Source organism: Prionailurus viverrinus, chromosome C1, assembly GCF_022837055.1.
Source record: "Prionailurus viverrinus isolate Anna chromosome C1, UM_Priviv_1.0, whole genome shotgun sequence".
NCBI classification, from domain to species: Eukaryota; Metazoa; Chordata; class Mammalia; order Carnivora; family Felidae; genus Prionailurus; species Prionailurus viverrinus.
This window is the reverse complement of record NC_062568.1, coordinates 117,533,506-117,677,684: the sequence shown is the minus strand read 5'-3', so window position 1 is coordinate 117,677,684 and position 144,179 is coordinate 117,533,506. Positions and strand designations below refer to the sequence as shown.

The 144,179-nt window shown below is 41.9% G+C and overlaps 1 protein-coding gene across 4 annotated transcripts; it reads left to right on the top strand.

The window, feature by feature from the left end:
• Positions 1-30,528: 30,528 nt before the first annotated feature.
• On the top strand, positions 30,529-95,416 carry LRIG2 (leucine rich repeats and immunoglobulin like domains 2). 4 transcript variants are annotated; one of them, XM_047872647.1, is made up of 19 exons: positions 31,008-31,147; positions 34,316-34,492; positions 63,164-63,229; positions 64,802-64,876; positions 65,049-65,183; positions 65,686-65,829; positions 65,947-66,090; positions 66,830-66,973; positions 67,179-67,322; positions 69,645-69,725; positions 70,871-70,942; positions 71,080-71,148; positions 75,600-75,763; positions 81,390-81,710; positions 83,011-83,292; positions 84,772-85,221; positions 86,048-86,197; positions 87,840-88,130; positions 90,319-95,416. In XM_047872647.1, exons 4-19 carry the CDS (start codon positions 64,806-64,808, stop codon positions 90,543-90,545), a joined length of 2,889 nt encoding a protein of 962 aa, XP_047728603.1. In that variant the 5' UTR covers positions 31,008-31,147; positions 34,316-34,492; positions 63,164-63,229; positions 64,802-64,805; the 3' UTR covers positions 90,546-95,416. The 4 variants fall into 4 exon arrangements, with proteins under 4 accessions (XP_047728602.1, XP_047728603.1, XP_047728605.1 ...); XM_047872649.1 differs by having other exon boundaries at positions 64,013-64,876; XM_047872646.1 differs by lacking the exon at positions 34,316-34,492 and having other exon boundaries at positions 30,529-31,147.
• Positions 95,417-144,179: the final 48,763 nt, after the last annotated feature.

Genomic DNA, 144,179 nt, shown 5'->3' with positions numbered 1-144,179 from the left:
TCCTAACTTCTACATGTAAGTGAAGTCATATGATATTTGTCTTTTTCTGACTAATTTCACTTATCATAATTCCCTCTGGTTCAATCCACGTTGTTGCAAATGGCAAGATTTCATTCTTTATGATTGCCGAGCAATACTCCATTATATATATACACCACATCTTCTTATTCCATTCATCTGTCAATGGACATTTGGGCTCTTTCCATACTTTGGCTATTGTTGATAGTGCTGCTATAAACATTGGGGTGCATGTGTCCCTTCAAAACAGCACACCTGTATCCTTTGGTTAAATACCTAGTAGTGCAATTGCTGGGTCATAGGGTAGTTCTATTTTTAGTTTTTGAGGAACTCCATACTGTTTTCCAGAGTGGCTGCACCAGTTTGCATTCCCACCAGCAGTGCAAAAGAGATCCTCTTTCTCCACATCCTGGCCAACATCTGTTGTTGCCTGAGTTGTTAATGTTAGCCATTCTGACAGGTGTAAGGTGGTATCTCATTGTGGTTTTGATTTGTATTTCCCTGAAGATGAGTGATGTTGAGCATTTTTTCACGTGTCTGTTAGCCATCTGGATGTCTTCTTTGGAAAAGTGTCTATTCATGTCTTTTGCCCATGAAATGTTTATTTCTAAGTTTCAATGACTAAAATTGCCATTTAAGACAAGAATTGATTGTTGCTGTTGCTTCCTGCTTAGGGAGGTGATGGAATGCACTTTGATATGGAAATAAATCTCTCTCTTGGTCCTAAGTCCTCCCAGGAGCTATTGAGGAAGGAGAAAGGAAAAGATTTCCAAGTGGCCCTGAGGAGTTGGCTCTGAGAAAAATGCTTGCAGGTTAGAGGAGGTCAGTCTGCAGAGAAGACCTGGGGTTGAGTAGTGGGTGAAGAGGTCAGTTGTTTTGCATAATAGGGTGAATTTCCCAGAGATCAAAGGAAGGGGACGCCTGAAAATTAAATAAACAAAGAGGCTTTCGGGAAGAAATGATGATCAAATTCAGTTTGTGTTGTTTTTCTGTAAAGTAAATCTCTTCCTGTCCCCAAATCTTCAGTAAAGTGTGTTGCACACACAGGTGCCTTGGGCTAACAATGAACAAACAACACATAATACTTACTATGTATCATATGCTATTGTGAGAACTTTACAGACACAAATTTATTTAATCTTCATAATAAAATTATGAAGTTGGTACTATTGTTCCATTTTTTAAAACTGAAGCATAGTTGACGTACAAGTTTCAGGTTAAAACATAGTGACTTGACATTTATATACATTACAAAATGGTCTCCACGATAAGTGTAGTTACCATCTGTCACCATACAACGCTATTATAATATTATTGATTATATTCCCTGTGCTGTATTTTTCTTCTCCACGACTTATTTATTTTATAACTGGAAGTTCCTACCCTTTAATCCCCTTCACCTATTTAGTCTGCCACCCTCTCCTACTCCCCTTTCATAAACACGTTTGTTCTCTATTTATGAGTCTGTTTCTGTTTTGTTCATTTGTTTTGTTTTTTAATGTTTATTTATTTATTTGTTTGCTTATTTATTTATTTATTTTTGAGAGAGAGAGAGAGAGACAGAGTGTGAGCAGGGGAGGGGCAGAGAGAGAAGGAGACATAGAATCTGAAGCAGTGTCCAGGCTCTGAGCTGTCAGCACAGAGCCCAACACAGGACTCGACCTAGTGAACTGTGAGATCATGACCTGAGCTAAAGTCAGCCATTTAACCAACTGAGCCATCCCAGTGCCTTTGTTTTGTTTTTTAGATTCCACATATGAGTGATGTCATATTATACTTGTCTTTCTCTGACTGACTAATTTCACTTATCATTATACCCTCTAGATCCATCCATGTTGTTGCAAATGGCAAGATTTCATTTTTTTATGGCAGAGTAATATTCCATTGCATATCTATATTTATAGCTACACACACACACACACACACACACACACACACACACCCCACATCTTTATCCATTCATCTCTGGATGGATACTTGGGCTGCTTCTATATCTTGGCTATTGTAAATAATGTGGCAATAAACATAAGAGTGCATATATCTTTTTTAATTAGTGTTTTAATTTTCTTTGGGTAAATACTCAGTAGTAGAATTACTGCATCATATGGTAATTCTATAGTAATTTTGGAGAGAACCTCCCTACTGTTTTCCACAGTGGTTGCATCAGCTTCCATTCCCAGCAACACTACACAAGGGTTCTTTTTATCCACATCCACACCAACACTTCTTATTTCTTGTGATTTTTATTTTAGCTATTCTGACAGGTGTGAGGTGATGTGATATCTCATTGTAGTTTTGACTTACATTTCTCTGATGATGAGTGATATTGAGCATCTTTTCATGTGTCTGTTGGCCATCTGTATGTCTTCTTTGGAAAAATGTCTGTTCATGTCTTCTGCCCATTTTTAATGGGATTATTTGTGTGGTTTTGGTGTTGAGTCATATAACTTCTTTATTTTCGATATGAACCCCTTATCCAATATATCATTTGCAAATATCTTCTCCCACTTGGTAGGTTGCCTTTTGTTTTGTTGATGGTTTCCTTTGCTGTGCAAAGGCTTTTTATTTTGATGAAGTCCCAATAGTTTATTCTCACTTTTGTTTCCTTTCCCAAAGGAGGCATATAGAAAAATGTTTCTATGGCTGACGTTAAAGAGATTACTGCTTGTATTTTCTCTAGGAATTTTATGATTTCAGATCCCACATTTAGGTCTTCAATCCATTTTGGGTTTATTTTTGGATATGCTGTAAGCAGGTAGCCCAGTGTCATTCTTTTGCATGCAGCTGTCCAGTTTTCCCAGCACCATTTGTTGAAAAGATTTTTTTCCCATTGTATACTCTTGCCTCCTTTGTTGTAGATTAATTGACCATGTAATCCTGGGTTTATTTCTAAGCTGTCTATTCTGTTACATTGATCTATGTGTCTATTTTTGTATATCACATCTTCTTATTCATTCATCTACCGATGAATAGCTGGGTTGCTTCCACATCTTGGCTATTGTAAATAATGCTGCAATAAACAGAGGAGTACATATGTCTCTTTGCATTAGGATTTTTGTTTTCTTCAGGTAAATACTCAGAAGTGGGATTACTGGATTGTATGGTATTCCTACTCTTAATTTTTTGAGGAAGCTTCATACTGTTTTCCATAGTGGATGAACCAATTTACATTTCTTTTTTTTAATGTTTATTTATTTATTTTGAGAGAGGGATTGTGAATGAGTAGGAGAAGGGCAGAGAGAGAGAGAGAGAGAGAGGGAGAATGAGAATCTCAAGAAGGCTCCGCCCTATCAGCACAGAGCCCAGTGCAGGGCTTGATCTCACGAACCATGAGATATCACGACCTGAGCTGAGATCAAGAGTTGGACACTTCACCAACTGAGCCACCCAGGCGCCCCCACAACTTACATTTCTACCGATAGTGCGTGAGGGTCATTATTCCGTTGTTATGGATGAAGAAACTGAGATAGAGAGAGGGCAAATAATTGCCCTATAGTCACTCATGGTTAATATATTTTGAAACATCACTAGATATTAATATGCTATTTTAAATTTAAATTCCAGTTATTCAAAGTTACAAAAAGTTATACATGAAATACCTGGTGAATAAATTTTAAATGATCAAATTTGTTATATAGAGAGATACAACAGGGGCGCCTGGGTGGCGCAGTCGGTTAAGCGTCCGACTTCAGCCAGGTCACGATCTCGCGGTCCGTGAGTTCGAGCCCCGCGTCGGGCTCTGGGCTGATGGCTCAGAGCCTGGAGCCTGTTTCTGATTCTGTGTCTCCCTCTCTCTCTGCCCCTCCCCCGTTCATGCTCTGTCTCTCTCTGTCCCAAAAATAAATAAACGTTGAAAAAAAAAAAAAAATTTATAGAGAGATACAACAAAAAGGAATGTGTGCCAGGACTGATTTTTATTTATTTGTTTGTTTTCTATTTTTCTTTTGCAAACTAAAGAAGCCTTGAGGACAAAACTCTGGTCACTGCAGAGTAAAAGGCATTAACATAGCAAGTAAAAGACTTGAAGGTCAATGCTAAGAAGAAATTGGAGTCGGCGAGAGTAAGGAGATGGTAAATGAACTTTTTAAAAATGCCTCCCAAGGGGCACCAGTCTGGCTCAGTCCATAGGGCATGTGACTCTTGATCTTAGGATAGTAAGTTCAATCCCCATGTTGGGCATAGAGCCTACTTAAAATAAAAAAAAACCACATACATACATACATACATACATACATACTTCCCTTCAAATCTCTGGGCCCAGAGAGTTATACTCCATAGTAGTAAAATGATTTGTGGATGGGATCATGAATCTACCAGCAATTTTCTATCTTTAAGCATAAAGATATACACATTTTAACTTTAAATATTCTTGAGACATTGTGGTGAAAATAAAAGGGTGTCAGGAGGATGGAAAACATCATACATTTCATAAATGGGAGAAGGGCAGATTCCAGAAACTCATACCAGGAAGTAGGATGTTCTTCACAGGAAAAAAAAAATCCCAAAATAGTATATTAAATACATTAGTAGTATATTAAATAGTGTATTAAATGTTCTGTGGATACTTCATAAAGAAAGTTGTTGATGCCTGGAATGAGTTTGAGTTTTCTCGGAATGTTTCATGTCAAATTATATTTTATTTTATGATAAAATTACCAGATATGTAAATTAAGGATAAGTAATAGTTAACCTTATCCTGGTTTTAGCAAGATGTTTACAGAGTCAGTTGATGTCACTATAGAAATGATGAAAAATGTGACAAGATTCTAATATGGTTTGCTGGGTTACATGGGTTAAATCACTCATGTCAATGTGAACTGATTCAGGGCCTTTAAAACTGTCCTGCATGGTGTCGAGGACTTAAGAAAGCATTTTTATTAAATTTCTAGATGACAAATTTGGGAGCAATATTTAATGAGTTAAATAACAGAGTCAAGATTAATAATGATCTTCTTATTTTGGAATCATTACCTCAAACCAACAAGAATATTATTTAATCCTACAATTAAGTCTAGGGCTAGATTGAACAGGTATGGGCTTTTGGATAATGGCTCAAAAGAATATCCTATGAAAAACTATGGGCTGGCAAGATGGGCTTCATTATTTTTACTATAACTGCTAAAAACAAATGAACAAACAAACAAAAACAAAAACTTAAAGAACTCTTCCCTGGGTGGTTACATCTGTATATAATTCGGTGAGCTATGCCATTCTATGGAAGGATCCTTAAAAAACCAGGGGGATATTCAATGATGATAACACTGTTCAAGGGGCTTCAGTATACATTTTCTCAATTATTCTTGAAATAGTCTTGTATGATAGCTATTACTACTCTCATTTCACAAATGGGGAACTGGGACATAATAAGATTTGCCCCAAATCATACAGCTATAATTAAGTTTTGAACACAGTCTGGCAGACTTCTCCGCCCTAATGCTTAGCCACTATGGATGCTACCTTCCAGAAGAATGACCAAGTTAGTATGATCCTAACTTAAACTGTGCCTTAACAAAAGTGGTTAAAGATTCCGGGTCTGCATTTTCAAATATTTTTTTTTATTTTGTATGGAAAATGTGATTCTAGAGAGCATAATTAGGACAAAAAGTTTGATCAGTATCTGCTTCACATAAAGAAAGACTTTGTAATCATTAGAATTGTCCAAAATGGAATGAGCTGCTCAAAAGAAAGAAAGAAAGAAAGAAAGAAAGAAAGAAAGAAAGAAAAAAAGAAAAAAAGAAAGAAAGAAAGAAAAAGTGTGTGCGCACATGTGTGCGTGTGTGTGTGTGCGTATGTGTGTGTGTGTCCGTGCTCTGGGTGCTGGAATATGGCACTGACCAAAGTTTCTGTCCTCAAGAAGTTCTTCTCAGTGTTTCAGATTTTTGCAAAATGTTTTCGAGATAGCTGGTGACTCTCTGGATTCCTGTCCAGAGGTGATGACATTTGAGCTGGGTCTGTACTAGGTGGGAATTTGGACTGGTAAATCTAAGTTTGCAATAAACTCAATGATTCCTATTTGTAAATATTTGGGTAATTTGATATTTAAGATTTTATACAACTGTTAGCTACACATACTTGAAAGAAACAGCTCACGTTACCACTATCATTTCTGAGGACAGAAACTTTGGTCACCCCTATATTCCAGCACCCAGAGCACAGACACATACACATACAGCACTCAGAGCACACACACACATGCACACAGGCACACACGTGTGCACACTTTCTTTTTTTCTTTTTTTGAGCCGCTCATTCCATTTTGTCCCCCCTTAGTCACTCATAGCTATTGCTATTGTTTCAATAATTATTCAAATCAGACTGCATGATATGTCTTCACAGACCTGTCTGCAAACATTCAGAGCAGTTTTATTTGTAAAAGATAAAAACTGGAAATGGCTCAAATGTCCAGCAGTAATGAATGGATAAACATAATAACATGGAGTATTACACAGTAATAAAAAAGAATGAAATGTGCATACACACAAAAGCATGATGGTTCTTGAAAGTTGGAAGAAGGTAGACAAAGAAAGAGTCCCTGTTGTGCTATATGCTATTTAATTTATATAAAATTCTAGAATATGTAAACTAATCTCTAGTGACAAGACAGATCAGTGGCTGCCTGTGGATAGGGCTGGAGCGTGGTGGAGGGAGGGGTGGATTACAAAGGAGTGTGTGGAGGCTTTTGGGAGTAATGACATCCATTCTCTTGGTCATGGTGGTGGTTGCACACGTGTCACAACTCACCAGCCTATATACATTTTAACATAGGCATTTTGTGATATGTCTGTTATACCTCAATAAAGCTGACATGAAAAGAAGAAACTGCGTGGAAGGACATACAGGAAACTGGAAGCGGCAATTAGCTCTAAGGTTAGGATTGGGGAAGGGATGAGTTTGTTTTTCCTTTGTGTGCTGTTTAAATTTTATGAAAAAAAAGTAAAACAAAATGTTTATTTTTATTTTTATTTTTTTAAGATTTTTTATTTTCAAGTAATCTCTATACCCAGCATGGGGCTCAAAGCCATGACCCCGAGATCAAGAGTCACATGCTCCACCTACTGAGCCAGCCAGGCGCCCCTGAAACAAAACGTGTTAAAGATAAAACTGTTCACACGAACAAAAAAATCCAGGCCATTTTGAGCCTAGAAATTAATGGGTTTGGAAAAACTGCTCAAAATTCTTGCGTACGGAACAAAACAGGCTGCTTTAAGAAGCTGTGCAGGGGTGACCTCGTTACTGAGAACCTTAAAGGCTGAGCTGTAAGTCCTCTCAAGAGCTTTGCTCACGTTCCTCTTTCCTTGGGGTCAAAGTCTTTGGGACTCAGCAGTAATCAGAGAATAACATTCTGCCGCCCTGGGATTAAATGAGAGGTCTTTAGGTTAAGAAATCTGGTTATTGTTCACTGTTAACAACACGTACTTAGTACTTAAAACACGAAAGCCACCAGGATGGGTACTAATCGTCTTTGTTGTCGGTTATAAGCCCCACTGTCTCTGCTAACCTGTGCAAAGCATTCTGCCTGAGGACTTTAGATACAGTATCTCCTTTAGTCCTCACAGCCATCTAGGATACGGATATTATTTTTAACCGTCATTTTATGGGTAAGGACATTGAGTCAAACTGAATCTGTTACCCAAGGTAATAGAGTTAATAAGTAGTAGAGCTAGGATTTTAATCTAGGCAGCCTTCCTCCAGAACCAGTGTACTTAACCATGACTTTATACTGCCTCTCTAAGGATACTGAAATGAAAGAGGTAGAGTCCCTGCTCTTGAAGCACCCATGATCTGGTGGAGGAGATTGGCACAGAGACCATTGACTCCAGCATGTGAAAAGCACTATAACGAAGGTGCGTGTGAGGTACCACGAAAGGACTAAGGAAGGCTCCCTGCCTTGCCTTGGGGAAAATAGGCAAAGTGGCATTTAAGCTGGACCTTGAGGGATAGGTGGGATCCTCCACGGAGAGAAGGGGGAAAGAGTATGGCAGGTAAAGGGAACTGCAGGCACAAAAGGCAATGGAAAATGAAACCTGAAGGCATATCGGGTTTGGAGAAAAGCAATAGTTTGAAATGAGAAAAGGGTGGTGCAGCAGGAGGTGAGTGGAAGCAGCTTTGAGAGGCTTTGCCAGGAGCTGAGGTGCCACAGGAGGTGGGTGAGCAGAGTAACAGGGTCAGGGCTATGGCAACCATTCTGGTTTAACTCACCTCGACAAGTTAATGAGGAGAGCCTGAGACTTTTGCCACAGTTTCAAAAACCCCTGAGCTCAAACTGGTTCTGCCTAGCTCTGTTTATCGTTGATTTGTTTTTGCTTGGGCTGTTGGTTCTAGAAGGGGCAGGAAGCGGCCCTAGCAAAATACTAGCTATTTTCCTGTGAAATAGAACACCACGTAGGCTCACTTGTCCATTGTTATTGCTACCCACATGAGAGGTACTCTGTTGGGATGCCTTTAGCTGCAACTGAGAGAAAAATCGAGTTGCATAAGGAATTTATCAGCTCATGATGTTAGAAAGTCCAGAGGCGGCTAGTTTCAGGTGAGGCTCGATCTAGCAGCAAAAACAATGCCTTTCTCTTCTTCCCTGTTCTCTTCTTCAGAAAGCTGACTCCCTTTGGGGTCCCAGGATGACTTAATACAGCTCCCAGGGCTACCTGCTTTCTCATTCACACTCAGCAGGAAAGAGAGCATCTTTGTCTTTGTCTGAGAGTCACCCTGATTACAACAGCTTTGGTCACATGCACCCTTTAAATCAATCATAGTGGCAGTGGATAAAATGCAGTGATTACCTTAGCTTTCAGGGGTCTACTGCTTGACCCCTGAAGTCAGGAAAAGAGTTGTCTTCCCTAGGGCCACACAGACTTCCAAACATAAATAAAACAGGACTACTGGAAAAGTGAAAAGGGGTCAATGAACAGCCATCTTCGGCAGTCAGGTATTAGGGGTTCAGAGGACTCGCTCAGTTAAAGCCTTGGTTTTCACATAACCTCCTTCATCGTTGTTAGTGCCCCCCCCCAAACTTCATACTCCCGGCAACCTCTATTTAATCCAGTGATTCCTAACACCCTCAGAGATTCTGAGTTCATTGGCCGAGACATCAGTATTGTGTTTTCAGCTCACCAGATGATTCTAGTGGACAGCCAGAGCTGAGAACCACTGCTGTTATCTTTTATTAAGGCCACTTCTCCAGTCTCAGGTTCGGTTTTATGTACAGCTGAAGTGGGCTGAATCTAAACAAATAAGAAGAATATAGGCAAACATAATAAAAATTAGTAATAACTAACACTAATTCAGATTTACATGTTCCTTGCACATTGCAAGGTGTTTTACATGCATTATCTCATTGTATCCACTCAACCATCTTATTGAGATAGAGAATAATATCTCTTTTTCACAGGTGAGAAAACTGAGACCCAGAGAACTTAGCTTAGTTGTCCAAGGTCCTGCATCTAGGATGTGGTTAAAATAGGACTTGAACCCAGGTAGATCGGACTCCACAGTTCCATGCACTTAACCTGTTATACATTGTTTGGAGCCATGAGTATGAGAGATCTCATTTATGGTTCATTTCCCAACCATTTTTAGGCCCTGATACATTTTTTTGTCAGGCCCTGCCAGGTGACATTTGGGTGGGTTTTATTTTTAAGCCACCTCTTAGTGTCTCTTATGCCACCTACCACATTTTATATACCTTGTATTACACACACACAGATTACACCCAGTGTATATCTGTAGGTATAAAATGGGGTGTGACCTAAATATGTGTTCACAAATTACACACTGTGCATTTGGTGTTTATATCTGTACACACACCTATATTTCATACACATATAAAAGTCGATATTGTGTAAGGGAGAGAACAGGACTAGCACTGTGACTTTAGGCAAATAAACCTAAATTTTTTAATTCCTTTTTCTCATCTCTAAAATGGGAAAATGATGCTTGCTTTTCTTTTCTTAATTTTTTTAATGTTTATTTATTTTTGAGAGAGAGAGAGAGAGAGAGAGAGAGAGAGAGAGAGAGAAAGACACAACGTGAGGGGGGAAGGGTCAGAGAGAGAGGGAGACACAGAATCTGAAGCAGGCTCCAGGCTCTGAGCTGTCAGCACAGAGCCCGTCATCGAACTCACAAACCGTGAGATCATGACCTGAGCTGAAGTCGGACACTTAACTGACAGAGCCACCCAGGTGCTCCAATGCTTGCTTTTTCTAACTGCATGATTATCTGAGGATCAAATGGGATCCCAAATGCAGCAAGGAGTCTTGGGCGTACATATTTTGCTGGCTAATGAGCTGTAAATACATATGATGGGTTGGCATCGTCTTTTACAGAGTAATACTGAATTTCTGTGTCTCCCAGTGATGAGCCGTGAGGTCCCCCTCCCCTTGCTTTCTCATCTACTGACAAACCTTTGGATTCCGTATAATATGCATGGATCAGAGGTCGTGAATTTAATAGAAAGCAGAGGAAAGGACAGAGGAAAGGGAAACAGTGGGAGAGGCATTTTTATGAGTTTTACAATTTACATAGTGCCATGTTGTTTTACTATAAAGGAAGTCACCGTTGGCTCAGATGGAAGGAAATGGGCCTTTTTATACACAGTTGAGATGTAAATTGCACTAACATTTTGGAGACCTACTCCTTACATTGGAGATCAGTCTAGCAATCCCATTTTTTAAAAATGTTTATTTATTTTGGAGAGAGAGGGAGAGCGAGTGGGGGAGGGGCAGAGAGAGGGAGACACAGAATCCGAAGCAGGCTCCAGGCTCTGAGCTGTCAGCACAGAGTGCGACTCAGGGCTCAGACTCACAGACTGCCAGATCATGACCTGAGCTGAAGTCAGACGCTTAGCCAACTGAGCCACCCAGTCTCCCCATAGCGATCCCATTTTGTGATAAATACAAAATTTAAAAATGTAAGCTCATATTTATACCAAGATTTAGCAGAAAAAGATAGAAAAGATAGATAACGAATAGCAGTGGTTATCCCTGGCGGGTGGCAGTGTCTGGGAGGCGAAGTTTTGCTTTTTACTTTATATTCTTCTGGGTGATTTGAACTTTTGCCTACAGGCATTTTTTGCAAAAAAGAGAGAGAGAGAGGGGCGCCTGGGTGGCGCAGTCGGTTAAGCGTCCGACTTCAGCCAGGTCACGATCTCGCGGTCCGTGAGTTCGAGCCCCGTGTCGGGCTCTGGGCTGATGGCTCAGAGCCTGGAGCCTGTTTCCGATTCTGTGTCTCCCTCTTTCTCTGCCCCTCCCCTGTTCATGCTCTGTCTCTCTCTGTCCCAAAAATAAAAAAAAATAAAAAATAAATAAAAAAAAAATAAAAAAAAATAAAATAAATAAAAAAAAAAAAAAGAGAGAGAGAGAGAGAGAGAGAGAAATGCAGAGGATAGCTAGATGTGCACACATCAGCCATGCTCCTGTGTTCTTAATCCTTGGCTCCTCTCTGCAGGCAGGCCCAGCGGTCCTGGGAGGGTGCTGACCCTTGCCTGGCAGGCCCTCCTCGTGCTGGCCCTCCTCGTGCTGTGCTGCTTCGCAGTCCATTACCAGCTGCTTAAGCAGCAGGTTCCTGGTGGCTGGTCAGCTGGAACTGCTTCCTGATGACAAACAGGAAGGACACAGCAGCCTGTGAAGCAGCTTCCCTCATTGGCCTCATTGACAGAAAAAAAAAAAATTTAAATCTTACAACATTGAGGAGAACTTCATGCTATTAATAACTCCTCAAGCCTCTTCCTTGAGAGGGGAACGAGCCAGCTTTAGGTTGCCCTGGAGGAACCTTTGCACTTGCCTGCGTTAACAAGCCTTTACAAGCCTCCAGTCCCAGGTCCTGATGACTTGTCCTCCACACTTGCTTACGGCTTTGGCTACGTAATCTCATGGCGATCCTGACCCCCTCCGTGAAACTGGAGCCTCCTCTACAGCAAAATAAACCTCCCCACCATTCGGGCAGCTTGCCTTCTCTTATGCAGGATGCTGGAAAGAGCTCAGGGAAAAGAGAGATTAAGGAAGGCAAGGAAATAAGGTGAGAGTTCCTGGTAGATGATAGCAAATCCCTGCTCTGACACTTCCTGGCTGTGTGGCCATAGGGAAATTACTTCACCTCTCTGAACCTAAACTTCCTCATCTGTAAGACAGGGAAAATAAACTTGGTGCCTTATAGGGTTGGAGGTGCTGCGACTTATAAAGGGCTTCGTACTGTCCGTTTGGAAAGAGGAAGGGTCAGTCAGTGTGACCTGTATGGGTCTCATTAGCACTCACGTCCCACAATGGCAGTGGTTCAGAATTTGGGCTCTGTTATTTATTACACGTGTGACTTTGAGCAAACCTCATTGGGCTTCCGTTTTCTCCCAGGCAAAATGGATATAAGGATTCCCATCTCGTATGGAATCTTGTAAAGATGAGCTGGCATCATGCACACAAAACAGTAAGGTGCCTGGACACAGGCATTCAGGAAATGGGGGCGTTTACAGTTTGCTGATGAAAAATTGGCATGTTTCCTGTAAAACATAGGAGTTTTGCAAAACCAGTTCTAAACCCCTGGCTGCCCAGTCCCCAAAGGCTCAGAGAACGAACAGGTTCTAATCCCATATCTACTCCTGAAATCCTGTCCTGTAAGGTGTTCGGTCTTCATCTCCTTTCTCGCTCTTCCAGCTTCTCCTTGTCTCCCTGCCTAGGCCTCTCATTAGTCCAATTAATAAACTGTTGCTGTCACTTCAGTTCAGCCCCAGGACCCGCGTCCCTTGTGGATGCGCCATTATGCTGGGGAAGTGAATTGTGGGGCACCCTCATTTCCACAGGGGAGTGGAACAAGGACCTGGGGTTGGCAGGAGATGGACCTCCCTGGGCCCCAGTCTCGTAGAACATCAACAGGATAATCAGTGAGAACTTCATTATCCAGAATGAGAGTCTGACTGTTTGGCACATCACCAGGGTCCCATTTATGGGCTGGAAGGTTCTGGCCAGAGGCCTCTGGCTTTCCACGCACTGGCCTTCAGCTCCCCCTTGAACATGTACACGCACACACACACACACACACACACACACACACACACACAATGCAGGCACGCACACAATTTCCTTGGGCTTTTAGTAAGCTAAAGAGTTTGTGGGTACATTCCAGTCCTGGAAGGCTGGTGAGCCGAGTGAAGCTGATGCTGGAGGGCCCAGAAACGCACGACTGCTCCTGCTGATTGCTGAGAATAACCAAGCCCTGAGGTTCCCAAGAGCCCATTAAACCATCACAAGTGTCTCATCCTAGTGAGAACAGTCCCCCACCTCCCCAGCTTTGGAAAGATAAAGGACCAGGCCTGGGGAGTGGCCCAGCTAGCTGAAAACAAGAAGATGGGACTATTGGGTTAGCTCAGAAGCTCCAGCAGCCCGGGGACAGGTTGGTTTGCTAGGTACACAATGGAGTCAGCATTCACAGCCTCCTCCCTGACATCCTATGGTGTGAAACTGGAGTTTATGCTGAGGACAGGGGAGGGTAGGGGGCATGGTTTGATGGGAAGTTATTTCCCCAGCCAGTTATATCATTCATACCTGTTCAGGCATACATTTAGGGGAAACGGGGTTCCTATCAAAGTCATTGTGCTGACACCTGGCTCTCACCTGCTGCCCTATCAGCACTTCTATTTGCCACCCAGAATTATGAGCTTCCATGCTGGCCTTAGCCCAAGCTGAATGTGGAGAGTGATACGTTTTCTTTCACTTCTTTGTCTAATTCCCCACAACCACAAAAACACACGTGCTGTGTATAATAGACTTCACGGTAGGTCTCCGAGTGTGGTTCTCAAAATATAGTCCATGGGCCAGCTGCATCATCATCACCTGGGAACTTGTTAGAAATACAGATTCTTCAGCATTACCCCAGGCCTACAGAATTATAAATTCTGGGAGCCAGCCCAACAATTTGTTTATTAACAAGCCCTTCAAGCGATTCTGATACCTGCTGAAATTTAAGGACCATTACTGTATGTTTGAAGATACCTTGAAAAAAATCACAGTATAGGGAAGGAGACTAAATTCAAGCAGAATTGTAAATAGGACTGTTTACAAGCCCATAGGAATATAAAAAGGGGCTTTCATGGAGTTTTGCTTCCCTCTCTGGAGGCCCACATGAAGAGGTTGATTTCTTCCCATATAAAAACAATCCTAAGCATGTGCTCACACACATACCACACACACACACATGCACACACGGGCATGCACACACACACACACACGAGAACCCATTCCCCACCTTTTCTCTACAGAGGCCACAACATTCTTGAATTTGGTGTTTACCATTTACATGCATGCTTTTATTACATATTTACTACATATAATTTTTTGCATATTTTAAACTTTGTGTATTTTGGACATACCAGACATATCTGCTGGCAGTTTGCTTTTTTCATTTGTCATTAAGTTTTGAGATTTATTTTAGGTGCTACTACATCTATTTTTTTGTTGGTGGACTTTTAGATTGATCCAATTTCCTTTTTTTCCCCAAATTTTTATTTGAATTCTAGTTAGTTAAGGGTGCCTGGGTGGCTCAGTCAACTGAGCATCCGCCTTCAGCTCAGGTCATGATTTCATGGTTTGTGAGAACTGAGCCCCGCATTGGGCTCACTGCTATTGGTGTGGAGCCTGCTTCAGATCCTCTGTCCCCCTCTCTCTTTCCCCCTCCCCACTCTCTCTCTCTCTCTCTCAAAAATAGACATTAAAAACTAAATTATAGTTAGTTAACATTCAACTTTCAACTATTATAAATAATCCTGCAATTAACACTCAAGTATGTTGATGTATAAGAGTTTCTCTAGGATAGCAATCCCTATCAAAATAACACCAGCATTCTTCACAGAGCTAGGACAAACAATCCTAAAATTTGTATGGAACCAGAAAAGACCCTGAATAGCCAAAGAAATCTTGAAAAAGAAAACTGAAGCCAGAGGCATCACACTCCTGGACTTCAAGACGTAATACAAAGCTGTAATCATCAAGACAGTATGGTACTGGCACAAAAACAGACACTCAGATCAATGGAACAGAATAGAGAACCCAGAAATGGTCCCACAAACGTATGGCCAACTAATCTTTGACAAAGTAGGAAAGAATGTCCAATGGAATAAAGACAGTCTCTTCAGCAAGTGGTGCTGGGAAAACTGGAGAGCGACATGCAGAAGAATGAACCTGGACCACTTTCTTACATCATACACAAAAATAAACTCAAAATGGATGTAAGACCTAAACGTAAGACAGGAAGCCATCAAAATCCTCCAGGAGAAAGCAGACAAAACCACTTTGACCACTTTGACCACAGCAACTTCTTACTCAACACATCTCCGGAGGAAAGGGAAACAAAAGCAAAAATGAACTACTGGGACCTCAGCAAAATAAAAAGCTTCTGCACAGTGAAGAGAACAATCAGCAAAACTAAAAGGCAACCAACAGAATGGGAGAAGATATTTGCAAACAACATATCAGATAAAGGGTTAGTATCCAAAATCTATACAGAACTTATCAAACTCAATACCCAAAAAAACAAATAATCCAGTGAGGAAATGGGCAAAAGACATGAATAAACACTTCTCCAAAGAAGACAGCCAGATGGGGAACACATGAAAAAATTCCCAGCATCACTCATCATCAGGGAAATACAAATCAAAACCACATGGAGATACCACTTCACACCAGTCGGAATGGCTAACATTAACAACTCAGGCAACAACCTATGTTGGCGAGGATGTGGAGAAAGAGGATCGTTTTTACACTGTTGGTGGGAATGCAAACTGGTGCAGTCACTCTGGAAAACAGTATGCAGGTCCTCAACAAACTCAAAATAGAACTACCCTATGACCCAGCAATTGCACTACTAGGCATTTATCCAAGGGATACAGGTGTGCTGTTTCAAAGGGACACATGCACCCCCATGTTTATAGCAGCACTATCAACAATAGCCAAAGTACGGAAAGAGCCCAAATGTCCGTCGACAGATGAATGGATAAAGATGTGGTGTATATATACAATGGAGTGTTACTCAACAATCAAAAAGAATGAAATCTTGCCATTTCCAACTACATGGTTGGAACTGGAGGGTATTATGCTAAGTGAAATTAGAGAAAGACAAATATCATATGACTTTACTCATATGAGGAATTTAAGATACTAAACATAAGGGAAGGGAAGCAAAAAACATAAGATACTAAACATAAGGGAAGGGAAGCAAAAAAATATAAAAACAAGGAGGGAGACAAAACATAAGAGACTCTTAAATATAGAGAACAAACAGAGGGTTGCTGGAGGGGTTGTGGGAGGGGGGATAGGCTAAATGGGTAAGGGACATTAAGGAATCTACTCCTGAAATCATTGTTGTACTATATGCTAACTAACTTGGATGTAAACTAAATAATAAATAAATTAAAAAAGAGTTTCTCTAGGGTATATACCTATGAATGGAATTACTGGATTATAGTAGTGTGAATCTTCAACTTTGCTAGATCCAAATTATTCTTTGAAGTGGTTATATTAATTTATGCTGCTGCAATAATAAGGTATAAGAGTTCCTGTTGCTCATGGCCAACATTTGGTATTGTTAGACTTTAATATTTATGTTACATTTGTCAATTTTTAGATGTGAATGGTATTTTTGGGGGGGTAGTTTTAATTTGCATTCATCTGATTAATATTAAAGTTGAATATTTTTTATAATGTTTATTTGGCCATTTGGTTAATTCTGTGATTTCATGTTTATTTCTTTCCTTTGTTTTTCTATTGGGTTGTTTATCTTTTCTCTAGTGAAGTGAGGATTTTTTTTTAATGTTTATTTATTTTTAAGATAGAGCACAAGCAGGGAGAGGAAGAGAGAGAGGGAGGGAGAGAAGCCCAAGCAGACTCCATGCTTTTGTCAGTACAGAGCCTAATACGGGGCTCGATCTCAGATCTCACAAACTGTGAGATCACGACCTGAGCCGAAATCAAGAGCTGGATGCTTAACTGACTGAGCCACTCAGGAGCCCTGAGGAATTTTTTACATACTCTGGGTAGGCATTATAAATTTCTTCTTTTATTCATAGCTACTATTTTCACATGATTTATGGTGTTTTGTGGTTTGGATGTTTTTCATTTTAATATAGTCAGATTTATCGACATTTTTCCATCTAGTTGGTGCTCTTTGAGTCATGGTTACAAAAGATTTCTGTGTCAGTGAAGGCTGAGATGCCATAACAAAGAGACCCCAAAATGCTGTGCATTAAAGAACAGATACATTTATTCTCTCACAAAACAGTCCCGAAGATTGCTGAGGTGGCTTTGCTGAACATAGACATTCAGGGACCCGGGTTCATGCCATCTGGTGAGTCTGCCATCCCCCTGGGCATATCACCATGGTTATAATCAAAGTTGAATTGCTGCCATATTCAAATTCCAACCAGCAGGAAAGGGAAGGAGGGCGTGGTGGAGGCATACCTAATGTCAAGTTCCAGAGCTGTAATTGGCAGTCAGCATTTCTGCTTATATCCCATTGTAAGAAATTGATTTCATTATGAGACCTATCTGCAATGTGATTATTATGGAAGAATAGGAGAGTAGATTTGGTGAGCAAAGAGTAGTTTCTGTCTACCTTCTCTACCCAAGGTCTTTATTCCATTAGGGTTTTATGTTTGTTATAATGTGAGCTAGGGATCTCTTTTATTTTTTTACATTCCACATTCCAGTATATTTGTTGTTTGTATTGTGACCTGTGTCTTATATCAATCTCCCTGTGGGCGTGACTTGATTTCTGGACTCTGTATTCTGTTCTTGTTGTTTATCCCTATACCTCTTCCCCACTTTCTTAATCACTAGAGTAGTATTTTATAAGTCTTATTGTTTGGAAGAATCAGCTCCTTGGCTTAGCTGTTTTTTTTATAAAGATAGTCTTGGTTCTTCTTGGACCTTTGCTCTTTATAATTTTAGAATCAACTTGTCAAGTTTCATAAAATTCTTTCTTGGAATTGTGCTGCACTTATGGATTCATTTTGGCAGATTTGTCAGTCTTAACCTTTCTATGACACACTATAACATATGTAAAAGTGTAAAAAATAGAAATCTACATTTTGGTTGTCAAGCAAAACCGATGTAACCACCTTCCAGGTCAAGAAACAGAATATTGCTGGAACTCCAGAAGTTCCCTGTATGTTGCTTACCAATCACAATCATTCTCCTCCTGCATTAGAGGTCACCACCCTTAGCTTTTCTAGGAATAATTACCTTTTCTTTATAGTTTACTGTCCATGTATGCATCTCTCAATAACATTTCCTTTGTAAGCTTTATATTAAAAAAGTAATTTGGATCATTGGCTCAATATTATGTTTGGGTTGTTTCCAGTGTTGAGCAATTATAATAAGGCTGCCATCTACATTTTGGTGCATGTGCCCAGGTACATAAGCATGCCTATCTCTAAAGTGTATACCTATAAGTGGAATTGCTGCCTTATGATACATGTACATTTCAGCTTTATTAGATAATCCCATGCTGTTTTCTGAAGTGATGGTGCTAATTCCCATTCCCATTAGCCTTTGATGAGACACCTCATTGCTCTATTTTCTTTTCTGCTTTTTTTTGGAAAAAATTTAAATGTTTATTTATTGTTGAGAGAGTGAGAGAGAGAGCGAGCAAGCGAGTGCAAGTGGGGGAAGGAAGTAAGAGGGGTACAGAGGATCCCAAGTGGGCTCTGCTGACAGCAGTGAGCTAGATGTGGGGCTCAAACTTGCGAACCACAAGATCATGACCTGAACCAAAGTCGGTTGCTCAACCAACTGAGCCACCCAGGCTCCTGTCATTGCTCCATTTTCTTACCACCACTCGGGATTGTCGGGTTTTATAATTTTCATCAGTCTGATAAGTGTAATGCTATTTCATTGTGGTTTTAATATTCCACTTCCCTGACACATAAAGAGCTCAGACAGTATTTCACGTGCTTTTTGGCTATTTGTTTGTTTGTTTGTTTGTTTTGAAGTGCACCTTAAAATTTTACGCCCATTTTTCTTTTGGATTGTTTGCCTTATCTCAGTTATTCTTTGCAAATTCAGGATAGTTTGTTGGTTATGTATGTTGTAAATATCTTTTTTATGTATGTTTTGTGAAGTTTATTTTGATGTATTCATATTTATCATTGTTTTCTTTTATGGTGAATGATTTTTGTTTGTTTGTTTTAAGATATCCTTCCCTATTCCAAAATGAAAAAGATAGTTTTTACTGTTCTCTTCTGAAAGCTTCATGGTTTTAATTTTCATTATTAGGCCTTGAATTGGTTTTTGTACATGGTGTGAGAAGGAATCCAGTTTCATTTTTTTTCCTGTATGATTATCTAATGACCTCCGTTCCATTTATTAAAAAGTCTATCCTTTCTCCAATGATCTGAAGTTCTACCTGGGTCAAAAAATCAAATGTATGGCTAAGTCTCTGAAATGTACCAAAAATCTACCTAAATTTCCCTGTGGCAGTACTACATACTACCATTATAGTTTTATTTTATTTTCATTAAATTTTTTTAATGTTTATTTATTTTTTAAAGAGAGAGACAGAGCATGAGCAGGGGAAGGACAGAGAGAGAGAGGGAGACACAGAATCTGAAGCAGGGTCCAGGGCCCCAGCTGTCAGCACAGAGCCTGACACGGGGCTCGAACCCACGAACCATAAGATCATGACCTGAGCCAAAGTCGGACACTTAATTGACTGGGGCACCCAGGTGCCCCCTAATCACTATAGTTTTTTTTTTTTAATTTTTTTTTCAACGTTTATTTATTTTTGCGACAGAGAGAGACAGAGCATGAACGGGGGAGGGGCAGAGAGAGAGGGAGACACAGAATCGGAAACAGGCTCCAGGCTCTGAGCCATCAGCCCAGAGCCTGACGCGGGGCTCGAACTCCTGGACCTCGAGATTGTGACCTGGCTGAAGTCGGACACTTAACCGACTGCGCCACCCAGGCGCCCCTAATCACTATAGTTTTAATGCTTATCTTTTTTTTTTTTTCTTTCTTTCTTTCTTTCTTTCTTTCTTTCTTTCTTTCTTACATTTATTTATTTTTTTAGTAATCTCTACACCCAACGTGGGACTCAAACTCATCACCCCCAGATAAAGACTTGCACTTTCTTCTGACTGAGACAGCCAGGTGGCCCCTTAACATCTAACTTGATATCTGGTAAAGCAAATTTTTCTACATTTCCTGCTGGTATTTTTCCCTTGCAATACCATGTACATTTGGGATTTTTACTAGGATTGCATTAAGTCTACAATCAATCTGGGAGAATTGATATCTTTATGGTAATGACTTTTCCAATCTAAAAGCAGAGTTTAACTCTCCAGCTACTTGGGCATTTTAAGAAATACTTCTCAATAATTTTTTTTTTAATGCTTATTTATTTATTTTTGAGAGAGAGAGAAGGAGGGGAGGGGCAGGGGGAGAAAAAGAGACAGAATCTTAAGCAGGCCCTGCACTGTCAGCACAGGGCCCGACACGCTTGAACTCACAAACCATGAGATCATGACCTGAGCCAAAATCAAGAATTGGGTGCTTAATCGACTGAGCCACCCAAGAGACCCTCAATAATGTTGTATTATGTTCTCCATACGCTTTTTCTCTTGCACTTCTTTGTTTGATTGTGGTATCTTTTAGTTCTATCCTAGATGTCTTGTAATTTTTATTGCTATTGCACATGCTGTCTTTTAAAAATTATATTTTATAATTGCTGATTTATTACATTCACAATTGATTTTAGTTTGTGGATCCTGTAGTCAGAGATTTGTTAAGTCTTTTAAATAATTCCAGTAGGTTACTTGAAGATTCTTTTGGATGCTTTTCTTCAATCATATCCTGTATGAGTAAGGGTAGTTTTGTATCTTCTCTTAAAATCCTTAAACCTTTGATAACTTTGCTTGCACTGGTTAGGACCTCCTTCTGCACTCGTTACAACCTCTAGTACTCTGTTGTATGGAAGCAGTAATAGACATCTTTGTCTTTAACCTAAATGTAAAATGAGAATTTTAAGAAATATTTAATTAGTGGGGTGCCTGGGTGGCTCAGTCAGTTAAGTGTCTGGCTCTTGATTTTGGCTCAGGTCATGATCTCATGGTTCATGAGAAGGAGCCTTGTGTGGAGCTCGTGAAGCCTGCTTGGGATTCTGTCTTTCTGCCCCTCCTTGGCTTGTGTGTGCATGTGTGCATACTCTCTCTCAAAATAAATAAACAAACATTTAAAAAATATTTAATTAGCTTAAAAAGATTTTTTTAATGTTTACTTATTTTTGAGAGAGAGAAAGAGAGAGAGCAAGGGAGGGACAGAGAGAGAGGGGTCAGAGGATCTCAAGCGAGCTCTGCACTGACAGCAGAGAGCCCAGTGTGGGGCTGGAACCCACAAACTGTGAGATCATGACCTGATCTGAAGTTGGTTGCTCAATGGACTGAGATACAGCTACCTAGGTACCCCTAATTATCTTTTTTAAAAGTAGACTACACACCTAGCATGGAGCCCAACATGGGGCTTGAACTCATGACCCTGAGATCAAGACCTGAGCAGAGATCTAGAGTCAGATGCTTAACCGACCAAACCACCCAAGTGTCCCAGTATAATGAATATTTTTAATGTTTATATTATATTGCATTTTTTAATATTGCATTTTTAAAAAGTTTATTTATTTATTTTGAGAGAGCCCAATGCCAGGCTCAAAGTCACGAACTGTGAGATCATGACCTGAGCCCAAATCAAGAGTTGGTCACTCAACTGACTGAGCCCTATTATATTTCATTTTTAAAGAGCTTTTTAAAAAGTATTCTCTACACCTAACATGGGGCTCAAACTCATAACCCCGAAATCAAGAATTGAACACTCTATCGACTGAGTCAGCCAGGCACCCCTAGGATATTGTATTTTGTATTTTTAAAATAAAGTTTATTTATTTATTTTGAGAGAGAGAGAGAGAGAGAGAGAGAGAGAGAGAGAGAATCCCAAGCAGGGGGATTCTCACACCATCAGCATGGAGCCCGATGTGGGGTTTGAACTCCGGAACTGTGAGATCATGACCTGAACTGAAACTGAGTCAGACACTTAACTGATTGAGCCACCCAGTACCCCAATTATATTTTATTTTTAATGTTAATATTAAGTATGATGTTTGCTGCAGATTTTGGTAAATATTTTTTATCAGCTTAAGGAAGTTCATTGTGTCTCAAGTTGGAAAAGAGTATTTATAATATGTCCGTAATATGTCCGGAATATTATGTCTAACACACATATATGATATATGATATATCTCATATAGTAGGTATTTACATATATCTTATGGCATATGTGATCTATATTATATATCATATAGTGTATATATGTTTTAAGAAGAAAAACCATACAGGTATTTTAGTAAATGAAAAAATATATGGTATACATTATATTTATAAGATATATGTAATACATATAACATGTATGTACATACATACTATATCTGATAATGTAGTAAGTTGCTGGCACTCTGATTTACTTATTAAGGAGTGCATTCATGCTGTTTGCTGTGCAGATGGTTTTGAGGGGAATAAGTTTGGAAAAAAGAGTTCAGTTAGGAGGCTACTGAAGTGGCATAGGTCAGACATGCTTGTGCCTTGAGCTGGTGTGGCGGTAACAGAGATGGATAAAAGCAGTCAGGTTTTTTTTCTTCCAAGATTTTATTTAAATTCAAGTTAGTTAAGAGGTGCCTGGGTGGCTCAGTCGGTTAAGCATCTGACTTCGTCTCAGGTCATGATCTTGTGGTTCATGAGTTTGAGCCCCACATTGGGCTCTGTGCTGACAGCTCAGAGCCTGGAGCCTACTTTGGATTCTGTGTCTTCCTCTCTCTGCCCTTCCCCCACTCACACTGTCTCTCTCTCTCTCTCTCAAAAATAAACAAACATTAAAACATTTTTTAAAAAGTTCAAGTTAGTAAACATATAATGTAGTATTGGTTTCAGGAATAGAATTTAGTTATTAATCACTTACATATAACACACAGTGTTCGTCAGAACAAGTGCCCTCAATGCCCATCACCCATTTAACTCATCCCCCCCCACCTCCCCTCCAGCATCCCTCAATTAGTTCTCTATAGTTAAGAGTCTTTTATGGTTTGTCTCCCTCTCTGTTTTTATCTTACTTTATTTTTCCTTCCCTTCCCCTATGTTCTTCTGTCTCGTTTCTTAAATTCTATATATGGTATTTTTCTTTCTCTGACTTATTTCACTTAGCATAATACCCTATAGTTCCATCCATGTCATTGCAAATGGTAAGATTCATTCTTCATGAAGGCTGAGTAATACTCCATTGTGTATATATATCACATCTTCTTTACCCATTCATCAGTGGATGGACATCTGGACTCTTCTCATAACTTGTCTATTGTTGATAGTGCTGCTCTAAACATAGGAATGCATGCGCTCCTTTGAATCTGTATTGTTGCATCCTTTGTATAAATACTTAGTGGTGCAATTGCTGGGTTGTAGAGTAGTTTTATTTTTAGTTTATTCAGGAATCTCCATACAGTTTTCCAGAGTGGCTATACCAGTTGGCATTCCCACCAACAGTGTAAGAGGATTCCCCTTTCCTCACATCCTCAACAGCATCTGTTGTTTCCTGAGTTGTTAATTTTAGCCATCCTGACAAATGTCAGGTGGTATCTTATTGTGGTTTTGATTTGTATTTCCCTGATGATGAGTGATGTTGAACATTTTTTCATGTGTTTGTTAACCATTTGCATGTCTTCTCTGGAGAAATGTCTGTTAATGTCTTCTGCCCATTTTTTTTTTCTTTTTGAGAGAGAAAGAGAGAGACAGAGAGAGAGTGAGCAAGTGAGGGAGGGGCAGAGAGAGAGGAAGACAGAGGATCTGAAGCGAGCTCTGCATGGACAGCAGAGAGCCCAATGCTGAACTTGAACTCACGAACTGTGAGACTGTGACCTGAGCTGAAGGCAGACGCTTAACCAACTGAGTCACCCAGGTGCCCCATCTTCTGCCCATTTCTTAATAGGATTATTCATTTTTTGGGTGTTGAGTTTGATAAGTTCTTTATAGATTTTGGATACTAGCCCTTTATCCAATGTGTCATTTGCAAATATCTTCGTCCATTCCATAGGTTCCCTTTTAGTTTTGTTGATCGTTTCCTTTACTGCACAGAAGTTCCAATAGTTCACTTTTGCTTTTGTTTCCCTTGTCTCCAGAGGCATGTCTAGCAAGAAGTTACTACAGCTGAGGTCAAAGAGGTTGCTGCCTGTGTTCTCCTCTAGGATTCTGATGGTTTCCTGTCTCACATTTAGGTCTTTCATCTATTTTGAATTTATTTTTGTATATGGTGTAAGAAAGTGGTCCAGTTTCATTCTTCTGCATGTCACAGTCCAGTTTTCCCAACACCATTGTTGAAGAGATTGTCTTTTTTCCATTGGATATTCTTTCCTAAGAAGCAGTCAGTTTTAAGGTATATTTTAGATTTGCTGATGGACTGGATATGGGGTAAGAGTTGGGAGCAGATGGAGAATAAAGGGAAAGGGAAGACTCAAAGAGAAGTCTTAAATTTCTGGTTTTAGATTTAAAAAAATTGTGGTAAAATATACATAACATGAAATTGACCATTTCAACCATTTTTAAGTCACAGTTCAGTGTCATTAAGTACATTTGTGTTGTTTTGGGACCATCAGCACTACCCATCTCCAGAAGTTTTTCATCATCCCAACTGAAACTTAGTATCTATTAAACAAGAACTCCCTATCTCCTCCTCCCCCGCAGCCTCTGACAACCACCATTTTATTTTCTGTCCCTATGAATTTGACTACTTTAGGTACCTCATGTAAATGGAATTAATGATATTTATTTTTTTTTGTGACTGGTTTTTATTTCACTTAGTATAATGTCTTCAAGTTTCATCCATGTTGTAGCATGTGTCAGAATTCCCTTCCTTTTCAAGGCTGAATAATATTGCATTGAGTGTATATAATACATTTTCTTTATCCATTCATCTGTTGATGGTCACTTGGGTTGCTTCCACCTTTTGGTTACTGTGAATAATGCTGCTATGACCATGGGTGTGCAAATATGTCTTCAAGTCCTCGCTTTTTTTGTTTTTTAAAGAATAATCTTTTTTCTTTTAAAAATACTTATTTATTTATTAAAAAAATTTCTTTTAAATGTTTATTTATTTTTGAGAGACAGAGAGAGACAGAGCATGAGTGGGGGAGGGACAAAGGAAGAGGGAGACACAGAATCCGAAGCAGGCTCCAAGCTCTTAGCTGTTGGCACAGAGCCTGACACAGGGCTCGAACTCCTAAGCAGTGAGATCATGACCTGAGCCGAAGTCAGATGCTTAATTTTTTATTTTTTTTATTTAAAAATTTTTTTTTCAACGTTTATTTATTTATTTGGGACAGAGAGAGACAGAGCATGAACGGGGGAGGGGCAGAGAGAGGGAGACACAGAATCGGAAACAGGCTCCAGGCTCTGAGCCATCAGCCCAGAGCCCGACGCGGGGCTCGAACTCACGGACCGCGAGATGGTGACCTGGCTGAAGTCGGACGCTTAACCGACTGCGCCACCCAGGCGCCCCTCAGATGCTTAATTGACTGAGCCACCCAGGCACCCAGAAAAATATTCATTTATTTTTGAGACAGAGAGAGAGAGAGAGAGCAGGGAAGGGGCAGAGAGAGAGGGAGACAGAGAATTCCAAGCGGACTCCAAGCTGTTAGCACAGAGCCCATCGCGGGGCTTGAACCCATGAATTGCAAGATCATTACCTGAGCTAAAATCAAAAGTCAGATGCTTAACCGACTGAGCCACCCAAGTGCCCCTATTGTTTATATTTTTGAGGAAATGCCATACCATTTTCCATAGTAGCTGCACCATTTTACATTCCCACCAACAGTGCACAAGAGTTCCAATTTCATATCACTCTTTATTTATTTTATTATTTTATTTTATTTTGTTATTTTATGTTATTTTATTTATTATTTACTCTATAATAGCCATCCTGATGGGTATGAGGTGGTATCTCACTGTGTTTTGATTTGCATTTCCTTAATGATTAGGAATGTTGAGCATTTTTTCATGTGCTTATTGACCATTGTATATCTTCTTTAAAAAAAAATTTTTTTTAATGTTTATTTTATTTTTGAGAGAGACAGAGCGTGAGTGTGGGAGGGGCAGAGAGAAAGGGAGACACAGAATCTGAAGCAGGCTCCAGGCTCTCAGCTGTCAGCACAGAGTCCGGACACGGAGCTCAAACCCACGAACTTGTGAGATTATGACCTGAGCTGAAGTTGGATGCACAACCGACTGAGCCACCCAGGTGCTCTGTATATCTTCTTTGGAGAAGTATCTAAGTCCTATGCCCATTTTTCAAAAAAAATTTTTTTTGCATTATTGCATTGCAGGAGTTCTTTATACATTCTGGATATTAACCCTTTATGAGATACATGATTTACAAATACTTTCTCCCATCCCAAACATTGTCTTTTCACTCTGTTGCTAGGATCCTTTGCTACACAAAAGTTTTTAATGTTGATGAAGCTCAATTTATCTGTTTTTTTCTGGCTTTATATTTTGCATCAATGAGTAATTATTATTATTTCTTCTTTGCTTTTGCAGGAAAAGGAGATAGAGGAAGGAAGAGATGGAAGGAGACAAATGCATTCTAAATAGATTTGTGCTTATTCAGTAAGAGAAGCAGTGAAGTTTTTTATTTCATTTTTTAAAAATTACGCTTTTAATTTTAATCCCAGTATATTTAACGTACAATGTAATGTTAGTTTTAGGTGTACAATATAATGATTCAATACTTCCAAGCAACACCCGGTGCTCATCACAGCAAGTGCACTCCTTAATCCGCATCGTGTATTTAACCCATTCCCCTCCCCCCTGTCTCTGGTAACCATCAGTTTGTTCTCTGTAGTTAAGAGTCTGCTTCTTAGTTTGCCTTTCTCTCTTTTTTTTCATTTGCTCATTTGTTTTGTTTCTTAAATTCCACATTTGAATGAAATCATATGGTATTTGTTTGCTTAGCATTATACTCTCCAGCTCCATCCATGTTGTTGCAAATGGCAAGATTTCATTCTTTTTTATGGATGAATAACATTATATATGTATATATATATATATATATATATATGTGTGTGTGTATCATATGATAATATCACATCATATTTTATTCATCCAGTCATCTCCAGATGGACACTTGGGCTGCTTCCATAATTTGGCTATTGTAGATAATGAGAAGTAGTGAAGTTAACAATAATTTATTCAGTAACAAATATTCATTTACAATCTCTTATATTCCTGACACTGCACTTAGCACCAGGGAGATAAAATGAGTATGGGGATTTCTTACTTAGCGGGAGGACAACCAGAAAAAAGTTATTTTCAGCACAATGGGATGTAATTAATATACATGAATATATAGAGGAATGCCATGGACTGTGGTTGACAAATGGAAGTGGAAACCACTAAATGTCTAGAATAGTCAGAGAAATCTTTAAAGAGGGAGAACATAGAAGGAGAGTAAGAAATGTCTGGCCAGAGAAAGTGGGAAAGGACAACCTGTAGAAGGAACAGCATGTACAAGTAAGTATAGACATATGTGGCCCAATTTATGAAAGGAAAATAATTTCCTGTGGCTGGAATATGGAGAAGATGGTGAGGAGGTAATGGGAAATGTGGGAGGTAGTTAGTTTGGGCCCTGACTGTGGAATCTTCAATGGTAGAAACAAGAATTTGGAATTCGATATTACAGTCAATGGGAAGTCATTAATTAAAAAAATATTTTTTCCTGTTTTCTGAAATAATCCATTTTCATTATAAAACATTGGGGAGAAATATCAAAAACAAAATAAAAACCACTGGGAACATAAACAAATTTTTTTTAAGATTTTATTTTTAAGTAACCTCTATACCCAATGTGAGGCTTGAACTCACAACCCCAAGATCAGGAGTCACATGCTTTACTAACTGAGCCAGCCAGGCTCAAATGTTTCTATGTAGGGAGAAGCTAACAACATACCTATATCAGTATTCTTTGGAAAAATAGTTCTGACAGAGGGGAGAAATGGAGGACAGGAGATGAGTTCAGAAGTTATTGCATTAATACCCATAGAGAGAGGAAAGTCTGAACAGAGACAAGAGTAGTGTGGATGGAGAGGTGGGGAAAGATCTCAGACACTCCTTAGGAGAAATCAATAGAGCCCAGTGACTGACTGGATGTGGGAGGAAAGAAAGAGGGGAAAGTGTGAGTAACTTTGGGATCTCTAGTTTAGGAGAATAGAATTGGCCAGATTAGTTAGCTATGACTTAGCAAAGAGCCAAGTCCTGAGATAAGGGGAGATGGGGCAGCTAAATTTTAAGGGATGCTGTTTATACAAAAGTCTGGTGTTTATAGAAACATCTGCAACAAGGGATCCAAAGTGAGCCATTTTCTTTAGGAGTCTGGAGTTGGGGTATTCTTAGCTTATGGGCACACTGAATTCTAAAAACTCTGCTCAGGTACTTGGCACCCAAGGATTAATTAGACAGTTTTAGGACAATAAATATAAAAACTCTTTATTCCATTGTTAATGAGAAACAGGTCACTAAACTTTATTAAAAACACATTATTTAGTAAAGTTGGGCATATGGGCTTATTCTATGATTCTTTTTATTGCTGTAAAGTAAAAATTCATACTAAAAGCTTTTTTTAAGTTTATTTATTTTGAAAGAGAGAGAGAGAGAGTGGGGAAGGGGCAGAGAGAGAGGGGGAGAAAGAGAATCCCAAGCAGGCTCCACACCAACAGCACAGAGCCCGATGTGGGACTCAAACTCACCAACCATGAGATCATGACCTGAGCTGAAGTCAAGAGTTGGACGCTCACCCAACTGAGCCACCCTGGCGCCTCCATACTAAAAGTTTAAAAAGAAAAAAATGTAGGTCATTTTATCAAGTAGGGAGTAAAATAATGTCATCATCTTTTCACATATCATACATTTATTGAGTGTCTATTATATGCCAGGTACTGTGCTAGCCTGTATGGGGAATACAGAGGTATATAAGATGCACATATGTGCTATATAAGAATGGTAAAAAATAATGTGCAGGAGGAATTAAGGGCTGGGAGGGACTCCTGGATGGTGTAAACTGTACAATTTATTGGAGAGGACACAGGACAGAGAGCATGATTTTCTATCATGCCCAAAGAGAAGCTCTGAAACTATAATCCAGACAGGTACTAAGATACTCCTGCCTATGCCCAATTTCTTAGTGGAGGTTGTGAAGCATGTTCAACAGACACGGAAGGGAGACTAAGAGTGAGTTTCACCCTGCTGTCTTGATTTTAAAAGTTTAGTTTAGATTGGAGCATTGGATATGTCTTTGATTCCAAGAAATATTTCAATTTAAAAATGGAAAAAGGGTTTTAAAAGCATAGTTGTGACTCCAAACCTGCCATGGAAAGATTGATTTCAGTTACTTTCTAGAGCAACAGTATGCCCTAGGCATTCTGACTTTTTTTTAACCTGCTCAGCCTTTTAATTCGTAAAAGTCAGAAAACCTATAATAATGCCAGCCTGCCTCTGTCTCCAGGTAACTGGTGTTGAAATAGAAATAACAAATCCAAAATGGAGTCACTTGTGCTAAGCCCCATATCAGCAAACTAAGATTAAATACCTAGCCTAATTTCAGTTTCAACCTCTCCCAGGACTGTGACTTTTAATCAGTCAGTCTGGAATTACCTGGTCAGCACTAGTGAGGTAATGTGCCTGTTAGATCCCACTTTCCCCCCAAAGGAGGGTGACCTTTTGCTAGAAACTTCTTTTTTCTGCTAACTTCTGCTTACAAAGCCTTCCATTTTGTACAGCTCAGAGCTCTTTTTAACTTGCTAGGTGGGATGCATCCTCGTTCATGAATGTTGTATAAAGCCAACTAGACCTTCAAATTTACTCAGTTGAATTTTTCCTTTTTTTTTTTTAACATTTATTTATTTTTGAGAGAGAAAGAGAGCAAGCACGAGTGGGGGAGAGGCAGGGAGAGAGATACACACATAGACACACAGACTTGCTTTTCTGAATGTGAGGATATAGGACAGCTTCGCTGAAACAGAAGAGTATTTTCCTTAGAGACATGCCTTGCAGGTGCAGTCCCATCAACATTTCTTAAACTCCAAGCTAAACAGAAGCTGGAGGTACACAGATGAATAAACAGGGCCTCTGCCTTCGGGAGCTTAGGGGTCCAGCAACCCGTAGTGATAACACGCTTCGAGTTAAAAGGAGTTGCCGCCCACTTGCAGGACTGCAGGAGCTGCAGACAAGCAGGAGCGGGCAGCGGTGGCCCCAGCTGGGCTCTGGAGGCCAATGCCAGGTGGAAGTTCCAGGGCCCTTTCAGTGCTCGCAAGTTGGAAGGTAGCCCTTCTATCATTCCCCTTGGAGTCCAGAAAAAAGATCCTTTTCTATTACCATAGTAGATATCCCTCAAATCAGGACTTGGGACTCGCAGAGCTTTAGCCGCTGTTCCTCTTAAGGAGCCACTACGCCCTCCAGTGGAGGACCAGCGGCGGAACCCCAGTGAGGAGCTGCAAAGTGACGGACACTTTAAAGTCGTCCTTAAGAAACTCCCTGTCACTGGCTCCACCTCCTCGCGGAGTCCCGCCCCCGACGCGACCTCTTTGTGTGGCACCGATTGGTTGGCTCTTGTGCGTGAAGACGTTGCGTCGCGGGGCGGGGCGGAGGAGCGTTGTCCGTAGGGCTTCAGCCGTGTGTCCTCGGCCGCCGCCCCCACTGCTGCGCCGTATCCGCCCCTCTTTTCCCTTTAGAGGGTACAGGCGACAGCCGGGCCCTGGGGTGGCAGCGTAGCCACCAAACGTCTCCGCCAAGCTGTCTCTTCTAGCTGGCGGTTCTTCTCGGCTGGGTCCAGGTCGGGGGGAAAATGGCGCCGGCGCCCCAAGGCGTCCGGGAGGAGCCGCTGCTGGATTGTCGGTCCGGACCGCTTTCCCGGCTCCTCTTCCTCGCCCAGGCTGTCTTCCTCTTGCTGCCGGCCGCTCGGGCAGGTCTCTGCCCCGCGCCCTGCTCCTGCCGCATCCCTCTGCTGGACTGCAGTCGCAGGAAACTACCAGCGCCGAGCTGGAGGGCGCTGTCGAGCCCGCTGCCCCCCGACACTGCCAGCCTGTGAGTAGAGTTGCCGGGCGGGGATCCAAAGGAAAGGGAGCTCTCTCTCCAAGGGGACAGGAGGGAGACACAGTTGGATGAAGGTCGCGGTTGCGAATTGAAGTACTGAAGAAAAATGCCATTATACTGTTGTGAACTTTTTTTGAGGTGGGGTGGGAGCCTAAAAACCCTGGAGTTAAGGTTATGAAAATTAGCACGAAAACCAGGGTTAATTAAGATTCTTGGGGCCAGGGAGTTTGTGATTCCTGCACTGGGGAGGAGTTGGAAAGGGGATATTGTTAAGGGCTCGCTGGACCTGGGCACCGACCTTGACTCTGGATGGTTGGGGATCCTCGCCCACTTTGGGCTGCATCATCCAGTGTGTAACTCAACTTGAATGCTCCCCAGGTACGTGATTTGATAACCACGATCGCCAATGACATAAGAACGGTCCTTTTGTCCCTAGTTCGCATTTGCACATTTGGTGCCATAGTTTTGATGCTTAACAGGGTTAAAACATCATGGCTTAGGAGATCCAACACTTTGAGCAAATACCTTTATAAGTAGCGTTTTAAAAATCTAATTCAGGACTCACTGTAAAGAAGGGAAGGAGTATTCTTTCCCAAATCATGTGTTACTTTAATTGTTTTCAGTGCATTTCTTTGTGGCAAAGAACCTAAAAATCAGTTCTCTTTGTTTATGCGTGACAAACAAGTACAGTGATTGGATTAATTCTTCTGGAGACTCCACTGCTGTGTGCTCATCTTGACAGGCCTGTGTTAGACAGTGGCACCTGGAGAGCTCATTAGTCTGAGTCAGCCTGGTGGCATTAGGAGCAACAGTAGGTATTAAATGCTGCAATTATGGGGTTTCTTAACCACTAACATACAGTTATTTCTCTGCTGCTAACTGAGCACCGAATTTATTAATTGACAGACTTCTAATAGAGTCTTCTCTAAAAGAAGTGTCACAAAAAAGTATAGTTTGAGGTGCAATTAAAATATGAGGGACTATTTGGATTTTCCTTGGAAGTAGAATACAAATAGATCTCTCTGCTGCTGTTTAAAGTAATTAGACATTTACAAATAGGTTAAGATAGATAGGAAGGAAAGCTATTTCAGGAATTCTTTGAGAAAACTAAGGTAACTTAAATAACCAACTGTCGTAGTAGCATAGATCTGTCGTAAAATAAGATGTTTCTGTTGTTTTTATGATAGTGGCATCTATAGCTAATTCTGGTTCTGTTGACCCAGATTAAATTTAAAAATTGATATCGGTGAGCAGCATAGTCTGAATTGAACCTAGCACAGCATTTTTGTAATGCGGCAAGTGCCTCTTTCTAAGAAATTCTTGGAACAGCTACCTGATTATCTGGTGCAGGTTTAAAACCAACACAAGTTTATTTAGCTGTAATTGAAAAAAATGTGGCTTACTTTTAAGATCCTCCATTGGTAGGTAAACAATAATTGGGAATAGTTTTATGTAAGGTACAATTAGTTTGTGTTTGGGTTTGATTTCTGTGTAATCTAGACAAATTTCCTAAAGCCAAATGACATCCCCAAATTTTAAATGTCCTATAATGAAATTGACATTTTCAGTTGAAGTAAAATGCCTTGGAGAGCAATTCTGTTGTAGAAGTGTAATTGGATGGAAGTCTTACATTAGCAGAACAACTCTTGGAATATTAAAAGATGGCATTGTGCTGTTTTAAACTGAGAAATGTAACATCTTCAGTAATTGCTTTCAGCTATAAAACCACCAGGTACACATGGGGTTTTTTTTAATGTAATTTTGAGTGTTCAAAGTAGACATAATGCTGTAAATACATAAGTGATTCAGACTCAAATGCTGAAACTTGTGGCCATCATCAAAAAGATTATAGATGAAATCCATTAATCTTGGTTTTTGAAATATGCATGTATCTGTCCCTGGTTCCTAGTACAGAGTTCCTGAAACTCTTGTAATTTCCTAAATGACAAGAGCTCTATAAGCATCTTCTGTTCTAACCCTTAGGTCTTTGACTAATTCCTGACACAGGGCTCCTAAATCCCTTGGTATTTCCTGGGTGATAGGAGTGTCTTTTGACTTAATGAGGTGACTCTTGGTAAGTTCCTGGATAGATGGGGTCAGTCCCCAGAAAGACCAAGCCATGATTAGAAGCTTGGAACTTTCAGCCCTGTCCCCATTCTCCTGGAAGGGGAGAGGGGCTTAATAATTGCTTGTGCCTGTATGATTAAGCCTTCGTAAAATCCCAAAAGTGTGGACTTTGAAGAGCTTCTAGGATGGTGAACATGTCTACATGCTGAGAGAGTGGCACACCCCAACTTTACAGGGACAGAAACTCCTGTGCCAGACCCTTCCAGATCTCACCTTATGTATCTCTTCGTCTGGCTGTTCATCTGTGTTCTTTACCATATCCTTTCTTATGTAATAAACCAGTAAACGTAAGTAAGTGTTTTCCTAAGTTCTGTGAACTGTTCTAGCAAGTGATTCAATCAGTGAGGGGGTCTTGGGAACCTCCCAATTGTAACCAAGTCAGACAAGTTGTAGGTAACATGGAGACCCACTTCTTGTGATTGGTGTGTGAAGTGGGGGACAGTCTTATGAGACTGAGCTCTTAGGTCATGAGGTCTGTAACTCCCGTTAGTGTCAGAATTCAATTGAATTGCAGCTGGTGTCTAGAATTGGTTGGTGTGGGAGAAAAAACCCCCACATGTCTGGTGTCAGGAGTATTATGTGTGGAATAAAAGGAAGAAACAGGTGACAAAAGCTCTTCACTTGAGGCTTTAATCAGGCCTCTGAACCTTTCCTGGGCCATACGTACACATCCTTGTAAAATGCGGTTTTAGCAAGAACCTTGCTAAGTCAGTTTAGCAAGAAGCACTCCCCCTTGATGCCTAATTGGGTTCCTCCTTCTACACCATCGTAAAGGTGATGTCTGATTGCCCTGGCCTATCTTCAGCAAGAATCCTGTTGGAGCCCCCCGGCCCCTCATGTTTCCTCTTAATAGTTTTCCATTCATTGACTCCACCCTTCACCTTAGCTATAAGATCCCTCTTGCCCATGCAGTGTTCAGGGTTGAGTCCAATCTCCTTCCCCTACTACAAAATTTCATAGCCTCACCATCCCCCAAAGTCTTCCTTACCATGCTTCAACAAGTATCATTGAATATTTTTTTCCTTTTAACAGTTTTGGTGCCACAAACTGGATAGGATCAGATTCATCATTGGACCCCCAGACCTCTCACCCAGGACCCTAAGTGTGTACCTTTGAAAGCTTTATCTTCACTCCTGACTGATTGTTCGGGGATCCATTGGTGAGTCCGACTCCTGAACCATTGCTCCGGACAAATGTCCGTGGAAGCTGGTAAGGACAGATTTTGATTGTTAACAGTCTGAGTATACCCTAGAAAATGGGATGGAGTCCCAGATAAACACAGGCTGGAGACTGGGTTAGAGTCCCATGTTTGTCCCCTGTAAGAGGCTCAGTTAGAGTACCAAGCAAACAGCTGTTTTTAAGAAGCTAGGTTGGAGTCCTAGGCTTCTTCGTTTGAAAGCTGCCTATCAGTCTGTAAATCTCTTATTCCTGGCTCTTTTTTCCCTCAATGAGGATTATTCTCTGATTCTCTAGACTGGAAATCTCTTCTTTTTTTTTTCTTTTCCTTAACTCCTTGCACTGGAAGTCTGTCTTCCTGGCTCTCAGTAACACCTCATAATTTTCTTTGTGGATCCTGCCTCTTCTGTGGGAACTTCTCAGTTGACTCAAATACTCTTCTTGAACCCCTACTATGTTTTCTGCCATTGCTGTCTACTTCCATTCCTGTTGGGATGCTTTTGCTGAGAATAATACAGAACTTCATTGGCCTCTTTTGGGCCCCAGAATGGCTTTTCAAAGAGCTCTCCCTTCCCATTGTTGCTCCTCCTTCTTCCTTTTACCACCTTCAGTCTTCCCTCCAGTTCCGTTGAATCCTTTCTTAGATCCCCTTCCAAATTCCTTCCTCCTCTCTACCCCCGTCAGAACTTTTTCCACTTCAGTCTTTATAGTCACTTGAATTTTGGGCCCCTTGCCCTCCACTGGGGACTCTTCAGGGGACTTAGGGGCCCCCAAAAGCAACTACTTGAGCTGAAAAGGAAAAAGACTAATTGGAAATAGACTGGAAATTGGCCAGTTGGATGGGTTTTGGAGATATCCAGACAGCTGCTAGACGTCTTCCTTGGTCACCCACTTGAAATTTGGTCCACAGCCTCCATAAAATTACATATCAGTGCAAGGGAAGGTCTTTTTTTTTTGTTTTTCTTTTAAAATGTTTATTTATTTATTTTTGAGAGAGAGCATGCACTTGCGGGGGTAGGGCATAGAGAGAGAGAGAGAGAGACAGAAAGTCCAAAGCAGCCTCCGAGCTTCAGCGCAGAGCCTGATGAGGGGCTTAAACTCACAAACATGAGGTCATGACCTGAGCCGAAGTTGGATGTTTAAGTCACTGAGCCACCCAGGTGCCTGCAAGGGAAAATGTTAAAGGTGGTCTTTACACAATTGGTAAACAAGTAACATTAATATGGCCTGACATTTTCCAGAAACACAATTTGTATAAAAATAGAAAGTGGTGGGCACCTGAGTTGCTCAGTTGGTTAAGCATCTGAGCATGGCTTAGGTCATGATCTCACGGTTTATGAGTTCGAGCCCTGCGTCAGGCTCTGTGCTGACAGCTCAGAGCCTAGAGCCTGCTTCGGATCCTGTGTCTCCCTCTCTCTCTGCCCCTCACTCCCACATGAGTGCACTCTCTCCCTCTCTCTCTCAAAAATAAACAAAAAAATTAAAAAAAAATAGTGGATAAAAGGCAAGAACTAATTATTTTATATAAACCAGTGAATTTGTATTACTATGTTTTACTAACGCATGGCTAAAATTTTAGATTGAAAACAATAGCTCTCTATTTGTGTCTGTATGTATGTGTGTTTACATGTATATATGTATGTATCTTGTAGATGTGTTGTATTTTTTACACCTTTGGATGGTATTACCAAATTACCTTATAAAATCCCTTAAAAAGGAGCTCTATTCAAGCTGCCTTAGAGATAAATGGGCACTTATATAAATTAAGTATTCCTGAATTAAGTTCACATGATTTGGGATAATTTTTTTTGTAAATAAAGCTATTTTGAAAATCGTTGGTAAAATAAAAACAGGCATGTCTTCAGAGTTGTCAGCATTAAATATAATACAGAAAATAATTTGTCTTCTACCTAAGCTTACTAGTCAAGTTTATGTAATCTCTACTAGGTATTTAAGATTATAAAATTATAATTCCAAACTAAGAATAAAACATACAATAAAAATGAACTGCTTGATATATGTTAAGCACTGCAGTTAAAAAAAAAAAGGTGGGGGGAAAGACTGTATATTTAATCTTTCTCGGTTTTTTACTTTTGTGATGCTTGCCTTCTATGCATGTGTTATAAAAATAGTTAATAGGGAAATAGCTTGAGATGATGGCTAGTTTAGTTTGGTGTTACTATCTGCCTAAAATAAATGTAGGTCATTTCTAAGTAAGATAAACTGTTGAGACATTCATTACTGAACCTAAGTTTGGGTTTGTATTTTTGGTATCTTGTTTCTATGTGGTGTAGAAACTAAGATACTTGGATCTCTTAGTAAACCCGTTGCTTGCCACATTGAAAAATTATATTGTGAGGAATCATGCTTCTAGCAATTGTAAAATTGTATATTCATAAATTTTCTAATCTACAGAATACTGATACATGACCGTACTTGTCTACTTCATAGTTTTCTCTGTAAAAGAAAGATTATTAATGGTTAAAACTTGTGATCAGTACATGTAGGTAGAACTACTAGAAACTGTAAGAATAAAGCAAAACAACTTTGTATGCAGAGTATGCAACGTATGAAGAATGTGTTTTTGTTTAGGGAAAAAAAGCAATTTTATTCTAAGGCAGACTGGTTGTTCCACAGTAAGAAAGAAGCAAAAATATAGGACAAAAGCTGAATGGATATTAGAAAACTGGTTATATATTTGCAGAACAGGAATTTTATGTGTGCTCAAGTTGCTAAGGTTAAATAAAATAGATTTATTATTGATGTAAAACTAGAATGTCAAAGTTTTCTTGGATTATTGATCTCTTATTAATAAACTATAAAATGATTTTCCTTCACCTATTATGTAATTTGCCTAGGAAACAAAGATTTTAATTAAAAATCCAATTAAAGTCCAATTAAAATGATTTTCTGTGCTTCTTGTGCTTATCAGGTTTTTGATTACTTTAAAAAATTGAGACTTATCAGTATTACAAAAACTAAAAATTTTTTTCCAACTATGTAGCTTCCTATATTTGCCTTTGAAATCTTTTAATTGCCACTTTAAGTGAATAAGTATTATTCACAGTGACCTGTTATCTAAAGTGTTTAAAACATTTGACATTTTTGACAACTTCCCCAAATCAAATTCTAAATGGAATTTAAAAAAATATTTGTTTATTTTTGAGAGAGGGAGAGAGAGAGAGAGACGGGGAGAGACAGGGGAGGGGCAGAGAGAAAGGGAGAGAGAGGATCTGAAGCATGGTCCATGCCAACAGCAGAGAGCCTGATGTGGGTCTCGAACTCATGAAACTGTGAGATCATGACCTGAGCCGAAGTCGGACTCTCAACCGACTGAGCCACCCACGAGCTCCCTAAATGGACTTTTCTATGATCTCAAACTAACTTTGAGATATTCCAGAGGTCTCTGAAAATTTTCAAGGGATTTGTTGCTCACCCTGTAAGAGAGAGATTTAAACTAATTAGGTTTATTTGCAATGTTAGATGATTACATGGGAAGCATTGTCAAATAAGAAATGATGACAAACCTTCTTAGGTTATTTGTGTATGGATCCATGTTACTAATATTGGCATTCCAGGAATGTTTGAAGTTCACAGTTGGTGTCCAGTTAGTATGTTAAAATACTGTGTGACAAGTTGTTGTTTTACTCCTCTGAGAGCACTTCCAATAGGCGGCAGGCAAGAATGTTCCATAATGGTATCGGTTGAATAATTTTAAGATCATGTATTGGACTGAGAGTTTCCAGAACCAGTGAAGAAGCTGATGGAGTCATAAAACTGCTAACCCAAGATCAAGCAGAATAAGAATTTTGTGGGACTGAATGACCTGATGAAGATGGTTATTATGACTCTTTGAAACAGTACTACTTCTTTAATGTTTTTCAGATTTAAAGAACTTTTTTTCCTCTTAAGCTGTCTGCAGCTTACAACAATCTGATTATATCTTTGTGAACAAAGATGAAACAATTACTTTTTCTTATTCCTCTGGAATTTGGAAGCTTGTAGTGAACTCTTACTTTCACGATACTGTAGTTACTTGTGTAAGGTGAATAAGAATTTGTTCTTGTAACAGGATATAATTGGAAACATTGGTTTTATTACCAAGGTTTTGACTGGAATATTATATTTGAGAGTCACATGGATAGAATCTGGTTTAAGGGACTAAGGTTGTCTTCATGGAGCCAGTGTTCTTGGGAAGACTGGCCTGGTACCTGGCTTACAGGGTGCCCAGCCTTACAGGTGAGTAAGAACGGTCACTTCCTTGCAGGCCGAAGAGTCTCAGGATATCTTGGGGACCTCGAGGAAAGAGGAATTTACTCCTGTCTATAGGTATGGGAAGATAAAGTCTGGTGGCTACTTCCTGGATTGGCTTCCTAACCTCGAGAGGCTTTTAAATGTTTAATCTGAGATTCCCTTATGAAAAGTTCCAGCGAAGCAAACTCAGAAAGAGGCTGTGTGGTCAGTCACTATTCTTGGTGCACCTATGTAAAATAATCAGGACGAATCTAATGAGACCGGAATTCTTAGGTAAGGAAGAATTAAAAGGTTGACCGTAGAAATTTTTTTTTTCTTTGATTCAGTGCAAAACCCCTTGTTGGTTCTGTCTTGCACATTTTGCAAGTCCTTACCAAATACTCAACTCTGGTTTCCTGCAGTATCTGGCTATAATTTTCCAAACTAATGTTTCCAGTTTTTCTCCCACCCTCCTGACTTGGTATCACTGAGAACTAAAACTGCCCTTTTCCTGAAATCCTGCAAGCTGAAGCTGGGTCCTTGAAATAAACTTAAAAAAAAAAAATTACTACTGCATATCATATGTGGGCAACTTCTGTGCCTCCTGCTGTATGGACCATTCAAAGGTTCACCAGAATACCAAATGCCATCATCAGAGACATTCAGACTGCAAACTAGGAAAATTCTTCAGATGGTTATTGCCACCCTCACTCTTCCATTTAAAATTGCTTCGAGCTCAAGTGGGAAAATCTCAACTCGCTAACCTCTGGACTCAGAAACTAGGTTTCTAATCTATTATTTTTTTGTTTTTCTGTGTTTTCGTAGAAAACTCCCCTCATTAAATGCCTGACTACTAGCATCATTGAGCGGATAGATACCCTCTAATTCCAGGTCCCAACAGAAACTTCACTTGTTCCTTAATGAACAAAAGGCTACTGAATAAAATAATAGACTTCTGTTGTTCAGAGGAAAGAGAGAATGCCTCTTTCCTTGAACAAGAGAGGGGACAGAGATTCTTTGCTTGGCCAAATTTTAGACTCCTGAACCACCTTCTGGGCTCATTTGTTTATGTCCTTGTAAAATGCAGTTTTAGCAAGAGCCCTGCTAAGTCATTTTAGCAAGAAGCCCTCACCCTTGATACCTGATTATCCTTGATACGTGATAAGGTTCCTTATCTTCTGACATCCTCCAGGTGATGTCTCATCTCCCTGGCTTATCTTCAGCAATAAGCAGTTAGGTCTATTTATCCAGCACCTACCTTATCCCTGTTTTTCCTCTTAGTGATTTTCCATCCACTGATAATGGCTGACTACCCTGCTCCTTAGCTATAAATTCCCACTTGCCCATGCAGTATTTGGAGTTGAGCCCAGTCTCCTGTCACTGTAAAATGTCATTGCAGTAGTCCCTCTACCTGAAAAGATAACCTGCACCACCTTGAATAAAGTCTTCCTCACGAGGTGTTAACACGTGTCGTTGAATATTTTTGCCTTTTAACACAGTGAGTTCTTAGACATTGGTGTCACAGAAGTGAGATTTACTAGAATGGCCCTGGCTTATGGAAATCTGGTTTGGGAAGAGAAAGGGCAAAAGGATGGGGAATGTAGAACTGTTGATTCCCAGGTGGCTTTGTGTCCACCTGTGGTATGGAGCAGAGGTTGTGCTGCTCCCAGATACTCAAAGTAAAAGTTACAAATGGAATTTAGAGATAGATCCATTTCCCAGCACTTTGGTTCACTGGATGTGTAAGGAAATAGATGCTAATAAGGAAAAAGTGAAATGTTTAGTCCTTTGGTTATGGTTATTTGTAATAGCTAAAATGAAATTAGAATTCTGGGTCAGACCTTGATGCTAAACCGAGGTCAGATTTCAGCGAGTCTGAGTTTTGGTTACTAGCCTCAAAGCTGTCCCCCAGGGGAAAAATTATGCAAAGACAACAAAAAGTACCTCTAAGACCTCTGGTCACCAAGAAGGCTGTTGGTGTAGGGGGAGGGCAAAGCCAGGAAACTATTGAAACCAGGGAATATTGTATGAGGAGTTGTTTTTATTTTGTGGATCAGTAACACTAGCTTCCTGAAGAACCTTTATTAAAGTGGATTGTGAGTGTAATTAACTTAGGTGTAGTTTCTGGTTTTATTTATTTTTTTTTTTAATTTTTTTTTTCAACGTTTATTTATTTTTGGGACAGAGAGAGACAGAGCATGAACGGGGGAGGGGCAGAGACAGAGGGAGACACAGAATCGGAAACAGGCTCCAGGCTCTGAGCCATCAGCCCAGAGCCCGACGCGGGGCTCGAACTCACGGACCGCGAGATCGTGACCTGGCTGAAGTCGGACGCCTAACCGACTGCGCCACCCAGGCGCCCCAGTTTCTGGTTTTAAATGCTGCAGTGTGGAAGACCATGTTTGGGTTCAGGACAGGATCTACAGCTCACTATGGAACAATCACAGATAGGTATTTGTGATCCAGACACAAAGGAGGTTATTCCTGAGGGAACAGCCAGCTTGGTGGACTGGATAAAAGCCAGTGTAATGTCTTATTTATCCTGAGAATGGGGACTGCCCACCTTGCCTTGTAAATGCCAAGTGGAACATCCCCTATGAAGCAGATGGTATGTTTCATATACAAGCTATGTGGGATTATCTTTATAATAATTGGGATAATTCATCTGCTGAATATGTCTGTCACTCAGTTGATAGTGAATGTTGTGGCTAAGGGAAAGTCTCTCTCTCTCTCTCTCTCTCTTTTTTTTTTTTTTTTTGAGAGAGCAAGCACGTGAGTGGGTGAGAGGGGCAGAGGGAGAGAGAATCTTAAGCAGGCTTCATGCTCAGTGTGGAGCCCAGTGCAGGCCTATATCCCACAATCCTGGCATCATGACCTGAGCTGAAGTCAGCAGTCACAAACTCAACTGACAATCACCTAGGCGCCCTGGAGAACTCTTACATGAACACCCCATATCACCTTAACTGCTGCAAAACCTAGGGACACTTGAGGAAGCCTTGTGTATTTGCTCTCTCAGCTTCCCCTCTCAGGTTTTATAGATGTTAAAAAAGCATTAGGTTAATTAACAAAAGAACGAGGAAAGGCAAAGGAGAGAGCTGAGGGACTGACTGGTCTTAGCAAGGTGGAAAATTTTATCTTATTGTTAAGTAGACCCCATGGTCCTCATGGAGCTCAGTGCAGGGCTTGAACTCATGACCCTGAGATTGAAACCTGAGCTGAGATTGAGAGTTGGACTTTTAACTGACTGAGCCATCCACACACCCCCAAGGTGGAAAATTTTAAATAGTTTTTAAGAAAGAAGGTGAATAAAGCAAATACCATTTGGAGCAAAACAAAGGAAAAAGAAAGGGAAGAGTCACAGACTCAATCCATCAGAATGGAAAGCTTTAGATGGTTATTAAGAAATGGGATGGGGGTGCCTGGCTGGCTCAGTAGAAAGAGTGTGCAATTCTTGATCTCAGGATTGTGAGTTTGAGTCCCATGTTGGGTGTAGAAATTAGTTAAATAAATCTTTAAAAAAGTGGGATTAATAAAACAGACAATTGATGGGTTAAAACAAAGTTTTTAGTACAACACTAGCTAAAGTCCTAAAGGGACATCTTTCTGGTCCCCCCAACATTAAAGGGCCCCAAACAAGTCTATTCTGTTTTCCCCAGTTTGGAGAAACTTAAAAATCTGAATGCAGAGATTACAATGAGTAATGTGACCAGCAATTGCTTGGGGCATTGGTTAGATAGATTAAATTGACAAAGGGTCAGGGTCTTTTGGCTTAACCCCTGGGCAAGACCCAACGCCTTTTGCACAAGAGTGAGTAAAATGATCAGGAGGTGGAGAAGAAAAGTTCCCAGGATACCTTGATACGGGAACTTCTTGTACTGTGGTACCAAATACCAAAACCCATTGATAAAGCCTTGATGCTGTTGAGAGAACAAAACCATGCAAGGGTTGATAGGATTATGGAAGTTGGGAAGTTTAAACAGGGCTTTTTGTAAAGAAGTTGTGTCTCCTTTACCTGAATGTCTTATGGGAATGAGTTATGTCTGGCTTGGGAAACACTTTTCCTAGTATTGTAAAACCAAAACCCATTAATAAGGTCCTAATGGAGACTATAGGTAGGAATGTCAGGTAAAAGTTTGTGAGAGAATTGATTGGTGTGTTTGAACAGGCTTTTTCCTGATTGTATTAGGGAGATATGCCTGGCAGGTGTTTCTTCTATCTATTACTGTAAAACAAGTCATGTAAATCCACCCTTCAATATTAATTTGGATATGTTAAATGGGAGCCAGTAAGATTGCCCAAGGCCACACAATGTAGAATAGAAGTTGAAGTGCTGGTATGGGCAAATTCTCTGTGTATAGTGTTTTGTAGTGTACCATAGACTGGGGCTTATGGCAAAAGCCTGTGAGTGCCTCCCAGCAGTGGCTTACTGGACTTTGGACTAGAAAATTCCCACTTTAAGGGCAATTATTGGCTTACCATTGGACAGTAATTGAAACAGCCACTGTGACTAGAAGTCATAAAAATAATCTTGAAAACTGAAATACTCATGATGTCTTGCATAATGTTGGGTAAACACTTCAGTAGGTAGGGCAGTGCCCAGAAGAGTTCTGTAACAAAATGGAAATGCAAGGAGGAGCTACTCAAGAGAAGGGAGCCTCTTTCCCCCTAGGACTGATTGTGGAACTGTGTGAGGAGCTGCTGGATTTTATTGTCACTTGGGCAAGTGTCCTATAAGCTTATAACTGACCAACAAAGAGCTGCTTGGTTTGTGGGTGCATTTCCAAGGTGAACAGACACCATCCTGTTTGGAAGGCCACCACTCTGATTGGAAAAGGTAAAGACAAATTAGCTTGGTGGGCTGAATTGCATCCTGTTTTCTTAGCAGTAATGGAAAAATTGAACAGTGGCGAAAACCCCTATGTTTGGGTTTTTACTGACAGGCAGTAGCCAAAGGCTTGGTCATATGGCTAGGCAGAAGAACAATAGAAACCTGGCCTCTTAAAGGACTGCCCGTATGGGGCACAGCCTTCTGGAAATCGTTGTGGGAATTTGAAGCGTGCATTAAAGTAGGACATGTCGATGCTCATCAGAAGAACCCTCTTTCAGGTTTGTAAGGCGCCTGGAATCAAGCAAGTATCCCTGTGCGCTAGCTTGAGGTGACCACCTGGGGCCATGACATAAGTGGATATGGGGTATGCAGTAACGCAAAGACAAATGAATCTAGACCTAATCCCCTTGTACTTTCTGAGGCACAAAATGCCAGTAAGAACTTTATACCTGCAAGCACAATAGAGACTGTTAGATGGCTAGGTGGCAGGTTCCCTGTTGGGAAGGCCTTGAATATAGCCAGAAAATGAGACTGATGCTGTAACCAGGAGTAGAACAGACTCTGGACTGGGCTTGGCTTCTCTGACAGTAGATGCAAATGCCCACGATACTATAAAAGAACAAGAACAGAAGATAATTGTAACAGTTTGGATGGCTAACCATGATTTCTTCAGACCGAGGAATACACAGCCCATAATGTCCAACAAATGGGCAGAGAGAGATCCTTTTCAGAGTACTACTTTAATAGAGAATTGAATGGTCAGTTAAAACATTGGTTGTTTAAAATGGGAGATAAAGGGGCGCCTGGGTGCTCAGTTGGTTGAGCGGCCGACTTCAGCTCAGGTCACAATCTCGCAGTCCGTGAGTTCGAGCCCTGCATCGGGCTCTGTGCTGACAGCTCGGAGCCTGGAGCCTGTTTCGGATTCTGTGTCTCCCTCTCTCTGACCCTCCCCCATTCATGCTCTGTCTCTCTCTGTCTCAAAAATAAATAAACGTTAAAAAAAAAATTTAAAAAAATGGGAGATAAAGACCTGAACGTATGGCTTACATAAGTTCCTGAGATTGTGCTTTCTCTCAACATGAGGTAGGGCTGATGGAGCGGCACCACTGGATCGAGTCCTCTTTTTCTGGTAGATCTGAAGGGATGAGAGGGTGGTGAAGGATGCCAGGATGAGTATGCAGTTCTTCCCAACGGAGGAGTATCCTCGTGTAATGTCTCTACTTTTCCTTTCTTCCTCACATCACCTCAGCTTTTTTCTTTTGTGCATGATACACTGGTCATAGGACCAGTGTTACAAATACAAAGTTCTGAAAATAAGTGATGATTCCTAAGCAAGAAACTGTATTCTTAAACTTGGGTTAGAATTCCTAAGGGCCTGGTAGGGTGGGTTGGGCCTAATCTGGCGAAATTGAGGTTAACGGTGAATGCCACTATATTGCTTGGTGGTAAAAATAGCCCAGTGGTTCTACATCTGTGTAACCTTTCATAACTGAATGCGTGGACTGAGGGGGAGGTACCTGCTAGAATATTATTGCTCTTGGCAATCTAGATCAGCACAGTAGCTGAACCTCGTGTCCCTTCCAAAGGTAGAAGAGTTTGAGTATAAATGGAGAGAAGGGGCAGTAGTATCTGAGGGTAAAGGAATGAATCAGTGGATTGTATAATGAGGAAAATCCAATGTTAACACCTCAGAAGGGGCTCAGAGTGAGAGACAATATCATCTCTTAGCTCAGTTATACCAGATGCCTGAAAGGGTGAAACTGTGTTTGCCTAACATCACTGCTGCTTTTGTTACCTAACAAGATTGGAAGCTTGCAAGCCAGAGTGGCCTTGCCTAGAAAGCATTTTCATATGATAATGATGGACTAGTGCAATATTAATGACTAAACGGGATTCTAATGTGTCTCAATCTTTTGAGTTGTATATCTTTTTGCTTGTAAGGTGGTCTGTGGCCAGAGACCAAGGTGGGCTGTGAAATAATAGAAAATATATATATTGGTCTCTCACTCTGGTTGGTGGCACAGAGCTCCTGAAAACCTTTCCTAAGTGATGAGAGCACCGGGAGCATCTTGTGTTCTAATATGTGGTCTTTGACCCTGATTCTGGACACATAGCTCGTTAATCCCTTGGAATTTCCTGGGTGACATGAGTATCTTTTGATCGAGAGGCAACTCTTGGTGGGCTCTTGGATAACTTCAGTATGGGGGCCAGTCATCAGAAAGACCAAGAAGCCATGATTCGAAGCTGGGAACTTTCAGCCCCACTCCCATTCTCCTAGAAAGGAAGAAGGGCTAGAGGTTGAGTTAATAATTGGTGATACCCATGTGATGAATATTCCATAAAAATTCTAAAAGTATGAGCTTTGAAGAGCTTCTACGGTGGTGAACATATATATCTATGTGCTGGGAGGGTGCCAGACCTCAGCTCCACAGGGACAGAAGCTCCTGCACCAGACCGACCCTTCCGGATCTCACCCTATGGATCTCTTTATCTGGCTGTTAATCTGTGTTCTTTACTACATTCTGTATTGTATAATAAATCAGTAAACCTGCTTCCTTGAGTTCTGTAAGCTGTTCTAGCAGATGGTTGTATCCAAAGATACATGGGAGTATCCAAAGATTCATGGGAGTATCCAAAGATTCATGGGAGCCTTGAATTTGTAGTCAAACTGGATAGAAGTTATGGGGATCTACTACTTGTACTTAGAGTTTGTATCTGTGATATTTCCACCACACTTCTTACAGAGAAGTAAGATTGGCTGTGGGGTTGAAGTGGGGGGCAGTCTTGTGGGACTGAACTTTTGTAGGGTCTTCTCTAACTCCCATGAATGTCAGAACTGAATTGTGGGACATTGAGTTGGTGTTGGAAAATTGGTTGGTGTGGGGAAAAAGAACCCTACATCTGGTGTCAGGAGTATTGTCTGTGTGACAAAGATAGAAAGGAATGGAGTTTTTCTGAGACAGAAACCTATTTAGATACTGTCTTTATGCTTCTCTATATCAGAAACACTTAAAAAAAAAAAAACTCTTTCAAATTTTATTTGATTAATATAAAATTTGACTGGATTGTCCATGGGTGCTCAGCTCTGTATTACATTGTTCCGATTTTACACACACACACCACACACACACACACACACACACACACACACACACACACTGGAGGACCAGATGTATTAGTCAACTTCTGTTTTGCCAAGTGACACCATTAGAACCCCTTTCCTGTGGGTGCCTGGGTGGCTCAGTCATCTGAGCATCTGACTCTTGATTTCGGCTCAGGTCATGATCTCACAGTTGTGAGATCAAGCTCCACATTGGGCTCTGTACTGGGCGTGAGGCCTGCTTAAAGATTCCCTCTCCCTCTCCCTTGCCCCTCACCCTTCGCCCTTGACCTCCCCCTCTGCCCTTCCCCTGCTCGTGGGTGTACAGTCTCAAAAAAAAACCCAAAAAACAACAAAGTACAAAAAAAAAAATTCTCCTCTCCTCCAGTTATTTGTTGTCATGGTCATTTCATGACAGCCCCCCAAAGTTAGGGATCACATAATTTTAGAAATAAGGACAAGTCTGTACATTAAATATATTTAGCTTTATGGAAAACTTGTAACCTTGTCCTTATAGTTTTCATTTCACTGTGGACTGGTAAAAACTTTTATCATGTATTAGGGAATTAGGGAATCACTGCTGTATTAGATTAATGAGTTTTCATACGTATTTAGTTAATTATAGTTTCTTTCTTGTCTCTTCTGTTCTCATTATAGCAACTTTAAGATTTGTGTGTGGGGCGCCTGGGTGGCTCAGTTGGTTGAGCGTCCGACTTCAGCTCAGGTCGTGATCTCAGTTCGCGAGTCGGGCCCTACATTGGGCTCACTGCTGTCAGTGCAGAGCCAGTTTCGAATCCTCTGTCCCCCCCCCCCCCACCAGTTGCATTGGTGTCAGTGCTCTCTCTCTCTCTCTCTCTCAAAAATAAATAAACATTAAAAAAATTTTTTGTTTGCATTTGTTCTTTGAGAATAGTTGTGAATTGATGAGTTCTTTAGCATACAAAGAGGACATTAACTTATGTAGAATAATTCTAGGAAGTCCAAATTTACACAGAGGTCAGTGTCTTGCTGTTAAGTGACATTGGCAAAATGTTTTCACTGTTAGTTAACAGGTGGAGCCATCCTTTATCCCTTCAAAGGTCCTGACCTCACTATCAGTAACTTGTGTGATGTCAAGGAAAAACTGCATAGCTTTGTCTGTACTTCATACTTCCTTTGTAAAGGGGCAGGTAATCTGTAATATCCTTCTGTTCTGCATTTATAGTGATACTGGTAAGGATTAAGATAATCTTTGGAAAACATTTTTAGGTTTTAGAAAGTGATATGTTAGCGGAGTTGATTTGAGGGCCTCCTAAGCTCATTTCAGATGTACATATGTTTTCTGAAAATGAACTATCAGCCTTCCATTGTATGTTATGAAGGAAACTATGAGAGGCAGGACCATAACTTTGACGTAACTTGATACTCTTTGGTTGTATAATCTAGCTGAAATGTGAAAAGAACTTTAATTGCTTTAAACCACAAGGTGGTGAACTGAAAATGAATCCTTTTAAAAAGTACAGATGTGATTTCCTTTCTTCTGAGGTCCTTCATTTACCTCATTTATTACAGTCAGCCGTTATTTTCCACTTCCTCCATCCATTTTGTTGTGTCCGTGATACTTTTTACCATACTATTTTTTTCTTAATTTTTTAATGTTTATTTCTGAGAGAGAGAGAGAGTGAGCGAGCAAGCAGGGGAGGGGCAGAGATAGGGAGACACAGAATCTGAAGCAGGCTGCAGGCTCTGAGCTGTCAGCACAGAGACTGATGGGGGCTCCAACCCTGTACTGTGAGATCATGACCTGAGCCAAAGTCAGACGCTCAACTAACTGAGCCACCCAGGCGCCCCTCACCATACTTCTTACACAGAGGTCATGAAACTGAGCTTGCCCTGGTTTAATTTTTTTTTTTTAATGTTTATTTATTTTTGGGAGAGAGACAGAATGTAAGTGGGGGAGAATCCAAAGTAGGCTCCAGGCTCGGAGCTGTCAGCACAGAGCCCAACATGGGGCTTGAGATCACAACCTGAGCTGAAATGGGATGCCTGACCGAGGCACCCAGTCACCCCGCCTGCAGTGGTTTAGGAAGCCTGGTTTACTCTGATCAAACACAGATAGAACTTCCTTCTCTTGGCCTCTAGGCTTCCATAGGTCAGAAATCAGAGGAAACTCTTTTTGCTGTGGATAATATCACTCTGTTCCAAGTCTACACTTGGGAGTAAAGAACTGGAAAGATTCCCTACCCCATCATTCCCCTCACTTGTCACATTCTCACCACCAACTAGTGTCTGGCAGGAGACCATCACCACCAGTCTCATTATGCCCTTGATTCTTGTTTACACCAGTCTCCGCAATCTCAGGTCCTTCAGGTTATCTCTCCTCTCCCAGAGACAGCCCCAACTCCCTTGGCCCTCTTTTTGCCTTTAGTAGGCATCATCTTCTGACATGCTACATATTTTACTTTGTCTTCTTTTCAGTAGATTGTAAATATTATGAGGGTGTGGATTTTTGTTCGTTGCTGTAGATGAACAGTGATCAGCAGTAGTAGGTACTCAAAAACATTTGTTGAATGAATGTAGTAAGTAATTGAATTAAAGTGTGTGATTTTGCCTTCTGAGAAGGTAGATCAGGATAAATTCAAAGCATTTGAATTTATTCATTTGCTTCTCTAGTCTTTTATATATCTTATTAGATGATTTCTTTTTTTTTTTTTTTTTTTTTAAATTTTTTTTTTCAACGTTTATTTATTTTTGGGACAGAGAGAGACAGAGCATGAACGGGGGAGGGGCAGAGAGAGACGGAGACACAGAATCGGAAACAGGCTCCAGGCTCCGAGCCATCAGCCCAGAGCCCGACTCGGGGCTCGAACTCACAGACCGCGAGATCGTGACCTGGCTGAAGTCGGACGCTTAACCGACTGCGCCACCCAGGCGCCCCGATGATTTCTTTTTAAGGCATCTCATTTTCCATAGGAAACATTGTGAATGAATCAGGGTATTAGCTAATTATTTGTATTTTAACATCATCTTTTTTTTTCTTTTTCTTTTTCTTTTTTTTTTTTTTTTTTTTTTTTTACCAAAAGAGAAAAATTCTAAATATAGGCACATTAAGTTACTACTAACTGTAGCTCCCATCCTACTCTGTCTGAGGTGTTTTGTGTAAGTGTACTAAAATTCAGAAAAACTTTTTTCCATGCACAAATAATTTTTGTTTTTATAGGACTTTGTAGCATCTATTAGATATTTACTAAATATTAATGAATAATCAGTAGCATATAGAGTGTCATGGTTTACAGCTGTGGTTTGTGGAGTTTTTAATAGCCTGTACAACCTCATTCCTACCTGTACAGCAGCCATCTGTTTCTAGAGTTGGGGTACTTCAAAAGGCATTTTGTCTTTCACATGCCCTGTCTTTCTAGGCGCTAGGAGAAATACCAGTTTTATTCTTCAAAAGAAACAGACCTGCTGGAAAATTCCTAAAGTACGTTTTGGGGGGATGGGAATATACTACTATAATGTTTCCAGAATCAAATATATATTGTCCTTGGCTTGCATACTACTGTTATAATGAATTAGTTCAGAAGATACCCAAGTGAGAAAGCCTACAATGAGAGAACCTTATATCTGAACTAATATATATCTGATACAGATCATTTAGGACTGGTTGTTAACACAGGTCTACCCTGAATTATCTTGATATTTTACATTGAGCCCAGCATAATTTAAACTTGTTTTGGCACTATGAAAGTGCCTGTCTTTTTTTTTTTTTTTTTTTTTTAACATTTATTATTTAGAGACAGACACAGAGCATGAGCATGGGAGGGGCAGAGAGAGGGGGAGACACAGAATCCAAAGCAGGCTCCAGGCTCTGTGCTGTTAGCACAGAGCCCGATGCAGGGCTCAAACTCACAAACCACGAGATCATGACCTGAGCCGAAGTCGGACACTTAACCGACTGAGCCACCCAGGGCCCCCTGAAAGTGCCCGTCTTAACACACTTTATCTAGCATTGATTATTATTAAAAGTTTTGTTTTTGATAACTTGGTAGGGGGAAAGTGGTATTGCTTTAATTACTTTTCTTTGTGCAGTCTGTTTCTCTTAATTAACTTTGCTTCCAGTGCTTACCTTGCCCTGAGTGGCACTTAATTTTAGATGTCAGAACCACTTGGAAAGAAGAGTGATAGCGTGCTTAGTAAACCCCTAAGGATTTTTACCTTCAACCTTTGCCCTTTCAGATAAGATCTTCCTGGGCATGGAAACAATAGTTAAGGGATTTACTTCTTTACTGCAAAAAGGAAAGAAACCTAGGGTCATTAGCTTTGCTATGGGCTCTCATACCCAAGCCCAAATCCCAGTCCTCCCCAGTGAAATTATGTAGCCAAGGATTATCCAAGAATTAACTAATATTTCTTGCTGCATGTAACTACAAATTGATTTTGAAAATCCTGGTTTGGGTGGGGGTGGGGCACCTGGATGGCTTAGTCTGTTGAACATCTGGCTCTTGGTTTTGGCTCAGGACATCATCTCATGATTCATGAGTTTGAGCCCAGCATCGAGTTTGGGCTCTGCCCTGATGGTGCAAAACCTGCTTGGGATTCTCTCTCTCTCTTTCTCTCTCTCTCTCTCTCTCTCTCTGTCTCTCCTGCTTGCGCTCATGCGTGTGCGCTCTCTCCAAATAAGTGAATAAATTTAATATCTTATTTGGGGTACCTGGCTGGCTCAGTTGGTGGAGCTTGTGACTCTTGATCTTAGGGTTGTAAGTTTGAGCCCCATGTTGGGTGTAGAGATTACCTAAAAGTAAAATCTTGAAAAAAAAAAATCTTATTTTAAAAAGCTTACATAGGGGCGTCTGGGTCGCTCATTCAGTTGAGTATCTGACTCTTGATTTCGGCTCAGGTCATGATCTCAGTTCAGGATCATGGGATTGAGCCCCGCATCAGGCTCAGTGCTGAGCATGGAGCTTCTCTTCCTCTGCCCCCTCCCCCTGGCCCTTCTCCCCTGCTCACGCACGTTCTTGCTTTCTTTCTCGCTCTCTCAAAATAAAAATTTTTTTAAAAGCATACATAAATTATAAAAGGGCATATATACTCATTTTTTAAAAAGCAAAACAAATGTGCAGTCCCTATCAAAATAATACCAGCATTCTTCACAGAGCTAGAACAAACAATTATAAAATTTGTATGGGACCAGAAAAGACCCTGAATAGCCAAAGCAATCCTGAAAAAGAAAACCTGGAGGCATTACAATTCCAGACTTCAGGCTGTGTTACAAAGCCGTAATCATCAAAACAGTGTGGTACTGGCACAAAAACAGACACTTATGTCAATGGAACAGAATAGAGAACCCAGAAATAGACCCACAAATGTATAGCCAACTAATCTTTGACAAAGCAGGAAAGAATATCCAGGAAAAAAAGAGTCTCTTCAGCAAATGGTGCTGAGAAAACTGGACAGCGACATGCAGAAGAATGAACTTGGACCACTCTCTTACACCATACACAAAAGTAAACTCAATGGATGAAAGACCTAAACGTAAGACAGGAAGCCATCAAAATCCTTAAGGAGAAAGCAGGCAACAACCTCTTTGACCTCAGCTACAGCAATTTCTTACTTGATATGTCTCTGGAGGCAAGAGAAACAAAAGCAAAAATGAACTATTGGGATTGAGGTAAAATCTTCTGCACAGAGAGGGAAATAGTCAGCAAAACTGAAACGCAACCAATGGAATAGGAGAAGTTATTTGCAAGTGACATATCAAGAAAAGGGCTAGTATCCAAAATCTATAAAGACCTTATCAACCTAAACACTCAAAAAACAAATAATCCAGTGAGGAAATGGGTGAAAGACATGAATAGACACTTTTCCAAAGACGACATCCAGATGGCTAACACACACATGAAAAGAAGCTCCACATCACTCATCATCAGGGAAAAACAAATCAAAACCACAATGAGATACCACCTCACACTCGTCAGAATGGCTAACATTAACAACTCAGGCAACAACAGATAATGGTAAGGATGCAGAGAAAGAGGATCTCTTTTGCACTGCTGATGGGGATGTAAACAGGAAAACACTGCAGCCACTCTGAAGTGGAACTGCAGCCACTTTGGAAAACAGTATGGAGGTTCCTCAAAAAATTAAAAATAGAACTACCCTGCAACCCAGCAATTGCACTACTGGGTATTTGTCCAAAGGATACAAAAATGCTGATTTGAAGGGACATATGCACCCCAATGTTTAGAGCAGTGCTGTCGACAATAGCCAAAGTATAAAAAGAGCCCAAATGTCCATCGACTGATGACTGGATGAAGATGATGTGATGTGTGTGTGTGTGTGTGTGTGTGTGTGTGTGTGTGTGCGCGCGCGCGTGTCTACACACACACATTGGAATATTACTTGGCGACCAAAAAGAATGAATACTTGCGATTTGCAACAATGTGGATGGAACTAGAGGGTATTATGCCAAGCAAAATAAGTCAGAGAAAGACTAATATGACTTCATTCATATGTGGAATTTAAGAAACAAAATAGATGAACATAGGGAAGGGAAGCAAAAATAAGATAAAAACAAGAGGGAGACAAACCATAAGAGACTCTTAAATATGGAGAACAACCTGAGGGTTGCTGGTGGCGTGTTGGGTGGGGGGGATGGGTTAAATGGGCTAGGGGCATTAAGGAGTACGCTTGTTGGGATTAGCTCTGGGTGATGTGTTAAGTGATGAATCACTAAGTTCTATTCCTGAAATTGTTATTACACTATATGTTAACTAACTTGGATTTCAATTAAAAAAAAAAAGCAAAACAAATGTATTAAATAGAAATAAAAGCATCCATAACTTCCTTTACCCCTTTTATCCTTCCTTCCTGTGTTACAAATAGGAATTTATTTTATAGGAATTTCATCTTGATAGTAAATATAATTTAGTGGCATCTGGGTGTCAGTGAGACTTCAAGGTGATCCTGTAAACTCCAAGAGGGATCATATAAACTCCCAAAATGTCTGTTTTGTTCATGTTTGCTTAGCGTGTTGCCTGGCAAATGGTAGGTGTCAAATCTTTGTTGACAGGTTTATTATAGGCCCAAGAAAAGGGAAAGAATTGAAAGAATCTCAACAGAGCATCCTCTGGCCACAGACTTTGGTGTATTAGATTTTTGGATGAGTGCAATCGTTCTCAGGGCTGACTGTCACTTGGAGAGCTTTTACAAAATACTGTTACTTGAGCCCCACACCCCAGTGATTCTGATTTGATTGGTCTGGGGTGAGACCCTAGCATCAGTATGTTAGGGTCTTCTCTGATGATGCTGCAGCAGTGGTAGAGAAGTACTGAACCATGGGCAGTTGTTGCTTATTGAATGTTAATTGAGATCTGTGCTTAATTCTTTAGAAGTCCTTTATGCTTTGGAGGACACTTACATTTTTATAGGGAATATTGTCCTGCTTATGTTTTAATGTATTAAAAATATTTTGCTTTTCTTAATACACAACATATATAGTCTGCACATGGATATTCAAAGAATCCTGATGCTAGAAAATACATTTCCCTCATCTTTGGTCCATGACATTTTATATGGCACATTTTATGTTTTAAAGGTCCTTAAATACTAATGGAAAACTGGCATTTAGCAGAGAAAACACATCCTATTAAAAGTGTAACAAAAATATTTTTTAAAAAATCTGGAATCTTATGCAGCATTCTTATGCACTATTTTCTTTTCCATGCCAAAGTAAGTGACTTACCTGGTTTATTCTGTAATATTCCAGTCATCAAAAATGTTAAGATGTTCAGCTCATGCAAATAAAAAATCAATTTAAGTAACTAGATCCCATCTAAATTTTTAATTTTATGTTTGGGACAAAAACCAGAGGAGCAGAATAGTTAATACAAGTTTTACTTTGCTATAAGCCTTTTTTTTTTTTTTTAAAGTGCATGCTTTTTTTTTTTTTTTAACCTTTCTCCTTATCTTGTCCTTCCCCAGTTTTTCCCCCAGAAAGAACTTATGTCATTTGTAACAAACTTAACTGTAGGAATAACTATCAGAATAATTAATGGTGATGAGCAGTTTTAAAGTTAAACCATAAATAGTGCAACATCAGTGAAGTGTGGCATAAATAAATGTGTAACAATACTTCTTAGCTTTGGGTTTCTCTTACATTTTTATTTTTCACATATCTGTTTGCAAAATCACTATTATGTCTTGCTTATATAATCAAAATCTTGGCAGGTTGCTGCAAGAAAAGCATAACCAACCCAGAGTGTCGATATGCTTATTTGAGGAGATACTAGACTTTGTGCCAGGTTAAGCTAGGTGGATGTTAAGGAATGATGGATTACATTAATAATGAAAAACCCAGCCAATGCTTGGCTTTGGTTAGACCTTCCTTTTCTATCAATGATGTAAATGATAAGATAACTTGTTTTAATATCCATTCACTCCTAAAAATCTTTTTTAAAAAAAAATTTTTTTTTAACGTTTATTTTTGAGACAGAGAGAGACAGAGCATGAATGGGGGAGGGTCAGAGAGAGGGAGACACAGAATCTGAAACAGGCTCCAGGCTCTGAGCGGTCAGCACAGAGCCCGACGCGGGGCTCGAATTCACGGACCGTGAGATCATGACCTGAGCCGAAGTCGGCTGCCTAACCGACTGAGCCACCCAAGCGCCCCCTAAAAATCTTTATAACACCAATAATACATAAATAATCTGATATAAAGGTGTGAACCCAGTTGATACCCAGAAAATGCTTACTAATGATGATGGAAAATGCATAGCTTTCTGTATATTTTCATGTCTAAGCAACAGCATTTGTTCTTCAATTGCTGAATTATTATTTTATTAGTATGCAGTGGTTTTGTGCTGCTTGCTTAAATTTTACCTGCTCACTGGGTTCTACAGTGGAGTTTAGTGTTTCATAAATCAGTCCAAAAACTAAGTCTAGTATGTTTGCATTTTCTACTATCTTTCTGAGGTATATTACTGATTAGGAACACAAGAAAACATCTAGTTTTTGTTTTTTTTTTTCCTTTTGTCCAGTTTGTAATTAGCCTAATTTGGTCAATTTAGGGTGTTATTCTGAAAAACATTCTGTGGGAAGAATTCTAATTTCTTAGAAGAGTAACAGAATTAAAATCTTTCCTAGTTACATTCTTGGTTGAAGATAGATTTTCTAAAAAAAAATTATTAATGTTTTTATTTTATTTTTGAGAGAGAGAGCACGTGGGAGAGGGGCAGAGAGAGAGGAAGACACAGAATAAGCGGGCTTAAGTTTCCACATTGTTAGCACAGAGCTTGACTTGGGGCTCAAACTCAACTGTGAGATCATGACCTGAGCCGAAGTCGTACACTTAACTGACTGAGCCACCCAGGCACCCCGGTTGAAGATAGATTTTGTGAGTTTAATTGTAGACAGTATTTTCCCATAGTAAACTGTTAAGGCATATAAAGTGGAAAAATAACAGTTCCTTTGTCCCACCTAAGGAAAACCCACTGTCAACTGTTTCTTGGGTATACTTCTCAAAGTTCTACACATATATATATCTTTTTTCTTTTTTTTTAAAATGTGTGCACACATGTATGCACACACATGAAGGAAGCCATATAGTGTACCATGCATAAATAAATGTGTTATTGCTGCAGAGATATCTGTTGTATGGAACTTTCATAAGTTATTTTAGTGATCCCATTTTGATAAATATTTAGGTTTCTTTTTATTTTATGATTTTGCTTTTCTAACAAGTTCCTGGTAGATATCTCTTCATAATTATGTGTCTATATATAGAATAGATCCAAAGATCACTGGGTTATTCTAAAACATCAAATCTTGTGATATAGGTATGTATTTCAATAACTTGACCAAACCTTTGGTGGACTGCCTTGTTATTGGAATCTTTCTCATAAAATTTGAGTTAGGTGCTTGGGTGGTTCAGTGTCCGACTTTGGCTCAGGTCATGATCTCACGGTTCCTGAGTTCAAACCCCACGTCAGGCTCTATGCTGACAGCTCAGATCCTGGAGCCTGCTTTGGAATCTGTGTCTCCCTCTCTCTCTGCCCCTCCCCTGCTCATGCTCTCTCTCTCTCTCTCTCTCAAAAATAAACATTTAAAAAAAAGTTTAAAATTGGAGCTCATAAGCAGTATTTAGTTTACTACTTTTAAGTTAATGTAGGGGAGTAGTTCCAATTAATTAATTGGCTTGGGAAGTGGATAATATCTGTGTATAAAATAGATAAATACTCAGAAAAAGTGATAATGCTGGGCCATCCAGTAGTAACTTACTATATACATGCTCATTTGTCTTCTAAGCATTTTATATATATAATTATTTTTTTAACTCTGAGCAGTTGGGTGAGTTTGGTACAGTTAAATGTAAAAGAGACTGAAGATTAGACAGGTTGAATGCCTCGCCCAGGGGCCCAGAACTGGGCACATGGAAACTCTATTCCTAAGTGTAACTGTAGAATTCATATTTCCTGGTTTTTTGTTGTATTCCTTCCAATGGGTGCTTGCTTCGGTAGCACATATACTAAAATTGTATTCCTTCCAGTGAAGCGACATTTTCAGTCATTAAGAATCCAGCAAAAGATAATGGAAGAAAACAAAACATGCCTCTGATTCTTGAAATGAATGCTGCCATCTTCTTACCACCTCCAACTTTTTGGATTCATATACATTATATTACGAATAAGTGATGTAGTGAAGGATAGACTATTTAATTTGGAATTGCATTATGCTTCATGCTATAATAAAATCTCATTTATGCTAAAGATAATTTACCCAACATCTCTAGCCATCTCTGGTTCAACCAAAAAACCAAAATGCTTCCAGGAAGCATTTCTTCATAAATGGAGCTGCTCAGACTCTCACTCAGATCTCATTTACTCCCATTTCAGATAGTTCTAACATGCACTGGGGTTTCCTACCTATGACAGTTGATTAGAAGCAATGAATTAGAAAAACCACAGGTAGCACTGTTACAGACAAGAAAGCTGACAGTTCCAAGAAGGAATAGCTTTTGGTGTAATGCTGGTAGAAGAAAAACCTACAAGCAGACAGAATTTTAAGAGTTGTTTTGGAATCCTTGTCTTTCCTATACTCCAGGAGTACTCAAGGCCATCAACTTGTTTAAAACCAGTATGGTGATTGATTGTAATGTTAATCCTGAGTATTATTTTTAAAAATAAATTATGCTAGATATAGTTTAATTAACAAGACAGGGATTTCCATTCACAAAAGGGCAAATTTTGCTGGATAAAATCCGTGTAGCATTGTCATACCCAAACTAGTGGATATGATGTATCCTTTTAACTTCAGTGAAGGGCTCTTTTCACTTTTAAAGCATTGTTGTTGTTGAAGTTCACAGCATAGCCTATTAGTGCTGCAGATTCTCAAAAACAAAAAAGATTGATGATGACTCAGAAGTGTACACATGTGACCGGGCAGAAGAGAACCTGTGCATCTCTGATGCTGCAGGATTTTTTTGCAATTGCCTTGCAGACCTTAATTTCCTCCTCAGAGCATTGTGATTGCTCTGTACATTCTATAAATTATTTACACCCTGATGGTACTAAACGACTACATTAATGGCACCTCTGGCTCCACATGATATCAAGAACTTTAATAATTCATCACTTATTACAGCTTACATCCCTGTAAATTGGCATGAGTGGGAGCTGAGTTGACAACATTGAGATAAGGCCTTCTGTGAGACCTTTACTCTCCAAACATCGTATCCATAAATACTCAGATATTAGTGGTGTTTAAAAATAAAGGAAAGATAATTGGCTATTACAAAGCTAGACTCTTTAGGCTGTATTTATCAAGCATTAGATTACTTCAGGTTCTTAAGTACATCTTAGGGATATTCAAAGTGAAAATTTTTGAAAGATACGTCTTCATTTCAGGACTACCACTTAAAAAAAAAAAAAAGCCTAACACTAGCATTAGCTTATTATCCACACTAAATGGAATTAATGATTGGCCACTGGGAATGATGATGAGAGACTTTAAAAAATCATTCAAATTCTTAATCTAGGAGTTTTATATCTGATAATAGAAGTTTTCCAATTTTAGTCTTCTTCAGCTGTTTTGGAGTACTTTATTATTTTTTTTAATTTTTAAAAAGCATTTATTTTTGAGACAGAGACAGAGCTTGAGTGGGGGAGGGCAGAGAGAGAGGGAGACACAGAATCCGAAGCAGGGTCCAGGCTCTGAGCTGTCAGCACAGAGCCCGACCTGGGGCTCGAACCCATGAACCGTGAGATCATGACCTGAGCTGAAGTTGGACATGTAACCAACTGAGCCACCCAAGCGCCCCTGGAGTACTTTACAAAAAGAAATAGGAAAGGCATGGTTATGGAAAGCATGTGTCTATGCACTCCCATATTCACATGTCATGATTAAATTCCAGAGTGAAATTTAGGTATAAAAGAATTTGCCCATTTCCAGGGAAGAGGGGGAAGGGTTAAGTTGATCTTGAATCTATCTTTAGTTCTCCAGTGACTGCACCTGAGTACTATCAATGTTGCTTTCAAAAAAGACAAAAAGGTTGCTAAAGTTGACAGCTTGTAACCCTAGCATTTAGCACAGTGCCTGGCACATGGTACCTGATGATCAGATCAATCCATATAATTCTAGTCAGACAGCTGGTATTTTGATAACTTAAAGTTATACTGATTGATACTATAGTAGTCCCCCTCCCCCCTTATTCACAGGAGATACATTCCAAGACCCCCAGTGGTTGCCTGAAACCATGGATAGCACTGAACCCTATATATATTACCATGTTTTTTCTGACACATACACACCTATGGTAAAATTTATAAATTAGGCACAGTAAGGCATTAACAGCAATAATAACAAAACAGTTATAACAATATACTATAATAAGAGTCAAATGAATGCAGTCTCTCTCAAAACACTGTGCTGTACTCACCCTTCTTATGATGCTGTGGGATGGTAAAATGCCTGCATGATGAAATGAAGTGAGGTGAACGATGCAGGCATTTGCAGCATAGTGTTAGGATCATCTGCTTCCAGATCCTGGGTGACTGTGAACACCTGAAGTCACACAAAGCCACACCGTGGATAAGGGGGTTGGGGGAACTACTGTAGTTGTTTTCAATGCTAGCACTATTTTAGGAATGTATTGTAGTTCACTGTCAGTGTTTTTAAACTTCCACCTAATGTGGGTTTGTCACAGAAGGGCTCCACAGAGCCTCATTATGGGGTTCTGACCTCTGAGGCATATATTCTTTTTTTTTATCCATAATCAAAACTTTATTGAAAAACTGACACCAAAATAGGATATCACTAGTGTATATCTCACAGAATTAAAATATTGTTTTGGTAGATTAACTGGAAATACTGAACTGATTAGGCTTTTGGCAATATAACACAAGTTCAGGAGGTTTTGTGGATCATTAGTGTTGCTTTCTTCTAAATGAACACCCTTCTGTGAGTCTGGCCTTTCCTCCTGTTGGCTGGCACAACACAGTTGAACAGCCTACACAAAGAACCACGGTCTGAACATGGCTCAGACATCCATAAAATAGGAGTTTGGGTTTTGAATTAGCTGTTTCTTTTTCCTTTTCCTCCATTGAGGGCCAGTGTTATAAATCTCTAGCCAAAGAAAGGCATATTAATCCTTTTGCAGGCCCAGGCAATCTGTTCTGTAAGGCGACAGCCCTAGCAAGCGCCATGCCAGTGCACTTGCGGCATCTGAGGTGTATATTCTTAAGATAGCATTGTCCTCTAGGGAGGCTCCAGAGTATTTCAGGTATCCTTTGGATTCTATCAAAAAGCCTTTAGAGGTTGGGACACCTGGGTGGCCCAGTCGGTTGACTGATCGACTTTGGCTCAGGTCATGATCTCACGGTTGGTGGGTCTGAGCCCCGCATCAGGCTCTGTGCTGGCAGCTCGGAGCCTAAAGACTGCTTTCAATTCTGTGTCTCCCTTTCTCTCTGCCCCTCCCCGTCTTGTGCTCGCTTGCTCTCTCTCTCAAAAACAAATAAAACATTTAAAAAAAATTTTTTTAAGCCTTTAGAAGTTCTTCAAAGAGATAGAGAAAATTCATCTTTCCCTCATTAGAGACACTGGACAGTTTTCACTGATACTTAATACAAAATAGTTTATGCCATGTGTAAGTTGGGTTAACTCGGTTACTTTAGATTTTTTAAATTATGGTTTCCTTTAAAAGCGATTATCTGCTTGTCATTGACTTCCATGAGAGAACTGCAGGAGATGAATACAGTCAAGAGTTACATTGCCAGAGAGATTAGGGTTTGGGAAGGCCTTGGAAGCACTGGTATGGTTAAAATGAAAGCTCTTGGGGCACTTGGGTGGCTCAGCCGGTTGAGCATCCGACCTCAGCTCAGGTCGTGATATCTCGGTCTGTGAGTTCAAGCCCTGTGTCAGGCTCTGTGCTGACAGCTTGGAGCCTGGAGCCTGCTTCGGATTCTGTGTCTCCCTCTCTCTCTGCCTCTCTCCTGCTCATTCTCTGCCTCTCTCTCTGTCAAAAATGAATAAACATTAAAAAAAATAAAATGAAAGCTCTTAATCTATGAAAGGGAAAAAATTAAATTTCAGCAAGCATGAGATATGGAACTAAATCACACTGTGCTAGCCTGCTCCACAGATGGTACTCGCTCTCTACTTGCCAGACCAACCATGTTGAAGCAGAAAGTGGACTATCTAACTTAAATTAGAAGAGCTGAATTTCTTCTTTAGTTGAAATGCCACAGTAAATATCTTTTGTGTAAAATTCAGTGTTTGTTGTTCAGTCGCAAGTGTGAATTGGATGAAAGTATCCAAATACAAGATTTTTATGTGGAGCAAATTCCTATTTTTCTCTCTCACGTTTCCCAGCACACACCTCTAGTCATGAGTGTCCTTGAGCTGATATCTGATGCCAGCCAGATACCTTGGAGTAAAGGTTTTAGAACTGTTGTGGAAAAGTGATGGCTTCATCTAGGCTTAGTTATGTTATGTGTGAATTAAGCTCCTAAGTGAAAGTGGCTGAAATTTTACATATGGACAGACACGGATCTAGCTGTGAACCAATTGTTCTGCTGTGATAGAGACATCATTCAAACCTGCATGCATCTGTCAACTCCCTGTGGTGGCACAGTGAGATAAAGTGATCTGTAATGTTTCTCTAGTGTGTCCCTATTGCTAGCCATATTGTAATGTATAATACATCTCTTGGGCAGACAGCTTGAGTGGGCTGGATTCCGCTTCAGCCCTGTAAAGATGCCAGGAAGCATCAAGGTGAATTTTTAAAGCCTATTTAAATATTTAGACTCCTGACTAATTTCAGTGAAATCTCCGCTATATCTAACAAACCACGTGCTAGAAGTGAGATGGAATCTCAAGTTTATGGCTTCCTCACTGATTAGTTGTATGACCTTGGATTGACAAATTATTTATCTGCCTGTTTCTGTCTAGGGCAAGTGCGAATTGTAAAAGGATTTGCCTCATAAGGTTGTTGTGTGGATTTTTAGGCAGTTAATATGTATAAAATACGTAGGAGAGTGCCTACCACTTAATAAATGTTAGCCACTGCCACCACTAACAGTCATCGTCATCAACATAATTTAGAGATGAATTTTTATTCCCTGAAGTTAGATTGCTTTTTTTAGGAAGACCGTATCTCTATCAAGGATATGACCAACCTCAATTCTCATATAGAGGCTCACTATCTTGTTTGTAAAGTCAATCTTCTTTTATTTACACCTAAAGTATAATGTAGTATATTATTACGTATTATAATTATTATGCAAATTATATATTCATATTATGTTACTTTAAAGAAAGTATATTTTTTTCTTTCAAAAATATATAAAGTATAGTCCATTGTAAGAAAGTAGAAGATAATCACTAAAAGGGATGAAGGGACTCTATAATACTGCTGTGGAATGATCTATCTACAAGATACATTGTTATGAGAAAAAAGTAAGGGCACATTACTGTGTAAATTATTCCACCAGTTTTATAAAATTTTGCTAGTACATGCATAGAATATTTGACAGGCTGCACAAGAAATGGTATATTTTCATTTGTTGCTGTTGGGGAGGAAAATTGTATGGCTGATGACAGGGTGGGAGACTTACTGTATTTCCTTTTATACTTTTTGATTATTGAACCATGTGAATGTATTCCCTAGTTACTTATTAAAAAACTCATAAAAATGACAGTTGGGCATCCAACTTTGGCTCAGGTCATGATCTCACGGTTCATGAGTTCGAGCCCCATGTCAGGCTCTGTGCTGACAGCTCAGAGGCTGGAGCCTGCTTCAGATTCTGTGTGTGTGTGTGTCTCTCTTTCTGCCCCTCTCCCATTCGTGCTCTGTCTCTCTAAATAAACTTTAAAAAATAAAATAAATAAAAAGCTCATAAAAATGAAATGTAAAATAGCTGTTTTGAAATCTAGATATTTATTCATCCCTTAGAAACATTTTTTTTTTGTATTAAAATTCACATTTGATAGGGCTTTTAGATTGTTTTAGTCCCCGCCCCTTGAAGTCTGTTTTCCAACACTAAACTAAGAATGATCTTTTGTCCTCCATTAGGGATTTGAGTCATAATCGGTTGTCTAACTGGAACATCAGCTTGGAGTCTCAAACATTACAAGAAGTGTAAGTTATTTTTATTTGTTTAAATATTTATTAAACTCTTAGATTTGATGGTGAACTATGCATTTGAGGATGTTCAATCCAGAAATGCTATCAAAAAATTGAGGGAAAAAATTTAAAAGACATTGTTTAAAAACCTAAACTGTTGTCTTTGGCTTTGCTACTATTTCTGACTCTGGACATCGTGCCAGAGGTTGGTGATTAGTTGCAAACTGTGTAGAAATATTATTCTGTCTACTTTCTTGAGACCAAAAATAAGATTTTTTTTCCCTCTTCAGAGTAAATATGTTTTGCTTGTTTTTTTGCCAATTTGAGCCAGTGAAACGCTCTATTGTGTAAACTTTTTTATGTCTTGACTTGTCCAAGATGGAGGCATCATGTCTAAAGTAGATTTACGTGAAATACAGTATTTTTTTTGTTGTCTGTAATGTGGTGGTTAATATAGTTTCATTTTCTTTTTTTAAAATATAATTTATTGACAGATTGGTTTCCATACAATATCCATTGCTCATCCCAACAGGTGCCCTCCTCAATGCCCATCACCCACTTTCCCCTCTCTCCCACCCACATCCACCCTCAGTTTGTTCCTCAGTATCCAAGAGTCTCTTAATGATAGTTTCATTTTCTACTTCACTGAAGTTTTTCCTTTAATATTGAAATGTATTATTATGTATTTTTTGGAGGGAATTTTCTAAAATGATATTAATTATCAGTTTAATTTGTTTCTGACTGGGATAACTTGTTCATGCTGTCATTGTCCTTGCATTCTCTGCTTCCCCACCCCAGTTGACTGGTTCTGATCTGCTGTGCACTGAATGAACAGTTGACAAGCTTATGAGCTGAAAGAATAGGCCCTGAAGAAAGTCCTGAAAACGCGTCAATGGGAAATGCATGAGCTTTATTACATGGACTTTGTAACTTCACCTTGTTTCTTGGAGGCCTTTTACTTCTGGTTTCTTTGTATTCTAGATTATTGAGGTTGTTCAGTGACTGAAAACCAGATTAATGTAATGTGATTATATTAGATATGTACTAAAACATGGGAGACCATATGTTTAAAGAGCTGCTAGGATCAGGTCGTGACATGTCACGTCATCTGTAAAATTAATGAATGATAGGGTCCATATCTCAGTGGGCAGATTCATCCATGGTCCCAAGCAACCCTCTCTAACTGTGAGTAATATCAAAAAACGTGTGTGTGTATTTAAAAAATTTACTTAATTAAAACTTTTATCTTATAAATAGATGTATAAAAAGATATGGATGGTTTAGTTATTTCTTCTTTAAGGAAGACTGAAATTAGCTGTCAGAAATGTAATTCAAGGACGTTGCTGGGATTAAAAATACTTCATGTGCAAAATATTGGTATCAATCATAGAGCTACACCATGAAAAAGCATTTCTTATTAAAATCTTTAGTTTCTCAGCATAATGCATTTAGTCTATCTCATTCTGAGTCATAGGCCTTTTTAAATTTGGCACCTATCCTAAAGAATAATTATTAGCCAGAAACCAGAACTCAAGAGGCAACATTTCCCTCTCTAAACTTTTAAATCTGTTTTTCCCCCTTGCCTAGGAAAATGAATTATAATGAGCTAACAGAAATCCCATATTTTGGAGAACCAACCTCTAATATTACTCAACTCTCATTGTAAGTAAGATTTCAGATCTTTTAAATTATGAATAGTACAGTTTTAGAATGTTTGTTTTAGGTAGGCTTTTTGTCGATCCTCATTATTTAACATCCTTGTGGTCTGGGGTAGGTCTCTGTCAGTTGCTTCATTACAGTCTTTTTTTTTTTTTGTCTTTTTTTTTTTTAATAGAATCCATAATTTAATCCCAGAAATAAATGCAGAGGCGTTTCAGTTTTACCCTGCTCTCGAGAATTTAGATCTTAGTTCAAATATAATATCAGAAATCAAGACATCTTCATTTCCTCGAATGCAGCTTAAATACCTGTAAGTAGATTTATTTTAAAGTGCGTGTTTATGTATTGATAGTTATCTTCCCAGAGATGTCTGTTATTTATTGTGATTTTGATATGCTTATGTGAAACAAACCTAGGGGCAGTTTTTTGAGGTTGTTGTTATTTCTCTTATCAGGAAATATTAAGTATGGAGGTTAATTTTTGAGATTTAATTCTGGATTGTGTTTTACTAAACAGTTTTATAAAAGGTAAATAGCAGTGGTTTGTTAAATAGTGGTTTATCCTATACAATGATAATTAACGTGTGCGATAGTGTTTTACACTTTACAAAGCGTATTCATACATACCATTTGAACCTAAATGAAGTTGATATTCTTATTTTGCACTTGCATAAACAAAGCAGTTAAATGATTTGTAAAGTTGTGTATAGTTGCTAAGTGGTAGAGCTGGGTGTCAGTCATAGACTTCAGGTAGCTGTCAGGTGGTAGAATGTTCCATTGCACTAAATTTTTTTGTTCTCTTGTTTATTTTAGGAATTTGAGTAATAATAGGATAACCATCTTGGAGGCTGGTTGCTTTGATAATTTATCTAGCTCCTTACTAGTGGTAAAGTTAAACAGGAACAGAATCAGCATGATTCCACCCAAGATCTTCAAGCTACCTCACCTCCAGTTCTTGTGAGTAACTAAATAGATGGGTTTTAAGCAGGTTGTCTTTTCTTTTAAATTATTTTAATTATTATTAGAGCAAATCAGCAAACCAAAGGTCTGACTGTTACACAATTTTTATTAAAGGGAACTTAAAAGAAACAAGATTAAGGTGATAGAAGGTCTGACATTCCAAGGGCTTGACTCCTTAAGGTCTTTGAAGATGCAGCGGAATGGTATTAGCAAACTTAAGGATGGAGCTTTTTTTGGCTTGGATAACATGGAAGAATTGTAAGTACTGTGAACTGGAATAGAATCTTGTTAGGAAAGGAGTCTGACTGGGACTTGTCAGTGCCCAATGGCTAAGACCGTTGCTTTAATTACACCCAGGTACATTAGTTCTTTCTCGCTTCTCTGATGTGAAGTAAGTATACACAGAGCTCTTTAAGCTTCGTCGCTGTTGTTTTTAGTATTTATTTATTTTTGGGAGACAGAGAGAGTCCAAGCAGGGGAGGGAGAGAGAGAGAGGGAGACACAGAATCTGAAGCAGGCTCCAGGCTCCGAGCTGTCAGCACAGAGCCCGGTGCAGGACTCGAACCCACGAAGGGTGGGATCATGACCTGAGCCAAAGTCAGATGCTTAACTGACTGAGCCACTCAGGCGCCCCCTTTAAGCTTTGTTATATAGAACTGGTATTTTTTTCGTCATTCTTACAAGCATTTTGTCTAACAAGTTTTTATTTTCTTAATGTTGGGGCCAGTGAAAATTACCAGAATTTACCTCAAACAGGTATATCAAACCCCTTAGTGGGTTGATTTTATAAATTTGGTATTTTAGACAGTCTTACTACCTCCTAGCGATAAATCTTAAGTAAAATCTAAATATTTATCAAGTAGAATTGGTTGGCTTACTTGGGTTTAGCAAAGATAGAGGCCTCACGGAGCAGGACCTCTTGAAGAGTTTTGGAATCTTCTCATTGCAGTGTCTTGTTCTGAACCATATTTTCTCCTTTCTTTCTCTAATTCTGCAGAGAACTAGAGCATAATAACCTTACAGAAGTGAACAAGGGGTGGTTGTATGGCTTGCGAATGTTACAACAGCTCTATGTGAGCCAGAATGCTGTTGAAAGAATCAGCCCTGACGCATGGGAGTTCTGCCAAAGACTGTCTGAACTGTGAGTGCTGGATGGCATTTGGCTGGAGGCTGTGAGACTAGAGTAGGTTGGGATAAGTCACTCCCATGGCCAATAATGAGATGGAACATCCTGCTTTATTAGAAGTTTGTTGAAAGCTCTAAATTTATCATGTAAATAGAATGAGAATAGGAAAATTGAATTAAAATACAATGAATTCCTTACCTTCCATGTTTCTGGTTTTTAGTGATTTGTCCTATAACCAGTTGACCCGCCTGGATGAATCTGCCTTTGTGGGTCTGAGCTTACTAGAGAAACTGAATTTAGGGGACAACAGAGTCACTCACATTGCTGATGGTGTATTTAGGTTTCTTTCCAATCTTCAGACACTGTAAGTACATCTGTCTTTTCTTTTTTGCTAATTTTTATAAAACAGTAAAGCAAATTAAAATAACTAATCATAAGCTGCACATTTATGTTTATGTTAACATTTTGCAGTTCTTCTATCTTAGACTTAGGGGCAAGACAGTCTTATTTGTCTCTGTCCTCACACATAAATCTTACTTGTCTCTAGCCAGTTCAGTTTGTACTTTAATTTCGAATTTAATCAACTGAACAACGGAGCATCTCTTGTTTCAGTTACCATGGAATAAAACACGGTTGCTAGTCAAGAATGCACATTTTCTTGTTCCTCCGACCTTGAACTACTTTCAAAACTGCTACTCGTTCAGAAGGATGCAGGCTGTGTAGTTGGGAACAGCTATGGCAGGAGCCCTGTTCAGTGCTGCTAATTTCCTGCATGACTTTGGACAAAAAACCTTAAATTTATCAATGAGCTCATGTGTGCTAGGTGCTTTCAGAATAACAGGATATTATTGCTCTTTTCCATATTAGGAGGCTGAGGTTCAGAGAGGTTAAAATGATTTGCTTAAAGTTATACAACTTGTATTCCCAAGTGGTCTTTCATCCAAGTACTAAGCAGGCCTGACCCTGCTTAGTTTCAGAGACCAGACAGAATCAGGTGCGTTCAGGGGAAAGTCACACAGCTTGTCAATGAGCCAGGTCTGTTTGACACTGGCTTTTTACCATACTGCCTGAAAAACAAAATCACTTAATCTTCTGTGAGTGTCATTTTCTTTTTGTCTTCCTCCAGTGGAGGAGGGGCATAGGAGTAAATGGTTGCTATAGGCAATTTCCACTCTAAAATTCTGGGTTTCTGTAAGTTGGATGTTTTACTCTGTCATGAAATGTAATTGAAAGAAGAGGTATTTTAACGAAATACAGTGATTTCAAACAGAGCAGAATAAGAGAAAAAGGCTAATTAGTAGAATTTGTAGATTGTAAAGTTCCTGAATAGGGGACTTTTTGGTCATCATATTCAGGGTTGATAAATGATCTCAGAAAAGAGGCAGGCTCCCAAATTGGAGACCTAGCCATCAGTGAGAAAGTTAGCGTGATAGTTTTGTGAAGGTGTGTATATACCTGCACAAGTTTATTGGAATTTTTTTTTTTTTTTTAGCTTAATGAGGTATTTTTTCCTTCAGATTTGGCCCTGGAAAGTTAAAAGTGATTTTTTTGTTGTTGTTCTTTTTTCTACATTATTAGAGGTGAACCTAGACCAGCTTAAACCCAGGAACTTAGATGCAGCTGCAGCCTTTTGGCATTTCAAAGACTGGCAGTCAGGTTCTTTCAGTACCACAGATTATTACTTTTAATATTAAAGTTGAGGAAAATAATCGCAGAAGTAAATGATTGTCTAATGCCACAGAGACGGTTAAGGCAGAATTAGAATAAGATCTGAGAAATTTTGGCTTTAGATCAATACTCCTGCCGGAGTACTTACTCATTTTGTCCAGTGAGTTGTATTTATGCTGTGCTATGGAGGAAAGTCTTGAAGAGTTGAGTCGTCAGTTGTTTCAGTGTTTATCGCGTAGTAAAATAAAATGAACCCGTTAGCTTTCACTTCAAGTAAAGATACAGCTAAATAGGAAGCGTGATCTCCTATCTCCTGTTACTCACACAACTTTAAATGTCTCGTTAAGAAAAGAGCTTTGTGTTTATTATGAGATGACTTAAGGAAGCAAAAGCGATTATCTATAACTGGTACTTCTTCCAGCGGGGCATTGTGTAGTACAATTGCATTTCCTCTGAGGACGCAACAGTGGATTTTAAAAGATCCATACTTTTCCTTTTAAAAATAACAGTGATCACTCTAGTGCATGGGTGTATCAGTGTCACTTCCCAGGGGGCATGTTTAATTGCTGTCAAGCTATGAAGCTCTCTACTGACATAATTCTTTGTCAGCCATTTTAGGTTTAAGGGCCCGCGGGAAGGATTGGGTCACCCAGAAATCCCATTAGTCTAAAATCACATTTGTAAGGCATATCCCCTGCATCTTGAAATCCTCCTGCTTTTTGCAGGACCCTGACTATAATTTTAAATATGCTAACACAATCAGGGGCTGTTAGCTGGGAAGATTAATACTCTTACCACGTTGCTTAATTTATTTATCAAGGCCAGCTTAATTCTTTGCTTATGAGAATCAGTTCTTGCTTGCTTATTGCAGACATTCTTTAAAAACCGTAGTCAAGTCTTTGTCGTAAATAACTGTTAAAATAAGGATGAAAATTAGCATCGCCATGCCAGGATGATGCCCGGTGCTATAACGGTCATGTTAACTAACCTAATCTGTCTTTCCCTAACATTTTTGTAGAAACTTAAGAAACAATGAAATTTCATGGGCCATAGAAGATGCTAGTGAAGCGTTTGCAGGACTCACAAGTCTCACTAAATTGTATGTATTTATACTATTTATGTATGTTTACAAAGGTGTGTTTTTAAGAAGCAGTTGTATATGTGATTGGATTGTCTTTTTGCTGTGTCTGGAAAGTCAGCCTCTTGACTCCTCCACTAAAGGAAGAAACTGTTGTTTATCAAGTTTTTTGTTTATCAGTGGTTTTAAATTTTATTTATTTATTTAGTGGCAAGACACTTTTTTTTTTTAAGTTTATTTATTTTAGCGAGAGCATGCGTGTGCATGCATGAGCTGGAGGAGGGGGCAGAGAGAGAGAGGGAGAGAGGATCCCAGGCAGGCTCCCACACTGTCAGCGCAGAGCCCAGTGCAGGGCTCAAACCCATGAACTGTGAGATCTTGACCTGGGCCAAAATCAAGAGTCGGACACTCAACCGATTGAGCCACCCAGGTGCTCCTTGGTGGGACACTTTCTACTGAAAGAGCTTTCTTATGGGCACTCAAAGAGAAGTTATTCATGGAACTAGAATTGCTCTTCCAGAGTTGAACCAGTATTATTCTTCTTCCTCTTTTATTTTTTAAAATATTTATTTATTTTTGAGAGAGGGAGAGAGAGAGAGGAGGAAGAGGCAGAGAGGGGGGAGACAGAGGATCTGAAGTAGGCTCTGCACTGACAGCCGTGAGCCTGATGTGGGGCTTGAACTCATGAACCGTAAGATCATGACCTGAGCACAAGTCGGATGCTTAACCAACTGAGCCACCCAGGTACCCCTATATTCTTAATCGTAAGAGATTTATGGGTAATTTATCTAGCGAGAGAGGAATTCTCTCAAGTAAGATTTTAGATCTTCTCTCCTGAGAATTTCTCCGAGGCTTTACACTTGTCTGAATTTCTTTGACCTGATCTTTTGCTAAGAAGGGAGAAACTGGGACTATAATCCAGTTTATTATATGAAAACTAGCAGCCCATCAGTGGTCCAGATGGCTGTTCACAGGCACCTCGTTGAGCTCCAACCTATTAATATAAGCCTTCATTCTGTGTTTTGCATTGGTTGGTAATAAAGGTTCACAACTTTCTTAAAAATGTATGTTAAACTTATTTTCACTTTTTATAGGTAAATGTTTGCTTTAATGAATTAAATTTTGCTTAGTGGAGGCTTTATTAGAAAGGTCTGTTTGTATTTCAGGATCTTACAAGGAAATCAAATTAAGTCAATTACAAAGAAAGCATTCATTGGTCTTGAATCCCTTGAGCATCTGTAAGTATTTTGCATCTATTTTGCTCCGTATATAAATAATCTTTGCTATTAGCAGAGGTTCTCATGACCATTTAAAGTGTTTATATAACTTAATTGTAGAAATGTGACCGGTAATGTTTCATTTCTCTTCATTTCAGAGATTTGAACAACAATGCTATAATGTCTATCCAAGAAAATGCTTTCTCTCAGACTCGCTTGAAAGAACTGTACGTAACTTCAGTCTTTTTGTCACCAATCATTAGATCATTATCCATGCTTGTTTCTAAACATGATGAATGTGACCTATATGTTTCCAAAAGCACACGATTCAGGCAGGAAAAAAAAAAAAAGAGAAAGTGTTAATATTCAGTTACTGTAGTGGCTGAATATAATTTTTAAATAACCCAAGATTGAAAAGCCCAGAGTTTGTGCCACCAAGACCTTCTGTTTTGCCTGTGCTGCTAATGCTTATAGTTGAAGAGACCTTAGCACTGCTCCTTGTGCTTGTTGTATATCTTCCTGTTCCTTATCCCCCCTGACCTCCCATTTATTTTTGGATTATTGGAAAAATGTGTTCCCAGTCCCCTTAGGGTGGATCACAGTTCAGGTATTAGGTAATTTGTTGCATATAATCTAGCACTTTCAGTATAATGGTCAGAGGGGATGTTTCTGATATGGGTGTTCAAGCTACTAAAATGGTCAAACACTGTTAAATAGTTGTAGTGGAAAAACACACTTTATACCCTTTTTCATTCATGGTTTTTAAAAAAATTATGTTTAGGGTTTTCCCAGGGGGAGGGGCGGTTAGTTGGGCATTGGTATTCATTTTAACCTTTGGTGATTTGAATATTCAGCCAGTGTTAAGAATCAGTAGACTAAAGCAATTTATCTTGCCTTGCCTGAAAGCTACTCAGAGGAAGGACTGTGGTCCCAAACTGGTACATGATGAGATAAGGCTAGAAGTTCATAGGAAGCATTCAGAAGCTTTTAGAGCAGTTTGACATTACTGTGATACTTTTGTTGAATTTTATGGAAGTATTAATCTACAACAGATTGGAAATTTTAAAAAGTGGTTCTTCATCACAGGTAGTTTGAGATGCATTGGAAGTGTGTGAGTTCAAACTGCCTAGATTTCAAATTCTGCCCCATTCTTTACAGCTATGGGACATTGGGAACATTTAGCCTAAAACTCAATTTCCCTTTTGAGAATGGGCATTGTACCTCTCTTAGAGTTATGTGAGGATAAAATGAGGTAATTTGTTCATTCAAGAAATATGTATTGTCATCTGCTATGTAAGGTACTGTTTTAGGTGGTAAAAACACAGTGGTGAACAAGACAAAGTCTCTGTTCTCATAGCATAGTACGATAAATTCTGGTAAGGAAGTCAAAGAATAAATCAGTAGATACATAATATCTCTCATCAAGTAATAAGAGTTCTGAAGGAAAATAAAGTGATGGGGATTGCTATTTTAGTTTTTTTAAATGTTTGTTTATTTTTGAGAGAGAGTACAAGCGGGGGATGGGCAGAGAGAGCCGGAGACAGAATCCAAAATGGTCTCTGTGCTGACAGCAGCAAGCCCAATGTGGGGCTCAAATTTATGAACCACAAGATTATGACCTGAGCCGAGGTCAGACGCTCAACCAACTGAGCCACCCAGGTGCCCCTGGGATTGTTATTTAGATAAAGTAGTGATGGAAGGCCTTTTTGAAGATAACAGAATTTGAGTTAGTGAGTGGCAAAGCATTGAATACTAGTTGAAGAGCATTCTGCACAGAGAACAGCAAGTGCAAAGGCCCTGAGGTAGAATCTTGTTTCTTATGCTTGAAGAACAGCAGAGACACTAGTGTGGTTGGAAGAGAGCGAGAGGAAGAGTGCTTAGGAGATGAGGTCAGAGAGTTAAGCAGGAACCAGACCAAGTAGGGCTCAATGAGTTATGAGAAGTTTGGATTTTTTTTCCTCTGAATGTCTCAGGAAACTTTGGAGGGTTTTGAGAAGATGCTCAGTACAGAGCCTGGCATGGCACACAGTAAAAGTTGAATAATATTAATAATAAAAATAAAAATGTTATGGAAATAATCATTAGTTATTTTCTGCCAGACTTTCAGGTAGCTCTTTTTTTTGAGGGGGTGGGGTCTGCTGAGATATTTGAGATATTTCTCCTAGGCTTAATTTTTAAGGGTACAACCTAGTGCATATATTAGTATTACCTTTTTTTTTGCCCTTGAGAATCTGAGGGCCACCAATGAAGTTTTAACTCTTGTCATGAGAACTCAGTATAAAATGTAATTTAGACAGTAGGCGAGAGCAAATAGTGTAGTTTCATTCTTTAGTCATTTGGTAGTTTGAGAATTGGTTTGAACAAAATGCTAGTGGAGGAGACTCTAATGTACCTTTTTTACTGAGACATTTTGGTTGCTTTTGGTTGATTTAAATCTAAGTCATATTTACAATACTGTTACATCAACATTTATTAAAATATATCTGTATGCTTCTTGGTATCCTTCAGTGCTTTGCATAAATATTAGGTGGAGATGGGAGAGTTGTATGTAAATTAAAAATATTTTGCATTAAACTTCTGTAGTCATGGTAGAAACATTAGAAAGTACAGTTAAACCAAGGAGAGCCAAGTCCCCAGATGCCCACTACTTAAAGACAACCACTATTAATATTTTGGTGTGTATCTTTTTGAGAGGTTTTAACAGGGTACTCTGTTAGGTACTTGGGGGCAGGTTGGTTAGTGTGTGGGGGGGAAAGATGCAAAAGAAACAGAAGTAAAGGGAAGTAATGTGAATTCAGTGGTATCTGTGTCCAGGCACTATGCTAAATGCTATATTTAAATTTTTTTTTGAGGTAGGCATTCTCAAACCCATTTTCCAGAAATAGAAATTGAGATTTTGGAGACATTAAGTATTTTGCCTAAGGTAAGTAGCAGAATTAGGATTGAGTCCAGGTCTCATGAGCCCAGCTTATACCTAAGAAAGCATAGATCAGACCATGTGACTTCTGTATTCTTAACCTTCCATTGGCTTCCCATCACATATAGGGAGAAAACACCTTAAGTTCTTTTCTCAGTTTGCAAAGCACTTGCATGGCTTGATCCTCCTTGCCCTGCTCTCTGACCTTGTTCCTGTCGCTGTCCCCTCCCTCACTGTGCTCTAGGCTCAGTGTCCTCCTTGCTTTGCCTTGAGCACCCTAGGCATGTCTGCCCCAAAGCCTTTGCACACAATTTCCTGTATCTCCGACACTCTTAACCTCAGGTCTTCGTGTGATTTGCGGTCTCGCTCCTTTCAGGTCTTTGCCCAAATGCCCTCTCTTCAAAGAATCTTACCCTGACAACTTTATCTAAACCAGTAGCTACCGTGTCTGTATCTTTGCCTTAGCTTTGTTTTTCTTGCTGGCACTTACTTTCTGACACTGTACCTTGCCTTTATTTGTTTATTGCTTGGCGCTAATGAATAATGTAAGTTCTGTGAGACCTATATCCCCACAGTGCAGAACAGTGCCTCATATATAGTAGACTCAAGTATTTCTGTGTCAGTGAATGAATATAACCTAAGAATCCTATTACATTTGAAAGGTAACTTTTGGCCTGATTAAGTAAAATTACCCTTAGTTAAATAAGCCTTTTGAGATACCATTGAAGACTGTTTGAAACTTCTTTGGAATCAAATATTAGATACTTTAAAACTAGATGAGGATCTTGGTGATGCACACAAAGCAAGTTACAGTGTTCTCAAAATCATTTGCTCTCACTGCTGCCAAGTGGATGGGACATTCATGGGTCAGTAAGAGAAAAGCTATCTGATTTTTCAGATGTGTTTTATAGGCCTATTATATACAGACAACAAACAAAATTTCACTGCCTCTTAGTTTGAGTTGCAGTACACATTGTCACAGGGTGAAGTGTTTTCAGTCTTGATGAAATAATTTGAAAAGAGTTCTGTCCTCTCCACAACAGACATGCTCTGTGCTCCAGTGTATATGGTAAACTTTTCTCCAAACTTTCCTGGGAAAAAGTTTAAACCTCAAAAATTGAAAAGAAGGTACAGTTAACAGCCATATTCCCTTTTTACCACTTGTTAACTTTTTGCTAAATTTGTGATCTGTTTCTCTCTTTCCCTGCTCCCTTCCCTCTCTCCCTCTCCATCCCTTTCTATCTTTGTCTCTCTCTCCTCTTCACACACACTGTTGTTTTACTTAGCCATTTGATAGTAAGTTGCAGATATCATAATTTACCCCTAAATATCTCAGGATGTATTTCCCAAGAACAAGGGTGTTTTCCTATATATAGCCACAGCACTGTTAGTGAAATTAACATTGATAAAGTAATATTAATTGACCTGCAGTCCATACTCAGATTTCCCCAATGTCAAAAAGTGTTCTTATAGATAGTTTTTCCAATCAAGAATCATGTACCATATTTGGTTGTAATGACTTGTTAGTCTCCTTTAATCTAACCTAGGTCCTTTACCCTTGTTTTACCTTTTTCTTAATGTCTTTCATGACACCGACGTATTTGAGGAATCGAGGCTGACAGTTTGAGTTTTTCTTGTGGTTCAATTCAGGTTAAACATTTTTTTGGTGAGAAAAATGCATAGGTGCGCAGTAAGCTCTCAGTAGTCAAGAAACTGAGAATGAAAAGTAAAGAGTATTTGTTTTCCTCTTTGTTTCTGCAGCATTCTGAACACAAGCAGCTTACTCTGTGACTGTCATTTGAAGTGGTTGCTTCAGTGGCTGGTTGATAATAACTTCCAACATTCTGTGAATGTAAGCTGTGCACACCCTGAATGGCTAGCAGGGCAGAGCATCCTGAATGTGGATCTGAAAGATTTTGTCTGCGGTTTGTATTTTTGTTTTAAAATTTTGTATACTATACATCTACTGTCTTTTTTATTATTTTATTTTATTGTTATATTTTCATCATGATAGGTATACTCTTTAATCCCCATCCCCTATTTCCCCTATCTCCCCTACCTCTCGAGCCCCACCTCTGGTAACCATCAGTTTGTTCTCTATAGCTAAGAATCTGTTTCTTGGTTTCTCTCTCTCTCTCTCTCTCTCTCTCTCTCAAACTTTGCTCGCTTGTTGTTTCTTAAATTCCACATATGAGTGAAATCATATGGTAATCGTCTTTCTCTGACTGACTTATTTCACTTAGCATTATACTGTCTAGCTCCATCCATGTCATTGCAGATGGCAAGATTTCATTGTTTTTCATGGTTGAATAATATCCCATTGTGTATATGTATCACATCTTCTTTATTCATTCATTATAAATGGACACTTGTGCTACTTCCATAATTTGGCTGTGGTAAATAATGCTGCAGTAAACATAGGGGTGCACGTATCCCTTTCAGTTCGTGTTTTTGTATTCTTTGGGTAGATACCTAGTAGTGTGGTTTCTGGATCGTAGAGTAGTTCTGTTTTTAATATTTTGAGGAACCTCCATACTGTCTTCTTCCACAATGGCTGTACCAGTTTGCACTTCTTCAACAGTGTAACAGTGCAATTCCCACATCCTCGCCAACATTTGTTATGTCTTGTGTTTTTGATTTTGGCCATTCTGACATGTGTAGGGGTGATATTTCATTATGGTTTTGGTTTGCATTTACCTGATGATGACTGCTGTTGAGCATCTTTTCATGTGTCTGTTGGCCATCTGTGTGTCTTTGGAGAAATGTCTTTTCATGTCTTCTGCCCATTTTTTAATTGGATTATTTGTTTTGGGAGTATGCCCTTGTATCAATTCTTCATATATTTTGGATATTAACCCTTTGTCAGATATGTCATTTGCAAATATCTTCTCCCATTCAGCAGGTTGCCTTTTAGTTTTGTTGATGGTTTCCTTTGCTCTGCAAAAATTTTTTATTTTGATGTAGTCCCAATAGTTTATTTTTGCTTTTGTTTCCCTTGCCTCAGGAGACATATCTAGAAAAAATGTTGCTGTGGCCAATGTCAAAGAGGTTACTCCCTGTGCTCTATTCAAGGATTTTTATGGTTTCAGGTCTCACGTTTTAGGTCTTTAATCCATTTTGAGTTTATGTTTGTGTATGGTATCAGAAAGTGATTCGATTTTCAATTTCATTCTTTTGTATGTAACTGTCCAGTTTTTCCAACACCATTGGTTGAAGAGACTGTTTCCCATGGTGTATTCATTCCTCCTTTGTCAAAGATTAATTGACCATATAGTTGTGGGGTTGTTTCTAGGTTTTCTGTTCTATTCCATTGATTTATAGGTCTGTTTTTATGTCAGTACCATATTAATTACTACCACTTTGTAATATAACTTGAACTCTGCAGTGTGATACTCCAGTTTTGTTTCTCTTTGTTAAGATTGCTTTGGCTACTTGAGGTCTTTTGCAGTCCCATTCAAATTTCAGGATTGTTTGTTCTAGTTCTGTGAAAGGTGCTCTTGGTATTTTCATAGGGACTGCATTAAATGTGTAGATTGCTTTGGGTAGTATAGATATTTTAACAATATTTTTCTAACACATGAGCATGGAATGTCTTTCCATTTCTTTGAATATCTTTCACCAGTGTTTTGCACTTTTCAAAGTACGGGTCTTTCACCTCTTTGGTTAAGTTTATTCCTAGATGTTTTATTATTTTTGGTACAATAGTAAATGAGATTGTTTTCTTAATTTCACTTTCTGCTGCTTCATTATTAGCGTATAGGAATAGAACGGATATCTGTACATTGGTTTTGTATCCTGCAAACTTACTGAATTCATTTATCAGTTCTAGTAGTTTTTTGGTTGAGTCCTTAGGGTTTTCTATATGTAGTATCATGTCATCCACAAATAGTGAAAGTTTTACTTCTTCCTTACCAATTTGGATGCCTTTTACTTCTCTATATTGTCTGATTACTGTGGCTAGGACTTCCAGTAGTCTGTTGAATAAAAGTGGTGAGAGTGGACGTCCGTGTCTTGTTCCTGACCTTGGGGGAAAAGCTTCCAGTTTTTCACCATTGAGTATGATGCTGAGTGGGGTTTTTCATATAAGGTTTTTATTATGTTGAGATATATTCCCTCTAAACCTACTTTACAGAGGGTTTTTTTCATGAATGGATGTTGTACTTTGTCAAATGGTTTTTCTGCATCTATTGAAATGATCATATGATTGCTTTCCTTTCTCTTATTGATGTGATGCATCACATTGATTGTTTTGTGAATATTAAACCATGCTTGCATCCCAGGAATAAATCCCTCTTGGTTGTGGTATATGATTTTTTAAAATATATTCTTGGATTTGGTTTGCTAATATTTTGTTGAGGATTTCTACGTCTATATTCATGACAGATCGTGGTCTGTAGTTCTCTTTTTTTATAGTGTCTTTACTTGGTATCAGGGTGATACTGGCCTTGTAGAATGAATTTGGAAGTTTTCCTTCCTCTTGTATTTTTTGGAATAGTTGGAGAAAGATAGGTATTAACCCCTCTTTAAATGTTTGCTGCAATTCATCTGTGAGGCTGTCTAGTCTTGCACTTTTGTTTTTGGGGAGGTTTTTGATTATTGATTCAATTTCATTGCTGATAATTAGTCTGTACATATTTTGTATTTCTTCCTGCTTTGGTTTTGGTAGATTATATATTTCTGGAAATTTATCTATTTCTTCTAAGTTGTCTAATTTGTTGGCATACAGATTTTCATAATATTCTTTTATAGTTATTTGTATTTCTGTGGTGTTGATTGTTATTTCTATTTAATTAGTAATTTTGTTTATTTGGGTCTTCTTTTTTTTAATGAGTCTTGCCTAGAGGTTTATCAATTTATTGGTTTTCAAAGAACCAGCTCCTGGTTTCATTGATCTGTTCTATTGTTTTTTTAGTTTGTATGTCATTTATTTCTCCTCTAATTGGCACTATTTCCTTCCTTTTGCTAGGTTTTGGTTTTCTTCTTTTTCTAGTTCCTTTAGATGTAAGATTAGGTTGTTTATTTGAAATTTTTCTTGCTTCTTGAGGTAGGCTTGTATTGCTATATACTTCCCTCTTAGAACCACTTTTGCTGCATCCCAAAGATTTTGGACGCTTATGTTTTCATTTTCATTTGTTTTCATGTAATTTTTTATTTCTTCGTTAACTCATTCATTCATTCATTCATTCATTTGCATAAAGATTTTATTTTTAAGTAATCTCTACACCCAGGGTGGGGCTAAAACTTAACGACCCTGAGGACAAGAGTTGCATGCTCTACAACTGAGCCAGCCATGTGGCCTGACACATTCATTGTTTTTGTTTTGTTTTGTCTTTGTTTCTTTTAATTTTAGAGAGAGAAAGCACAAGTAGGGGACAGGGGGAGAGGGACAGAGAGAAGGTGGGGAGAGAGAGAGAGAGAGAGAGAGAGAGAGAGAGAGAGAGATTGATTCCTAAGCAGGCTCCATGCTCAGCGTGGAGCCTGGCACAGGGCTCAATCCCATGACCCTGGGATCATGACCTGAGCTGAAATCTGGAGTTGGATGCTCAACCGACTGGGCCACCCAGGTGCCCCCCATTCGTTGTTTTAATGGCATGTTATTTAACCCCCATGTATTGTGCTCTTTCCAGATTTTTTCTGTGGTTGATTTCTAATTTCATAGCGTTGTGGTCAGAAAAGATGCATAGTACACACTATCTTAATAACAAAAGTAAAAAAAAAGAAATTAAATCAGAATGCTTTCTCACTAGCATATCTATTTCCATTTCTCTGTGTTCTTCTCTAAAATTTTTATATTGTTGTTAATCGTAGGTTAAATTTTGTGTTCTTTGACTTAGTATATCATAAGTAGTTTTTTTCCTTTGTGTGTTCTTCAGTGATCATTTTTTTTTTTTATTTAAATTTTTTTTTTTTCAACGTTTATTTATTTTTGGGACAGAGAGAGACAGAGCATGAACGGGCGAGGGGCAGAGAGAGAGGGAGACACAGAAACGGAAACAGGCTCCAGGCTCTGAGCCATCAGCCCAGAGCCTGACGCGGGGCTCGAACTCACGGACCGCGAGATTGTGACCTGGCTGAAGTCGGACGCTTAACCGACTACGCCACCCAGGCGCCCCTTCAGTGATCATTTTTAATGTCAGTATAATAGCATCTTTATGAATGTAGGCCTTCACTTTTAGGGAGTTGTTAACCTTAAAATAAATTTCCAGTAGTAAGATTCCTGAAACAAAAAAGTAATGATTTTTTTTAAAGTAGATCTTAAAAAGTGCTACCAGGTATTTTACAGAAAGATAGCACTTGTTTATGTTGTCACCAGCAATGTATGAATATACCAGGTTCATGTTGTTTCTGTTTTTCATGCAGTTTCTTAAGACTAAGGTGTTGGAATTTTGGGGAGGGGAATGGCGGACAGTCATGGAAAAGTTGTCATGATTCTGACACTCATAATTTCAAGTATATATCTATATTGTTCTTTTCTCAAGCTTGGACATTTTTCCTTTACACTTACATTTCGTTTAAAGTGGAATAACTGGTTCTTAGCCTTGGCAGCCCAGAACTTTTAGATCAGTGTGTTTGTGTTGCATGTCTCTAGTATCTGATCATTTAGATACCCATGTATGGCCAGATCTGTTTTTATAATCTCCTTAAAGATAGTGAGGACACTTGGAAGTTCAGGCTCACAAAATGCTTATTTTTTTTTACATATTAATGACATATTATTTATGAATCATAGTATATTAGCCAGTCCTAAGCCTGTCTTCAGTTGGACATTTAACATGTTTGATATTTCTCACTATTTTAGGTGAGAGTTACTCACATGCAAAGTATATTATGTTTGTTACTCCCCATAAAATATAATAAAATCATAATCCCTATTTTCTTTTTTTTTTTTTTTCAACGTTTTTATTTATTTTTGGGACAGAGAGAGACAGAGCATGAATGGGGGAGGGGCAGAGAGAGAGGGAGACACAGAATCGGAAACAGGCTCTAGGCTCCAAGCCATCAGCCCAGAGCCCGACGCAGGGCTCGAACTCACGGACCGCAAGATCGTGACCTGGCTGAAGTCGGACGCTTAACCGACTGCGCCACCCAGGCGCCCCAATAATCCCTATTTTCTATATTGGCACGGAAAAGAATGAGTGTTGTTATATACATATTTTCATATGTAAGCTCTGTGTATACACAAGAGCTAATAGGATTAGAACTTGTCTTGAAATTTGAATCTGGGTTTTTCTTTTTTCCCTGTAACTGGTAATACTTAAGGAAGGACATTCTAAGCATACGTGACTGTAAGGGATAGTAGAAAATGGTGCTAAGCCCTAAAGTCTGAAAACCTGGGTTCCGGTTCAGCACATGTCTCTGAATAAGTTGTTTGACCCTCTCTGGGCCTCATTTTCCTCATCCTTAAGCCAAAGAATTGGATGCTAGTTCTGTAGTCTCTGTCTTAATATGCCATTTTGTAAACAATGCACAATTTTACATTATTTGTTTCAAAAGCTGTGGAAGCAAAAATAAGTAAGTGACTTGGCTCCTGGCCCATTTTTTTTCTCTTAGATGATTTTCTCAAGCCACAGATAAGAATGCATCCTGAAACTACAGTTGCTCTAAGAGGCACGAACGCGACTCTGACATGCACCGCAGTGAGCAGCAGCGATTCGCCCACGTCTACTGTGTGGCGCAAAGACAGTGAAATCTTGTATGATGTCGATGTTGAGAATTTTGTTCGTTACCAGCAGCAAGCTGGAGAAGCTCTGGAGTATACGAGTGTCCTACATCTTTTCAACGTGAATTTCACAGATGAAGGAAAATATCAGTGCATTGTTACTAACCACTTTGGTTCTAATTATTCTCTTAAAGCCAAACTGACTGTGAATGGTAAGGAATTCTGCTCCCTGATAGTTTTATAGTTAGAAGTGTTTTTCATGTTCAATTTTTGAACCACCTAACCAAGAAAATGAGGCTAAACCTGACATTTAAGGGGGCATTTTACTGTTTTGTCTTTAGGGTTGTGATAATAGATAGACTGGATTACCATTTTGCCTACTTACTGTCCCTAACTGCTCTTTGGTTGAGGATAAGGGGCAATTCCATGGCCCCAGGAAATAGGCTACATTTATTGTTATTTATGCTTTTGAAAAAATTCTTTGGAAATTCTCTATTCTTTCTAGAACCATAATTTGGCTCTGAAAACTATGAAATTTATTTCTGACACTGTTCACAGGGCTTTCTAGTAATTGGGAGTATTTAGGGCATTTCTAGGTACAGTATCATTATCATTGTCTGAGTGTAGTCACACAGAATCATTTTTTAAATTAATGCTCTTTTTCACTGTGGTTTTAAAAATAAATAAATAAATTAATTAATTAATTAAAGAAAATAAAACTTCTCCAAAATAGTTTAATCTATCCCCTATCAGATTGAATAATTAAAATATTTTGGGTTTTGTACAACCAAAAGATGTATTTGTGTCTTTCTCTTTTTTTTTTTCTAAAGATTAAAAAAAATTTTTTTTTTAAAGTTTGTTTTTGAGAGAGAGAGACAGAATGCGAGCCGGGGAGGGGCAGAGAGAGAGGGAGACACAGAATCCATCTGAAGCAGGTTCCAGGCTCTGAGTTGTTAGCACAGAGCTTGACGTGAGGCTCGAACTCACAAACTGTGAGATCATGACCTGAGCCAAAGTTGAACACTTAACCACCTGAGGTGCCCCAGGATGTATTTGTGTGTTACTTCTGTGTTGTTTTATGAGATTTTTGAAAGCATAAATTTTTTCTTATCATGCATTTGCCATGCCAGCTTTGTAGATGTTAGTTTGGAAAGCACGATTTAGTATCTTAAGTAAGCATAGCAAATAGTGAGCTCTAAAATACGGAGCCCAGAAAGGTTTGTGGCCTTCTGCCTTCCTTGTCCCCATCAGAGACATCAGGTGGATGTGGCATGCATTCTGGAAGAATTTAGTCATCACTGTACTCCAAGTATTCTGAGGTTTTGGGAGAAGAGATGCCCTCTGAACTTGTATTTACTGTTCATCCAGAGAGCATGTCTTCTCAAAGAAATAGAGTATTTACAACAGTTGGTATTGTGCCTAACAGATTGTCTCATTTATGTGTGTATGTAAATATGTGTATGTGTATTTCCCTACCCACCCACTTTTTTCGGTAATCTTTTCTTGGAACAGAGATGCCATCTTTCCTGAAAACTCCAATGGATCTAACCATTCGCACTGGTGCCATGGCCAGATTAGAGTGTGCTGCAGAGGGGCACCCTGCACCTCAGATTTCCTGGCAGAAAGATGGTGGTACTGACTTTCCCGCGGCTCGAGAAAGGCGCATGCATGTCATGCCTGAAGATGACGTCTTCTTCATTGCCAACGTGAAAATAGAAGACATGGGAATCTATAGCTGCATGGCACAAAACAGAGCAGGAGGCCTCTCAGCAAATGCCTCACTCACAGTATTGGGTATGTGTGCTGCCCTGTGGGTCCCTGCTTTGCTTGGAACCTTTTTATAGGGGGCCTGCTCTGATCTTCATGGTGAAAAAAAAGTCTAAGTTTCAGATTTTAATTGTGATCCTTGTATCTCTGTCACTGTATTTTGCCAATACACGTGGGGTTATGTCAGCCTAGGATATCTGTGGATCAGATAACTGAAATCTGCGAAAGTAATGAAGGCAGAATTAGAGATCTTCATCACATGAATTGAAAATTCGGATCCCTTTATCCTGTCCCTCTGGAAGGTTTCTACTTCATATATATGTTTTTTCACCTGTTCAGCAGTGAGTTGGCAGTTGTTTTATACTGCTTCATAGTGAACTCAGGGCAATGTAATTGTTTTTCCCTTATTTTATTATTTTTTAATATAATGTCAAGTTAGCTAACATACAGTGCATCCCTTAGTTCATTTTTTTTTTTTTTAAATTAAATGCACCAAAAATGACCTGTCTTTTGGTTAGACGTCCTGTTTTCCTTCCATTGTGTTCCTCCTCTTCCTGTGTTCTGGTAAAGTGTCTTTTCCCTAAAGAGTTCCCTTGACAAGCCTGTTTTTTTTTTTTTTTTTCCTTATGAGAATACTTTTCTTCATGGGACTCAAATCACAGGCAGGGTCTGCTTTCTAGTTCTCTATTCCCCTAGATGTTAGGTTTTTTTAAGTTTGTTGCTTTGTGTTATTTACTTGCATAATCAGAAAAATAAGTTTGTTGTTTTAAAAATTTAGAATATACAGAAGATTAGAAAAAGGGAAAGTCACCAAAACACTGTTAAAGATTTTGGCGTGTTCTGGACCTTTTTTTTTTTTTTTTTTTTTAATACATTTTCACATAGTTATGTATACCTACTTCTTTCCTCTTAAATATTGTGTCAAAAGGGTTACTCTGTCATTAAGTCTTGAAAAAATACCATGTGGCTGTACTATACTCACTCATTTTCCTGCTAGATTTAAAGATCTTTTTCTTTTGGGGCGCCTGGGTGGCTCAGTCGGTTGAGCGTCCGACCTCGGCTCTGGTCATGATCTCACAGTTTGTGAGTTCAAGCCCCACATCAGGCTCTGCGCTGACAGCTCAGAGCCTGCATGGAGTCTGCTTCAGATTCTGTGTCTCCCTGTCTCTCTGCCCCTCCCCAGCTCACACTCTGTCTCTCTCTCTCTCAAAAATAAACATTAAAAAAAATTTTTTTTTAAAAAAGATCTCTTTCTTTTATGTTTAAAAATTGCACCAATTTCATAATAAGCATCTTTGTGTATAAATCTTTGACTTCCTTGCTTAGGATAGCTTGCCCAAGGTAGAATTAGTGATTTTTGAGGCTTTTGCTTTTCTGGAACATGAACTTCAATCCTCCTACGGGCATATGAAAGTGCTTACTTCATTAACACCTCATTTGTCTAATTCAGTAGAAATCAATAAATAAAATTGTTTAACATGATTCTTTTGTACATCTTTCTGTAAGAGACACCCTCATTTATCAGACCCCTGGAGGACAAGACAGTAACCCGAGGTGAAACTGCAGTATTACAGTGCATAGCGGGAGGAAGTCCTGCTCCTCGCCTCAACTGGACCAAAGATGATGGGCCACTGCTGGTGACAGAACGGCACTTCTTTGCTGCAGCCAACCAGCTTCTCATCATTGTAGATGCTGGCCTGGAAGATGCTGGAAAATATACCTGCATCATGTCTAACACCCTTGGAACAGAACGTGGTCACATTTACCTCAATGTCATTTCATCCCCCAATTGTGACTCTTCCCAGAGTAGCATTGGGCATGAAGACGATGGCTGGACCACAGTTGGCATTGTCATCATTGTTGTGGTCTGCTGTGTTGTGGGCACCTCTTTGATCTGGGTCATTGTTATTTACCACATGAGAAGGAAGAATGAAGACTATAGTATCACAAACACAGGTGAGTGGTACCAGTTAACACCAATGGCTTGTACTTGAGTCAGGAACATAATGTAAGATTTGTCGTAAAATATAAAAAGCTATGGAGCTTTGATACTTTACATGTGGTAGAAGGAAGAGTTTCTTTCTTAAAGTGTCCACTTCCTCCATATAATAGAACCTTTCTGATTAATAATTTTAAGAATTTGTAGATACTCCCCCAAGACTTTGCTCTCATAAACACATTACAGGTACACCTTCTTTCTTTAATGCCAAGGGCTCATTTCCATCATAGCTTCCCTTTGGGAAAGAGTGGAGCTCTTATGACTGGGATCAGCCTTTCATACGCCTCCCCCAGAAATCCTGAAAGAGAAGAGGCTCAGTCAGATAGATGGTGAAAGTTTGCCTATGGATAAGATTTCAGACTTCAGGTTCTGCTTCTTTTAGTAATACTTTTTTTTTTTAATGTTTATTTATTTTGAGAGAGAGAGCGCGTGCACACATGAGCGGGGAAGGGGCAGAGAGAGAGAATCCATGCAGGCTCTGCACTCTCAGTGCATAGCCCAATGTAGGGCTCCATCCCACGAACTGTGATCTCATGACTTGAGCTGAAATCAGGAGTAGGATGTTTAATTGACTGAGCCACCAAGGCGCCCCTTAAAATGAAGCTTTGAAAAGAATTTTAGTGAGAAATAGTTTAGGGGAAAATTCTAAGAGCTGTCGAGTTCCTAGGTACATAGCATTTTCCTGGCCAAGAGTATCAAAGTGAACACATTTGCACAGTGTCTTCTGACTGTTGGCTTCAGTCACCTAACTTTATTTGAGAGTTATAGATGTCTCTTTTACAGAGGAGCTTAATCTGCCTGCAGACATTCCCAGCTACTTGTCTTCCCAAGGAACACTGTCGGAGCCACAGGAAGGCTACAGTAACTCTGAGGCAGGCAGTCATCAGCAACTTATGCCTCCCACCAGTGGATATTTACACAAAGGCACTGATGGTAATGACTCTTTGTTGTATATGCTTACAATTTCAGCTTATTCAGTTGAGTTTAGTTTCAGTGTACCGTTTTCCCCATTAACCTGAGGCAACATTTTAAAAGTAAGATACTCACGGAAAACATTTGGCTGCATGCAAAATAGGATGGAAATTGACTGGAAATTGATTGGATGGAAATCTTAACAGAGAAGAAAACCATCTGACAGAAAGGAGAAACACATCCCAAATCAAGGGATTGGTGTACACAGCAAAGGCTCCCAAACCAAAGTAGGAGATGCTCTAGAAACTTTTCTCGGGTGTCTGATCCTTTAAGGCATGAGCACTCTTCAGACCATATCCAGGGAGGTTTGGGTCTCCTGCTGGCAGGTTGATACTAAAGTTTGAAGGGCAGTGATGATTATCAGCATATGTTGGAGAACAGCAGAGAGATACAACATGTTCCCTAGTGAAATGAATCCCACTTCTCAATACTACTTCTCTCCCTCGCTCCACCCTTCCTGCAGGGAGTGACAGAGCTCAGGGAGATGAATTAAGGGATAGAGGAATTGGGTTTGATTCCTAGTTTCTCTTTCCAGCTCTGGGACCACGAACAAGTTACTTAAATCTGAGCTTTGTAACTTTCTCATTTTTAAAATAAATAAGCAATATCTTATAAAGCACTTCTCTCAAGATTTTCATAGATCCTTTCAACAAATCTGTGTAGTTCTTCAAGTATTGTTCAAATGAAAGGCCTATTCTATTTGTACAGAGATTGTTTAGGCCGAGGGTTAACAGAATTTCTTGGTTTAATCGATGAATTGGATTTTGTTTTGGCTTTCCATGGAAAGGGGGCTACTGCTAGCATTTAAAAGCATCTTTAAATGTCTCTACTCTTTGAAATTGGTGGGCAATGACACTGCTTTCTGGGCTAAACTAAATTACTTCTAGGTCTCTTCCAGTTCTAACACTGTTGCCTGGTCAAGAACAATTACTTGTTCTTTATTTCTCACTCTCTTTCCTGTCTTTCGTCAGTTTTCAAAACACATAACTGGCCAGGGAGCTCATTATTAAACTTTACTTCTGCCAAACACGTGTGTATCAGGCAGGACTCTTGACCATCGGAGGCCTTCTCGAGGGGTACTTTTAGTAATGAGTGTTGCTTAACTCCCTGATGGCACGAAAGGGATGCGGGTTTTTGTGAAGTCATCATAACTCCTTGTTCTCTGCTTTAGTTTGCTTAACTCAAACATGTGACTTATAGCACAGTGCAGCCTTATCTTGGCCCTTGATTTGGGCCTGACCTGTACAGGCTGGACAGAGATGGTTTAACCTAGCATTCAAGAGCATGGGCTCTGGAGCCAGAGTGCCTGAGTTCAGATTTCACCTCCTTACCATAACAAGGTGGAGGCATCTATGAGCAAGTTACCTCATTTCTCTGTGTTACAGTTACCCCATCTGTTAAATGGGGATAACCATAGTACCTACCTCATAGGGAGGTTGTGAGGATTAAATTAGTTAATTCACAGAAAGACCGTGAAACGGTGTATTGAATAAGTGCTGAATCAGTGCCAACTATGATGATAATGATGGCGGCTGGTGAAGGAAACTGGTTATTGGCAAAGCTGATTCCTTAACTGAAGGATTCTTTCCTTTGTTGTCGTCAGGTGGCACTGGCACCCGGGTTATTTGCTCCGATTGTTACGACAATGCCAACATCTACTCCAGGACCCGAGAATACTGTCCGTACACCTATATTGCCGAGGAGGATGTTTTGGATCACGCGCTGTCCGGCCTCATGGTCCAGATGCCCAAAGAAACATATTTGGCACATGCTCCCCAAGATGCCCCTATCTTGGAGAGCCTGGTGTCATCAGCAGACAGAGAGTTGGCCGCCTTTCCCGCCAACCATGAGAGGATAAATGAGAAGAAACTTCCCTCCACACAGATGAACAGTGGTAAAGGGCACAGCGTTTTTTGTTTATTTTGCTTTGTTTTTACCCTCCCCTACTTGATTTTTCCTTCTGATTTGACAGGAAGCAAGCCAATTGGTATAATGTAGTAACGAGCTACTATTAGCTGGTGTAAACTGGAGCCAGAGATTTTTAGGGATAAGGGTTACAAAGAAGTCTGTATCTATAGGGTGGAAACAGCTTTTGTGGGAGTATCAAGGTCACACTCCTAAAGCTTCAGAAGCCGTACAGAGAAAGCTTCTAAAAGGGGTCATATGGGTGTTAATTGTTTCTTCCATCTTTATGTAAATAATGGAGATTGGAAATGCTAAGGATATAATCTGGGCATAATTCGGTGGAGGTTTTTATGGAGAAGATTTAAAAATGTTTTGGTCACTGTTCTCTCAGGTAAACATCTAATGCCAGGATCACTTAGCTGGTGCTGTGGGGTGTTACGATCCAGGGCCATAAGTGAGGAGGCAGTTTTGGGATAGTGTCTGCTGGCCCACATGGCCTGGGAAAAGAAGTATATGTTACATTGTGCAGATGAGGCATTTGCTGACAACTCTTTCTAGACCATGAAGGGCCCTCCTTAGCATGTCTTCCTGTCCCTCCAGGCTTTTCATCAACTGTCACCCTCTTGTCAACCTGAAATGGAATAGCACAGGAAATTGGTGGGGGGAGGACTATAGGTGCATCCTGGGGTGGGTCTGGTGGGAGTAAATGATCTGACATGGGACTTTTAAGATACGTGCTCTATTCTTTTTTTTTTTAAGTTCTTATTTTTAGCAGTACATTTTTTCTTAAGTTTGTTTATTTATTTTGAGAGGGAAGGGCGTGGCAGAGAAAGGGAGAGAAAGAATCTCAAGCAGGCTCTGCATTGTCAGCACAGAGCCTGAAGCAAGTCTCGATCTCACGAACCAGGAGATCATGACCTGAGCCAAAGTCAAGAGTAGGACGCTTAACCGACTGAGCCACCCAGGAGCCCCTGAATTTTGAATAAATATATAATAATTAATTAAGAAAGCCTCTCCAAAGATTTCTAAAGAGAATACAAGTCAGAGAAGAGTATATTGTCACTGAAGTTCAGTGCCCATGTTAGAAGTGTGCCAACGGTAAATCCATGTTCCTGTGTCTTGAAAGAGGTACACACATACGAAAAAATCTTAGTAAAAGCAAAAATGCAGTGCATCTTTTTCCTAACTTTGGGGACATCTTATTGTTAAGCTGGTCTGTAAGTGAGGAAGTGTGCAAATGAATGCTCTGGTGCCCTGCTCATTCCTAAGTGGGGTGTTCTAGCTCCTTCCCACTCAAAGTGTGGTGTCAGCTTCGGCATCACCTAGGAGCTTTTAGAAATGCAGACCGAGGTTCCCACCCCAGACCCAGTGAACCAGAGTCTTTATTTTAACAAGATCCCCAGGTTATTTGTATGCATATTAAAGCTTAAAAAGCCCTGTGCTGGTCTACTTTTCCCTTGGGTTTTGTTTTTATTTCTGAGTGTTTGTTTCCAGAATGTTTTGCTAACTTTTTCCAAAATGCATCCCCATGAAGTTAATATAACTTTCAGCAACTGATATTTGGGGAAAAAGTTCACCACTGCAGTAGATAAGGTGAATGAGAAATGCGTATTTTTGAAACCACAAAGTACAGATAATCTGATTTAAAATTGCTGCTTTGGGTTATTATTTTGTTGTTAGAATTATTGGCATGCTAGAAGCTGGAGGGAAGTGGTTGTTTATTTTTAAAAGAATTTTTTTTAACATGGGCATTTGTTATTTAAAGATGTAATGGCTGCATTGAATGAGCGATTTTTGTCTGTGTGTCATGCAACTTTCACGACAATATGGATGCTATTTTAGTCTGTTTCCATGTGTCTAAAGCATTTTATTTTTAAATTTTTGTAGCGGCAGAACCACTAATAATAGATGAAAGGAGAGGACATAGCTCCTGGTTTCAGTAAATAATTGGTGAAGTTTGTTGGGTAGAAGGCCTTGAAAGACCATGGTTCCCGTTTCTATTTTATTTTCTTTTGTTAATTGTTGCTAAGAAGATGGCAAGTATACATTTGCTCTCAGTGTCCTTATTCAGGAATATTGAGCATCTTTTTTTGGAGGATTTGGGTAGAAGAAAATTAAGTTTTAGACCACTCGTTTTGAACTTCCGTTTGCCACTGATTATTGTCTTTCATTGTCAGAAACATTGCAGCGGCCTCTGTGGAGCGCAAGCAAAGAACGAGGCCTGCCTCATCCTCCCTTTTCCCAGCAGCCGGTAATTGAGTCACCGCAACTCCATCAGAGCGAGGGTCTGGCGGAGAGTGGTCCAGACTGTTCCACATCCTCCATGCCCTGTCACAGGTTGCACGACCATGCTTTTGACTTTAGTAGGACTCGGAACATTCAAGACGGTTGTGAGGGCACATGAAACCCACTCCAGGAAGAAATCTGGGCAAAGACTCAAGGTAATTAATTTTGTATTTACTACCTCAGAGTTCAGAAGAACCCCGAAGTCAGCATTTGCTTTCCCTATCTGCAGTTACATCTGACCACACCAAGGTGGGCCGGGCATTTGTTTGGGCTTATACCTGATGAAGAAGGGGTAATGGCTGACAGAAATGGGTACATCTAATAAAACACATGCAGCACGGGCAGAGGAAAATACAGGACAAATGTGCCTCCTGATGGTTCCACGGGGATGTGCCCAGCTGTGCATTGCCTATTAGGAAGAGTCTCATTGCTGCTTAACATGCTGGATTGTCTCAACCTGCGGAATGATTCTAAGAAAACATCACTGTTCTGTCTTGTCTTCCAAGGAATACAAATAACTTTGGAGCCCTCTGGGAAGTGTGTCTGGGATTCTTCAGTGGTTTTAAGCATATAGTTGAGACTGGGCTTTGATATTCAAGGTCTTTGATAAGAATCCCAGGCATGACCAACTGTTACCATGTCAGTGGGTGTTGTATTCTTGTGAATCTTTTTTTTTTTTTTTTTTTTTGGTCCCTATCGCCCAGGGATCTTATTGTAAATACATGTGCATTTATAAATAATTTTTGTATTCATTGACCATATGTGTTGGCTTTATTGTAAATATTTTTGATATGCCAAAATTATATATAATATCCAGTTATAATATTGACAGCAGCTTCTCAGACCACAGATTTTGTATAACTCGGTTTAGCGAACCTAAAGACTTTGCTTAAAGTTTTAAAAATGTATTTGTTAAGAAGTATATGTACAGAGGCAGGGTACCTAGTGATTGCGTACACACAAACACGATCTTGGTGTAATTAACCACTTTCTTCATACCTAAAAGTTCATACATCTAGTCATTTGCCATCTGTTTACGACTGCCGGGTAATACTACCTTTCTAAGCATAAAAAGACTCAAAAGACTAGCAGTCTTGTTATAGCCGTGTGCACATAGACAAAGGAAATTTTCTTTTGGGAATATCTTCTTTCAGCAAAGTACGTTGTTGACGAGGAAACCAAAGATTGCTTCTTTTCTATTTGTTTGTTTTTTTTAAATAATATCTCTTCTACCAATGCACAGTATATCTTAAGAAGGGAAGAGTGCTTTTGGGAGTCATTGAATGTGCACAGATTCTTACACTATAAAGCTTTAGAGTGGTCCTTGTTTTGTACAAGTGATTATTTAAGCCAAAAAGTTCTCTTGAATTTCTGTGATAGCAAAAAACTTTCTGTGAACAAAGGTCTTCACACTCTAATGGAATGTAATGGACCAAAGTTCTTTTTTTGTCTGTGCTTTCAGATTTTCTTACCTAGGCTGTCAGATCCTGTCCTCTAAACCTAGTGAGCACTAGTTAACAGCCTGGATAACTTCCATCACTGAAATGCAAATCGCTGTTTCTAAGTTACTGCGCATTTCAAGGGTTCTAAACTCACATAATATCTTCGCTTTTTGCCAGAAAGTTGAATTGCACACTGGTTTTCAATCCTCAGTTTTTTTCTCCCATAGACACCAGCACCTCTTTAGCTGTTTCTCCTGCCAAGCCTTTCTCTCTTTCCTTTTTAAACTGTCAACCTCTGTTCATTTTTACTTTGAACTTCTTAAATATCACCATTTTTCTCTCCTTCCAGTTTGTGACTCCTCTTCTTCCTTACCAGTGTGCACTGTGATCTGTACGGGACTGACTTAGAGTCAGGACCGGGATTTTGTTCCCAGCTCTGCTCCTTACTGGCTGTGCAGTCGGGGGCGAGTCTCTTCACTTCCAGCCTGATTTTCTCGCTTATGAAATGAGGGCATTCTGCTAGCTTAGTCCAAAGCCCTTTCCAGCTGTAACGTCCTGTGAATCTGTGATCCCTCCAGGAGCCAAGGAGGATTAGGCTACTCCAATAAAAAGCTGCTTTCATGGGACGTTTGTTAGAGTAACAGGGGTGGTGCTGCTTCCTCTGACTTGAGCCAGACTCCCTTCCTCCACAGCAGGGGTGACAGCGTAAGAAATACTCACAACTAGAAGAAACACTCTGCTTTGAACCAGTCTCAGCAAACAAAGAGTCTTGACTCGATGGAAGCCACCAACTGCTCTCTAGAGCAGCAGCTCTGAAGGCTAGTGCCCCAGCACACCACAGCATCAGAGTCTGTTGAGGCCGCACTGTGGCTGATTTGTGGCTAGTTCGTGACTCCTTCACCTTTCCAGTGTATTCAAGGTTACCCTGTCACTACCCTGAACTCCCACTCAGAATCTGGCAGACTTTCTTGAGTGTAAAGGTGTAGTTATAGCAAGACTGTTAAGGGTGACAGGGCCAACAAACAGGCTGCGAACCAGTGTTCTAGAAAACTTCGAAGACAAGAGCGCTGCCTCTGCCCTGGCAGTGGTCCTACTACGTCTAGGACTGGTCTGGTCTCCTGAACAGCCAGGTTCACCCTTACATCACCTCAAACAGCTGAGGTGTCCTCCTAGATACTCCTAGCTTGCCTAAATAACCAAAAAAAAAAAAAAAACAAAACAAAACCGAGTCAAGAATTTGTTTAAATATCAAGAGCCTTACCCATGGTCTTAAAAAATAATAATTTAATAAATTCTAATCTTAGGAAAAGAAATTCCTGAAATTTTTCATTATTGCATATGCTTTTGACCAAGAAGTGATTTAACCCTTACCCGTAGACAGGGTTAGTGGCTCATCAGTGTTTCCTCCCAGCATGTAAGGTCTGCCTAATGCCTCTTGAATCAGGGATGTTGCAAAGCCAAGCAAGTCAAAATGCGGAGAGAAATACTCTCTTGCCCCTCACCCAGTTATCACCCTGTATCAGTAGGGATGCCTAAGTCCTCTTAATTTGTGCCCCTCTTAGACTGATTCTTTAAGTCTGTCTGGAAGAAGAAATAGCATCTTTAACTCCATGCCTTCCTGGCACATGGTCTACACCTAAGCCATTGGCTTTCTGTCATTCAGCAGCTTCTAAAGTGCTTTCCCTAGTGTGCAAGTTACTCTATGGGATACAAAGTATCAGAGACCCTCTAATGTGCCATCTCAGAGTGTTTTATGTGTATTTTTCTGAAAGGTAACTTTAATATTTAAAAAGAGTTGCCTTCACATTGCCTGTTGGTGGGTTGTAAAAGGAACATTAAGATATTGAGCAACTTAGACTCTTACCCATTTTCCTAAGAGATGGGAGATGCGATAAGTCTTTAATTACTTAAAGTTTTGCCATGAAATAGGATTAAATTCACTCTTTTTATTCCTGAGGACCAGGGTCGTATCTGCCCCCATTCTGTGGGGCAGAAGTTACAGGGAAGTGCAGTATACACTTGCCAGTAATTCTATATTAACTAATTCTCTAACAAATTCGTCCAGTAATTGAAATAATCAGCGTTTTGTGGGAAAAGTACACTCAGAAGCCAAATAATCACCGGTTCATAGCATTGAAGAAATTCCTACATTGAGAATGGGAATATGGGCGAGATGACTGTTAGATCTCTCTCAATTTTATCATTGGAAATTTCCAGAAGCAATCTGACAGTCTTAAAACTTTTTCCTTCAAAGTCTTTTATATACAGTAAGTATAGAGCACTAAAGACATTTTTTTCAACTAAAGAGTTTTGGTTTGGGGTTGACATAAGGAGCCTGTTCTGTGCTAATGGCTGAAACCATGAAACTCTGGGCTTATTCTGCAGAAATCTATAACTAGTTACTAACACAAATGGCATTACCATAATAAAAACTTTAAAAGTCTATATAATATTATAACCGTCCTTTTTACTCTTTAATTTTATTCCTGTTTCTTCTTACCAGCAGGACTCCGATTGGAATGGGGTTGGAATTGTGGTGTTCACACCCAGTATTTTACCCAAGTGTGTTACAGCCTTTTCCAAAATAATTTTAATATCCACAGAAATGCTAGAAGGTAATGGAGCCACAGAGGTAAATTTACTGCCATTTCATGCTACGTGCTCCATTTCTGAGTTTGCTCCTCAGTGCAGATTACAGGGGTAATTGTGAAGCAGTTGGGCCTTACGAGGTTGTGCTGAGATTTTTGGCAACCTGTAGGGAATGTCTCATTCTTCTGTGACATGGCCTCTTTCCAGTCTGGCAGATGTTTTTCCCTCCTGCTTCTAACTTAGAACTTTTTTTGTATAGAATGCAGTCTAAACCACCATCAGTTAGCCTTAATTTTTTGTTTCTTTTTTGGACAACTGCCTGGTTTGTTGACAAAAATAACAGGTTCTGAATTAAGAGATGTATTACAAGCTGCTCTTTACAAAACAACACCCTTGAGCCCATGAATCATCTGGAGATTCTGTGAGTGATAAGAGGTCAGGGTGTGTGTGTGTGTGTGTGTGTGTGTGTGTGTGTGTAGTAATCTTTGGACCTGCTCCCTCAAGGTTGTGTGTTGAGTGTGTTTTAGCAATCCTAATAATCTCCACCAGTGAGTGGGGTGAAGGTGAAAAATCATCTTGATTTGAGCCTGTTTTTAGATACAAAGAGTAAAGTGATCTTTTATCAACTGTAACTGTCTTGAAAGAGAAATTGATCATCAGGTGGTCAAGTGCTCTTGGAGTATCTCTTGGCTGCTTAAAGTGGCCTCTTGATCCATAGAAAGACTATTTCTACCCTCTCCTTTTCCCCCTTTATCCCACTGGAGGACATCGGTCCAAGTAGCCCTGGTACTAGATGTACCTAAAGAGAGTTAAAAGCCAAGTTGGTGTTCAGTGTGATCCTTTCCTAGTATCTATTTATATTTTCTCACACATGAGAATGTATATTTTATAAAGCATGTGTTTGTCCACCTGTTTGTCTACTGTAATATGTCTTCAATAAAGCTAAAATACATTATCATTTTCTGGTCTCCTCTTGCCTGAAGTATAGGAGGGAAATGGTGCATTTTTCAGTTTGTGGTCCTTTGAGAGGGTCTCCAAATAGTTGTGCAAGTTATTGCCCCTCTCTAATTTCTGCTGTGTTTGAGTCACAGACTTTCTTGAGCCTGCCTCTGGAACACTCTGCACCCATAAGCTGCCCAAGGGCCGGGGCTCTCTGCCTCCCTCCTATTGTCCACCCTGGCATCTAGCAATGCCTGGCAGAATGGAAACACACTTCATAGTTCATTAAAAAATAAGAATGCTTCCTACACAAGGAAGGATTTGAAGGCAGCATTTTCGAATTCAAAATAAGCAAAATACTTGAAGAAGGTCTGTTTTCTGGGCGGCTTCCTCACTGTACTGTGTTAGGGGCTATTTCTTTTGAGACTGTCAGAAGCCCCTCTTTTATTCCTTGAGGGCTGGACCCATCGTGCACTTCTGCTGCACTTTATGGGGCACGCTCCACAGACATCATCTATTCGAATCTCACAAAGCTTCTCTAAAATGTAGATTGGATAGATCATTTTAATCTCCATTTTTTTGTAGTTAAGGAAATTGGCTTGAGATGATCATTTACACACGTCAAAACGCTTTTGGGCAGTAAAGCCAGGACTTGAATCCAGATTTTCTGATACACATTCAGCATTTGCCCCACTGATACCTCCTAGCTCGGGACAGATACTATGTCTGTAGTCTTCAGAACTATTTGAATACAAAGCCCTCTGGACATCGATAATTTCCAATATGGTGAAGTTTGGACTGGGATGTATACTGGAAGCTGATTTTTACAATATTCCTGATTAAGAAAACACTCAATTTCTTCTCTGACAAGGTGGAATGAAGGAAAATGCTATAGTTTCTTCAGTATTTTTTGTTTTGGAAGGGGATGTACTGGAGCCCAAGTAGCTGCATCCTGCTGAGTTATGCGACAGACTTGTTCACACTCGGCTGTTTAGAAGCTTCTAACCCAGTGCTTAAGCTGCCTGTGCTGCTGGGCTAGTGGCCATGGACCAACACTTGTGTAAAGTACAGGAAGAATGAATTTCTAGAAAAATGAAACAAGACAAAAGACAACCATAACATTTTTATTACATTATTTTATTAATTTTATTAATTTTATTGATAATTTTATTAAATTACAGATTTAACAGACATAAAATCACTCTGTCAAACTGCTGTTAAAATTTCTAAATGTTACTCTTGATTTCTGTGCTTTGTCATGGACCAGTAGCAAATAGTTTATGGATAGGCACTGATCTGCAGACCACTTTTACAGGAACAGTGCTGTAACCACGTAATGACATGGTTATGAGTCATGATGGGGATTGGTCTCCCTCATTTCTGGAGATTCCTTTTATTCTTACTAGTTTGAAACTGAGGACTGGGCTTCTGTCCCTTGAGGCCTTCCTGACTGGAAGCAGCGATTTAAAACACCTTTTCAGCTCAGCCACCAACCCCTGCCCTAAAGCTGCTTGCTTGCATGATGGAGTGTTTTGTTTGTTTTGCTTTTTAATTTTTTTTTTTTAATGTTTATTTTTGAGAGGCAGCGCAAGCAGGGGAGGGGCAGAGAGAGAGAGGGAGACAATGGAATCTGAAGCAGGCGCCAGGCTCTGAGCTGTCAGCACAAAGCCCGATGTGGGGCTCGAACTCACGAACGGTGAGATCATGACCTGAGCCAAAGTCAGGATGCTTAACCAACTGAGCCACCCAGGCACCCTGCATGGTGGAGTTTTTGGTAGCATCCTGCTTGTTTTCCAGTCCTGCTGTCTTTCTGGCCAACGCGCTCCTGCTGGGCTGCTTGTGACTTTTGTTATAAGGGAAACTGTCACAAGATAGGTTAAGGGGAAAAGGAAGTGCATGGGTCATCATAAGGCTAAGGGAAGAGGAAGTACATCATGCTGGGAGGGACATGGTCCGACACGGGGGATCTGATGTGGACTTGGGTAATCGCGATAGTAAGGCTCCACTGGGGAAGTTTCAGCTGCTATTGGAGGTGTTCAGCCAACCAAGAAATATTTCTTGAAATCCCCAGGACAGAAGGTTCTCACTTTATTTAGTTCACCGACCATCACCAAGACTAGTTGCCCTTTGACAAAAAGAGGCAAATAGGAAGCATTGATCACAATTATTGCCAGCAGGAAATAATGCAATAATAGCAAATACATTCTGTCTGCTACCCTTTCCAGATACTGTTAAGTGCTTTGGCCCTTGATCTTCACAACTGTCCCTTTGAGGGAGATATTCTTACTCCCATTTTACAACTTGTCCAACAAGCAACTTGTCCAAATTTATCTAATTAGCAAGCAACAGAACCAGGAGCTGAAATTAACACTGCATGATTCCAAAGCACACATTTTTTTCCTTATGCCAAAGACAGGGAAAATGTGAGCTTTTATCACCTTTGTCATTTAGTCTTTGTTAGAGGCTGAACTGTGTGTCCCCCAAATTCATATGTTGCAGCCCTCAATCTCTAGTACCTCAGAATGTGACTGGACAATCTCTTAAAGAGGTAATGAGGTTAAGATGAGACCTTTAGGGTCAGTGCTAATCCAGTACGACTGGTGTCCTTCTAAGAAGAAATGTAGGGGCACCTGAGTTGGTTAAGTGTCTGGCTATTGATTTTGGCTCAGATCATGATCTCATGGTTTGTGCTGACAGCATGGAGCCTGCTTGGGATTCTCTCCCTCTCTCTCTGCATCCCCCCATCAAAAATAAGTAAACATTAAAGGAAAATAAAAGGGAAAAAATGTAATCACCAGACATGCATGTTCACCGAGGAAAGACCGTGTGAGGACGTAGCAAGAAGGCAGCCATCCTCAGGCCAACAAGAGAGAACTCAGAAGAAATCAAAGCTGCTGACACACTGATCTTGAACTTCTAGCCCCTAGAACTGTGAAAAAAAATCAACTGTTGTTTCAACCACCCAGTGTGGGGTACCTTGTTATGCCAGCCTGAGCAAACTAAGTCTTCAGTAACCCAAGCAGGTCAGCAGAATTTTGTTGTAACTCAGGCTATGTGATTTGCCTGTGGTCATGTACTCCAGAGCCCAGATTTTTTTTTTTTTTTTAATGTTTATTTTTGAGAGAGTGAGAGAGAGCAGGCGAGGGGCAGAGAGAGAGGGAGACACAGAATCCGAAGTAGGCTCCAGGCTCTGAGCTGTCAGCACAGAACCCGACGTGGGGCTCAAATCTATGAACTGTGACATCATGACCTGAGCCAAAGTTGGACACTAAACCAAGTGAGCCACCCAGGCTTCCCAAGAGCCCGTGTTCTTTATACTGGACCACATTGTCCTCTGACCCCAGTTGGTGCTTTATATACTGAAAAGCCCTGTAGAGAAACTGGAAATGAAACCGAGGAACACTGGTTGGCGTGCTTGTAGTTCTGACTCAATGCAACGTGCACACATCACTAGCCTCACCGAAATTCAAACAAAAGGCGACTGCAGCTCCGAACAGTGCTTGCCAGAACGCTGGAAACGGACGTGTGTTTACAGCGTAAGTGCAAGTAGAGTGCATCTGGGAACAAAGAGGCAGGTATTTGAAGCATTCAAGAGTAAGTGCCTTTAAGCTCCTATTTTATTCTTCACTCACAAGAAACCAGGTTTTTAAATCAATAAGTAGAATCCCGTGTGTGGGATGACCGGCTGCTCTTGAGTTCTTTGCCAGCTCAAGTAGTTTAATTCCATGTCCCTTTTAAATGCTCCATCAAAACCAGTGCAAATTCCTCCGTCTCAGAAACAATAGGCTTGCGGTTAAGGTTAGCCGTGATCGAGGCTAGCGCGAATTATTTATTCTTTTGGGCAAGCTCCAGAGACAAGTGCACGAGTGTATGTTCTATGCCAGAAACCGTGTAGAGAGGCAGTACAATTGTCAAACAGTGAATTACTGTTGCTTCCGGGACCCTGTTCTTTATACATGGAACCTGAGGGTGGCTCAGGGACCACGCATGTATGCTTTCACTGGAAAGGAACTTCAAGGTTAAGATTCAAGTGTGCGGTGCTGAGAATATTGGAGAAGCGCAAAATAACAATAAACAGCAGACCCGGAGAAAAAGCAATGCATCGTGCTGGCAGGACTTTTGCCTCCTGGACCCCACTCCTCCTAAGCACCAGTTTTTCCTCACAGCTTGTCTAGACCTTAGTTGCCTGTCTCACCTGCCAAATGTGTGCTATTTCCTAAAGGTCCCTTGAGCTTGAAAGACTAATACCCAGCAAGGTAAGAAGTTTGAAAAGCACCTCTTGATCTTCCCTTGTGGAAAGTCTCAGTGTTCCTTCCTTTGGGCAGCCTTAATTTAGAGAAGACCCTAGGAGCTGGCTGGGCACATTACTTTCTTCCCTCCGGGGAAGGGATTTTTTATAAAGGGAAATTCCAATTGAAAGAGGACTGATTCATTTTGCCCTGAAGTCCTTTCTTGTGTCCTAAGTTCTAGTGGATGCCAAGACCTGTTGAAATGGTTCCTGAGGGTGGCGGGAGAATTTACGAAAGGCATAGAATTTCTTGTGTAGCCCTTGAAGGCAGGGTGTGGCCTTAGGATACCTTTGCTTTAGAAAACAAACCTGTCTGTTTTCTTTCTGTCTCTACTAAAACCTCCAGTTCTGAATGTTTCTTCCCTTATTGCTGGTCTTACCCTTTCCCCCACTCCCAGTGAGAGAGTCTGGGCAGAAGAAGCTAGAAACTGAAGTCTGGAAGCTGCCACTGTGGTGGAAATCCCCTCTTTTAGCTAGGAAGGGGCTGCAGTTTTCTGCTGGGACAGCTGGCCAGGGCATGAGGATTCCCTGTGGTCAGCCAAAATTTAATTTGAGTTTCCCTGGGCGCTCCTGCATTTACCATATGGTTTTAGAAGTCAGTGGTTAGGAGCACTGGCTTTGATGTAGAACAGAGTTGGACTACAATCTTCTAATCCCTACCACTCTGACCACTTGTGGGAGCTTAAGTGAGTTCCTTAGGTTGTTTGTGAAACCAGTTTCTCCTTATCTGTAAAGTAGAAATAATCACGCCTACCTGATACCGTTGTTGAGAGGATTAGATGAGTTAATACATATAAAGTACTAAGCACAGTGCCCAGCACTGCACTCAGTAAGTTTTGGCGGCTGTTAGCTATTGTTATGGGGACTTGGGATGGAGAGCTCCATTTTCCCTTCCTTCCTTTCCCTATCCAGAACAGCACAACAGTTTCCTCAAAGAGTCATGTCAAGGGTAGCCCTGGAGATGTGGATTGCTAGCTGGATTTTATTTAGAAACCAGACACAGTCTCTTCAAATGATGATCAAGTGAAAAGTGCCCTGAGCCAGGAGTCCATTGGACCGGGATTCTGACTGGCTCTGCCACTCGCTGACCACATGATCTTGGGAAGTCACTTGACCGCTGGGTCTTAATGTTATCCACCAAAACAGAATTAGGACTGTTACCAGGTGCTCTCAAGAGGCCCCTTCCAGCTCTGAGTTTTACTGTAGTTTTTCCAGATGCATAAACCCACCCTCACCACTGTCTCCATTGTGTATTTGTTTCTTCCAATTGTTAGTGGTTCTTCTTAACTCTTCCAAGAGGGAACTTACTTTATCCGAAGAATAATAATCACAAACACTTGCATGGGACTTTATAGGGGACAAAGTGCCCGTGTGGTTTAAATGAAGGAAGTGGGAAACAAAGGAGAAATCTTATTGTTTAATCGAGAAGTTTTGAGCCTCCCAAAAAGCATATTGTGTGAACTGACCTCCAATGAGCACTATTCCTCAATCAGGGTCTTCCTCGGGCCACAGATTCCACGCTGTAACGTAATTCTAATGATTATGTAAGAATTCTCTCCCAACAATCTGTGGCAAACTGAATTGCTTTTCAGAATATTCTCTTCGCTACTTAATATGTTGGCCTCATGCCAAGGTAGATGATGCCATTGGGAAAACTAGAAGCAGAACCCTTGGTTCAAATCTTGGCTACTTTGCTTACAGGAAAATCACTCAATTTCTTTAGGTCTCCGCTTCCTTCTCTGCAAGACAGCAGTGATAATAATACTCACCTCAAGATCTCACATCAAGACTGTTGTGAGCACCAAGTGGAATCGTTTCTACTGTGGAGAAGCAAACATTTCAGTTTCAGTCAGTCTGACTTATTTTGGAGTATGGCTTCTTCTGAGCCCTTTGGCCAGTCAGTGGACTGCACTTGTTCCATGAGGGACAGATGTAGCTTTTTTAATAGATTCAAACACCATTCTAGTTTACCCAAGGCTCCTCAGGGTTGACTCTAAAGGGTGCCCCTTGTTTGAATGGTCTTTGGCCTGAAGAGGGCCCAGCAACAGCTTGTAGGCAAAGACTTGTTGTCCTCTGAGGGCCCTCCCTAGATACTGCACGCAGCTGCTGCCCCCAGTAGCATGAACTGTGGCTTTGTTGACAATGAGAGCTTGAAAACTTTATGTATCTTGTTTTCCAGTGATACTCAAGAATTCAACAAACCCAGTTGGTAGGAAGCTAAGTTACTGGTCTGGCAAAGGATTGAGCAGAAGAACCTAAAGTAAGAGGATTTAAAAAAAAAAAAATCTCCTTGCTCAGTTTGGGAGCTTGGCTTACTTTTCCTGATACTCTGCTACCATCTGGCTTGGATTTTCTTCAGGCAAAAATAACTCCATGCTGATTTTGAACTATTGGTTTATTATTGATGTCTTTATAGACTCATCCAGCTACTACTGAATAAGTATTTTTTTTAATGTTTATTTTTGAGAGAGAGAGAGCATTAGCCAAGGTGGGGGTGGGGGTGGCACAGAGGGAGAGGAGGACAGAGGATCTGAAGTGGGCTCTGTGCTGATAGCAGAGATCCCGACATAGGGCTCAAACCCATGAACCATGAGATCATGACCTAAGCCAAAGTCAGAGGCTTAACCGACTGAGCCACCCATGTGCCCCAGGTATGACTGAATAAATGGCTCACAATGAAATGTGTGTCCTTGCTTGGTGTAGGGCAGCTCATTTCAGAAATGTAAGGAAAATCAGCAAACTCTCCCCAGAAGGAGGCTTTATCCACCGAAAATCCCCTTTCCCAAGCTAGCCAGAGAGTCTGAGGTTTGGGATAGAAGAGGATCATATGGGTTGGGGGCTGGGCTGCAGGGAAAACTGGAGGGGTTTCTTGCATGTTTGCTCTTGAGATCCAGATTTTAGAATATGTCAGGAACAGCGGCGTCACACAGGTCCCTGGCCACAGAGGAAATCCCGTCCCAGTGACAAGCCAAGACATCTCAGCCCTTGACTGTCTCATCAGTAAACCATGGAAGGCTGGCAAAGGGACTGATGGGGTCCTCTTCAGGGTCCGCTGCCATTTCTTGCCTTTTAATCCTCTGAGCATCTTTTTTTTCCCTTTATCCTGCTGAGGCAGATTGTGAAACACCTACACATTCGTTTGAACCAGAAATGGCCTCCAGGGGGCGCTTCAGTACAGCGAACGGCAGCTGCTGGCAGCACCTCCGGCGATATCCTTATATAAGGGGGATTCACGGAAATCAGGCTTCTCTAGCTGCACGATACAGGGAAGATCGCCTTTGTCACTGTTCAAGCTAGGACCCTGAAAAGGTCAGGGGGCCCAGGGGCCTGCAAAAGCTCCTGGCTCCAAGCAAAGGAACATACATAGGTTTAGGCTCCGGCCAGGACGGAGCCCAGAGCAGCTTGGCCAGGGCAGCAAGGTTTGGGCTTGGCCTGCTGGGATAACGAGCCCAGAGCTTCAGGCGGCGTCTTCTTATATCCAGGAGGCCTTGCCCAGGCTCACAGCCCCAGACGAGGCGCTTAGATTGGCCGGCATCCTGCCCAAGATCTGCAGACATGGTAGATAGCACCTGGGTTTAAATCCTCTCCCTCTGCTCCCCCACACACCTCATTCTCGCCCTCTCCTATTTACAAAGCACTTTTTCTTGTGTGATCTCATTTGCTGCTCACAAATTCCCCGGGGGGAGGGACAGGGTGGGGCCCTCCCTTGCTCTCAGGAGCCCTGGGAGGACACAGTGCATCATGAAGATCCCCTTCCTGGTCTGTCTCTCCCAGCAAATCTCAAGTTCCCTGGGGGCAACTACTGAATTCACTGTGGTGGTTTCAGGGCTTAGTGCTAGGTGCTTGGCACGCTGGAGGTGTTCAAAATTGTTTACTGAATGAATAAATATATATGTTTAATTTTTTTAATGTTTGTTTATTTCTGAGAGAGAGACAGAGTGTGAGCAGGGGGGAGGGCAGAGAGAGAGGGAGACACAGAATCTGAAGCAGGCTCCAGACTCTGAGCTGTCAGCACAGAGCCGAATGCGGGGCTTGAACCCACAAACTGTGAGATCGTGACCTGAGCCAAAGTCAGACGCTTAACCGACTGAGTCACTCAGGTGCCCCTGAATGAATAAATATTTACGGATGAAAAAAACCTAATCCAGGGACAGTACGTGGTAGAGTCCAGTGTAGAAGTCAGAGCTTCAGGCTTCTGGGACCAGAGACACGGTTGTACTCGGTGCTAATGACATTGTGTGGTTTTTCAGTCAGCCATAGAGTTTGCTAGTACATAAAGGGACCCATGCAGACCTGTCTTCATGTCCGGCACTCAAGAACATGAGAGCTGTACTCTGGGTCAGGCGCCAGGGCTCCAGTTTGCTGTCTGTCAGATGGACTTGGGATGTGAGTGGGTCTGGGGGCTGGGCCAGCCTTTAAGAAGCCTTCCTCAAAAGTATGGGGGAGGGATGGTAGGTACCCCGTGCTCCCAGCTATCGAAACCTTGCTGTCTTTAACAGCTAGACAGTCTGGGGGGTAAAAAGCTCATCCAGATGTCCACTCTACCTGACTCCAACCCATGAATTAGCACTCTGTTGTTTATTTAAATGTACATATTTCAGGTAGCTTAGGACTCTGCAAGGAGACTACATAGATTTAAATCCTAGCTCCCCCCACTTTTTAGCTGTTGGCCTTGGGCAAGACAGTAACCTCTTTGTCCCTCGATTTCTCATCTTTTAAGTGATGATAGTAAGAGTATTTTTTTTTAACTTTTTAAAAGATGTTTATTTATTTTTGAGAGAGAGAGAGAGAGAGCAGGTAAGGGGCAGAGAGAGAGGGAGACACAGAATCTGAAGCAGGATCCAGGCTCTGAGCTATCAGCACAGAGCCCTATGCGGGGCTCAAACCCACGAACTACAAGATCATGACCTGAGCCTAAGTCGGACATTAAACCGACTCAGCCACTCAGGCGCCCCTAAGAGTATTTGATTCATACAGCTACTTTAGGGATTTAGGGAACTGATATGTATTATAACAATTAAAACAGTACCTGGCAATAATTAAAGGCTCTAGGAAGTGTTCCACTGATCTCTCTATAGCATCCTGGATTTGAGAACTGGCTTGTGTTCACCCTCTGGGAGCTCTTCATGATTTTGTAGCATTCCTTGGAATTCCTGCTTTTTAGCTTCCAGGCTCTCAATTTTCTCCCACACAGTTACAGCTCTTTGGAGGTCTAAAGAAGAGAGGAAACAACTTGAAATGCATTTTTCTGCTGATCGGAGCAGTGGCATTATCTTTGTTTAATGTACAGCCTCTCCTGGTGGCTCCAGTCAGAGGTCAAGTGCTTTCTTTTCTACAGCAGTGCTCACCACATAGCACATAGTAGGTGTTTCATAAATGCTTATGGCAGGAATAAAGGAAGGAAGGAAGGAAGGAAGGAAGGAAGGAAGGAAGATACAGAGAATAATATTCGCACAGAGTGCTTTATACAGACAAGGTCCCTGTGGAATTCACACTTGTCCCCTAAGACTTACTGACTAAGCATGAAAATCACCAAAGAAATGTGATCAGCTTGGCAGAGAAGGAGGGCGGGGGACGAGAGAGGAGAAACCGGAGTGGCCTGTTATCTGACCGAAGATACCAGTCTTTCCACTGTACATGGTTCCATTGCTGATGGTTGCATCAGCTCAGGCCAAGATGAAACCCTTTCTGCTGCTCTGGGACATGGAGGGCATCTCCAATTGCTGTCTGCCCCAGAGTTGTTTTTCTAGGGGTAGTTTGTCCTTTGTCTGGCAGCCTAGCCTCTCTGGTGCCCTTCTTTATGTCTAGAGACCAGCCAGCTCACCAGACACCTCTGTGGGGTTTGGCAAGAGAAAGAGATGGGAGGTGGACAATGCTTCAGGACAATTCTTCAGTGGAAGGCTTTCTGACCTTGGCAATCTTATTCCAATTCTTAGGCCAAATTAGACTCCTAATAGATCCTCACCCACAACACAGATCCTCTAGCCTGAAAGGCTTAGAGTAGATGGAGTGTAACTAGAGACTACTCTAGTTTGAGGTTCCGTGAGGGACTTGAAATTGAAACTCAACAGAGCTTTTCTAGTAAACACCCTCGCTATTTAATCAGCTAGGTCGTTGATGGTAAGTAGGACTGTCTCAACTGGCATGCCAACTCTGATTGATGGATGATACCTGCCTGGGGAATTGCGTTGGAGAGGGATTCTGAATCTACACCATCACACCTGGGGCTTAGGACCAAGGGCTGTGATCAATCAACAATGTCTGTCAGAGATGCAGGAAAGGGAGTGGCCCCAGGAGAGGTAGATACTTACCTGCTTGGGTTGCTAATGAGAAGCGGAGGCTGTTTATTTGGAAGTTGGGAAAACAAAGATGGTTGAATGGTCAAATATGCTCATTTAAGTAAATCAAGACAGACGTCGAGCAATTCAACTTTTGGGGGGAAATGTGGTACCATCTCAGGAAGGAAGGCAAAGAAGGAATAAGGGTGGGGACAGACTAGTGTTCTGGTTTCCCCGCCTCTGTAGAACCCTGACAGTATTCAGAAACGGTCAGGTGGAGAGATAACTGGCATGACAACATTCGATGGTTGTTCTGAGTTGGAGTTCAAGACCTGAGCAGATTCTAGACTAGAGAGTCAAGTCATTGACAAGCAGATGGAAAAGCATAGAGAGTGTCTCTCAAATGGAGGACCATGAATCACTTACTGTCCATGAGCTGTTATGGGTCTTTTGCCTTGAAAAATAAGCAGGGGTACAGGTATTCCACAGTATACAAGTTTGGGAAACCCCTATCAAGAAAATTTTAAGGAGTTAACTGTAGCCCAAGGTGGCTCTTGGCCAGAGGAGGTTATAGAGGAGAAATGTAATAAGCTATGAAAGCAAAAATGTCTGTTGGTTTCGGCTCTGAAAGGCCTTGAGACAGTCTGAGGCGTTAGGTTGTGGTTGGAGATGTGGACGGTTGTGTGTTAGAGACATAATGCAATCAAAGTTGGGGTTAGGGAAATAACTGCTGATACTGTGAAGAAAAGATTGAAGAAAGGAGAGCTAAGAAACTGTTACATGGTCCAAACAAGAGGTTTTAACACGCTGACCGAGGGCAGTAGCGATGGGAATGGAAAGGGAGGGCCAGAGTCAAGAGCCATCTCACCGGTGGTATTGGCAGGACCAGGCTGGCTTCAAGTAGCCCTCAAGTTCATGAGGCGTTGTGCTCAAGGACACCGACCAGAACTTTCCTATAATCATGAGAGTGAACCCCACAGAGTGGGAGGTAGAATGCTGAGGTGGAGTGTTTGATTAGGCAGAAAGTAAAACTTCTTGCTGCTAGAGCCGGTTAAACCCTGGAAGAGCCCCAAGGGCACTAGCTTGACTCTTGTGGAGCTCTCTCACCGGCCCCATCCTGCTCCTGGAGAGTCTGTAATTACTATTAGCACGTGAATGTCTGAGGGGCCTTAGAGCTCAGCTAGTCAGAGGCTTTCAAATCTGACTGAACCTCAAGATCCTCCAAAGAGGGGCGCCTCGGGGGCTCAGTGAGTTGAGCGTCTGACTCTTGGTTTCGGCTCAGGTCATGATCTCACGGTTTGTGGGTTTGAGACCCATGTGGGGCTCTGAGCTGATGGTGCAGAGCCTGCTTGGGATTCTCTCTCTCCCTCTCTCTCTCTCTCAGAATAAGTAAATAAACTTGAAAAAAAATTTAAAAAAAGATCCTCCAAAGAACTCATTGAAATTCAGATTCTCATTCTCCATTTCTAGAGACTTGGATTCAATTGGTAGAGCCTGGGAATCTGCATTTTACGATGTCCTGAAGTGGTTCTGATATCAAATTTAGGAAATATTTAGTCCCGTCCCTGCATTTGACAGGTGAGTGAACTGAGGCCCACATTGGAGCCAGGGTTTGCCCAAGGCCCTTGCACAAGGGCACCAGTTAGTGGCAGGGCTGGGACTAGTCCCCAGGCTCAGGCCTCCTCTGGCACATCATGGACCAGTCCTTGGTCCCATTGCTTGGCTCTAGGCTGAGAGCTATACAGCGATTAAATGGTTCACACGGTTCTCCTATCGCCCGCACTGTGCGGTCCTCCAGGAGACATGTTGCTTAGGTCTAGGACATACACAGAAGCATGTTGAGGGTAATAACAATAATAATGATAATAGCAGCTAACATTTACTGTGTGCCAGGCATTGCTCCAAGCACTTTACATGTCGAACTCTTTTAATCCTCACATTAACCCATGAGGTGAATATTTTCCCTATTTTATTTTATTTTATTTTATTTTTTTATTTAAAAAAATTTTTTTTCAACATTTATTTATTTTTGGGACAGAGAGAGACAGAGCATGAACGGGGGAGGGGCAGAGAGAGAGGGAGACACAGAATCGGAAACAGGCTCCAGGCTCCGAGCCATCAGCCCAGAGCCTGATGCGGGGCTCGAACTCACAGACCGCGAGATCGTGACCTGGCTGAAGTCGGACGCTTAACCGACTGCGCCACCCAGGCGCCCTATTTTCCCTATTTTAGAGAAGAGGAAACCGAGGCACAGGGAAGCTAAGAGGGCAAGGAGCTACTTTGACCATGTCACGTTCAGGTGATTGTTTCCCTTCCTTGGGCCACTCTGAGCCTCTACTTCCTTTATTCCACACATTTAGAGCTGGTTCCTTCCCCTCCACACCGCCCTCATCGTCAGCCCAGGGAGCCACTCAGAACTGAGCCGGGGGAGGTGGGTGGTTTGGCCACAGCATCTCCCCCGGTGCCAAGCTCCACTATAGACCTCCCTTTACTGAGGCCAGTGAGCCTGGAGGGGCCTGCAGCTCAGCCAGGCAGGTAGGAGAGAGAGGCCGCTTCTCCTGCCGGCCCCCCCTTGCTGCCACATTCCCTTGTCGGGGAATCCATTCTTCGGTGGGGAGTGGCTGGGTAGGGGCACATTCTTGGCCAGAGCAGAGGGGAGTTTTGTGTGGCGCTTTAGATAAGCTTTATTACAGCTGACGCACATGTTATATCACTGTTGAGACCTTGTCTAATTCTGTGAGTCATGTCCCTGTGTTAGAACTCACATGTTTCCTTTTGGGCCTAGTGAACACAATTTCTCTCTCCTGGAGGTGCCGGTGGTGAGTTCTCTTAGCTGTGTTCTTATTCTTGCAGTGGCTGCTAGGAAGTTCAGGATTCTCTTTGTTGCTTAAGTGAATGCGCCATCTGATTTTGAGTTGGTGACAAAATTAGCTCCCACCCTATAGTTTTTCCTCCAGTTTTAATGGTTATTTAACCTCTGAACTAATTTTAATTTGCCATGTTTTTTTTTCTTTCAATTTTACTTATTTATTTTGATGGAGATAAAGTGTGCACACATGCACGCAAGTGGGCTAAGGGCAGAAGGAGAGAGAGAGAATCCCAAGCAATCTCCATGATCAGCATGGAGCCCGACACGGGCCCAGTCCCACGACTGTGAGATCATGACCTGAGCTGATATCAAGACTCAGTCACTCAACCGAGTGAGCCACACAAGTCACCCAGATGCCCCTAATTTGCCATGTTTCTAACTATAACATATGAGAGCGTCTGTTTCATTGCCCTCTTATCTGCTAATCTGACATTTTTAATAGGTTGTTTTTGGTGGCTATTTAAATTCTTATGTCTTTGTTGGGCATTTTTCCATGTTAAGCTATTTTCTCCTATAAACTTTTGTGTTTATCTCCTGTCTTTCTAATTTAGGTGAAATTAGTGGTTCACTAATGTGTATGAATTCTTCAAGTATTAAAATTATTTACCTTTGTGTTGTAAATTTTTTTTTTAATTTCCCGTTAGTGTATGTGCTTCTATTTTAAGTTGCCTCGAGTAGTTTACCAGAAATAAGCAGGGCAGAAAACAACACAACAATCTTATGAGGTGATTATTATTATCACCCCCACTTTACAGATAGGAAAACTGAGGCACAGATGAGTTAAATAACTTGCTGTGCTCACATAGCTAACAAATGGTAGAGCCAGGATGCAAACTCAAAGACAGTACACCAGTGTTCCTTTTTTTTTTTAAGTTTATTTATATATTTTGAGAGAGAGAGTGAGAGTGGGAGGGGCAAAGAGAGAGGGAGAGAGAGAACCCTAAGCAGGCTCCACACTGCAAAGAGCCTGATGTAGAACTTGGACTCCAAACTGTGAGATCATGACCTGAACCGAAATCAAGAGTTGGACACTTAACCGACTGAGCCAGCCAGGTACCCCACTACTCCAGTGGTTCTTAACAAGGGATAACTTTTACCTCCAGGGAATATAGGAAATGTCTGGAGACATTTAAAAACAATTTTTTTTAATGTTTATTTATTTTTGAAGGAGAGAGAGACAGAGTGTGAGTGGGGGAGGGGAAGAGAGAGAGGGAGACACAGAATCTGAAGCAGGCTTCAGGCTCTGAGCTGTCAGCACAGAGCCCGACACGGGGCTCGAACTCACAGATGGCGAGATCATGACCTGAGCCAAAGTGGGACGCTTAACCAACTGAGCCACTCAGGTGCCCCTGGAGACATTTTTGATTGTCACAACTGGAGAGTGGCTTCTATTATGTAGTGAGTAGAGCCCAGGGACCCTGCGAAACATCCTCCAGTGCACAGGCCAGCCCCCACAACAAAGAATGGTCTGGCGCAAAAGTTAATAGTGCTGAGGCTGAGAAACCCTGTGTAGAGCAGCCATTAGTGTATATCATCTCCTTGGGCTTCCGCAAAGCGCTTTAGCCCGGTTCTCTGTCCTTGATCTGCCTGTTTAACTGAAAAGGCCTCAGGATAGGGTGGGCGATTGTAGCCAGAGCGACACATGCTGACAGGTCAGGGAGTGCAGGCATTCCAGGGGACGCATGCTGGTGTTCACGTAGCCCAAAGAACACAGACCTCACAGGAAACGATTTCTGAAGGCAGGAAGCGAAATCCGGAAAGCCTTCATGTCCATTGTTATTGCGGGTCCAAAGAGGGGCAGGGGCTGCAGAAGGAGTTGCTGGGCTTGTTACATGGGGAGCAGCGCCCCATCCCATGACAAGGGCCGGCCAGAGAACCCCAGGTTACTGATGCCCCACACAGAGTGCTCTGTGTGCCCCTGCACACCTGGTCCTCGCCCCCGCACTCTGCCTGTGGCTTCCTTTCTCCCAGCATCCCAGGCACTGAACCCCACATCTGCCTGGCAGGTTTCCGGGAGCAGATCCCTCTTACCCCCGCATCTCATCTAGATACTGAAGCTCCCTGAAGCAGGAGGAGTCCTGTTTCTTTTGTGCGAATACAGAAATCTCCCTTGCAGCCTCCTGGAGCACACTGCTAGAAGAAAGCTCCTGATTCTGGCAGCTAGGGCATCTCTTTTGGAAGGCGGTGCTCTTGTGGAAAGAACACTGCACAAGGAATTGGCAGGCCGAGGCTGCTGGTTTGTGTACTCAGAAGCCCTGCGTGGGGCTCACTGCAGGCCTGAGTTACATTTGTCTCCTCTGTGGTGCCTGGCACGGGGCTTTGCACGGGGCTGGTTGTCAATAGTTACTTGTTGGATGGAATAAATGCATCACTGCTCTCCGCTCTGCTCCCCTGTCTGGACAGATCGAAGCCATCTCCACAGATGGACTCAGGTGGTGGCAGCAGCCTGCTCCAGGCCAGAGGATGCGGGATACATGTCGGTTGTATGGGGTACATGGCTGACGGCTTACCAGTGTCTTCCTGCCTGCTGTGCGGGCACCTGGACACAGTCCTGCCCCTTGTCTGCGGGCTTGAGTCCGCCTACCCCATTCCACCTCCCTGGGCTAGAGGATCTTGGAGGCCAGGGGCTATTAGTGAATTACACTCAGAGTTATTAGGCACCTGCTCTGTGCCAAATACTGGGCTGAGTGTTGCAGACACAGCAATTAGTGAGAAAGACATGGTCCCTGACTAGCAGGAGTAGAGATTTTGCACTAGCAACTACAAGGGGGATGCGTGTAATGAAAGAAGAAGTACAGGGGAGATTGTCACTGTTTGCGGCTGATACATAGAAATACTAGAAATTCAATGGATACAATTTTTTTAAATGCTTATTTATTTTATTTTTGAGAAAGAGAGAGAGAGAGGCAGAGAGGGAGAGAGAAAGAGAATCCCAAGAAGGCTCCACACCATGATGTGGGGCTTGAACTCACACGCTGTGAGATCATGACCTGAGGTGAAATCAAGAGTCAGACGCTTAATCTGCTGAGACCCAGTTGCTCCAAATGGATACAATTTTTATCTTAGAAGCCACACTTGTGTCCCATTCCTCAATGCTGAGGTCGCCCATAGGCAAAGGTGGGAGTTATGTGCACGGCCTGATTTCATGGAGACTACAAGTGCATCCACCCCAAAAACGTCCAGGTCCAGGGCCTAGTAGGATACAGTTACAAAACTATGGGAATTTAGAAAAGATCTGGTTTTGAATGCTGCCTCTTCCTCTTCCGGTATGTTAATGTCTCTGAGAGAAACTTCCCTGTCTGTAAAATTTGAATAACAATAACCATCCCCAGCAAGGTTGACTCTGTTTAGTGACTCAGCTGGTACCTCTTGGGACTGGAAGTTGAGTTACTAAACAGAGTCAGCCTTGGGACAGCCCTCCTCTTCTATGAGACCAGAAAGCCCCACAGCCAGAGCAAGGTTAGGCCACAGACAAGGCTGTGTCCTAAGAAGCAATGATTAAATGTCTATGTTGGTTGAGGGACAAGCAAAGGCAGAAGCTTGTCCTCTCCCTGATGGGCTAGTTTGTAGACAAGCCTTAGCGACCCTAGGTCAGGGTTCCCATATGGTAGGGGCAACACTGGTGACATGGGGAGTGGATGAACATTTCTGATTTTGCAATCTATCAGTGATTTTGATGTGTTTTGGGAAAATACAAGTAACATAGCAAACTCAAGATTGTATGAACATTTTTGTTTAGAATGATGTTAGGTTTTTAAAAAGAATTTTGTTTTTTTTTAATTTTTATTTTAAAAATTTTGCTACTGTTTATTTATTTTTGAGAGAGAGAGGGAGAGCATGAGTGGGGGAGAGGCGGGGAGAGAGGGAGACACAGAATCCGAAGCAGGCTCCAGGCTCTGAGCCATCAGCACAGAGCCTGACGCGGGGCTCGAACCCACAAACCATGACATCATGACCTGAACCAAAATCGGATGCTCAACCAACTGAGCCACCCAGGTGCCCCAAAAGGTGAGTTAATTTTAAAAAATAGGTAAATGCTTGTTCATCTGCCACAGTGATAGAAGAAAAATCATAAAGGGGGTTCACAAATGACTAAAATTTGAGGAACATTGATCTAATAAGCCTCTTTATATTAGTAGCGAAGAAACTGAGGTCAAGAAACAGACCTGGGACTTGAACCAGATCCTCGGAGCTCCAGGTGGTGCTCCTCTGAGCAGCCAGGGCTCTCTCCCTTCGTTGGGCAACCTACACTAGAAGGTACTTTGCTTAGGGTTCTTTTTTTTGTTGTTGTTATTATTAAAAGTTTTATTGAGATGGAACTCACATACCATAAAATGCAACCTTTTAAAAGTGTCTAATTTAGTGGGTTTTAGGAAGTTCATAGAGTTGTGTAACCAACAGCGCAATCCAATTTTAGAACTTTCCATTGTCACCTTGAGAATCTGGGTAGCCGCTGAGTAGCCACCAGTCCAAGAAAAATGAGGAGGTTCATGGAGTCAACCCAAACCCAACCTGTACCTGGAGCCCAACCCGAAAGAGCCACAGATGATCCACAGAACTGTGAGGCAGAAACATCAGTGTATAAACGTGTAAGTGACTTTGGAGTCAAACATGCCTCGTTTGAATTCCAGCTTTTTAATTCTATCATCTTGTTAGTTAATGTCTCGGGTCTGTTTCCACGTCTTTAAGGTGGGATAGAGTTGCTTGAGGGTGAACGTGGTTAGGCGCAGAGCCTCTCACACAGCAGGGCTTGGTAACGTTGTTGGCTGCCCACAAAGCATCGATTCCCCCGTTTCTTACACCAGTTTTTATTTAGGTTTCCCATATGTCCTTCTGTGCTCCCTGGGAAGCTGACCGCACCCTGAACTTCAGAGCCAGTCGTGACTGGCATAAGGGAACTCCCAAGTCTCTTGCCACCCATTGGCTCAGGAACTCAGGTGTAAGCCGGTCAGCAGAGGGCACAGGGCTGGCCCCAGCCATGTGCTCAGGAACGGGTATATGCATCAATCAGGTTCTTAGCTGCAATAGCAGAAGCCCATCTGGGTGATTCAGCACTTGGAAAGTTTATAGAAAGGACAGTGGGTGGCTCACAAGATCATAGGGAGAGCTGGAAAGCCAGGCTGCTGGGAAAACTGGCCCAAACCATTCCACAGGTCACAGCTGACAGGTGCCACCAACACCAAGCTCTGGATGAAGGCGCTACAGACTATTCTAGATGCATCTGTGCCAGGAGCTTGACTTTACTCTGCAGCCACAAAATGCCTCTGCTGTGTGTGTGTGTGTGTGTGTGTGTGTGTGTGTGTGGCAGGCTGTAGTGGGAGAGCAGAATCATCTAGTTTCTACTTTGGGGAGGTGGGACTTATAATTTCAAACTTGTCCTAACAAAGGGAGAACAAAATCTGGCTTCTACCTTGGAGAGGTGGAACTTATAATTTTGAACTTGTCGTAACAAAGGATGAGCATTCAAAAGAGCCAGGGTGACCGCAAGCATGACAGATGCCTACCACAAGATTTGTTCCAGTTTGAGAAAATGAGGCACAAGGGGGTTGTTTGTTGGGACTTCTTATAAAGGATCCTCTTTATTCATAAAAGGGACACAAGAGGAGACTCTTTTCTCCGGACATTGTGATGTGTTGATGTGGAGTCTGGAGAGCAATAAATCACTTTGGCATGAGGGAAGCCAGCCTGAAAATGAAGCCAATACACAGAGGACGGGGGGGGGGGGGGGGGGGGAAGCAAGAGGGGAGCAGAGAAAGAGTGCCAAGCCACTGTCCTAAGCTGATTCTGAAGCTATCCATGTGCCTGATTTCCAGGTACATGAGCGAGAGTTACTTGGATGGTCTGTTGCTGGCAGCCAAAGGCACCCTAACTGAGGCAGAAACAATTATATATGGAGAGAGTGAAAGGTGAGGAAATCACAGGGAAGACCTGGGTTCTAGCCCCGTTTCTGCCTTGTGCCTCCTACCAAAGCATTAACCTCTGAACCACAGTTTGGCTTTTTCTCACAAGAACTGTTGTGGAGTGAAACGAAGGGTGTGTGAGTACCGCGTAGACGAAAGTGCAAAGGATTCTTCTTCCCCACAGGCCCTTGTAATCAAACAAGACAGGGCCAAAAACAGGGCAATAAATGAACAAACAAACAGCTGTTTTCTCAAAGGCTTTAACATTCCAGGTTCCCATTTGGCCTAAGTTTTCATGTGTTCTCTATACTTGGCAGCTGGGTGGGAGGTAGTGGGAGGTAGGAAGGAGACGGAAACGCTTTGAAGTAGAATTAGGTCAAAGCTGATCATTAAACAGTGTGTAGATTTGGGGAGTTTGCTTTTTCCTTGTCTCTGTGTTCTTAAAGAAGCCCAGGGAAATGGTAGGCTCTCCTTCAGGGGGAGAGGGAAGGAGGGCGCCAGATGCGTTTTACTTTCTTCTCTTCGATTGTCCTCACAGCAGGTAGGTAGGGAAGTTTGCCTCCATTTCTCAGATGCAGAAATGGTTCCAAGAGGTGAAGTCACCTCTGGGTATGAACTTGAACTTAGTGCCATGAGATTCCAGACCCCATGCTCTTTTCAGTACACTCCCAACCCCCGCCAGCTCCCAGAAAAACATAAAAAGATATTTACTCCAGGGGCGCTGGGTGGCTCAGTCGGTTAAGCGTCCGACTTCAGCTCAGGTCACGATCTCACAGTCTGTGAGTTCGAGCCCCGCGTCGGGCTCTGTGCTGACAGCTCAGAGCCTGGAGCCTGCTTCGGACTGTGACTCCTTCTCTCTCTGCCCCTCTGCCTCTCACACTCTGTCTCTCTCTGTCTCTCTCAAAAATAAATAAACATTAAAAAAAGAGGATATTTACTCCTTCGGTACTTCAGCTCTAAAATTTTATTTTGTTATTTTTTTTTTAAATTTTTTTTTCAACGTTTATTTATTTTTGGGACAGAGAGAGACAGAGCATGAACGGGGGAGGGGCAGAGAGAGAGGGAGACACAGAATCGGAAACAGGCTCCAGGCTCTGAGCCATCAGCCCAGAGCCCGACGCGGGGCTCGAACTCACGGACCGCGAGATCGTGACCTGGCTGAAGTTGGACGCTTAACCGACTGTGCCACCCAGGCGCCCCGAGCCGAAATTCTAAAAGTTTAAACAGAAGCTTACCAGGAAGGCTGAGGGAAGGCACTGTCTCCTCAGGTTAACTTCAAATGTTCTTTTTCCCCAAGGGAGGCAACTGTGGTATCAGAAGAACATGGTCATATTTGTAAATACCAAGTATATCTTTGAAGGACACCGGTCATAGACGGTGATCTGAGGGTGCCAGGGAAGGGAGGCTGGCCACTGAGGGGGAGGAAGAAACAGACACTTTTCACTGCTGGCCCTTTCCTTGCTAAACATCGTAGCATGTGTGTGTCTTACGTACTCAGAAAGTAAATAAACTAAATGATTGTTGGCATTTAGGTCACGCGTCTGCTGCTTCCCAACAGTGACCTGGGCTAGCCACTCTTTAATGTTTCCTCATTTGTAAAATGAGGATAAAAATGTCTGCCTCTCAGACCTACTCAGAAGATTAGATCACATCATGCACATGAAAAGAGCTTGGCATTTATTAAATGCTCAGTAAACAGAAGGCAGTTTTCCAGACTGCAAAGCTCTAGCCATATGAAAACTACAATCAGTAAGTTATTATTGCTTTTTGGCCACGGCATTTATACAAATAATTTTTCAATCTGGACTACCTCCTAGGCCTGAAATAGTTTGGTAAGTCCACCATGAGAATAACCCATATGTTAGAGGGAGGAACATAGGTGTGGAGTCAGACAGATCTGACTTCAGAACCTAAGGCTGTGTAACCCCGAGCAGGGCACTCGATGTTTCTGAGCTTCAGCTCCTAATCAGCCTTGGGATGATTGGATCCTCGTGAGTGGTCTTTGTTTCTTATCTGATGCCCACCTCCCAAACCAGATCCAATTCCATGATGTATTAACCAGAAATCTTTTTGGGCAGATACGGGGGAGAAGATACAGATCATACCACACAATAAAAATTAAGTCAAATTCTCCATCAGATCTCCCAAATTCCTCTTCCCTACTAGTGGTTTTCTCTTTCCTTCCCTTCACCTCTATGACTTCTTTAAACCCCTTCTGTCATCCAGAGCAGTTCATCTCTACCCTCAGCCGGTGTGCCCCACTCAGCAAAACAAAGACCGAGCAGAAGTTCCTCTCCTTGACTGTGTCTCTCCACAGGTGGGATGAGGTGACCTCTGTCCAACCTGCCACACGTAAATGGGGGATGATAATACTTACTGTGCAAATGCATTGTGAGGATGGGTAGAGCTGGAATTCAGGTCCAAGCTTTCTGACCTCAAGTGCAACATGCCTGCCCATGGGTATTTCAGGACAACAGAATATTGTAGAATCTTGATTCCTAGTTCTGTTGTTGTTACATTCAATTTTCAGAAGAGACAAAGATAGTCTTCAGAGTATATGCTGGGGTCAGTACAAATTCACGCCAAAGTCTTGCTCTCTGTGTATCTGTGATGCCAGCCAGGGAGACCTGAATTTAGAGTGATGACCCCTGAGGCAGAGCGACATTCTCCATCATCAAAGAGCCATCTTATTATGTACGTTGACTTCTGCTCAGGCAAGAACGTAGACTGAGATGTTTCAAAACTCATCTGCAAGATGTGGGACGTGATAAGGTTTTCTTCTTGGCCTGATGTCCCACTTCCTAAGCCTCCCAGCAAGTTGGGACTTCATTGTAGATAAAGGGAAGGGAAGGGAATCAGAATGAGCAAGCCTATCCATGGGGTGGGTAGAGAGGCAAGCCAGGGAAGACGGTCAGCAGTAGGACCCAGAGGAGAGTGTATATTAGTTTCCTAGATCTGCTGCAGCGAAGTACCACAGACGTGGTGCCTTAAAGCAACACACGTTCCTCTTCGCATTTCTAGAGGCTGGAAGTAAAAAAAAAACCAAGGCACTGCCAGGGCCATGCTCTCTCTGAAGTTGCTGGGGGAGGATCCTTCCTTGCCTCTTCCTACTTTCCGGTGTTGCCAGGAATCCTTGGCGTCCCTCGGCTGGTAGACACATCGCTTCAACCTCTGCCTCTAATGTCACATGGTGGTCTCCCTGTGTGTCTCTGTATCTCTGTTATCTCTTCTTATAAAGACACCGATCATTGGATCAGGCCCACCCAAGCTAGGATGACCTCACCTTAAGTAATCACACCTGCAAAGATTCTATTTTCTTTCTTCTTCTTCTTCTTCTTCTTCTTCTTAATGTTTATTTATTTTTGAGAGAGAAAGAAAGCGCGTGTGCACACGTGCATGTGAGCAGGAGAGGAGCAGAGAGAGAGGGAGGCAGAGGATCTGAAGCAGGCTCTACGCTGTCAGCTTAGAGTCTGACTCAGGGCTCGAACTCATGAAACTTGAGATCATGACCCGAGCCAAAGTCAGACTCTTGACTGACTGAGCCCCCCAAAGGTCACATTCACAGGTCTTGGGGATTAGGACTTCAACTTACTGTTTCGAGAGACACAATTGAACCCACAACAGAGTGCTCTTCCTTATTTAATTTTTTTAATGCTTATTTATTTTTGAGAGAAAGAAGGACAGAGAGTGAGTGGGGGAAAGGTAGAGAGAGGGAGACACAGAATCTGAAGCAGGCTCCAGGCTCCGAGCTGTCGGCACAGAGCCCAATGCGGGGCTCGAACCCACGAACCGTGAGATCGTGACCCGAGCCGAAGTCAGACTCTTAACGTACTGAGCTACCCAGGCACCCCAACAGGGTGCTGTTCCAAGTTTCCTGGCAAAGGTGTTTGCTGAAGTGATTCAGTAGGTAGTACCTAGCTAACAGTGATGGAAGGAAGGGATGGGGGTGGGAAGGTGAACTTGTGGGGAGCAGCTCCTGCATTTTCAAAAATTGGGCAATGGAAGGCTGAGTGCCAGCTCAGTCTTTCCTATCCCCCCCCTTCCTGGCAAAGGCAGATTTTCAAAACTAACATCTGAAGTGCTAGTCTTAACCTGACCCGTAACTTCAAAATTCATCTGGCAGATTGACCTGTTCATCATTTATAAGGCACAGTTTCGCAGGATGGCTAACATCCCCTTCAAAGGTGGATGTGCGTGTAATTCATTCCAGTTTTTAAGAGAGATCTCCCAGAATTCTGCTCAGATTTATTGTCGAATAACAGTTCTGAAAAATTGCATCTGTTGCTGACTCAGGCCTGGCAGGGAGAGTTGTCACAGGCACTGGGTTTTGGCATCGATCTGTGCCTTCCCAGTGAGAGAACCTCAGGGGTGGAAGCCCACAGGCCCGATTGCCCTTTCAGATTAATATTTAATAGGATGACCGCCCCCCTCCCAGCCTGCCAGCCCAGATCGGTGCCACAAGCCAAGGCTCAGCCTTGCTGTGCACAGGGGCTGCGAGGAAGACTTGGCAAAATTTTAATTAACTGAAGATAAACATACAGAGGGAGCGTGAGTCCATTAGCCGGCACCACCACCCAGCGAGAAAAGGCCTCGCTAATCACACGCCACAGCAGGTGAAATGACCTGCAGACCAGCAGCGTCCATTTGCTTTCAAATTAAAAAACGTATTTTCAAAATAAATACGTGTGGGGTCTCCGTTTGTCGTGTGGTTTCTCCCGAAAAGCGGGAAAGCTGGGATGTTAATGAACAACCGTTTTCAATATTTTTCTTGCCCAGGAAAGCTGAACCCCCGAGCGCCAGTGCAGCAAAACAAGGCTGGAGTTGCCCTTTCCCTGGAGGAGAGGGACGCTTTTGGGAAGCCAACCGAAGGCAGTGAGAGACTGAGGACCGTCCCGGAGGAGAAGTACAAATAACACGGTTAGCCTGGGCCAGATCCGCTGAAACCAGAAGTGGGGGAAAAGGCAGGTGTGGCATATGCTGTTTGCTCACCACCACGGGGACAGTTGACCCACCTTGGTTTGGATTACGAGATGGCCAAGTGACAGGGCTGGAGCTTAAGCTTTCGATATCCTAAAGAGAGGATTTTATACGGTTTTAGAACATGGTCCGAAAGGGGGTACTTCTTTCACTCACTGTAGTATATATTCGTCACTTATTATGGAACGAGTGCCGGCCTGGTCTGTCTGGAGACACAGCAGTGACGGAGGTTTCACCGTCTCTGTTCTCATGCATTCTAGTTGGGGGAGGTGGAGGACAAGATCAGGTGGCAACTAAACGCGGAGACCTGGGTGGTGAGAAAAAGCTGGTTGTGCAAAGACCTGGAGGGCACTCGGGGTTGGCGGGGTAGGAGGGGGGGAGGGGGACAGCAAGTGCAAAGTCCCGAGGGAGGGAGGAGCTTAATCTGTTGGAGGAATGGAGAACAGGTTAAGTGGTTGGAGCTCAGTGAAAAAGGAGATGAGTAGTAGAAGAAAAGAACGGAGAAAGGTAAGGTTAAGGAGATAGGGTTTTATTCCAAGTGCAATTCTGCATGTGAAACCTGTCATTCCCAGTAGATTCCAAGCGTCCAGAGGGCAGAGTCTGTATCGATCTTGCTCACTCAATACCTAGGTTGCATTCCAGGACGTGTGCTGTCTGCCTTGTCATTATTACTCTTCTTTTCTTCTTCTTTTCTTTAATCCCTTTAGTATTATAGGTATAAGTATGTAAGTTTTCTCCCTGCGAATAAGATGCAAACTACTTAATGGCTCAAACAGGGATCCCTCTTCTTCTGACCCTTCTGTCGTGTGGTGGGACAGCCTCCAAAGACCCTTGCCTTCTTGTGTCGCCTCCTTTCACATCGAGTCAGGGCTTGCCCTGTGTGACCAGTAAAATGAAGTAGAAGGCGTAATAATGTATGAGCCTCAAGATAGGCCCTAAAGTCATCACAGCACCTGGCTTGACCTCTTGGCTTCCAAGAGAAGCCAGCTGCCATGCCACGGGGACTCTCAAGCAGCGATGTGGTGAAGCCCACGTGGACAGGATCTCAGGCCCCCAACAAGAGCCAGCGACAATTTGCCAGTCCTGTCAGTGGGCCACCTTGGAAGTAGATCCTCCTGTCCCTGCTAACACATGACTGCAAACTGACCCTGGGCTGGAATTACCCAGCTGAGTCCTTCCCAGATTCCTAACCCAACAGGAACCATGCGAGATAATAGAGGCTGGTTTTTTTGAGCCATTGAGTGTTGGGTGATCTGTTAGGCAGTGACAGATAACCAGAACGCCTCGCAGAAGGTCAGGCACGCAGTAGCTACTGCGGGTGGGAGCACAGCCATGAGGAAGTGCTCAACTGTGGCCCTGCCATGTGGAACGGAGGGTGAGGGACACCTGAGGTAAGGGGAGGGCAAATGCTCTGCCCTGCAGGCATCTAGGAGCAGGTTGGTAAGAAGAGACCGTTAATGAGATTATTTAAGAATAAATGTGGAGGGCAGAATTTATCAGTTCTTGTCTCCTGTGAAGGAGCCAGGAGCCAGGGGATTCAACCAAAATATATCTGTAAGAATCTAGAACCTGTGTAACTTCTCCAAGTTGGCGGCTTTTGTTTTCTCCTGGTTCAGTTTTATGGGGTGAGATGCTGTTGAATATCTGTTTAGGATGACAAACAACAAAGATTCGGGGAGAGATTCTGTCCCACCCAATGGTGGGGCCCACCAGGAGGGGAACCGAGTGGGGGTGGGGGTGGGGAGACCCTGCTGAGGGAATTAAGTCAGGACTACTGAGAGGCAGGCCTGCAGAGCCTCACAGCTGAAAGCCCATTGCATCTGGGTGATGCCCAGAATGAGACCATTTCAGTAACTTCCTGGGGCCCGGGCACAGCCGTCCTCAGAATCTGCCTTCTTCCTGAGACTCCCCGCCTTTGTCAGAGCTGGCATCTCACTGGTGAAAATGTGCAATCATCTCAAGTAGCAGTGCGAGGCGCATGCCCAGCAAATTCTCCTCAAACAGCCCCCACGTTTGTTTGGCTACTTATTTCTGTAATGAGTTGATACGGTTCAGTTGAGGTCTATTGAATTCTTGTTTGAAAATAAATTTGATCTGGAGCTTCCAGGTATCAATCCAATACAAGTTGTGCTGGTGAGGTCAAGGCCAGGATGAGAGAGGGTGCTGGGCCCGGCCTTCCCTCTGCTTGCCCTTGCCCCCCCCCCCCCCTTACTGTCCCTAAGGCCCTTCCCAGGAAACCTAACGTTCCGAAGATCATAGCTGGGGAACCACAGATTGAGGATGTTCCAGAGTCTGCCACACTGTTTTAATAATCTGTCATTTGTGAACGTTTGCACTGCCGTTTTCCTCCATGACTGCAAATAACTAGATGAATCTCCCTCAGACACCATCTCGTCTACAGTTCCAGTGCTTAATGTTCCTCACGGGAGGCTGCCTCTCTCTCAGAAGCTAAAGTCAAAGTGTCTTTCTCAGTGTCATCTCCGCTGCCTGAACACGGAGCCCCCTCTCCAGTCACTTTCTCCTTACTGTCCCCATGTGTCCCCCTGCCTCTAGGCCCTGTGTTTGCATTTCTTCCACCGGGAACCCCATCTCCTCCCCCCATCCACCAGGCACACTTAGACCCCACTTCCTATGAGGTGACATCCTGTCCCAGGCGACTTCTCCTCAGTGTTCCTTTAGCACACACTCCCTGGACCAGCCATTGACCCTCAAAATTCTGACGGATCAAAAGTCACAGAAACATGAGGGGTGCCAGGAACCTGAGAGATGGTCTAGTTCAAGCCCTGATTTCATAGATGAGGAGGTGGAAGCTTGAGGGCTGGTGTAACTTGCTCATGGTCCCACGGATAATTAATGCCCAAGTCACATCTAGGGGCCAGATCTCCAGGCTGGGTTTAATACTCTGGTTGCTTCTTGAAGGCAGAGACTGTGTTTTACAGCTCTTGGAAATCCCCTCCACATAGTAGGTGTTCAATTAATAGTTGTGGAGTCATTGATTAGCTGGTGGTTGAAGCTGGCTCTTCGCTTGTGAAGTCAATCAGAAGCCAGCGCTGAGAGGAAGGCTGAGGGGGAGCAGCCGTGGACGAGCCTGTCTGCTACCCAAAGTACAAGTGCCAGATCCCACCTCTGGAGGGCGCTTGTGAAAGAAGAAACATCCCTCCATCCTGAGGCTGTGTTTCTCTGAATGTCAACCTGCTGGTCTGCAAAATCAAGCCCATATGGGGATTGGGGAAATGTACCTACGGCACTTGGTACACCTAGGTACTCATAGATGTTTGTTTTCTTTTCTTGTCTTTTATTGCAACATCCTTATTTCTTCCATTTCGTTGTGAGAAATTTCAAACACGCAACCAAGTAGAAAGAACTGTACAACGAACAGCTGTCTACTAACCACGTAGATCCCACCATTGACATCTAAAACTGCTTCTTCACATATCAGTCCATCTCTCTATCCCTCTATCCAGCCATGAATCTATTTTATTTTAGTGATGCATTTCACAGGAAATTGCAGACATCAGGACACTTCCCCCTAAATACTTCAGCATGCATATCATTAAGTAGGGTTCGAGATTTGTTTAGTTTTTCATTTGCTGTAGAATTTAATTGTAATGAAATGCATGAATCTTAATTGTACACTTACTGAGTTTTTACAAATGCAAACACCTGTGTAATCCAGCCCGCTCCCCCCCACCCCCACCCCCGTCGACATATACAGAAGTTTTCCATCCCTACAAAAGTTCCCTCAAACCCTTTTCCAGTTCATCCCTCACCCACTGATAGAAGGAACCATTGTTTGGATTTTTTTTTTCTCGGCCCTGATCACCCATTACAGAAAGTCATATACATGGAATCATATAGTCTGTACTCTATGTAAGCTTATCCATGCTGTTGTGTGATTAGTGGTTCATCTTTTTTATTGCTGGATGGGATTCCATTGGATGACTACACCCCCATTTGTTTATCCATTATCCTCCTATTAATTTTTAATAAATGCTAGTTATCTCCCTTCTTTCCTTACGACCAGCTTGTCATCAGCAACATTAACCACCACAAAACTCGACCTGAAGAGGTTTGGCACCTCTGGGACAGGAAGGCCCTGGGCCGGCAGGAGAAGGCACCCCTCACAACAGCCAGTTCTTTCCTGGCTGAAGTCAGTGCACAAAGAGAGCATCATGTTGATGGAAGAATCGATTTTAGTTTCCTCCTGGGAGATCTCTCACCCTGTCTTATTCTTATTCAGTGCATTCTTCCTAGCTTCCTCCACCATGAAATGAGTTGAAGCCAATTAAGAGCCTTCTGCTTCCTCGTCAGCGATATTTATGACTATGGAAATATTTATGATGCATGGAGAGGGCCTGGGTCAGAGAGGAGACTGGGCTTTTGCTGTCCTTGTAAATGGGATTTGTCTCCTGCTTGTTTTTGCCAAGGTCGTAAAAAGGCAGAGTGCATGTCATATAGTTTAGGGTTGCTTCGCACCCCGCTCCCCCCCCCCCCCCCCCCCCGCCGCCTGCTCCCCCAACAAACCTTTGCATTCAGGCTGTGGATTAATCTATGATAAGCGCTTTTTTATTACTGACCTCCGTGCTTGGAATGAAGGAAGCATTTTCGTTTTCTGGACACTTTGGTAATGTTACCTCCTTTTTCTGAGCTTGCCCTCACATGACCTATCCAAGCTAGAGCTATGATGTACTAAGAAAAAGCATTTTAAATCCAATGACAGAAATTCTGCATTCTGTAAGGCTTAGGGGCTGCTGCGATTCACCAAAATGTCTCTGCATAAATAAGAAAGGGTCAGTTACTTCATGTTTTTGGTAAAATTACCAGGAAAACAACCCATTCACTTCAAAATACCCATTAAAAATGTTTATTTATTTTTGAGAAAGAGAGAGATGGGGAGAGAGAGATCGGTGGAGGGGCAGACAGAGAGATGGGGGGGGGGACAGAGGTTCCGAAACAGGCTCCAGGTTCTGAGCTGTCAGCACAGAGCCTGACACGGGGCTCGAACTCACCAACTGTGAGATCATGACCTGAGCCCAAGTCGGAAGCTCAACCGACTGAGCCACCCAGGCGCCCCGAAAGTACCCACTTTTAAAATAAACTTCCCTGTGTGTCGTCATCCCTGTTTCCCAGGAATGTCCTTTTCCTTCTCAAGGCTGAGGCCCCCATGCTGTCTGGACCCCATGCTCTCCCTCCCAGAGCTGGCTCAATCTGCATAGCCTCCACTGCAAATGGTTCTTCCAACTCCGCTCACAAACACTGTTTCTATCTTTCCTATAATATTCAGACCCAGTTACAAAAATAAACACACAGATCGATTACACATTTATATAAATGGACACGTTTATGGAGTGTCCACATGTGCCAAGTTGTCCTTTCGTGTGGTTGCCCTCCCTTCCCTTCCCTTCCAGAAGCCTGCCATCTCTGCCTTAGTTTCCTCACTTGCTGGGCCCTTACAGCGTGGCCCATCCTCCCCACTGCACTGTGAGGGGCCAGAAGGCCACCGTGAACTTCGTAGCTTTCCTCCTGCCTCCTCTGGTACTGATGACCAGTCCCTTCTCTGGTGACTTTTGTGACTCCGCAACATTCCTGTCACCTCCCACAACGCTTTTCCTTTTATGGGCTTTATTTTTCCTCCCACACCTTGAAGGTGGTCATTCCTCCAAGCGGTGTCTTTGGGCCAATGACATGCCTTCTTCTACCACATTGTCAGCTATCCCTGTGGGCAGCTCCAAGCTCCCTGTTGTCCTCAGCCTGCAGTCCTGCAGTCCAAGTAGCTTGCCAGATGCTTCCGCCTGGGTCACCTTCCACCTAAACCCTCGTCCCGCAAGGAAAGAGGCATGAAACGTGGGCTCTGCCCTCTGGGAGCTTATAATTTGGTCAGAGAGATACGTGTGCCGGTTCCGAAATATTCTTTTTTTTTTTTTTTTTAATTCTTTTTAAGTTTATTCATTTTTGAGGGAGAGAGAGACAGAGGGAAAGAGGGAGAATGTGAGCAGGGCAGGGGCAGAGAGAGAAAGGGAGACACAGAATCCGAAGGAGGCTCCAGGCTCTGAGCTGTCAGCACAGAGCCCGACACAGGGCTCGAACTCACAAACCCATGAGATCATGACCTGAGCTGAAGTTGGACGCTTAACTGACTGAGCCACCCAGGTGCCCCTGAAATGTTCTGTAACAAACCCTGAGACTTAACTAAAATTAAAGGTGCTAATATAACAAGAGTCACACCACACCACAGAATGGTAAATGAGTGGTATTGCCAATACCGTTGCTAATGGGGAGGGGACTGGGGGGAGAAGCGGGCCGGGGGGAAGCTGGCACGCTCTTGCCCAGGAAGGTCCTGCAGAACGTGGGTCAGCAAGTTCAGTAGGGAGGGGCAGAAAAGGGTGTTCATTTCAGACAAGAATAGGGGAAGACAAGACCATTCAGAGAACATTCTTTCCACCTGTATTCAACCACATAGGTCACAGCACTTCTTCACGTTTTTTTACCTTGCTCCCCTAGGGAGATTGTGGAGGGTTTTTTTGGTGAGCTGTCACAATGACTGAGTAGTGCTATTAGCATTTAGTGCCTGGAAATCAGAAATGATAAATATCTTGCAGTGACGAGGTTAGTCTCATGCAAAGAATCGTCCTGACAGTAGCACCAAGGTTGAAAACCACATGTGATAATTGACTCCTCCTAGCCACCTCTATCCTCCCAAGAAATTGAAAAACGGGATCCTCCTCCCCCCAACCCCACCTTGGCTTGACTTTGCCAAGTCACACTAGTAAAACCCACACAGAGTGAATGGAATCACCCTTGTATCATGGTAACTAGGGCCCAATGGACAGACTCAAACACATGGCATGGGGCCCCAGCCAGAAAGAAGGGTCAGTTCGGCTGCATTGAGGTTACTCACAATTTTGCAGGCATGATTTTGCAAATTCTAGAAAGTTGTTGTTTTTTAAATTTTGACATAAATTAATGTTTATTGTTAGATCAAAAAAAATAAAATTTTATTTTGAATTTCATGTGACAGGAGTCCCTGTGAACTTATCAGGGATTAGGGCTGATAAAGCCATTAATTGGGCCCTGGGAGTGTCCCAGAAGAATCCTATACATGTATGACTGAGCAGTTGCTAGAAATAGTCGCCATTGCCAAAGAGGTTGGTCTTAGGGAGGCAAGACTGGAAAAAACTAGTTAGGAAACCTAAAGCCTAATTAATGGTGCTCTATCTTGTTTGGGGGAAGACTGTAACAGACGATGGGAAGCCAGTTGGTCAGTCTGTTAGTTGACAAACAGTTAATTACTATGTTCCAGGCACTGGGACGGGCGCTGGGATACAGCATGAACAAGGCAGTGTCCCTGCTCTCAGGGTCGGGGAGGAGGAAACAGGAAAAAATGCTACAGTCATAGGTCACACACGTGTGTATCCAGACAGGCATCAAGAAGATGGTTACAGGTCAGCGAGGGAGCCTAGAGAGACCGTGAGTTTGAGAACAGTTCAGCAGGTTTATCCAGCCCTCTGAGGAGGGACAGGCGGGATCTTGATCACTGGTCACTTGATGACTGGCTTCCCAGGTCTCACCAGGGCTGGAGGAAAGCCCCGAGGGGCTGACCAAGGGTGAAGCTAAACACTAGGGAAAACCCAAGGGTCAGAGCCAGGGAAGTGGAGCCAAACTCCAGTCTAGGGGTGGAGTGGGGTGGGACCCGAGAGGAGGGGCACAGGAAAATCCTGGTTGGCTACTAGGAGAGGGCTGATGGGCGTGGTCTTTGCCTCATTGGCTGCCAGGCGTGTGGGGGCGTGGCCTGGTTATGGAGAAGGGCGGGGACATGCGTGACTGGGTTAGGGCCCCAACAGAAAACAGATGACATCTTCATTGGAATAAGTGAAGAAGGGGAATTGACACAGGCGTGGGTAAGGCGTGGGGGAACCACAGGGATGTTGGGATGATCCCACTCCTGTGTCAGCCCAGAGTGAAGGGTGGGGAAGTAGATAGGAAACCAGGAAGAAGAATCAGACAGAGAAAGGTAGAGGTGAGAAGGTTGTCTTGAGAGATACTGGGGCATCCTCACAGGGATGCAATGGAGAATACTGTGACCTTACTTCCTTGCTCTCCAGTCTTCTGTCAGCTCCCCCTTGGTCAAACCCAGTGAAAAGGGAGAGGACAGATAACAAATAATCCAGAAATGAGCAAAAGACATGAATAGACACTTCTCCAAAGAAGACATCCAGATGGCCAACCGACACATGAAAAAATGCTCAACATCACTCATCATCAGGGAAATACAAATCATGAGATACCACCTTACACCTGTCAGAATGGCTACCATTAACAACTCAGGCAACAACCGATGTTGGCGAGGATGTGGAGAAAGAGGATCTCTTTTGCATTGCTGGTGGCAATGCAAGCTGGTGCAGCCACTCTGGAAAACAGTACAGAGGTTCCTCAAAAAACTAAAAATAGAAACGCTACAACCCAAAAATTGCACTACTAGGTATTTATCCAAGGGATACAGGTGTGCTGTTTCAAAGGGACACATACACCCCAATGTTTATAGCAGTGCTATCAACAATAGCCAAAGTATGGAAAGAGCCCAGATGTCCATTGATGGATGAATGGATAAAAAAGATGTGGTATATATATATACAATGGAGTATTACTCGGCAATCAAAAAGAATGAAATCTTGCCATTTGCAACTACGTGTATGGAACTGGAGGGTATGATGCTAAGTGAAATTAGTCAGAGAAAGAAAAAAATCATATGACTTCACTCCTATGAGGACTTTAAGAGACAAAACAGAGGAACATAAGGGAAGGGAAACAAAAACTATATAAAAACAGGGAGGGGGACAAAACAGAAGAGACTCATAAATATGGAGAACAAACAGAGGGTTACTGGAGGGGGGATGGGCTAAATGGGTAAGGGGCATTAAGGAATTTACCCCTGAAATCATCGTTGCACTATATGCTAACTAACTTGGATGTAAATTAAAAAATAAAATAAAATTAAGAAGAGAACAACAAAAAAAGGGTGCTAGGCAGCTAATCCTATCTGTGTCCATTATAGTGGAGTTTGGGACTCTGAGTTTGTTTCTAAGATGATATGCTGTTACTAAAATTTATGTCTGCTGTGAATGTTCCTTTTATTGCAATATAAAATATGCAAGTTATAAATTCAAAAAAAAAGCAAGAAAAGGGAGAGGACAGAGCAGGGTCAAGGGGTCCAGAAGCTAAACAGCACACGGTGACCCATGGCCAAAGGTGCAGGCAGTCCTATTCCTGGAAAGAAACCATCCGTTGTAAACAAGAACACTGCCTCCCTTGAGACCAGCTGGGTTCATGACGGAAGAGGAACTACAAATCAGCCTGGTACCAGCCCCTGAGTGATTCTTTTATCTTGCCTGGCTAATGGTACCACAATTTTCTTCTCTGGATCTGTTTCTTCCCATCCCCACTGCCTCTACCCCTGGCCACCACCTTCTCATGACTGCATTTCTCTTAACAGCTTCCTGACTGGTCTTCCTGCCTTGACCCCTCATCCAGTCCGTTCTCTATCCTGCAACCAGATCCTTTCAACATGCTGATCTGAGCCTGTCATTTCCTTTCCTAAGACTATGTCACCATAGCAGCCAACATGAAGTCCAAGCATCTTACCATGGCTTATTCAGATTTTCATGGTCTGGCCTCATTTCTTGCCAATTCTACCCAGTTCTCCTCCCTGTCTATTTTCAACCTCCCCCCAGCCAAACCTTTCTCCCCAAATCCAGCCCACTGTGATACAGAGCTACTCTTTGATCTCTCTCTGACCCCCAGGCCGTTGCACCTGTTGTTTCGTCTCCTGAAAGTCAGGAAGTCAATTCTAACCTTTTTCTTCTTCCTCATTCCTTCATTCCTGGTTACCCTTGGCAAGGCTTCAGTGCCTCTCCTATATGTTCCCATAACACCCTGGCCCTGCCCAAACCATAATATTTACTTTTAAAATCCAACAGATATTTATTGAATACCTGTAATGCCTCACGCTCTTACCACCTCAGGGCCTTCACTTATGCTGTTCTTTCTGCTTGATGTATTTTTTAATTCTTCATCTGACTGACTCTTAGCCTTTGGGTCTCAGCTGAAATGTTATTTCCTACAAGGAGTTCTCCCCTCTTATTCTGCCAAACAGCATCCTGTCTGATTTGTTTTATCTGATATCTGTGTCCCCCTCTTCACGTGGGAAGGTGCCAGATCTGCTTCATCCACCACAGTGTGCCCACCTCTAGCTTACAGCCCAGCAGGCAGTGGGCACTGATCACGTATGTGGTGAGGGGAGAGGAGCAATAGGGTTCTCCCATTAGACTGTGACAAGGAATAAGGACTGGAAAGTAAATTTTACTAGTTAAGTAAAATACGAAAAAAAATTAGGCCTGAAAGTGGAACTTTATTGGATTGGGAAAAGAAAGGACAATTAAATCATAAGGCTTTCAAAGCTGAAAATACTGAGAAGATCACAAAATACAGAAAAATAACAATGCTTTTATTTTTCTTGTTATTTTTAAAGATTTTATGTTTTTAGGTATTCTCTGTACCCAGCATGGGGCTCGAACTCACAACCCCAAGATCAAGAGTTGCACCCTCCACCAACTGAGCCAGCCGGGCACTCCAACCATGTTTTTATTAATTAACTGCCTAGCACACTGCTATAAGACTTTCTTCCTCGCTGGCTACCCTTTTATCTGGGTTCTCTTCATATGACAACAATTTTGTAATGATTTGTATACAGAGATAGGAAAGAAAATGAAGTCTTTCCCTTGAAATAGCCAAAAATGGTATTTATTATTAATAGTTGGGATGCATAAAACATGTGATTTCACAACCAGACATACTTGCTGCTTGTAGGACTGCAATCGTTTGTACTCTACGAACGAGAAGTCTTATTTGACATAATTCCCACGGAGAAAGAAAAAGGTATAGCATGGAGTTGTATCACTGTATTACTGAATATTCTTAGTATATATGACTAGGTAGCTGTGAGAATGAAATCTTGCACATCTGATGATTGGAAGAAATTCCCCTAGACTAGCGTTTGGTGCTATACAATGCAAACTGTGTTTCTCCCCACTACCCACATGCTTCCCGGTGGCCAGGTTCCATAGGACACTCTTCAATCTGCTACGATCTTTGGCCCTGCTCCTTGTGCCACAGTGCCCAGTGAGTTGGCACCATGAGCAGTAGGAAGATTCCTGGCAGCTGTTACCACCCTGAGAGGGCCAGCATAAATGATTATACGCAAAAGTGACTGCCCACCACCTAAATACAGCCCGCGAAACACAAACCCACTTACATGCCCGACTTCACTTCCCCTGTGCCAAATCCCACAAGAGCCCCTGGTCACTTCAGGGCCACCCTACACCAGGGGAAACATGACAGAGGGAAAAGCGGAGTGGGAGGAGACAGCATTCTTAACCAAGTGGGCGGAAATAGCTTGCTTTTTTTTTAAATTTTATTTTTTTAATATGCAATTTATTGTCAGATTGGTTTCCATACAACACCCAGTGCTCATCCCAACAGGTGCCCTCCTCAATGCCCATCACCCACCCCCCATCAACCCTCAGTTTATTCTCAGTTTTTAAGAGTCTCTTATGGTTTGGCTCCCTCCCTCTCTAACTTTTTTTTCCTTCCCCTCCCCCATGGTCTTCTGGTAAGTTTCTCAGGATCCCCATAAGAGTGAAAACATATGGTATCTGTCTTTCTCTGTATGACTTATTTCACTTAGCATAACACTCTCCAGTTCCATCCACGTTGCTACAAAAGGCCATGTTTCATTCTTTCTCATTGCCAAGTAGTATTCCATTGTATATATAAACCACATCTTCTTTATCCATTCGTCAGTTGATGGACATTTAGGCTCTTTCCATAATTTGGCTATTATTGAAAGTGCTGCTATAAACATTGGGGTGCAAGTGCCCCTATGCATCAACACTCCTGTGTCCCTTGGGTAAATTCCTAGCAGCGCTATTGCTGGGTCATAGGGTACATCTATTTTTAATTTTTTGAGGAACCTCCACACTGTTTTCCAGAGTGGCTGCATCAGTTTGCATTCCCACCAACAGTGCAAGAGGGTTTCTGTTTCTCTACATCCTCTCCAGCATCTATAGTCTCCTGATTTGTTCATTTTAGCCATTCTGACTGGCGTGAGGTGGTATCTGATTGTGGTTTTGATTTGTATTTCCCTGATGAGGAGTGACATTGAGCATCTTTTCATGTGCCTGTTGGCCATCTGGATGTCTTCTTTAAAGAAGTGTCTATTCATGTTTTCTGCCCATTTCTTCACTGAATTATTTGTTTTTCGGGTGTGGAGTTTGGTGAGTTCTTTGTAGATTTTGGATACTAGCCCTTTGTCTGATATGTCATTTGTAAATATCTTTTCCCATTCCGTTGGTTGCCTTTTAGTTTTGTTAATTGTTTCCTTTGCAGTGCATAAGCTTTTTATCTTCATGAGGTTCCAATAGTTCATTTTTGCTTTTAATTCCCTTGCCTTTGGAGATGTGTCGAGTAATAAATTGCTGCGGCTGAGGTCAGAGAGGTTTTTTCCTGCTTTCTCCTCTAGGGTTTTGATGGTTTCCTGTCACACATTCAGGTCCTCCATCCATTTTGAGTTTATTTTTGTGAATGGTGTAAGAAAGTGGTCTAGTTTCGTTCTTTTGCATGTTGCTGTCCAGTTCTCCCAGCACCATTTGTTAGACTGTCTTTTTCCATTGGCTATTCTTTCCTGCTTTGTCAAAGATTAGTTGGCCATACTTTTGTGGGTCCAATTCTGGAGTCTATTCTATTCCACTGGTCTATGTGTCTGTTTTTGTGTCAATGCCATGCTGTCTTGATGATTACAGCATTGTAGATGACGCTAAAGTCTGGGATTGTGATGCCTCCCGCTTTGGTCTTCTTCTTCAATATTACTTTGGCTCTTCGGGGTCTTTTGTGGTTCCATACAAATTTTAGGATTGCTTATTCTAGCTTCAAGAAGAATGCCAGTGCAATTTTGATTGGGATTGTATTGAAGGTGTAGATTGCTTTGGGTAGTATTGACATTTTAACAATATTTATTCTTCTAATCCAATAGCTTGCTTTTGCAAAGTTTACAAAAACATGTTGCCATGGGAACACACCGCTAGGGCCCCTCTCAGAACTTGTGCCAATGGGAGGCCCTAAAATCTGAGCATCTTTAACTTCGTGGTGAGTTTGTCTCTGTCTGTATCTTATTCACTGTTATGTGCTCCCCCTGGCACTACCCCTGGCACATAGTAGTTGCTTTACTAAATACATGCTGAGTGAGGGAAAAGTGTTGCTTGGCCTTATTATTCAGGAGATATTCTTCTCCCCCAGTAGATCTCATTGCCTTAATTTTTTAAATTTGTTTTTATATTTATTTTTGAGAGAGAGAGAGAGAGAGACAGAGTGCGAATGGGGGAGGAGCAGAGAGAGAGGGAGACACAGAATTCAAAGCAGGCTCCAGGCTCAGAGCTGTCAGCACAGAGCCTGATGTGGGGATCGAACTCACGAACCGTGAGATCATGACCTGAGCCGAAGTCGGACGTTACCAGCTGAGCCACCCAGGCGCCCCTCATTGCTTTAATTTAAAGCTGGTGCTCATGGAATGGTTGAGGAGAATTATTGGATGCAGGGGGGCAGGGGGAGGGAGAAGAGGACCATTTGGTGGGGTAAGCTTTCCATCCCCTTGTCGCCGGGCAAATAAACCAACGCCAGCACCTCAGCTGCCCTCATTAGCCATCAGCTGCCCTGACTGCCCTCTCCAGGTAATTCTAATTGGCTCCAATCAGGGAGAGCCAGGCCTGGGCTTTATTAACAGTGACAGCAGCCCCACCGTTAGAATTGCAGGTAGAAAGGTCACGTTGGAAACACTGTTTTCAAGCACGGGGTAATTACAGACAGAACTCATTCTGGCTTCTGCAGCTCTGCTGAAGGATCTGTATTTATCCAGCCCTGCCACTGGGGCCTTCCAGTTTCCCGCTTCCATTTTCTTCCACGTTGTGAGGCTGCTGGCCTTAAGGATCCACATTCTTTTTTCTTCATGACCTTGGGCGCGGGAGCAGAAGCAGTCTGGATTCCCAAAGCGCTGGAGGGGTGTTCGGTGCTGAAGAACTCGTTGAAAATTCCAGGTAAGGAGGGTTGGGCTGCGTTTCTAGACCGAAGGTGGTCACCACAGGCCAGTGGTTTCAGCGATACTGGTGTATGAGAACCAAGTACGCTTCATACTTTCTTGCAGCCACTTGTCATGCCCAGCTCCTCTGCTGCGCTCTGCTGAAGCCTTCTTGACCCTCAGGCAGTGAGTTACACCCTGTGTGCTCCACGGCTCTTGGCGCATGCCCCTATTACAGGACTCACTGCACTGTGTTTTATTTATTTGCCTAGCCATCTGTCTTTCGAGATGGACCACCAACTCCTTGAGGGCACTGACCAAATCTTATTCTTATTTATATTATTGGCTTATTCACTAGCACAGAGCCTGGCACTTGGCAATTATTTACCGAGTGACTCTCCAGATGAAGGGGATGGAAGATGTTGGGAATAATAAGATGAACCAATGTGGGCATAAAGTCTTACAGTAGAAATAGCATGCCAAGTGGTGAAGTGTGTGGCCTTTGGAGTCAAACTGGTTTAAATTCCAGCTCTACTACGATGTCAATTAAGATTAGGTTTCGCTGTAAAGGACGGAAAACCCAAAGCAGTGGTGGCTCAAACAGGTTAGGTGTTCATTTCTCTCATTTCTCTTTCATGTCAAAAGTCTCGGGGTGGTCACCTCAAGATGGCTGAGTTGACTCGGTTCTGCGGAGTCTCTGGGGACCCAGGCTCCTTCTACCTTGTGGCTCTGCTGTGTACCCTTTGTCATGTCATGGCTCAAGCTGGCACCCCTCCAGCTCTGGCTTTCATAACTACATTCCACCAGCAGGAAGGAGGAAAGGGGAGAAGGCTCACGAGGCCAGGAAGTCACCTTTGTTTAGATCCCATTACCCACGAGTTAGTCACATGGACACGCTTCGTTTCAACAGAGTCTGGAAAATGTCTTAATTCCAGAAGGCCATGTGCTCAGCTTGTAATGGGAATCTGTGATTCTGGAAGAAGGAGAAACTAGATTTTAGAGAAAAACAGTCTCTGCTATACTCACTTACTGTGTGACTTTGGGGAAGTGAATTAACCTCTCTGATTCTCAGTTTCCTCCTTCAAGAGTTAAGGGGATGCAAGCAAATACCTTAGCAAAGTGCCCGGCATTTACTAAGTGTTCAGCTAGGACTTGGTGTGGCTAGGCTGGCTGGAGGAGTTGTTCCCAGCAGGGAGCCTGTGCACTCAAGTCAGCCTGCCTGAACCTGAGTCGTAATCAATACTGTTCACCTGCTCTGTGACCTGGGGTCACTTCACCTTTCTGAGCCTTGGTCTTCTCATCTATAGGATGGGGGTAATAATAACTCTTTCTTCATAGGGTCGTTGTGAGGATTGACATATTTTTTTATTTAAAAAAAAAATTTTTTTTTCAACGTTTATTTATTTTTGGGACAGAGAGAGACAGAGCATGAATGGGGGAGGGGCAGAGAGAGAGGGAGACACAGAATTGGAAACAGGCTCCAGGCTCCGAGCCATCAGCCCAGAGCCTGACGCGGGGCTCGAACTCACAGACCGCGAGATCGTGACCTGGCTGAAGTCGGACGCTTAACCGACTGTGCCACCCAGGCGCCCCAGGATTGACATATTTTATGTAAGGTAGTTAACATAGCACCTAGCAATAAATATTCTGTCAGTGTTGGGGTGCCTAGGTAGCTCAGTTGGTTGAGTGTCCGACTTCGGCTCAGGTCACGATCTCATGGTTCGTGAGTTCGAGCCCTGCGCCGGGCTCTGTGCCGACAGCTCGAAGCCTGGAGCCTACTTAGGATTCTGTGTTTCCCTCTCTCTCTCTGCCCTTCCCTGCTCTCTCTCTCTCTCTCTCTCTCTCTCTCTCTGTCTCTCATAAATAAACATTAAAAAAATATTCTGTCAGTGTTGTCTTCTATTATTACTAGTCACGGCAAGCCCTGAGATTGGCCATGAGGAGGATAATGAAGAAGATTTTTAGGATTCTGCCCAAAATGCGACTCATCCCAAGGGGGCGGGACCAATTTTGTAACCAGGAGGCAATAATTAATTTGGCCTACAGTAACTGCATTAGTACGTTTGCATTTTGAATCATCTCCAAATGGAGCTGACTTTAAATGCAACGGGAAGGTTCTCTGCCTTCCTGCTTATTTTCATCTTCCAGAGCGGTCAGCAATTCTCTCATTTACGGGGAGGGGGGGCAGGTTTCCCAAAGGGGTCAGGCAAGAAGCTCCAGGATGAGGAATCCCAAGAAAAAATTTCTGGCTCCAGCAGGACTGGGGGCTGTGCTCAGGCTGCATTTGGGCTGGGACTCCTGTCCCCTCAGGCAGAAGTTGCAGGTGAGCAGAAAATATGCCAGGATCAGGTCAGACAGACTGCAGCTTGATAAAACGAGCAAAACATGCCATTTTTCTTCTGCTTGGGCTCCTAGGATTAACGGTTAGGTCCCTCAAGGCTCCTGTGTGTTTAGTCTCAGAAGACCTAGCATTCGGAGGAGTGGGAAGAATCAAAGGCACAGAGACTCCCAGGAAGCTTGTTGACGGCTCTGTTTCTTGCAAGAGCTGAATTGGGACCCTCTGTGTTCACAGGCTGCTTCCCACCTCAGTGCTAGCTGAAGTAGCTGCCAGGGGTCCCTGCGAGGCCAGAAAGACTGGAGGTGGGGGTGAGGAAATGGATGATCATGGCCCTGCTCTCACCTGGCAGCTCCCAGGGTGCCCTTTGCACTCAGCCTTCGCTCCAGGGTGACCCCTCCAACGGTTACCGCGGCTGCGGGACTCCTCCTGTGTCCCCACCTGTAAATGAAGCTACTGCTTGATACCAGAAAACTCCTAGCTAGGTGAAGATCTGCTGTTTTTCTGCAGTCTATAAGGGAGCATATCGCTTGAAACAAAAAATTGGAAACCACCTAAATGGCTAAGGGAAGAATGTGCAGATGATGGTTCTGTCCCTTCGAGTAGTGATAACAGGCAGCCTTTTTTTTTTTTTTTTTTTTTTAACAGCGAGCCATTTAATATAATCATGAAAATTACGTGGCGGCTTGGAAAATTCCTTACGTTGTAAGGTTAAATGAAAATATGAATTCTTGTCTTTGCCATGAGTGTAATGTAAAAATTATCTGTGCATCTGGGCAAGGGCAGGTGGGAACACCAAAAGAGAAAAAAAATGGGGTGATAAGATCGTGGGTACAATTTCCCCTTTTTAAAATGTATTCTGATAACGATTCCTGCTGTTTGTGCGCTATTAAATACAAAAATAGTTTTAAAATCTTGCTTACTGCCCTAATCATATACTCTCATCCCACCCCAAAAAAGGAAAAAGAACCTGAACCAATGGAATTTGTTAGTCTGTCTCCTTTGCTTATTTTGATATCAACTTTTCAATCAATATTCTCAGGAAAAGACAGGACTATTTTAGGTTGAAAGCAAACCCCAGATGAACCGGGTTGCCTATTCAATTCTCCTCTCAGTGGGTGGTGACTGATGAAAGCAGCTCCTTAAGGGCCAAATCAATCCCACCCTTTGCAATGCAGCTGGAAACACAGGAACTTCTGAAGTCCAGGATCACCCACAGCACGCTCATCTGATAGCAGGCATGAGAGGTGGGGCCTATTACTGTCCCGCACTGGAACAGAGCTGCTGGCTGGAAAGCTCTTGACACTTTGGATTTGATGAGTAAACAGGAGAAATAAGAAATCATCACTTAACAGTGACCTAGAATTTCAGGAGCCACTTTAATGCCATTTCTGCCACCAACCCATTGTGTAAAGCAGAGGGAATCGCTCAGCCACTCTTCAGATTAAGGGGAACCATTGTATCTGGCCTCTAAATACCGATGGGCAGAGAAACGAATGACAACAAGGGCACTGAGTGCTTTGCAAATAGGAAGCAAGTCTGTTGGAAAGAACATGGGACCTGGAGAAAGGAAGTTTGGGTTCAGGCCAAGGCTCTGCCACTCATTAACACTTCAGGCTAAAAGGATTTTTTAGTTTCCTCATCAATAAAATGAGAATACTCTCTGCTCAACCGGATTGTTGTGAAAATGAAGTGAGCTCAGGTATGAAAAATAGCTTTGTAAATTGTAAAGCATAGGCATTACTTTACTAGGGCTGCTAAAACAAGATACAAGAGACTGGGTGGTTTAAACAACAGAAATTTATTTTCTCATAATTCTGGAAGCTGAAAATCTGAGGTTAAGGGGTCAGATTAAGCACTGATTTCTTCTGAGACCCCTTCTTGGTTTATAGATGGCCACCTTCTGTGTCTTCAAGTGGTTTTTCCATTGTCTGTGTCCTAATCTCCTCCTCTTATAGGGACAGCAGTCCTATTTGGATTAGGACCCATCTTAATGACCTCATTTTAATCCCCATCTTCAAACAGTCATATTCTGAAGTCCTGGGTTTAGGACTTCACCATATGAATTTTGGGTAGATTCAGCCCATAGCAGCACATATATTTTTCTGGACTTACTCAGCATTTGGTGCCTTGCTGACTGTTTTCCATTATAGCATCAAGATACAGACAAGATACCTGCCAGAAACTCTGAGCTTATCCCCTGCTGCTGAAGGGCTGGAATCTTCCAAGGCTATTCTGCCTCCAGTCTTGTTAGCAAATAAATGACCCATCTTCCTTTTGGCTTGGAATGCTTTTGTACACCAAAGGAACTGTCAACAGTTAACAGCTACTAACTTGGGAAACAGGTGTGGATGTTTGTATCTGTTTACACGTGTGAGTGTCTTCTGGAACACCCCATCCACATCCTATAAGAAGCTCTCATCAGCTGAAGGATAAACTACCAATAGGGAGGCCTGGTCACCTTTCCTCCAAATTTTTCCCAAAGTATTTACTTTAACTGCTAGGAAAGGGCCTCAATAAACCTCTATCAAGGACATCCTTGGTGCCTGGGCCTGTGCTGGGGAGTGGAATGAATCCAAGTCCTATTTAGTAAACACACACATTGCCTGACCCACAGGGAGGGCACAGAGCCTACAGCATCAGGAGCTGGGAATTCAGGCACTGCAAGCAAAATGGAGAAGGGCCGTTGTCAGTAAGTCAGGCTGTCTGGGCCTGCTACGCTGTTTTGGTTCTTTCGGGATGTGGATGTGCCCAGGCTACCTGCAAGCCAACTCCGGGCGGGGAAAGCGAAAGCCATCCCAACAGTGCAATCACAGCACTTCGGGTCCTAGTGCTTCCAAGGTGCGGGGGAAGTGTCGTGGGGGTAGAGAGAGGGTTCAGTACTCTTCCTGGAAACCTGGATTCCAAACGGAGCCCTCCTATTGACCTGAAGTGGAGAACTTTTGTTGTCTTTGCCTGCCCAGCTTACCTCTCGCTTCTCCCGGAAATAAAACCACACTTTCTCTTCGAGGAACCTATTCCACGTGGTCAGCTGGTGCTCACCTCCGTTCCTGTACCTGCCTTCAGCCTGGCCCATGAGAATAGCCTTCTTGTGTTTGACACGGTGATTGGTACAGAGTTAGGCTCGTGACTCAAGCACAGCCAATCAGAGTCTGCTTCAGGCATTGATACAGAAGCCAGGGGAGAGTTGCTCCGCCTTCCTTCTGGCTACCCAACGGGGTGGATAATTTTGGAGTTGGGTGTAGTCCTCTCCTCCAGGATACAGAGTCATGGAGGAAGTCGTATCTCTGGAGTAAATGAAGCCAATGTGCAAGGAGAAACAGAGCTGAGAGATGGAATGCTAAAGCAGACCTTAAAGACAAATGTTTGTATCCAATGTTTGTATCTCCTATTCTCACACTTTTTAGAGCTGGGTTTCTGTTACTTGCGAAGGGGAGACTCCTGACTGGTGGGGCAGGGTTTGTACCAAGCCTCCTCGGAGACATCAGCCTTTCTCATGCTCAGCCCATTGTGTTTCCCCTTGGCTGGAGCCCCGATTTTTATAAAACTTAACTAGGGGCCGAATATGGAGACCAGGTTCACTCCAGGATTATCTCCCCCAGTGACAGTAACAGTTTACATTTGGGTTTGGTTTGTGACTGGGGCTCGAGATCCACTGAGGGGAATGGCTTCTCCAATTTTCACTTTCATTTAGGTTTGCAAAATGAGAGCCGGTTCTGACTCCAAGGCCTTAATGAAGCTTTTCTAACTCAATTTTCAGAGGTAATAAGCAGAGGCACCCTTGAACATTTGATCTGCAGGATCCTCTGTTTCCTTTTGCACAAGGTACTTGAATTGTTTCCCCTCTGCTATGTAAGCCCGACAGCTTGGGTTTCTCTCCCTGCTGTGAGACGCATCATGAGGGTTTGGACAAGAGCCTGACGGTTATTCTTCCCTTAATGTTTTTGTTTGTGTTATTGTCAGATTGCACTTCCTTAAAGGTTGCTTCTTGTCCTTTCTTTGGAGCAGATAAAAAAAAAAATGTGGTTATGTATCTTTTACCCTATCTGTATAAAAAGCCTTTTATTATTGATGAAGATATACTATTCCAGGAGACTCACCTGCTTCTGCAGGTCAAGAGCTGGCACCTTTCTCCAGGCTGTGTTCAGCCTCCAGTCCCACAATGCTGTGAATACAAAGGAATCTTCATTGCAAGTGTTCAGTACACAGGCCTTTACCCACATGCAGCCTCTGGTATGCAGCAAGAAGAGGCCCCCTTTCTGCTTTAGCTTCTGGGATTCTAGCAAGCCCAGAGGAGGAACACCAATGAAAGTGTGTTACTAGATTTCGACTAGTAACCTGTACATCCCACCCTTCTGTTTCTCTTAGATTATGATTTATTGAGGATCTGCTAATGTGCCAGGTACTTTAAGTGCTTGGTATATGTTATCTCAAAAAAAAAAACACCCCAAAAGAATTGTATGGGGTGGGGAGTATTATTCTTATTTTATAAATTAACAGACTCAGATGCTGAGGGAATACCTAAAAGAGAGTAAAAGGCTCTTGGGAAAGGGCACCTGGGTGGCTCAGTTGGTTAAGCGTCTGACTCGTGGTTTCAGCTCAGGTCATGATCTCACGGTTTGAGAGTTCGAGCCCTGTGTCGGGCTCTGTGCTGGCAGTGTGGAACCTGCTTGGGATTCTCTCTCTCCCTCTCTCTCTCTCTCTCTCTCTCTCTGCCCCTCCTGGGCGTGCACGCTCTCTCTCTCAAATAAATTTAAAAAAGAAAGGATCTGGTGAAGCCAGAGGTGGCTCTGGGCTTTTGAGAGTTGGCAGGTGGCCAGCAGGTAGGTGGGAGCTGCTGGGTGGCCTGCAGACCCATAGAAGGGAGAGATCCAGGAAGGTGGCCTGTGTGAGAACCTCCCGGATCCTCAGCTTTCCCTGGAGTGGCAGCTCACCCACAAAGCCAGATGTACTCCCCAGTGGGGTGGCAGTTGAGGGGCTATATCACCTTCCTGAAACACCTGCTTAGTTAATGTTATATTTTGTAGTTTTTGTTGATTGCATTTGTTAATATAGTTTTGTGCCCATGTGTCTTATGAGATGTGGGCCTGAGGTACAAAGCTATCATCCAGTCTATTGTAGTAGTTATTCTCAGGCATGACATCACACGAAGCAAAATACTTATAAAATTCTTAATCGGAGCTCCTTGGGCCAGTAAACAGAGGTTACCCTCCTTTCTCAGTCCCATCCATGAGTTAAATTCCTGAGTAGCTCTGAGTTATCAGCATAGCAGTAAAATGTCAGTCAGCTAGAGTGAGATATTATTGCAGTCCCGACTCTTAGATCCTCAAGCAAAAGCCCTTTTTAATTGTTTTGCCAAGTAGAGGGAAGCCAGTATGTAGGGCCCAGGCATGGGAGGGCTAGGGAGCGCCACTGATTCTAATTTCTCACCTTTGAGAGTCTTGTAGCCTTACAGAATCTATTGCCTGTTCTCTGCACCTACAGAATTCGTATCAGAGTTAGAAGCAGGAACGGGCAAAGGGAAATATCCAGGATAACACCGTAATCCTGAGCTCACCGGGGAGGTATGCTGGAGGGTGTGGCCAGGGCCCAGGCACAAGCATTTGCCAGTGTAAATATATTTGAGTCAACTCGCCGTGATGACTTTTACACGTGGGAGGAAGAGGCACTGCCTTTGCATCCATAAGGATTTGCTTTACCTGGTTTAGACTCTCCAGTTACACTGTGGCAGGAAGAAGGCCAAAGGCAGGCAGAATGCAAAGCAGTGTGGCATGCGTTCTTGAAAATCCTGCTTGTCTTTTCCCATAGAGTGACAATGTTAGCCTTTCTTTTTGCTTAAGCCCATGGATGTGTCTTGGGAGTCACTTATGGCTCTCTTTTTCCTACATGACACACTTGGGCAGGGATTTGGGCACATATCTACCCTAGGGAGTTTTCTCATCTTGAGCACCTGGCTGCTGTTTGTCCTCAGTCTTATTTCTTTCTTCTTTTGTTCTACTTTTAGTTCTTGCCCCGGGGGCCCATGGAAGATGGCAGGCAGGCTAGGAAAAGAAGCCCCCTCTGGGCCAGTGTCACCTGTGCTGGGCTGCATGATTTGGTGAACGGATGAGGCCTGTATCTGGGCTCCCATTTTCCCTCTCAACGGGTGTTCTTGTGCAGTGAACACCCTGCACAGCTGAAAGTGGTGGCCTGTTAAGGCTTTCCATTTTCTTCCATCTCCTTAAGCTGCAGAAACCCTTTGCAGAGCAAGGAGAGGTGAAGAATGAATGCATGCATGCAGGTAACATATCTGAATAGGCTGCTGAGTTGAGGGGAGCAGGTAGCCCTGGAGTGAGAGTGTCCCGTACGCCTGGTGGGGGAGGGGAGCAGTCATGGAAGAGGCTGCTTGAGAAGTAAGGGTATGTTTGGCAGGGTGGGCTTCTGGAGCGAGGGTGAGCCCAGGCCTTGGCAGGAATTCAGCATGGGTTTTGAGAGGTCTGGGTGTGATGATTTGGGAATACGGAGGGTGAAGTGATCGGAGGCTACCAATCTGGTCATGAACTGACCAGAGCCAGCGCCTTCGGAGCGGCAGGAGGGAGAGGGCAGAAGGGAGAGGAGGGGAGCAGGATCATAACTGGGCATTTCCCAAGGTCTGGGGGATGGATTTTGTCTGTGCCAACTTTATTACAAGTCCTTCCTTCCTGTATTGGATAAGCCTTTACTGAGCTGCTTCTAAATGCCAGGTGCCACGATACAGGGATCATGAAGGAGAACACAACAGTTAGCATTTGTCTCACAAATGGGGTTGTGGCAGCACAGAGTAGGCTAGGGAGTTCATAGGAGAAGTGAAGGATGGCTCCATGTTCATGTTTTAAGCGCCCGCACATAGAAGAAGATTCTTTGCTGAAACATGGAACGCAGGTGCCCCAAACCAAGATGGAAAATACCAAAGAAGCCAGTTTGGTGGCGGTAAGGATGGGAGTTGGATGTTGGACACATTGCATTTGAGGTGGGACCCCCAAGGAGATGGCCAGTGGATAGAAATGCCACGAGAAGGGATGCTTTATTCTTCCCAAAGGACTTTCTGCCTACCATGTCCAGTTGTGCCTCCCCGGCACCTACAAGAGCGCCTAGCACACACGAACTGCTTGATGACTATTTGGGCAATGGGTGCGTCACTCAGTTGTGGGGTGGCCCCATGGAAGGCCTCGACTGTGGCCCCACCCCCACCTCCGACCAGAGCCAGCTCCATCGCATGTTAATAAACCGCACCTGTCACATGGTAGGTGCTCAATAGATATTTATATATTTATTATATGTTAAATTATTTATATTTTAACAATTATTATTTATATTTTAATAAATTAATGATTTATATTAAATATATAAATATATAATTTATTATATATTAATGATAAACAGTAAACGTATTGTTACTGACATTAATATACACTAGATATTATATTAATAATAAGTATCCTATATAAATAGATGATATGCCAAAGATTTCCAGGGGAATCAGGGAATAATCATGACATTGCCAACCAGAGAGTGGAAACAAATGTCTCTTCACTCCTGCCTCCTCTTTCCTTTTCCCTGCGAGAACCCTGACCTCTCCCATGAACTGGGCTTCTCATCGTTGGCCCTGAGTCTGGGTGTCCCAGGGAGCAGGACAGAAGCCCAATGGCGCGCTCAGCAGGGGCTCCTCTAGGTTTTTCTCCGCGGCACTCAGTTCATCCGGAGACCAGAGGTGCACTCAAGCCCAGGCAGCGTCCGGGCCAGAAATAAAGGTCTGGAAACCAAGGGAGTGAGTGAGGAGGCCGAGTGAGATGAGGGGCAGAGGTGCACAGTCTGTGAAGCCGAAGGAGAAGGGGAAAGAGAGGAGGCTGTGAAGACGGAGAGCTTGCGTGGCCAGCCTCCCGGGCCATGTGCGTCTGCTCATCACTGCCGTCTCAGCTAGTACCGTAGTATCAGGAACAAAATTGGCAATAAATAGTTTCCGAATGCAGAAAGTTCCTGCAGTCCCCCGTCAAA

What these genes read in the sequence shown, in the direction of transcription:
- LRIG2 (XM_047872646.1), top strand. Translation starts at nt 30,909, where the DNA reads ATGGCGCCGGCGCCCCAAGGCGTCCGGGAGGAGCCGCTGCTGGATTGT. An exon ending in CTTGAATCCCTTGAGCATCT is followed by an intron (nt 70,943 to 71,079) that starts GTAAGTATTTTG and finishes TCTTCATTTCAG; the next exon opens with AGATTTGAACAACAATGCTA. An exon ending in TCTGAAAGATTTTGTCTGCG is followed by an intron (nt 75,764 to 81,389) that starts GTTTGTATTTTT and finishes TTTTTCTCTTAG; the next exon opens with ATGATTTTCTCAAGCCACAG.